The sequence below is a fragment of the Vulpes vulpes genome, chromosome X, assembly GCF_048418805.1.
Source record: "Vulpes vulpes isolate BD-2025 chromosome X, VulVul3, whole genome shotgun sequence".
NCBI lineage: Eukaryota > Metazoa > Chordata > Mammalia > Carnivora > Canidae > Vulpes > Vulpes vulpes.
This window is the reverse complement of record NC_132796.1, coordinates 38,355,871-38,500,049: the sequence shown is the minus strand read 5'-3', so window position 1 is coordinate 38,500,049 and position 144,179 is coordinate 38,355,871. Positions and strand designations below refer to the sequence as shown.

The 144,179-nt window shown below is 40.2% G+C and overlaps 1 protein-coding gene, 1 non-coding gene and 3 pseudogenes across 2 annotated transcripts; 1 reads left to right on the top strand and 4 right to left on the bottom strand.

The window, feature by feature from the left end:
• The first annotated feature begins 24,428 nt into the window (after nucleotides 1-24,428).
• FUNDC1 (FUN14 domain containing 1) lies at nucleotides 24,429-37,636 on the top strand. The gene is made up of 5 exons (XM_026012248.2): nucleotides 24,429-24,624; nucleotides 25,327-25,483; nucleotides 29,755-29,830; nucleotides 34,336-34,464; nucleotides 37,007-37,636. Exons 1-5 carry the CDS (start codon nucleotides 24,597-24,599, stop codon nucleotides 37,082-37,084), a joined length of 468 nt encoding a protein of 155 aa, XP_025868033.2. The 5' UTR covers nucleotides 24,429-24,596; the 3' UTR covers nucleotides 37,085-37,636.
• Nucleotides 37,637-80,493: 42,857 nt separating this feature from the next.
• On the bottom strand, nucleotides 80,494-82,420 carry LOC140593706 (ubinuclein-1-like; annotated as a pseudogene).
• On the bottom strand, nucleotides 82,417-102,917 carry LOC112929959 (ubinuclein-1-like; annotated as a pseudogene).
• A 30,649-nt stretch (nucleotides 102,918-133,566) lies between these two features.
• LOC112929958 (large ribosomal subunit protein uL23-like) lies at nucleotides 133,567-134,033 on the bottom strand (annotated as a pseudogene).
• A 152-nt stretch (nucleotides 134,034-134,185) lies between these two features.
• On the bottom strand, nucleotides 134,186-134,294 carry LOC112930006 (U6 spliceosomal RNA). Its single transcript, XR_003237032.1, has one exon. It is a non-coding gene; the product is annotated as a U6 spliceosomal RNA (small nuclear RNA).
• Nucleotides 134,295-144,179: the final 9,885 nt, after the last annotated feature.

The following is a 144,179-nucleotide window of genomic DNA, read 5'->3' as shown; positions in this document are numbered from 1 at the left end:
GATTCAGCACAGGAGTTATCAGGGTTCCAAGAGAGTAAGCTTCAATGCACAAGGGCTTATTAAGCCTCTGCTTTGTCACATTTGTTGATGTCCAGTTGGTCAATGCGAGTCACACAATCAAACCTAGAGTAAATGTGAGAGGAGATTATACTAGGTCCCCAATACCAGGAGGTGTGATTCACTGGGGGCCATTCATCTAACAACCTTACCACATTTATCATATGACTTTCAAAAATCCACTGAGGGCCACCTGGGTGGCTCAGTGGTTGAGCATCTGCCTTTGGCTCAGGGTGTGATCTCGAAGTCCTGGGATTGAGTTCCTCATAGGGTTCCCTGTAAGGAGCTTGCTTCTCCCTCTGCCTCTGTCTCTGCCTCTCTCTGTGTCTCTCACAAATAAATAAATAAAATCTTAAAAAAAATCTACTGAAACTTGGGTTTTTCATCTATAAAAGGAGGAGATACAACTGAGTTAACTCTGAGGTCCTGCTATCACTTGGGGCTGGGAAATGGAAGGCATAGCTACACACTACCAGCTTTCTTTCTGCAACTCAGCTCCATGATTTCTTTGATGCAGGCAGACCAGGTCTGAGGACCCACGGGGATTCCCACAGGACCAGCCAAGAGGATCCTTAGCTTCATGCAGGATGGAAATCAAACACAACTCAGCAGGAAGTCAGAGCAGAGTTCACTGAAGATGTAGAGAGAGCAGATACAGATGGAGTATCTGGGAAACTCAGCAAGGAAAAGGAGAACGAGTCTTGTCTTTGCTTGGGGGCCTGGAGTTTTTACTGAGGACGGTGGTCTGGTGGACGTGTCTTCTCAGGCATTGTGGTCTGATGGACGTGTCCTCTCAGGCATCCAGAACTGGTTGAACAAGGACCAGTGCTCAGGTGTCCTCCGTAAATGACGCATTCCCCGGAGCCAAAGGTCTTGGCATCAAGGTGTTTGGGGTCAGTGGCGCTGCCTGGTCGCTCCTTAGATATTATCTATTGTGCTAGAAGGCTCCAGGCTAAATCATTAACTCCTCAACCTTTACAAAGAGGATGTACATTAAGACGTGTGTAAGGCAGGGGTTCATGTCCCAACAAGAACAGAAGCAGGAAAAGGAGCAAAGGGGAAAAAAAAACAGCTTTTTTTCATGAGATCCCTTCAGTTTCCCTGTATCACCTTGACATGCTGGCCACTGATTTCCTCTTTTCCCTCAAAGAAGACCTTCCTAAGCCTTCTCAACAGTCTCCCTGAACATCTTTTTATGATGTATCATCTACCATTACTTCGGCAGAAAAAAAAAAGAAGAAAAGGAAAATGAAAAAAAATATAAATTGAAACACTATAGTACAGTGCTTCCAAAGTGTGCATTGTAGATCACCAAGGATCCCTGGAGAATAACAGGATGGTGGGACTGCAGGGTATCTGAGGATATAATGTTGGCTTCAGAAGAAAAAGCAATGAAGGGGTGCCTGGGTGGCTCAGTTCATTAAGCATCTGACTCTTGATTTTGGCTCAGGTCAGGATCTCAGAGACATGAGATCAGGCTCCAGGCTCATGGAGCCTACTTGAGATTTTCTCTCTCTCCCTCTCCCTCTCCTTCTACCCCTCCTCCCATCATGGGCTAGTGCATTCTCTCTCTCTCTCTCTCTCTCTTAAGAAGAAGAAGAAGAAAAAGAAGAAGAAGAAGAAGAAGAAGAAGAAGAAGAAGAAGAAGAAGAAGAAGAAATGAAACAATGTCATCCATCCACCTTTGTCATACTTGAAATACAAGATTATCATTTTCACAGGGGCCTTTTTCATTTTTTTAAATGAGTATCGCTTTTTTATTGTAGCTGAGGGGTGGAGGCGTGGTGAGTGGGGAAGATCCTTGAGGAGATTCTGCTACAAAAAGTTATCTTGGGGATCCCTGGGTGGCTCAGCGGTTTAGCGCCTGCCTTTGGCCCAGGGTACGATCCTGGAGACCAAGGATTGAGTCCCGCGTCGGGCTCCCGGCATGGAGCCTGCTTCTCCCTCTCCCTCTGCCTGTGTCTCTGTCTCTCTCTGTCTCTCTCTCTCTCTCTCTCTCTCTCTCTGTCTCTCATGAATAAATAAATAAAATCTTAAAAAAAAAAAGTTATCTTGCCAGCAATGGTCGGGGTACCATGTTGACTTGACAATTGTTCACATTGCGAGGGGCTATTAGATGAAGCAATGGAAAACTGCAAACCTTAACACAAGGAGCAGGTAGCCAAAGGGTCTAAGTTCTTTTAATGTGCTCATAACGTGTTCATTCTCTCAGCAATCAGGGGTGCGTGCCCAGCCTGCCTTCTACCCCTCAGCCTTGGCTGCAGGCATGCTTCCTCTCAGTTTCTAAAGTTGTGTACCTTTGGTTAAACATATTCTGCAGGCACCATTTTAGTGGCTTCATCGATGCTAACATTAAGTTAACCATGTTCTTGGCCTTGGCTAATATTATCTCACATTGTTTCCAGGCTGTTGAGCACATTGGTTAAATTTGCATCTTTTCATGGTTACCGTCCTGTGGTTATATCAGATGCACAATTCACATAAATGGGTCAATGACTCACAAGTGGTTCATTGAAAAGCAGTGATGAAAATGCTTATAATCAACAGGCTCCAGTTTAATTTTTCCCGTGAATCTGGAAGTGCCCGGACAAGCGAATCTGCTAGCCATGATTTCTAACAAATAGTTGAAAAGGAACAGTTCGAATGAAATTATATGAAATATAATGAAAAATATCTGAGGATCAGATTTTATTGGACCTGTGATCTGTTTAAAAGCCTCCAAGGCATAGTCTATTATGTAATTTTGTTAACTAGTGGGACGAAGACATTGAAAATGCTGTCATTTTCAAATCAAACAGAGTGACCTCCCCAGTAAATGCTTCCCATTACGTGAATTATTAATTCTATACCTAAAGACAGAGAAGAGACAAACCTAAAGGGGCATGATTCAAAGTTGTCCTCATGGCCAACACACACGTAAATCACATCACTTCTGGAGGCTTGGAAAAGCAAACTCAAAATTGGTGCTATATATTCTACTCGAAGAAAAAGCAGATCTGCTACTGGCAAAAATAATATCACGCACTAGGTTGATATTTTGCTTTACAGTGAGGTGAAATCACTGAAGTGCCAAGTATGACTCAGCGCTTAGCAAATATGTCGCACATATATGAAAAGGAAGGGCTGGATGGCAGATTGTTTGGATTATAACTGAGAAGTCATGCTACAGGGAGGAGAGCTGTTTTGTTCACTCATGGTTATTTGATGAACCATGATGTAGCCTGACAGAGTGAGATGTGTACCTGGAGTAGGTTCAACTCGAGGTCAATTCACCCCCTCCCATATTGCCAGAAAATAATCCCTGGGAAACAAGAGAACAACCTGAGTTTGTGTGTTGCAAGAAAAGTGAAAGCTCTGCATGTAATTAAATCATGTGTTGGGTTCTTTTGGTTTGGTTTTGATTTTGTTTTTCAGCATCATGTGTGAAAAAATGAGCAGTAATAGAAAATTAAAAGCCTGCTTTTTTAATACTGAAGTATGCTCTCTGGTGAGGGGGAAAGGTGCCCACATGAGTTTTGGACTATAAATGTAATTACCAAGAAAAGGTCTTTAACACTCTGATAGTGTCAGCAAAGACTGTTTCTGTGACTTCAAATGGCTTGTTCACATAGTGTACCTCTGTCAAATAATCAAGGTCTTGAACAGACCGAACTTGTCACTCGAGGGCCTGTGTTTAATCATTCTACAACTGCTTACTTAGTGCCAGCAATGTGCTGGATGGATGGCCAGCCAAAAAACCTCTCTTAAATTCCCAGCCTTTGAGTAACACAGTGTACAGATAAGCTAACCTACATTTCTAAAGTAGCCAGTGTAAATTTTTTTTCTTCAAATTGTAAACCCAAGAATATAATTTCTCTGTATACCAATAATAGATAAAACATGGCTCAGTGGTCGGCAGGATTTACAAAGCCATAATAGAGTAAACACATCATTGATGTAAGCAAAATGACAGTGTAACTGTATTGAGAAAATGGCCATCCTGGGAAGGGAGGTATGAAAGAGGTTAATCCTCTTCTAGACAGAGAAGTTGATAGGCCCTGAAACTATAAAATTTAGAATATTTGGAGATCTTAAGGTGAATATCCAAATAATCAGTTAAAAGAATGGGAAGTTGTTGCCATGAGAAGAAAAGGTACAGCACAGGTAATGTAGTCAATGGTACTGCAGTAGCACTGAGTGGTGACAGATGGCAGCTACCCTTGTGGGGAGCACAGCATAAGGTATGGAGATGTTGGATCACTATGTTGTACACCTGAAACTAATATAACTGTGCATCAATGAGACTCAAATTAAATACATTTTTAAAAAATCAACTTACATTTTAAAAGATTTTATTTATTTATTTATTTATTCATTCATTCATTCATTCATTCATTCATTCATTCATGAGAGACACAGAGAGAGAGGCAGGCAGAGGCATAAGCAGGCTTCCTGCCAGGAGCCCCATGCAGGACATGATCCTGGGAACCCGGGATCACGCTCTGAGCTGAAGGCAGATGCTCAACCACTGAGCCACCCAGGGGTCCCTAAATTATATTCGTTTTAAAAAGAAAGTTTTTGCCTCTGAAGATATGGGCTTGTGGGCTTGGGAGACTGCTGTTCTTTGCCACAATCACTATTAAATTATAGGCACATGTAACTTTGCTTAAAAATTTTTTTTAAAGTTATGTCATGGAATATTTGGAAAACAGAAAATAATAAATAAGAAAAAATCCCATATAATCGCTTCACCTAGTCATTTAAATGCCATACATTTGCTTCAGAATGGCTTTATAACAACCTTAAAATTGCGTTAAAATGGCTTTTTAAAATCAGTGGATTAGTATGCTTAGCTTTTTCATTTTTCAATAAAAAGAATGCTACCTTACAGGGTTCTTTCTCAAAGCTATGATCAAGATACACATGTTCTACTGACTAAGCCAGCCAGGTGCCCCACCTTACATATATCTTTTTGCAAAAAGAATCATAAATCTGCCCCTCCAGCAAAGTAGAATACCTGTTAAAAACAAGCTCCATGGGGCACCTGGCTGGCACCCAACTCTTGATCTCGGGGTCATGAGTTCAAGCCCCACATAGGGCATAGAGCTTACTTAAAAAAAAAAAAAACACTGCTAACTACCCTCTCAAATCAAAGTACAGCATAATTGCACTAAGTCAGATTTTTTTAATGCTTGCAATGATTTTTAAAATTCATCCAATGCTAGAATAATTGAATACGAGAGGATAGAAATGAACTCTACTAATTGCACCTTGTAGTATTGAGGGATCAGCGTTTTCTCCGAGATGACTTTTTCAACTGTGATAAAAAAACCCACAAAGCTCACCTCCCTCCTCCCCCCTCCTCCCACCACCATTTGTGAAATGTTTGGATGCATTTATGTGACTAAAGACTCTGAGGTTATAGCAGTCTTTAGGCAAATGTCCTCCTTAATATTTGTTCTTCCAACTGCAGGTATCAATAGCTGAAACACACGCACACATACACACACGCACGCGCACACACGCACTCCAATTTGGAAAAGGGTTCAAATCCAGAGAAAGTGAATTGGCTACCTGCCTGAGTGGGGGCAACATTTCATTTAGCTCCTGGACATGGAGACACCTCCAGGTGATTATGGCACAGCAGATTGCTGGAAAGACTGGTCTTTTTTATTTGTTCTGTCTTGTATGTTTGTTTTTAGTGGTCTGATGTTCTGGATGTTTCTCCAGTGAATGTAAGGTCTCAGAAGTTTTGCAAGAAATATACTCTCAAAGCCCCCTCAAAGAACAGATCCAATTTTGCCATTCCGTGAACTGTCAGAATGTGCTAGATATTCTGGAGTGAGAAATGTTATTTTGAAACCTGCTTATGGGTAGGAAGATACACATTGGGGAATGGGGCTGTTGGCAGCCTTCCTGTCTCCTGACATACTCAGGGCTGGCTGAGCTGACCACGTGTTTCCTTCTAGTCCCCTGAGGAAGTGTGTTGAGTTATAGAAAAACTAGCCAGAAAAGATAAAGCCACAGAAGGAATTTTCCTGGGAACCACTAACAAACTTTGGATTGCCTCTGATTAGCCAGATGCTGCAATGAATTTTGTATATGACTTTAAGCATTTGTATCTGATTGAGGGTTATTTCCTTTACCATCTCCAACCCACTTGAACAATTGTATCATCTGAATACTTTTTAATTGTAGCATGTTTACTGATCTGAGTTCTACTTTTTCTCGTTTTTCAAATTATTGGATGTCATTACTAACTTTGTGTTATTGTCTTTCTTTGAAAAATGAATGATTTCTCTCTTGCTCTGAGATTTTCTTTTCTTTTTTTTTTTTTTGTATATTCTTTTATTGGAGCTCACTTTGTCAACATATAGCATAACACCCAGTGCTCATCCCGTCCAGTGCCCCCCTCAGTGCTCATCACCCAGTCACCCCATACCCCTGCCCATCTCCCCTTCCACTACCCCTTGTTCGTTTCCCAGAGTTAGGAGTCTCTCATGTTCTGTTACCCTCTCTGATATTTCCCACCCATTTTCTCTCCTTTCTCTCTGGGATTTCTGATTATGATAAGAGACAATGGCTTCTGAATCTCCTTTTTCTGGTCATGGGCCATCAGAATCCTACTTTTTTGGAAGAGGGTATGAGGCAGTGAGAATTTAATTTCTCCAGCAATGCTATCTACTCCTGACAGAACCAGGGAAATTGAGCTTTGTTTTGTATTTCACTTGTTTCCTTGGGCAATCAACTTTCTTCAACCACCGTTCTCCTCCTATGGGATTATTTTATTTTCTATCCTAGAACATTGTAACTTGAAAAAGAGCACGATAATATTATTGGCAATGCTGTGTGCTGTTTACAAGCATCATTATTTTAATATATTCATTAGGGGTAAAAATAATCAGTATCATTTGACATCCTGTCCTTTGCATAAAAGAAAAACTTAATTCACATTTTTGAATGAATAAATTAAGTAGCTAAATTATTCTTTATTCAATTTGAACTTGTATAAATAGTTCATTGACTAGAGAGTGGGTAGCTTGCTATTCATGTCTACTTTGTCCCTTTGCCCTCCCCATATGTAGGTTTCTACCTTAGGTAATGGGTCCCTTGGTGTTAGTAATTTAAGAATGTCACAAGATTTGGATTTTTTTGCTTAAATAATACATTTACGATGGCCAAAATTAAAAACAATGTAAAAAGGTATGCAGAATAAGAAGTCTTAATCCACATAATCTACCTCCTCGGTTCCTTCCTCACCCTCATCCACTTTTGTTAGTGTTGAAGGCAGCAAAATATACCACCCCAAAATATGCCTCTTTGGCATAAGGATTATTTTGAGCTGATTATTTTTGAGAAGCTGCACACGCAGGAGAATCTCTGAAAGCAGAGTAGAATTTATCCTTTCATAAGGGAAATTTAAATTTATAAAGGAAATCTCCATTTGTTACCAGCAAGGAAATCTCTTCTGTTACCAGCAAGAGAAAGATGACTCTTAAATCACAAGAAACTCAATGGGGGGAAGCATCTAACTTAAATCTACATAACAAATTTACCCTTGTTTACTGTGTTTTTCCTGATAATCCTCCATAACTGGCCTCCCCAGCCCACACCATCTTTCTTTTGTCTTCAAAAGACATCTTGTATGATATAGATGTGTGATTTTTCTTCCTTTGGATGGTATTACCAAAATTAATTGTAAAGAGCTCTATTGAACTGGCTTAAAGAAAAAGAACCACTTATATAAATTAAGTACTCCTAAAACTCTCAAAAATATGGAAACTAACTCAAATGTTTTTAAGTTCATGTGATCAAGGATAATCTTCAGTAAGTAAAAGCTAGCTTAAGTTTGTTCGTTTAAAAAAAAAAAGTTTGTTCGTTTTATTAAAATAGGCATGTCTTCAGAGTTATCAGCATTTAATATAATGCAGACATACAATCTTTTTCCTACCTGGATTTACTAATCAAAAAAGATACATTCAAGTTCCCCCTGTTAGAGAATTGGTTAACAAGAAAAAAAAATTTGAAGTAATGGTTAGCTCTTCAATGTCTCATGAAATTTTCATGAGTAATCTAAATATAATTGTTAAGAACAAGTAAATTAAATGGAAGTAGGATAAAAGTTTATAAATGAACTTTTCAATGATAATTATGTTTTACTGTATGTCTACTTAAAATAGATTCAAAAATCTTTTTGGTAACTTGAAAACTTAAGAGTATACTAAGCTAAGTTAAATGATTAATATTCACTGGATATCTAGATCATTTTCAAGTAAGGTAAAAAAAATTTTTCTTTAAAGATTTTATTTATTTATTTACTTATTTATTTTAGAAAGAGAGAGCATGAGAAAGAGGGGGGAGGGGGAGAGGAGAGGAGAGGGGGAGGGAGAGGGACTAGTAGACTCTGCTGAGTGCAGAGCTCAACCCAGGGCTGGATCCCATGACCCTAAGATCATGACCTGAGCTGAAACCAAGAGTAGGATGCTTAACCAACTGAGCCACCCAGGTGTCCCTCAAATAAGATAAAATATTGAGGTGTTAACTATTGAACACAGGTTTATCTATTTTTGGCTATTTATTACAGAGGAACTACTGATATTTGGGTTGATCAGTAAACATGTCTTGTGACACATTGAAAAATTTACTATGAGGAAGAAAATGCTTCTAGAAATTATGGAAACTATTTATAAATTTGCCAATCTAAAGAATGCTGGTGTAACAGATGGTTCACAAGCACTTATTTCTTAGTTTTTACTAAAAATCACAGTTTCGAAGGGTTAAGAATTCTTTTTTTTTTTTTTAAGATTTTATTTATTTATTCACGAGAGACACAGAGAGAGAGAGGCAGAGACACAGGCCGAGGGAGAAGCAGGCTGCATGCAGGGAACCCAACGTGGGACTCAATCCCGGGTCTCCAGGATCACGCCCAGGGCTGAAGGCGGCGCTAAACCGCTGAGCCACCGGGCTGCCCTCGAAGGGTTAAGAATTCTAATTAATATATGTAATTAGACCTACTAGAAATAAAAAGGGAAAACAACTGTATATGTAAGGAAAGTAAATGTGCTTTTGGTAAAATAAGGTATAAGGAGTAGAGATGCATTTTTGTTAAGAGAAAAGAAAGTAATTTTGTCCTAAAGTAGAATGACTGGCTGTTTCAGAATGCGAAAGGGAAGAATAAAGGACAAACTAAGTGAATATAGAAATTTGAGAACTGGGGGACGCCTGGGTCGTTCAGCGGTTAAGCATCTGCCTTCTGCTCAGGGCGTGATCCTGGAGTCCCGGAATCAAGTCCCACATCCGGCTCCTCGTGAGGAGCCTGCTTCTCTCTCTGCCTGTCTCTGCCTCTCTGTGTGTGTGTCTCATGAATAAATAAATAGAATCTTAAAAAAATTTTTTTTGAGAATTGGGAGAGAGGGAATCTTGTGTAGTCAAGTTTTCTTGGACCATAGGTCTGTTCTTGATAAGACATTGTGAAAGATTTCTCTTTACCTTTCAGGTAATCTGCCTAGAAAGCAAAGATTTTTCTGTCTTACCAAAATAATTTCTTGTACTTCATGTTGCCTTTATCTTTAGTTCTTTGATTACTTAAGGAAACTGAGTCTTCTTAATATTAAAAGAACTAAATTTTGTTCAAAACTATGTAACCTTCTGTTTTTGCCTTTGACATTTTTTTATTGCCACTTTGGTAAAATAGATAATTAAGTATTGTTTCATAGTGATCCGTGATCTTATTCAGTCAAATGACCAAACTTGTTGATATTCTTGACAAGCTTCTCCAAATCAAATTATTATTATTTTTTTAAAGATCGCGGGACTCCAGGATCGCGCGCTGAGCCAAAGGCAGGCGCCAAACCTCTGAGCCACCCAAGGATCCCCTCCAAATCAAATTCTAAGAGAAGTCTTTGACCTTAACTTTGTGATTTTCCACGGGATTCTTGGAATATGTCAAAAGGGTTTGTGCTTTCACCTTATAAAAAGAGATTTTAAACTAGTTAGGCTGATTCGTTATGATAAATTATATAAGAAGCATTGTCAAATAATGTAATATTATTAATGTAAGTTTTCCAGAAACTGTGTGAAATTCCTAAAAATTTAATGTGTCCTTGTATAACGTCATGTTGCAATTCTAGTTATTATTTTAATATGTCAGAAGAATGGCCAGATTTCCTTTTCAATTGCATTATAATGGACTCTCATCAGCTCTTTTGCCATAGCCATTTTTAATGGCTTTTGTCATTTACAGATACTGCTTTACTCTGATGCTTTTGTAAAAGTGCTCATCTTCAAAGAGGTTCCTTGGAAAGAACTCTGACGAGTATAGGTTTCTGGTAAGTTTTAATTCATACTCTTGACCTGGGTAAGAATTCACAGAACTTTAATGGAGAAACTGATGCATTCATAAAATTGCTAAGAAAATGTGAAGATCAAAATCATGAATGAGAAAGGAGAGATCACTACCAACACCAAGAAATACAAACGATTTTAAAAACATATTATGAACAGCTATACGCCAATAAATTAGGCAATCTAGAAGAAATGGACGCATTCCTGGAAAGCCACAAACTACCAAAACTGGAACAGGAAGAAATAGAAAACCTGAACAGGCCAATAACCAGGGAGGAAATTGAAGCAGTCATCAAAAACCTCCCAAGACACAGAAGTCCAGGGCCAGATGGCTTCCCAGGAGAATTCTATCAAACGTTTAAAGAAGAAATCATACCTATTCTACTAAAGCTGTTTGGAAAGATAGAAAGAGATGGAGTACTTCCAAATTCCTTCTATGAGGCCAGCATCACATTAATTCCAAAACCAGACAAAGACCCCACCAAAAAGGAGAATTACAGACCAATATCCCTGATGAACATGGATGCAAAAATTCTCAACAAGATACTAGCCAATCGGATCCAACAATACATTAAGAAAATTATTCACCATGACCAAGTAGGATTTATCCCCAGGAAACAAGGCTGGTTCAACACTCGTAAAACAATCAATGTGATTCATTATATAAGCAAGAGAAAAACCAAGAACCATATGATCCTCTCATTAGATGGAGAGAAAGCATTTAACAAAATACAGCATCCATTCCTGATCAAAACACTTCAGAGTGTTGGGATAGAGGGAACTTTCCTCGACATCTTAAAAACCATCTACGAAAAGCCCACAGCAAATATCATTCTCAATGGGGAAGCACTGGGAGCCTTTCCCCTAAGATCAGGACCACGACAGGGATGTCCACTCTCACCACTGCTATTCAACATAGTACTGGAAGTCCTCGCCTCAGCAATCAGACAACAAAAAGACATTAAAGGCATTCAAATTGGCAAAGAAGAAGTCAAACTCTCCCTCTTCGCCGATGACATGATACTCTACATAGAAAACCCAAAAGCCTCCACCCCAAGATTGCTAGAACTCATACAGCAATTTGGTAGCGTGGCAGGATACAAAATCAATGCCCAGAAATCAATGGCATTTCTATACACTAGCAATGAGACTGAAGAAAGAGAAATTAAGGAGTCAATCCCATTTACAATTGCACCCAAAAATCATAAGATACCTAGGAATAAACCTAACCAAAGAAGTAAAGGATCTATACCCTAAAAACTATAGAACACTTCTGAAAGAAATTGAGGAAGACACAAAGAGATGGAAAAATATTCCATGCTGATGGATTGGCAGAATTAATATTGTGAAAATGTCAATGTTACCCAGGGCAATTTACATGTTTAATGCAATCCCTATCAAAATACCATGGACTTTCTTCAGAGAGTTAGAACAAATTTTTTAAGATTTGTGTGGAATCAGAAAAGACCCCAAATAGCCAGGGGAATTTTAAAAAAGAAAACCATATCTGGGGGCATCACAATGCCAGATTTCAGGTTGTACTACAAAGCTGTGGTCATCAAGACAGTGTGGCACTGGCACAAACACAGACACATAGATCAATGGAACAGAATAGAGAACCCAGAAGTAGACCCTGAACTTTATGGTCAACTAATATTCGATAAAGGAGGAAAGACTATCCATTGGAAGAAAGACAGTCCCTTCAATAAATGGTGCTGGGAAAATTGGACATCCACATGCAGAAGAATGAAACTAGACCACTCTCTTTCACCATACACAAAGATAAACTCAAAATGGATGAAAGATCTAAATGTGAGACAAGATTCCATCAAAATACTAGAGGAGAACATAGGCAACACCCTTTTTGAACTCTGCCACAGTAACTTCTTGCAAGATACATCCACGAAGGCAAAAGAAACAAAAGCAAAAATGAACTATTGGGACTTCATCAAGATAAGAAGCTTTTGCACAGCAAAGGATACAGTCAACAAAACTAAAAGACAGCCTACAGAATGGGAGAAGATATTTGCAAATGACGTATCAGATAAAGGGCTAGTTTCCAAGATCTATAAAGAACTTATTAAACTCAACACCAAAGAAACAAACAATCCAATCATGAAATGGGCAAAAGACATGAACAGAAATCTCACAGAGGAAGACATGGACATGGCCAACATGCACATGAGAAAATGCTCCGCATCACTTGCCATCAGGGAAATACAAATCAAAACCACAATGAGATACCACCTCACACCAGTGAGAATGGGGAAAATTAACAAGGCAGGAAACCACAAATGTTGGAGAGGATGTGGAGAAAAGGGAACCCTCTTACACTGTTGGTGGGAATGTGAACTGGTGCAGCCCCTCTGGAAAACTGTGTGGAGGTTCCTCAAAGAGTTAAAAATAGACCTGCCCTACGACCCAGCAGTTGCACTGTTGGGGATTTACCCCAAAGATACAGATGCAATGAAACGCTGGGACACCTGCACCCCGATGTTTCTAGCAGCAATGTCCACAATAGCCCAACTGTGGAAGGAGCCTCAGTGTCCATCGAAAGATGAATGGATAAAGAAGCTGTGGTTTATGTATACCATGGAATATTACTCAGCCATTAGAAATGACAAATACCCACCATTTGCTTCAACGTGGATGGAACTGGAGGGTATTATGCTGAGTGAAGTAAGTCAATCGGAGAAGGACAAACATTATATGTTCTCATTCATTTGGGGAATATAAATAATAGTGAAAGGGAATATAAGGGAAGGGAGAAGAAATGTGTGGGAAATATCAGAAAGGGAGACAGAACATAAAGACTCCTAACTCTGGGAAACGAACTAGGGGTGGTGGAAGGGGAGGAGGGCGGGGGGTGGGGGTAAATGGGTGACAGGCACTGAGGGGGGCACTTGATGGGATGAGCACTGGGTGTTATTCTGTATGTTGGTAAATTGAACACCAATAAAAAATAAATTTATTATTAAAAAAAAGAAAATGTGAAGATCAATAAGAATCAATTACATGGAGCTGAATGAACTGATGAAGATTATAACTTTTATGACTTTTGTTTGAAATATTGCTGATTATTTGAGGTTCTATTTTTTTCAGATTTGAGGAAACCTCTCTTAAGCTATCTATAACTTACCGCAATTTTTTAAGTTATAACTTTGCAAACAGAATTCAAATATTTATCTTTTTCTCCCAACCTTATACTTACAGAATTATGAATTTCTTATCGAGTATTCTTATTTGCATAAGTTCAATAAGAATATGTTCTCCTTGTAACAGGACACAATTGGAAACATTGGTTATATTACCAAGGCTTTGTTGGAATGCTATTATTTGAGAATGATGTGCATAGACACAGATATGACCAAATAGCTTTAAGGCACTAAAGTTTACTTTATTTTTTTCACAGATTTTATTTATTTTTTTAATTTAAAAGATTTTTTAAGATTTATTTATTTATTAGAAAGAGAGATAATGTACAGGGGGTGGGGCAAAGGAAGAGGGAAAAGGAGAGAAACAGACTCTGAGCTCAGCAGGGAGCCCATGTGGAGGTGGATCCCATGACCCTGAGATCATGACCTGAGCTGAAATCAAGAGTCAGATGCTTAACTGACTTAGCCACTCAGGTGCCCCCTCACAGATTTTATTTTTAAGTAATTTCCACATCCAACCTGGGACTCAAACTCACAACCCCGAGATCAAGAGTCACATGCTCTACTGACTGAACCAGCCAGGTCCCCCTAAGGTTGACTTTATAGAGCCAATAAAGTTTCTTTCTTTTTTTAAAGATTTTATTTATTGATTCATGAAATACACACACAGAGAGAGGCAGAGACATAGACAGAGGGAGAAGCAGGCTCCCTATGGGGAGCCTGATGCAGGACTCAATTCCAGGACCCTGGAATCATAACTGAGCCAAAGGCAGACACTCAACCAGTGAGCCACCCAGGCGTCCTGTCAATAAAGTTTCTTAAAAAAAAAACAGCCTGGTACCTTGCTTACAGGGTTGCCAATAGCTTTACCAGGTGAATAAGGAAAGATTACTTCCTGGAAGGCCCAGGAACCTCAGGATATTTGGGGCGCCTTGAGAACTAAGGATATAAATTTTAGAGAAAGCACCACAATAGTTCGTGTTTAAATAATCTTCATGCCTGTTACTCTGTAGGCCACTCAGAAAGTTCATCAGGACACATAATGACATCCCCAGAGACATTCAAACTGGATATCAGGAAAAATTTGTCAGGCTGCCACTGCCTGCCCTTGCTCCATTTAAAGATACTGTGAACCCAACATCTAGTAATCTTCTTGACTGCCCTCTGGATTCCAAAACTGAGTTTGTAGTTGGTCCTAGCCATTAACCTTTGTTTTGCTTTTGTTTTCACAGAAATGCTTCTTATTAGATACCCAATTCCTTGCACCATGTAGGCCTCACTCTGGTACCCCACGAGCATCATTGCTTCCCAAAATGAGACACAATTCTTTGACTTATTCTCAGGACCAGGAGTCTGGTTCACTGAGCTATGGAACCACGTGTCAACTCAGGTTCTGGATTATGAAACTTCACGGGGAACTTTTAGAAGTAGGAATGAAAGGGGCAGAATATGCTACCCTAAAATATCTCTCTTGACATAAGGATTATTTTGAGCTGAGTATTTTTGAGAGAACACAGGAGTATCTCTGAAAACAGAGTGGATTTTACCCTTTCGTCATCCTTTTCTTGGTACAGAGAGGGAGACACCCTTACAAATGGAGATTTGTACATTTGTACATCCTATATGTCCATTTGTAAGGGTGTCTCCCTCTCTGTACCAAGAAAAGGATGACTAAATCACAAGAAACTCAATGGAAAAGGCATCGACTTAAATCTGCCTAGCAGCCTCACCCTCCTTTACCTGACCTCCCCACTCCCCAACACCTTTATTTTGTCTTTAATTGAAGATGTATTTAAGGTGATGGTTTGGGCTCTTTTATAAAATATTACTATTTCCCTGGGTCTCTCCCATGTATATATGGTATATATCTTATTAAACTTCTGTTTGTTTTCCTCCTGTTAATCTGTGTTTTATTACTGGGAGTCTTAGCCAGGAATTTAGAAGGATAAAGAGAAAATGATTGTCCCCCCCCCCACCCACAGTTTCATGTGTATTTTTTCCAGGGTCTCTGTCTACAGATAACAAGGTTGTTAACACAAAAGGTGACATTCTGAGCAGGGACTTGAACAGAACTCATACACTTACATTCACAGCAGCATAGCTCACAGTAGCCAAATGGTGGAAACAACCCAAGTATCCATCAACTGATGAATGGATAAACAAATCATATATCCACACAATGAAATATTATTTAGCCACACAAAGAAATGGACTTCTGATACATGCTACAATGTGGATAAACCTTGAAAACATTATGCTGCACTTAGCAATGAGTGCAGTAAGCCAAACACAAAAGGTCAAATATTATCCAACTCCCTTTATGAAGTACCCAGACAAATTCATAGAGAGTTTACTAGGGACTGGGAAGAAGGAGAGGGAGAGGGAGAAGCAGACTCCCTGATGTGTGGAGAGCAAGATGTGGGGCTTGATCCCAGGACCCTGAGATCATAACCTGAACTTAAGGCAGACACTTAATGGACTGAGCCACTCAGATACCCCAGTTTGGCTATTTCTTATAAAGGCAAGCATACATTTATACAATTATATGACCCACCAACTCCACTCCTAGGTATTTACCCAAGAGAAATGTAAACATATGGTCACACCGGGCTTGATCCCACGACCCTGAGATCATGACCTGAGCCAAAATCAAGAGTCAGTTGCTTAACCAACTGAACCACCCAGGTGCCCCTTAACAACATATTCTAAGGAACCTTCCAAATCAGGACATAGAGCACTTCCTCCTTCTTATGTTTATATTTACTTAGAGTGCAACTGTGATTATATGGATATACTACAGTTTATTAAACAGTCTGCTAACACTGGACACTTGGTTTGTTTCCAATATTTTGCTATTCCAGACAGTGCTACAGTGAATAACCTTATATATTCACATGAGGGTATCACATGAACATATCCAGTGTTTTGTCACACTTAACTGATTGTAGTTGATCTTTTTAATTTTCTTTTGTAGTTAATCTATTAAGTAAGAATTGCTATGTTCAGTTATTAGGATCGAGTTTGAGGGTTTTTCATGTGTTTCAGGTCCATTTGTGTTTCTGTGAATCTCCTATATGTCTACTGATGTTCTATCAAGGTGGTTTGTCTTCTTTAATCTATCTTCTTTTTTTTTTTTTTGAAATGTTCTGTATTTTTTTTTTAAGTTTTCATTTATTTCTGATAATCACACAGAGAGAGAGAGAGGCAGAGACACAGGCAGAGGGAGAAGCAGGCTCCATGCACCGGGAGCCTGACGTGGGATTCGATCCCGGGTCTCCAGGATCGCGCCCTGGGCCAAAGGCAGGCGCCAAACTGCTGAGCCACCCAGGGATCCCTTTAATTTATCTTCTTAAGGAGCTTTTATATATTAGGGAGATTAGTCCTTCACCTTCAACAAGAATTGCAAATCTTACCCTCAGTTTATAATTTGTCTTTGCTTATTTTTTATGTTAAAGTTTTCATTTTTATGTAGTCACATTTATCAATCTTTTGAATCATTCATAAAAGGCCATCACTGCTGGTAAGTTAAAAATGAATTTTCCCATGTTTTCTTCAGTTGTTTTTGTTATTTCGATTTCTCCATCTAGATATTGGAGCCATTTGGAGTTCATCCTGGTACATGTTGCAAGTGACACATCCAACTGTATCTTTTTCCAGATGTCAGATATCAGCCTTGGTTGTTCCAACAACAGTTTTTTAATAAAGTTCATATTTGAGAATCTGCCTTTATCATATTCTTAATCTGGTATATATTGTTTTTATTTCTAGACTTTATACTCTGGTCCCTTTATCTGTCCATACACCAGTATCATGGTTTTAATGAGTACCTTTTTAAAAAAATTGTATTTGCATATGCAGTCAGGCTGGTCCTCTCTCCCTGCTCTCCTGCTTTAGAGTTTTCCTATCTTTGCTTCTTTTACCGCCCAGTACTCTTCTACCACTGCCTTTTAAACTAGTTCAGCCTAACATGGGGAGAAATGCCAAAGGGCCAAAATCAATTCTGGAATGTAACTCATTCCAGTTTATCAAGTCTATGCATTTTTAGCAGAAATTGAATAAATCACTTGCCGTAAAATCATAAATACAATTTGGCATACAATTTTTTTTCACTTAAGCACTTTCCTATTATTATAGTCTTTTTAAACATCGCATTCCTTAATTTCCATAACTATTCATTTACTGTTGGAGACTTTCCATTTTCCCCTATTGTTTCTACTCCTTTTCATTATGAAAACCAAACCAAACCAAAACAAAACAAAACAACAACCATGTAATGAATATCTTTAAGCATATGAGCTCTTTATGCAATCTTTGGCACTGATTTTGAAGTGGGATTATTGAGGCAAAAGACACGGGCATCTTTAAGACTGTGAACACACATTACTAAAATTTGTAACTGTTTACACACTGACAAGCTTATGTGTGCAATATCAACTTCACCACACTTTGCTCATCAGCAATTGATCATCTCAGGCCTCTGAAAGTTCATGTCAGAACATTTTAAGTCACGTAAATGTGGGGTGAGTGGGTTCCACTGTGTTGGGGTTAAGGTGAAATAATACCACTTACAAAATAAATTTTGCAAAAGGTTTCTCCCTCTTGAAATGCTTATATAACCTTCTGAGGGTTAGATTTATTCGCATAACGGCCTACGTGTCTTCTGGGTGTTAATGACTATAAGTCCCCCACCCACCCTGCAAAAAACACTTCCGGAGCTTCAAATTATGCACATCTGTAAGGGTGGACACAGGTGAGGGTGGCACTGATCATGTCCTAGTGGCTTAAACCAACAGTAATAGTTTTGAAGTAAAATGATCAGGAAGGTTAAGTGACCCCTGAACAATGTGGGGGTTACAAGTACTGACCCTCAACACAGTCGAAAACCTCTGTATAACTTGACTCCCCCAAAACTAATAGCCTAGTGTTGACCAGAAGCCTTACCAATAACATAAGCAGTTAACACATATTTTATATATTATATGTACCATATACTGTACTCTTAGTATAACGTGAGCTAGAGAAAAGAAAATATTATTAAGAAAACCATAAGGGGGCACCTGGGTGACTCAGTGGTCAAGCGTCTGCCCTTGGCTGGGGTTGTGATCACCAAGTCCTGGGATTGAGTCCTGCATCGGGCTCCCCACAGGGAGCCTGCTTGCCCCTCTGTCTATGTCTCTGCCTCTATCTCTCTGTGTCTCTCATGAATAAATAAATAAAATCTTTTAAAAAAAAAGCAAACTATAAGGAAGAGAAAATACATTTATACTACTGCCCCATATTTATCAGAACATGTATCTGTGTATAAGTGGACCCATGTGACTCAAACCTGTGTTGTTTGAGGGTCAACTGTAATAGGTTAGCCTTGCCACTGAACAGGAAGAAGAGGTAAAGGTGCTCAATTCCAGATACTGAGAAAGCTTGAGCAGAGAGAGCAGCAAAGCTCTTCAACTGAATCCCACACCAAGAAGACTGCTTTATCTACAAATACTGTCTGTTTAGCGTTCAAGGTTGAACTTTAAAAGCTAAGGGCTGAAGTTCTTGCTTCTGTGTTTATGACTCTCCATCCTCCAACTCCAGTCCCTTGGTGATAGCAAAGTTCTTTCCACCGGGGTCTAGATTTCAAAGCCAAGCTAGTCTAAATGGAAATTCTGTCACTCAAACTTCTGGCAACTTCTTTGGGATCCAAGACACACAGAGTGGGTAGTGGCTGAGGAATTGTATTAGTCTGCTCAGGCTGCCATAACAAAATACCACAGACTGGTTGGCTCAAACAACAGAAATTTATTTTCCCACAGTTTTAGAGGCTGAAAGTCCAAGATCAAGGTGGTGTCAGGCTTGGTTTCTGGTGAAAGCTCTTTTCCTGGCTTGTATATGGCTGCCTTGGTTGTGGTGGTAGTGGTGGTACTCTATCTGGTGTTTCTTTTCCTTCTTATAAGGACACCAGTCCTATTGAATTAGGGTCCCACCTTTAGGGGCACATCCTTTAAAAGCCCTATCTCCAAATATAGTCACATTAGATGTTAGGATTTCAACATATGAATTTGGCGACTCTAATTCAGTCTCTCACGGGAACCTTAGGAAGGCAGCTTGTAGATCTAAAATTCTCACTAATATTGATAGTTTGGATAGGAATGTGGAAAAAACCAGAATTGACTATGGGATATTACATAGAGAATTGAGAGTTGGAAGAAAGTTTAGAAACCTAATACTTAGTTTGTAAAGAAGGCCCAAAAAGCTTAGAAGACACGTCTAAGTTAAATTTAAGATTTAATACATTATACTCCCAGTAGATTATTGATTATACATGTCAGGCCTTATGCCCTTTACATTTCTTTCCTTGCACTAATTACAATCTGTGTTTAGCTGTTTTACTTTCTTGCTGTAAATCTGTGAAGACCAAGATCTGATCCATCTTGTTGACTGATCTATCCCTGATAGTACCTAGCACATTGCGTAGCACTTTGTAAGAGCTTAATAAATATTTAGTGAATGAATAAATGACTGACAATAAAAGCTGATCTTTAATGAATATTCATGATGGACCATGCATCAAGCCCTCTACATGCTTGATTTCATTATCTTATTTTCATAATAATTTCACAATAAATAATCTTTCTAATTTTTTTTTTATAGGAGGAACCTGAAGCTTAGGAAGGCTGAAACCATTTTCCAAAGATGAAACTAGGAAGGACAGAACTGGAATTTGAACCCAAATCCGGGTGACCCTGAAGTTCATCCAAATGTTTAATTGAAATGCTAAACTGCTACAAATTCATAAGGATCATAAAGAAGGGGGGAAATGGAGTAAAAACTGTAAGTTACTTTTTAGATACATCTTTTTTTAAAGATTTTATTTATTTATTCATGAAAGACATAGAGAGGGAAGCAGAGACATAGAGGGAAAAGCAGGCTCCCCATGGGGAACCTGATGTGGTTCTCAGGACCCCAAGATCACGCCCTGAGCCGAAGGCAGACATTCAACCGCTGAGCCACCGAGGCATCCCACTTTTTAGATGTATCTTAATATATGTCTGTATGTTGTTGGCAGAAAAGGGAGACATTGCTTTTGGAGAGAGCAAGAGCATGGATCAAGTCAGGAAGGTTGGAAAAAGCAACATGTATTCAGAAAACAAGTTCAGTGGACTTAGAAGAGGAGGAAAGTTGGAGCAAGGAGCAGTTGGAGGCCAGAGAGCTAACTAAGGTCCAAAATGTAAAGGGTCCTGGAGGCCAGCGGTCAGCAAAGTACAACCTCAAGCCAAATTGACCCCAAGAGTCTATGAGCTGAAAAAGATTTTTACATTTTAATTTTACTTTATTTTTTTTTTAAAGGAAGCTCTAGGTCCAACATAGGGCTTGAACTCATGACCCTGAGATCAAGAGTCTCATGCTCTACCGACTAAACCAGACAGGTACCCCTGATTTTTACATTTTTAAAGGATTCTTTAAAAAGTCAAAAAAAAAATATGTGACAAAGATGATACATGACTAGCAAGGCCTAAAATATTTACCAACTGGCCCTTTGCAGAAAAAATTTGCCCACACCTGAAGTATGCCTTGAGAAGTTTAGACTTTATCTTTTTATGGGCAGTTGTTGCAAGTATATAAGTAGAGAAGGCATATAGTCAGCTGCAGGTTTTAGAAGGGAAGATCTAAAGACAGATTGGATCGGCGTGGGATTAGGAGAGGAAGAAAACACAGGAAGAAGCCAGTTGAGAGGCCATTGCAATGCTCTAAAGAACATCAAGATGAGGATAGATGCCAAAGCGTGGGTGGTATAAGTACAGAACAAATAACTGCTTAACTGTGGGAAAAAAGTGAAGTGAAAAGGAGAGTGACTTTGAATTTGTTGTAGATACCCCTTTGGGTAGCTTCAAAGATAGTGTGATTTATTTATTATTTATTTATTTATTTATTTATTTATTTATTTATTTATTTTAAGATTTTATTTATTTATTCATGAGAGACACAGAGAGGCAGAGACATAGGCAGAGGGAGAAACAGGTTCCCTGCGGGGATCCCAATGCAGGATTCGATCCCAGGACCCCAGGATTATGACCTGAGCCAAAGGCAGACGCTCAACTACTGAGCCACCCAGGCGTCCCAAGATAGTGTGTTTTAGACTAGCCAAATATGTAGATCATTCCAAAATGTAGATATCTTCCAAGGGAGTGACAGTTGTAGCCAACGGGGGAGATTAGCTTGCCCAGGGTATGCGAAGTGTTCTTCTGTTTGTTGTTTTGCCTGCTTTTTGTTTTTCTCAGTATTGACTACATTGTTTTTAATAAATAAGGTTTCCAAAGACAATGAGGAAAGGTGGAGATCAGGAAGGGTTTCCTTACAGCTTCATTATAGATTAAATAGAAAATGTTCTCGATTTCAAATCAATTACTAATGAACTTTTGGAACACTACCCATTGAAAAGCTGGGGACTCCTCCGATTATGTTTTGGTATAGCTGTAGATAGGACATCAAGTGTTCAAAATGAAAATGTTTATTATTGCCAGGTTAAAAAAAATACTCTTTAAAACAAGAATTTTTTTTTTAAATCACCCCCTGGAACCCATCAGGAGAATCATAGCACTTTTTAAAGTCTGTGTATATAACTCATACATTAGACCATTTGTCATTGAGCCAACAAAATGACAGCTTTTTTGCTAGTGGGAAGAAAAAACTCACACTAGAAAAATATATCCTACAAGCAACTTTCCTAAGGTAATGGCAAGAATATATGTCACTACAAGAAGGAAGGAGCATTAAGAAGCTCCTTCTCAGCCCCCAGGACCTTTGGAGAAAAAAAGATTGCCTCTTAATTTACTTCTGGATATACTTTGGACACATTTTGGATACAAAAGCCTACTCTTTGGAATCTTAAGGGCAGTGTTTTGTTTCCATTTTCTCCCTAATTTCTCCATAACCATTTGATTTTTTTTATCTTTTTAAGATTTATTTATTTTGAGGCGGGGAAAGGGGCAGAAGGAGAGGGAGAGAGAACCCCAAACAGATTCCATGCTCAGCTTGGAGCCTAATGCAGAACTCAATCTCATGACCCGGAGATCATGACCTGAGCCAAAACCAAGAGTCCGACGCTTAACCGACTGCACCCCCCAGGTGTACCCATAACTGTTTGATTCTAAACACATTGCTTTAACAGGAAAGTGGCTTCTTTTTGTAGTTGGCAGATATTGCTAGAACTATGTCAAAGTGTCACTTGGACATCACTGGTCCAGTCAATGCTTCATTTTGCTCTTCCCATTTGTGATTTTCCTTTGTTTTTTCCATCTTCTTTCAGTGGCTCCTCATAGTTTGTTAGCACCTCATTAGGAGAGGGAGCATATGAACTCAGCAGATCTGTTAAGTCTCGGAAAAATCTTCCAGAGAGAACGTCTGAAGAAAGGAAGAAAGAAAGCCTTAAAGTTGTTTTCTTTCTGAAAGGTGGAACCTTCTGCAAAGTAACTGTTTTTGAAGGCTAACATCTCCAGCTAACATCTCCAGCTTGCAATTGAATTTTGGGAGCCACTGGCTGAGGAGCTTTGGCAAATCAACCCTTGCATTTAAAGCATCAGGATTCAAAAAACTCAGTGCAATTATGCAAGTCAATATTTTAAGTGAGGCAACTGTACTGGAGGGAGAAATTTCCTTCTTTCCCCTTAGGCTGCTTCTAGCTGGTTTAGGAGTTGAATTCATAGGAGACAAGTGAACAGGAGGTTAAAAAAAAAAAAGTTTTATTACATGTGCATGGAAGTCCAATAATGAAATTGAGACCCTAAGAAATGACCAAGGCTGGCAGTTTTGATATATTTAGACAGAGACAAGAAATTCCTGAGGAATTGACAGGATAAAGAAAATAAGGATTTGGGAGCTTTAGTTAGTAAGGAATTTTGAACAGAATTTGGGCTGAGTGAGGTAGTAGATTAGGAAAAATAAATAAATAACAAGGCTCGTTTCTCCAGCTTTCTCCACTTTAAAGTTCCTATCTCTGGTGATAAGGACGTCTTTTTACTTAGTACAGGGAGGGCATTTTTCACACGGGAAATTTATTTCCTGCTTTCAGTGGGGGACAAAGGAGGGTCTGAGTGTACTTGTACCAGGTTGTTTCCTGGGTGGATTCAATTCAAAATAATCAATATGCCAGCGCAGTACATTTGGGGGCAGCTTGCCCTGCGCCCCTACACAACCTATACCGGAATTCCTTGTTTTTCCATTAAAACAAGTGCAGAGAGGGCTTTTTTTTTAATTGTACAGCAAATGCAGGTGTCCTGCAAGTTCGAAACAGATTTAGGGACCGGTTTATATGAGCCTGAGTTAGCTGCTTGGTAATCAATACGGTTTTCGAATCTGGTGGGGCTTCTGGGTGAAGAGCTTGACCTCGTTCCTCTGTCAGATTTAAATAATAAAAATGATGCTAAAAAAAAATTATGTCCTCTTGAACATCGTGTCAGGTCAGTCCCTAGGCCTTTCTCTACTTCCCTTGGGTTCCTGGCAGGAAACATGTGGAGAGGGAGCGGATAAACAGGTTCCCGTTCCCAGCAGCAGCACGTTACAAAAATTTTCCATCTGTTGTGGTGCCCTTGCCTCCGTACAAAAAGTGCGGTTTGAAACACGGTTTCTCTTATCTCCCTTTAAAAGCCTTTTTTCTCAGGCGCTTGCATTCTGGTACAGTGTTGAGCATGCCAAGCTGCTTTTCGCTTTATATCATCATGTGACGCCGCCTCTCCTCCAGCCTTGAGGCTCTTTAAAACAGAATTACAAAATTTAGTTACTGAGATTCTAGAAGCGATGGGGGTGGGGTGGGAAGCGAGGATTGCGGAGGGCAACGGACTACACTTCCCACAAGCCCTCGCGCGGCGGCTCCCCTCCCTCCCCCACGCTTCCCACCCGGAGGCTTGCGCTTGCGCGGAAAATCCTGCGCTGAGAGGAGGGGCGGGGACGGCACAACGCGCCTGAAAGGGGAGGAGGAAAAAAGAGACCATAGACTTTCACCTGGGCCTAGAAGGTCTCTTAAAGTAGTGGGGAGAGGAGGGCGGGTGGGGACCACCTTCAGAGCAGGCCGCCGGCGGTATCATGGCGACCCGGAACCCCCCTCCCCAAGGTGAGCGGCCGGGGCCCGAAGTAGTATCTCGGACGTGGCTCACAGCTCTCGACCTTGCCCCCGGGGGCACCTCTTCTTCCCCTGCCCCAGGGCTCCAGGGGCTCTTTTTTGGAGGCACCCCTTTAGAACTAGACTCCCTCCTCTTACGGCTGAACTCTGGCGGAGAGCGACCCCCGACCCTAACACAGCCCTGCTTCCTGCCTTACCTTCCCCTCTGGCCCTTCATTTCCATCTTCAGACGTGCTTTTTGGCCTTTCTGATGAATTACTCAAGTAATTTCATCTTGCCAGGCCCCTAACCGCTTCTGTCAGTGGAGGACCCCCTCTTTGTCCCACTGATGAAAATGGATCTCTAGCTCGGGCCCTGACCCGACTGAGATTTGGGGGCGACCGTTTATGCCGTGAAAGTCTGACCTGACCTTACTGCCATTTGGGGAGGCGACCCCTCACTTCTGTGTAACTCTGACGTGGCTCTGGCTCCGGCCTCTAGGCCGGTCCCTGGGCCTTTGGAAGGGAGATGCTAGGCCCTTTTACTCTTGAGGCCCTAGTCTCAGGTGTGGGTTTAACAACCTAAGGTTTCCATCTGGGCATTTTTAGCTGTAGGCCAAAAAGTAACAGTTAATGACAGATTTTTTAAAAATGTAAGGACCTTTCTGACTTTTGGTTAACTCTAAATTTATTTTTTCCATTTTGTATTTTGAAGAGTATGAAAGCGATGACGAGTCTTATGAAGTGTTGGATTTAACTGAGTATGCAAGAAGACACCATTGGTGGAATCGAGTGTTTGGCCACAGTTCCGGACCTATGGTTGAAAAATACTCGGTAGCCACCCAGATTGTAATGGGTGGAGTGACTGGCTGGTGAGAACAACATCTTTTTCATTAGATTTCATTGGCAGCCTTGCTGCTGCCCTTCCATAAACAGGCCAGTTACTGAGCGCATTCAGTGGTTTTACACTGTTAATCCCAGAAGAGCTCTACCTTGAGGCTTTTCTCTGTGATATGATTGGTGTGATCTACAGTCTGGAGACAGTGGTTTTGGTGATTGGCTTCCCCATGCCCACCACTTGTTCCCCTGGTCCCTCCTCTCCCTTCCTTTGATTCTTTATGTACTTTCCACCTTCTCACATTTAGCAAATGTAGTGTATCTGATTCAGTGAGAGTGGGTAAAAAGGAAGATCCAATTATATGTAAATAATTTTTACTTGTGCAATGCTAACAACTGGAAAGACCTTTGAGGACTCCCACAGTAGAATTGGTCTCTAGGATTGTCAGCCCTGTAGAAAGCCGTGTAAAATTCTCAATGAAAATTATTGTGAATCAAATGGTTCTGTTGATTTTTGTGGACTAATTTGGATTATTATAATACTTTGAAGAAGAGTTGGAATTGAAGGATCAATTGCTTACTCTGTAATAATATTGTGGAATGCATTAAGGAGAAGCAGTTAAGCATTAACCTAACTAACCAATTAATGTTTTGGGCTGCATGATGACATGATTGCTACTGTAGATCAACTTGTTATTCTTGGAATAAAAGATTAGCCAAATAACAAGGGTCAAACAAGTATGGCCCTTTATCTTGAAAATGTTCATGATCGTGGAGGATTTTTGACGTTTGTGGGAGTGCTTAGCTTGTGAGTAATCATTTTTTTCCCTTAGTTCTAGGTTAAATTTATCTTACATTAAATATTTACATATTTAAACTTGATAAGCGTTACACTTTTTTATTTGTGTTTTACATGTACCTTAGAACAATGGTTCATTCCTTTATGCCTTTTTGTAAATGCTATTTTATGGTAGAAACATGCATTGTGAAGATTCTGTGATGCAAAGGTACAGTATTTCTTCATGATGTGTGTTTATTAATGCTGCTTATGATAAGACCTGCAACGAGAAGAGAGATGCCTGGTCAGGGCCCTGGTTTTTCAGTTGATCCTCCACAGATAGTTTGTACCTTGATCCTCCATAATGGAGTCTGGTGCTCTGCTCACATAAGCTCACACGTTGGTGCCATGGCTGATTGGTTAATGGGAGTCTGGGCCTAAAGCCCCATCTTAAAAGACACTAAAAGAATAATTAAGCAATAGAATTATCACATTGTGTGCATTCTCCTTGTAGGCCAGACTTGGTGAGAAGCCCCATAATTGGCAGAAGTTTGCTTGGAAAGCCTAGAGACAGAGCAGGGGAAGTTAGTAGCTTAATTTTGGTGGCTCATGCTGTTAAGCAAAGGATAGACATGCTTGTGAGACATGGTCTCTGGGATGTACTTGTGACTTGGCTGCTGCTCCCCCCCTCCCCCATCAGAGCCTTTGTTGCTGACTCCCCTACTGGCGGCTGTGGTCTTTATAGTAATATGTATGTTTGGGTTACAGCCAGGTGTCGTCGGCTCAGGAGCTGTGTAATAGGACTCCAATATTACATGGGTGGTTTGTTGCAATGACTTTAGACTCAGTGCAGTAAATTTTTGCAATTTTCTTAAGGTAGAAAACTGATGTACTCTCATGGCATGTGTTAAGGAGGAATGGTTAATAGGCATTAACTTAACCAGTTAACATTGCAGACTCTGTACTCTGTAATAATATTGTGGAATGCATTAAGGAGAATCCTATCAGGTTCAGGATATGCATGGGAGGCTAAAGAGATTATATGCAGCTCTAGGTAGTTATAGGTTTTTGATGATAAGACATATCAGGATGGATGATTGCTAGGAGAGATGGGAGGTGTGAAGACTAGCTAGAGGACCCTTAGTGGTCTGGAAGCAAATTAATGATGTCCTTGAGAATGGAAAGAAGAGTCAAAGAGTGTTTTGGAAATAGAATATATAGAATTGGCAATCAGTTGGACCCCAAAGGTGATGAAGAAGGCAGAGTCTGAGATGAACTTGAGGGGGCAAACCTAGAGAATGGTGCTGTCACTTACATTTGGGACCTTAGCAACAGTTGATTTGGTTGGAAAGATGATTTTTGCCTTTGGGGCATTTTGAATATGTCATCCTGTGTGCCTGAGAAGCCCATGGAAATGGAAATTTTCCATTTATGAAGGTGTATTAGTTTCCTAGGGCTATCATAACAAAGTACCACAACTAGGTGGCTTAAGACAAAAGATTTATTCTCATGGGTCTGGAGGCCAGAAATCTGAAAGGTGTCAGCCCAGTTGGTTCCTTCTTGGAGGCTCAGAGGGAAAAATCGGCTCCTTGCTTCTCTTCCTAGCTTCTGGTGGTTGGCAGCAAACCCTGGCATTCCTTGGCTTGTAGACATATCGCTCCAATCTCTGCCTGTGCCATCACATGGCTGTCTTCCTTCTGTGTGTCTCTGTGATGTATTAGATTAAGTCATACTGGATTTAAGGCCCACCCTATTGCAGTATGGCCTCATCCTAACTAATTACATCCTTGGGGACCCTTATTCCAAATAAAGGCACATTCTGAGATTCTGGGAAGGACATGAATTGGGGGTTGGCAGGCACTGTTCAATTCAGTACAGGCTACAGTTAGAAATCTGGGATTCTTTTGCACAATATGAATCTGGAATAGTTAAGGGAATATGAGCTCACTGAAAGAATCACAAAAGAAGTATGGACTGACGTTCTTACAGGATAGATGAAACAAAATGGGTTTAATTAGAGATAGATATAGGTAAGGAAGCAATGAGAAATGTGGGCTTAGGGATCCCTGGGTGGTGCAGTGGTTTAGCGCCTGCCTTTAGCCCAGGGCGTGATCCTGGAGACCCAGGATCAAATCCCACGTCAGGCTCCCGGTGCATGGAGCCTGCTTCTCCCTCTGCCTGTGTCTCTGCCTCTCTCTCTCTCTCTCTCTCTCTCTGTAACTATCATAAATAAATAAAGAAAAAAATTTAAAAAAAAAAAAAAGAAATGTGGGCTTAAATGTCATGAAGGTGGAACTTCAGCTGGACCTCAAAGGGTAGAAAAGCTTCAGATGGGCAGAGTTAGGTAGAAACCCCTAGAAGCAGGAAGATTAATAGCTTGAGCAGTGTGATGACCTGTTTGGAAACTAATGGGATTGGAGCAGAAGGTTTAGTTACAGTGGGGATTAGCCAGGTGTATGGAGCATCTTGACTGCATTAAGAAAAAAAAAATCACTTTTATTACAGAGAATTTCAACTTAAACAAATGTAGAAGGAAGAGTATAATGAGGCCCTGAGTACTCAACATTATTTCAGTAGCCAATCTTTTTTCCTATAAATTCCCCTCCTCCAGGATACCTGGGTGGCTCAGCAGTTTAGCTCCTGCCTTCGGTCCAGGGCGTGATCCTGGAGTCCCGGGATCGAGTTCAGAATCAGGCTCCCTCCATGGAGCCTGCTTCTCCCTCTGCCTGTGTCTCTGCCTCTCTCTCTCTCTCTCTCTCTCTCTCTCTCTCTCTCTCTCTTTCTGTCTCCCATGAATAAATAAATAAAATCTTAAAAAAAAATTCCCCTCCTCTCCATCCCTCATTTTGAAGCATCTCACAGTTTAGATTGTGCTTTTTTTTCTTTTTTTAAGTAAGATCTAGGCCCAACATGGAGCTTGAATTTATGATGCTGCTAATAAGATCAAGTAAGATCAAGGGTTGCATGTTCTACTGACAGCCAGTCAGGCATGCTAGATGATTGTGCATTTTTTAAAAAGATTTTATTTATGTATTTGGACAGAGAGCGACAGCCAGAGAGCACAAGCAGGGGGAACTGCAGAGGGAGAGGGAGAAGCTGACTCCCAGCCCTGGGGTCATGACCTGAGCCGAAGGCAGAGGCAGATGCTTCACAGACTAAGCCGCCCACTTTTTTTTTTTTTTAAGATTTTATTTATTTATTCATGAGAGAGAGAGAGGCAGAGACGCAGGCAGAGGGAGAAGCAGGCTCCATGCAGGGAGCCTGACATGGGACTCGATCCCAGGTCTCCAGGATCACACCCTGTGCTGAAGGCGGTTCTAAACCGCAGAGCCACCTGGGCTGCCCTAAGCCGCCCACTTTTGACTTGCCTTTAAAACAAGAGAAACTCTGAGGGTTTCTGAGTGGATAAGGGATATGATCAAAAGAAATGGGAAGAAATTAAGATTTTATTTAGAAAGCAATGAAAAAAAGAGAGAGAGGTTAGTACATCATTGGTTGTTCTCATTTTTGTCATTTCTTTCATTAAAGGTGTGCAGGATTTTTGTTCCAGAAAGTTGGAAAGCTTGCCGCGACTGCAGTAGGTGGTGGTTTTCTTCTTCTTCAGGTATGTCGGAGCCTTAGGTCCTTGCCTCTGCTTACATGTGTATCCCCTGGGAACTGAGAAAGTCAGGTTTAGCCATGCATTCCTGTCTATTTTAATAGAAGATGAGATTTTTCTTTTCGATATCAGTTTATGGAAAAACTAAAGTGAATTTTGAAAGCTGACATCTGTCATGAAAGACAAGTTTTAATATGTCTACATTTTATAAACTTAGTTTGATCCCAGTAAAAAAAGACAACTATTAAAGTTTGAAGTGCCTCATTTTTTTTTATTACATATCCAAATTTCCCTTAAAACATCCCTTCAGCAAAATAAACATTTCATCCCTAATATAACCTTTTCATCCTAACCGTTTTAAACTTATATTTAAAATTCATACAATATATAAAATTCAAAAGGTCTCTTTTCCCCATATCCTAGCCATACAGTTTTCCTTCCCAGAGGAAATTGCTGTTAGCAATTTCTTTCTCTCTTTTTTTTTTTTTTTTTTTTGAAGATTTTATTTATTTATTCATGAAAGACACAGAGAGAGAGAGAGGCAGAGACATAGGCAGAGGGAGAAGCAGGCTCCATGCAGAAAGCCCGACGTGGAACTCCATCCCAGGTCTTCAGTATCACACCCTCGGCCGAAGACGCCACTAAACCACAGAGCCACCCGGGCTGCCCACTCTTAGCAATTTCTAACATCGTTTTTTTTACAACTAGGGAACTATAATAATATAAAAAGTGGAAAATTGGGTTTAAAAAAATCATCCATAATCTTATTTCTGAGGCAGGGGGATTTGAAACTTTAGTTTTGTTCATGTTCCTCTAAGTATAAGGTTTAAAAATGCTTCGTGGTTACAGGATGTTTATCAGGATATTGTCTGGCATTCATGTCTGTTTGGCATATATTTTTCCAAAAATATCTTTCCCTGAAGATCAAACACAGTAAATCCCAAAATTGAAAATCTCTGGGAATGAATGTTAGCAGCAATATTGAAGATACAGAGAACGGTCTGTCCTACCAGATTTTTTAAATGATTGATGTTCATAGCAACCAAAATTAGACTTCAGCACCAAAGCCATTGATCATGTAATAACCAGTGTCATTGCCTGAAGTACAAAGGGACTGGGTTCATATGTGTTAAGCACAGATTTTTGAGTTGTTTACCAAACAGCTTTTTAAAAAACATATTTTCTTTCTGTTGGTGGCATTATGAGGGGTCATTGCCTACTGCTTGTGGTAAGAGGTAAAAAGGAAAATGGTTAATATCAAATTTAGGCCTTTGGATGAACATGGCAGCCTTTGTACAAAAGACAATTATATTGAAGCTGCTTTTGATTTGTGTTTATATAGAATGAAGAACATATTTAATTCTGTAGCTATTTTGAAAACTCAAGTTTGTCATTTCTGTTTAGTGGGAAAGGGTACTGGATTGGAGCAGTTTCCAAAAATACTCATTGAATGAAGACAATTACTACATTTCAGTCCACTCCATTAGTTTTGCAGAAGTCCATTTCGATCTGCTCAATACACACCATTCAGATTCACATTTTGCCATTGCCACCTTCTCCTTTGCTGTACCTGGTCTCCACATTCTTTGAAGTCACTAATCAGAAGAATATGGGACCTATCTGCCTTAAACCAGCCCCTCCTCCCACCACTGCCTCCCCAAATATGACTTACCTTGAAAATCTACTAGAGGGAAACTGACAGGAAATAAGTAACACATGGCTTTCAGGCTAATTGCCTATTGTTCTTTAGGCCCACTACCATATTTTTGTTACCCTTACTTTAAAGATAAGAATGTATTTACTTAGAACTTAAAGCTTTTCTAGTAACTCAGTGTTAAGTGTTTTCCAGTAGATATTTAGCACACTGCCATCTTAAAATAGACAGTGAAATATAAGTCTTTAAAATTTTGTTTTTATTTTTATTTTTTTTTTTGGAGTTGTATATGCCCCTAATTCAAAGGGTCAAATACGCGTACAGGGCTTATTATAGGTTAGAGTAATCCTCTGCCTCCCTCGTTATCACCTTCCCCATTTTCTACCTCCCTTGAGGCAACTTTGTGAACTCTTAGGTGATTCTCAAGGTATTTATTTTTCCTAAACAAGTTAATTGGCTATTTCTTGATCTTTCCGTTTGGAGTAATAACTGTTGGCTTTGTGTTATGGACTATGAGACCTTATCATTTATTGAACTTTTCTTGCCCACTGCCCATCCCTCACATTTGCATGCTTTATGTTCCTCTGTCCCCTCCCATTCCGTGTCACCGGAATATTGTTACTTCATAATGGTGTTAGGTCATAACCTGGAGTTCACTGAGCTTGATTCTGTGAATTTATATGTCTAACCATGTTTGGGAAGGCTTTGACCATTATTTCTGTAAAGATTTGTTTCTTCCTATTCTTTTTCTCTTTTCTTGCTGAACATGACCCTGCTTATGTGTATGTTAGGCTTTTTGATAATGTCCTGAGGTTTGGTTCACTTATTTTTTCAATTTTTTTTCAAAGTGTATAATTTTAAGTGATCTAGTTTTGAGTTCACGGATTCTTTTTTTCCGTCATCTACCTTTTGACATTAAGCCTTTTCCAAAAATTTTATTTCAACTACTGTATTTTCTAATGCTAGAATTTTCATTTGGTTCTTTTTATATTTTCTAGATCTCTGGTGAGATTACTTGTGTTTTCATCGATTACAAGTGGAATTTCCTTTTCCTTTTGAGCATAGTTGTAATAGCTATTTTAAAGTCCCTATAATTCCAACAACTGGGTCATCTTAACGTTGGCATCTGTTGATTTTCTTTTTAGACTAGGCCACATTTTCCTGTTTTATCCTATATCAAGTAAGTTTGGATTTTATCCTGGGCATTGGGAATGTTATGTTGTGGAAACTCTGGATACTGTCTTTCTCCTCTAAAGAGTGTTGATATATTGATTTTCACAGGCAATTAACTTGGTTAGACTCAAATTGTAAGCTCTGTTTCACCTTTAGTGGGTAGCAGCTTAAATATCAGTTCATTTCTTTTAGCCTCGGCCGGAATGCATGGCTCTGCCCCATGAATGTGTGGTTTAGGACTTGGATAGAGCTTACACATAGAATTTGGGGCTCCCCTTATGTGACTTTCTCATTTCTTGCAGCTGTTACTGTCATAGACTATGTCATCTGGTTCTTTGGGCCAAAAGATGGCATGTTTTTTATTAAAGTTTTAGCCATCGTACAAGTGCATCCTGCCCTCAGGATAAAACCAGAAAAATGGGCAACTCACCTTACATTGCTCCTTTCTTAAAAGTTTTAACTCCCCTTGAAACCTGCTCACTTTCGTTAATTTTGGAGCCCCTGTGTTTTAGCCAGGGTTTATAGTTGCTACGTACAGGACGGTCCCTAAGGTTCATCATCACCTCCATGCCTGTGACCCAAATTGCTCTGTCAGGGACTGCCGGGAAGAGCTTTCCCTTGCCATTTGATTTGATCACCATACTGTTTAGCTAAGGCTGGAGTTTGAAGTGATAATAGGTAAATAAATACAGGAAGGAATGCAGATAAATTCTTCTGTGGAGTCATTCATAGCGAGAATGGAACTTAAGATTCTTAGTCGACCTACTTCTATAAAATCAGATACTTTTATTATTTGAAGTATTTTATATGTGATTCAGAGTCAAGTGATGCCTTACAAAGTTAACAAAGAAAGCATAAGCATGATAGAAGAGATTTGTAATGGTGTACATGGCTTAATTGTTTACTACTAATGTGATTCTTTACTTTTTGATTTTATTATTAAGAGAGACTAATTTATGGTACTGGCTCCCATACCATGCTTTATTCCTGTTCAGATTTTGTAGTGTCTCGGCTATACCATATGCTTATACCATAGTTAATAAGCATTTAGCTATAGTGTTTTATTAAAAGGACTTATGGCTTGAAACTTGTGTAGAGCATATTTCTTTTGTATTCCACTTTTGGAAGCGATTACCAGAAAATATTCTTAATTTAAGTAAAGAGTCAGAGTTAGTAAAGAGCCTTTATCAAGCTACTTTAGATTTGTTTAGTGACCTAATAGCTGATTGGCTTCTGATCCCTTGTAATTAAACATCTGTTTAATTAAGAGGTACTTTTTAATTAGCTGTATAATTTGGATTGTCTCTTTGTCTTTTTAGCTAATTCCCAAATTCCAAATGTTCTGATAGAATTATAACACAGTTATAATACAGTTTTTGGAATCTTCCCATCATGTACTACTATACATTTCTTAACGTAGTGTTCATCACATCTAAGTAATTAATTATGTTTAATATCTTTTTTTCCCTTATGGATGCAGAGCTCTCTGTTGGCTGTAGTTTGGGGGGCCTAGAATAATGCCTGGCACAGAGTAGACACTCAGTATTTGTTAAATGAGTAAATTGTGATATCTTACCTATAAATTTCATAGATTTCTTGAAATCTAAATGTCCATATATTTGGTGATAGATTTGTCAACAACCTAGTTGGTTTAGAATTAACCATTTTTATTATATTTTTGCAGATTGCCAGTCACAGTGGCTATGTGCAGATTGACTGGAAGAGAGTTGAAAAAGATGTAAACAAAGCAAAAAGACAGATTAAGAAACGAGCAAATAAGGCAGCACCTGAAATCAACAATATAATTGAAGAAGTAAGTGTACATTTTTTACTCCTTTTTTCTCTTTCTTCTTTTTCTTTTTTTTTTTTTTTTAAGATTTTATTTATTTATTCATGAGAGACCCAGAGAGCGAGCGAGAGAGGCTGAGACACAGGCAGAGAGAGAAGCAGGCTCCATGCAAGGAGCCCGGCATGGGACTCGATCCCGGGTCTCCAGCATCGTGCCCTGAGCTGAAGGCGGCGCTAAACCGCTGAGCCACCTGGGCTGCCCTTCTTTTCTTTTTTAATGAGTAATCTCTGTGCCCACTGTGGGGATCGAACTTATGACCCTGAGATCAAGAGTCTCATGCTCTACCAACTGAGCCAGCCAGGCATCCCTGGCTTCTTTTTTCCCTTATGGGTTTTACTTCCCTGAAAAGGTGACTAGTGATTATCTTCTCCTAAAAAGTGAGTGTTTTTGGTCATGTTTAGGGTATTCAATAAAGTTGGGGATCAAGCCACTATTTAAATCAATCAGTGGAGTGGAGTGGAAGAGCAAGCATAATTAGAGCATGCAACTATTAATCTTGGGGTTGTGAGTTTGAGCCCCACATTGGATGTAGAGATTACTTTTTAAAAAATCAATAATTTATTTATTTTATTATTATTTTTTAGTAGTTAATATAGTTTCACCTGCCAGTCTCTCTGCCTACTTTCATCTCTATGTAAAAGCTGATAATATTATTTTTCTAGAAGGTTTCCTCCACTTTTACAAATGTATACATGTGTAGACAGCGTGTGGTAAAACTAAAACTACATATTTTTTTCATGAGCTGAGATATTTTGAAAATGTGTGTATTTTATTAATATATTAGTTTTATTAATGTTTTTATGTGTATTTTTCTTATCCTCTATTTAGAATTAAATTGAATACTCCTTGCCTTTGTTTTTGTTCTGTTCTTTTAATACCTCCAATTTGTAATTTTTTTTTCCAATTTGTAATTTTGAAAAATTTCAGACCACTTGAAAAGTTGAAGAACAAATACAGTGAATACCCAAATACCCCTCACCTATTTATCTAATCATTTTATAACATTTGCTTTATCTCTCTGTGTATGTACATGTGATTTACACATTTTTCCCCCAGCATTATCTTCTGAGCATATGTATATTCTCCTGTACCACTACAGTTACTCTTATGAATCTACCTCAGATTCACATCATGCAATAATATTTCCTAATGTACAGTCTATATTAAAATTTTTCCCTAAAATACCTTTTGTACCTTGTTTCACCCAATTAGGAATTATATATTGGGGCATCTGGCTGGCTTAGTCAGTGGAGCATGCAACTCTTGATTTGGGGATTGTGAGTTCAGGCCCTACATTGGGCATAGAGATTACTTAAAAATAAAATTTTTAAGGGATGCCTGGGTGGCTCAATGGTTGAGCATCTGTCCTTGGCTCAGGGTGTGATCCTGGAGTTCCAGGATCGAGTCCCACATCGGGCTCCTGCATGGAGCTTGCTTCTCTTCCCTCTGCATATGTCTCTGCCTCTCTGTGTGTCTCTCATGAATAAATAAATAAAATCTTTAAATAAAATAAAAATTTAAAAAACAAATAAAAAGAATTACATATTGCAATTGGTTGTCTTGTCTCTGAAGTCTCCTTTAGTGTTTAGCAGTCCCGTCATCTGTGTTTCGTTTTTGTTTTTGTTTTCCCCCCATCTTTCATAATACTAACGTTTTTGAAGCATGTAGGCAGAAGGCCCCACAGTCTGGCTTTGTCTGATTGCTTTTTCATGGTTTTATTTGGGGTAAGCATTTTACCAAGGTGATATTTATTTGATCTTGTACATTTTTTCTTGCTGGCCAAGTGGACTGTTAACAAATATCATTGTGCCTGCTGTGGGAATTTATTAAATCTGTGTTAATAACTTGCTAAATGGACCATTTATATCTGCCCTACAGCTTCTTGTTACCTGAGAGATTTTTGCGACTGATATACACATTATCTCAGTAGCTAAGAAGCTTATTGGATCTGGCAGGGGCCCTCTGCTTCTTCAGATCATAATGGACAGCCTTGGCATCTTGTGTGGTGGTTGGCACCTGCAGTAGTAGGTGTACAAGAATCTTTGCCAAATATTTATTGAATTGGGGAAAACAGCTGTGAGAATGTTACTTAGCACCAGATTTAATAAGTAGAGTGTTTTTCTTTAATTTGCATCATTTTTTTTCTTATTATGGCAAAATACACTTAATGGAAAATTGACCATTTTAATTATTTTAAAATGACACAATTTAGTAGCACTAGGTACTGAATTAACACTTTTGTGTAGCTATTACCACTATACTAGAACTTTTTCATCATCCCAAACAGAAACTCAAACCATTAAGCAAACATTCCCACAATTGACCCCTCTTCCCAGATCTTGCTGGCCTCTGTCCTACTTTCTGTCTCCATGAATTTCACTATTCATGTCAGTGAAATCATGCAGTGTTTTCCCTTTTCTGTCTTATTTCACTTAGTGTAGCATTTTCAAGGTTCATCCACGTTGTAGCACAATTAAGAGTATTTTTGTTTTAACTTGTGTTTCAGGCAACAGAATTTATCAAACAGAACATTGTGATATCCAGTGGATTTGTGGGAGGCTTTTTGCTAGGCCTTGCATCTTAAGAAGATGAATGTCTATCACAGTGGAGTCACCTATAAGAAGAGAAATGGTGGCAACAAGGTGGTTTCTCAATATTACTCACCGCCAGATTATCCAGGGCAGCAAGAAACAACTAGGTGGATAATACCAAACTCAGCTTAGTGTTTTGCCATTGAAGTTTGGCAAACTAGTATCTGCTGTAAAAACAACCCATATGGTATGTGTACAATAGTATTCCTGAGCAAAACATGCCTTTCATGTATTTTTTAAAAATTTGCATTTGTTTTGAAATTAGCCTATAAAATACCACCATTGGATGTAGATCTATAGAGAAAGAAAATGTGTTGGATATATTTTCCAGTGAAATATTATCCTTGTTTTATTTAAATAAAATGTTCTTCATTTTGCTTTATAGTATATTGCCCGTAATTAAAAATTTGTATTATAGCTTCAATATTATGGTTGGCTTTTTTTTTTAAGATATGTTTGCAATAAACTAAAGAACTGTAATGCCCTTTTGTGGAAGAATTTAGAAGTAATAGAATGATTAAAAATATTAAACAGATTTAATTCCAGTTTTTAGGTGGTTGTTTTCTGCAATTCTTACTTTGCTTCTATAAGTTTAGTAAACAGCTTCAAGGAAGGCCTTTCTAAGGAAATACTCATGTCTAAAGCACTCTCTCTCTCTCTCTCTCTCTCTTTTGATATCTATAGTTATAAAAATTTCTTGTGTATAAGCTTCTTTAATTAATTTATTTATCCTGGCAGCCTGGGCAGAACTAATTATTTTGAAGGTACATGTAGCTGGGTCACTGATTGATTTTATTAACCTTAAGTGAACCTCTTTTCTCATTTCTAAAAATCCTAATTATTATTTTGGCCCCTTCTTCATCACAAAGAGGTAAAAATCACTTTAAAATCCTTAGTAGTATGGTATGAATTTACTATCTGAAAGACAGTGATTTTCTGTCACTATGAAATTGTAGCTTAAAGAGAATTGTCTGTCTCATCTAATCTGAGATGTAAGTGCTAAGGCTTTCAGGTTTCGGTGACATTATGTTGAATGCTAGGCCAGTTGATTGTTTTTCCAAGCTGCCTCACGCTCTCTCAGAGGCTCCTGTGCTCAGAAAAGCTCTCGGTGTTATTTATTTTATTCATAGAATTCTATGTTAGAATTCGAAAAACAGCAAAACAACACATATTGGGGTCTTCATATTTGTAAGACTGCAGGGATCCAGACCATCTCCTTTCCATAGGAAGCCCCCATTATATATTTTGTGTATTGTAAACATGAGGCATTTCATACATTCCGGATTGGTTACAATCTGTGTGCTTTCATTATCACAAGTCTCCTTAGAATTGACCGTGGGGATTGATCTTCAGCTTCTTCCTTTACTCTCATTAGCGCCTCAGATACAGTGCTAAGTAAAACTCAGACTTTCTTAATATGAAGCAATTTTGCTTATAAATACTTGTTTTATCGTTGAGCTTTTCTCTGTTTCATCCTTGCCAAGCCTTCCATTTCTGTGGAATCATAGGGAAAAATATGCCACGTTAGGTAGAAAACCTTGGCCACGCTTCCATGTACCCTATCCTTGTGATGCTTCCATTGACTACAGTGGGGTAGGCAACTGTGGGGAGCTCTAGTAGCTGGCTCAGTCAGTTCATTTTGGAAATACTTACAATGTCTGCTCTGTGCTTGATACACTAGGAAAGTGGGGGCACAGAAATGTCTGCCCTCAAATAGGGGCTCGAATCATCCTCTATAAAAGCTCTATTATAGTATAGGAGAACCTGGCATATGATTAGTGGCAAATAAGTATTAGGGATGGCTACTTTTCCGAGTCAAAACGTGAATGAGAACTGAGAAAGATAGCACTTCATTTTTACCTATACATTTCCAAGTATATGTTGATATGTTTGAAAATGTTTATATACAAATGCAAAATAATACCCGTGCTCTCCATACTGTCGTTTCTGCGTTAGTGCCCTTTATTCGGTCTCATGTCTGCACCATCTCCCCACAAGGTTATATGCTACTCGGGGCAGTCATATGTGTTAATCAATCTCTAACTTGTGACACACGCTGTGTAATGCTTTGCTCAAGGTAGGTATTTGGTTAATGTTGTGAATGGGTGAATGAATATGTGGAAAGCATATTACTGTGCTAGAGTTGGTGTCAACCTATGGGAAGCTTTTTCTGGGTAGCAGTCCAGTAAATCAGAGGCTCCATCAGAAATGACTTGGTGGGGCTTAGTTGGAGTGAAAAGCTGACAGCCTGCCTTTGTCTCAGATGGGTATTTAAAATAAATAAATAAAATAAAATGGGAATTTTTATGTTTGAGGACATAAAAACAGAGATGTAGTTAAACTTGAGTGTATGGAATACAGATATTTTGTGGCCTAGGCTTTGGAAGATGTAATTCAAGGACATTTTGATTGATCTTTATTTTTTATTTATAGTGCTCCCCAAACCTCCCCCCCTCACAAAAAAATTATTTTTAATGTTTTCTTATTTTTAATATAAATGAAATATGCTCATTATAGAAAAATATATCAGCATAAAGAATATATAGAATGTTCATAAAAAAAGAATGTTCATAACATGATGGACTTAGAGAAAATTGTCTGTATTTTGGTATGGAGCCTTTAGAGTCTTTTCTACCTATGTGTGAACACATTATATGTATTTTGTATAAAAATTGAGCATAGTTTATGTACTGTTTGATAAATAGCTATTTTCAGTTACATATTATGAATAGCTTTTTTATAGTGGTAGGTACATTTATGATGACAAAGATATAACTGCCCACCCTCATCCCTTTTTATGAGACAATGATTATTAAAAGCTCTTTTTATATACATTTTAATATATTTTTATATTTTATTGTCTAAGTTTGGCTAGTATATATTGAATGTCCACTCTGAGAGTTAAGAAATCCTGTGCACATCCACTTTCTTTTTTTTTTTTGTTAGCTAATATAATGTTTCTAGTAAATGCCTTTATTACTTTAAATATCACACTTTTTTTCTATCCTTATTTCCCACCTTCGATAATATTTGCTAACTCCCTGTAATTAAAGATGAGGAAATGGACTTATCTCTTCCCTGCCACCCTCAGGTCTCCTGAGTTTTGTTAAATTATTATTATTTTAAAAATATTACTTTTAATGGAACATTCAAACGACAGAATTTTGTACAATTATTAAGAGAAAGAGCTGTATAAATTGATCTGGACAGATCCACACGTTAGTGATGTAATCAGGTTGCAAACAGTGTGATCCCACTTTTTTGAAAAACTCTTAACCTGTGAGCATAAGTATGTATGCACACGGATCCTCATAGAGGCTGTCCCTGAGAGTTTGGTATATGTATAGGATTTTCATGTTGTATTTTCAACATTTTTATGTCATCTTAAGGCTTTATGATGAGTACATGTTAATTTGTAGTTAGCAAAAGGTTTGTTTTAGAACTAGGAATAGGAATGTGATAGGTTTGCTTCATTCACTGAATTTATTTTTTAAGTTGTTTTTGTGAAAATAATGTACATATAGTTAAAGAAGTCAAATAGTATTTGACTACAAATCAGGTTTCTAAAAAAGGAAGCACTTCTCTGCTCTACCTTTTGCCAACTTCGTGGCTCTTTCCTCAGAGAAGTTTCAAATATAGTGGTTGTTTCTTTTGGTATTTACTACAACCACATTTCTTAGACTTTGTATTACGATAAATGACTTGACTCGGACTTCCTACTATGGTAGATGTGGATTTAGTTCTAGAACACCTTCCTATTTGCATGCGTGTAGGAGCAACTCCTTACATGACTATAAAGTTTTATACATTGCTATGATGAATATTGTTTACTGGTGAATAAGGACACAACCTCCTATAGGACCTTTTATAATGGGTTCACCTGGAATCTACCTTAGCCTGAACCTGCAAAGAGCTCTGGAGCTTCAAGGGCACTGTGGCTGGCTGAATCATGGCCTCCCAAAGATCTTCATATCTGAATCCCCCTGAACCTGTGAGTACATTAGGTTATGTGGCAAAGGAGAATGAAGGTTGCAGGTGTAATCAAAGTTGCTAATCAGCCAATCTCCAAGAGGTTATTCTGTGGTATCCTGGGCCCAGTGTTATCACAAGAGTCCTTAGGATAGGAAGAAGGAGGCAAAAGAAAGAGTATGAGAAAGGGATGTGATCAGACTGGTGCTATGTTGTGGCTTTGAAGATGGAGAAAAGGGGCCATGAGCCAAGGAATACTGGTGGCCTCTTGAAGCTAGGAAAGGCAAGAACACACATTCTCCCTTATTACCTCCAACAAGGAACATAGGCCTGCCTACACCTTGATTTTAGTTCTGTGGGAGCCATGTTGGACTTTTTATTTCCACAACTGTAAGATAATAAATTTGTGTTGTTTCAAGCCACTGTATGTGTGATCATTTGTTAACAGCAGCAATAGAAAACTAATAGTGGTCCACTAAATTGTCCTCCATTGTAGCAAGGGAGCTGGCTTTTTGTATCCCCATTATCAGCCAGGTACTGGTTGCAGTCTGCCCTTAGGGGTTGGGATGGGTAACCTCTTGGCCAGGGATACACTGTCTTGCTGAGAGCAATTCTCAGGAGAATGGTGTAACCATCAAGCCATCAGCAGCTAATACTGCCGCCTAGGCAGTAGGTCTAATGGCCCAATAAAAGGGGTCTAGGCGAGACACCAACAGGCTTCACTACAGTGGGTAAATCTAAGCCAACATTGCATGTACAAAATAATACTTATGTCTACTTGGGGGTGGGAGGGCAGTAAAATGAACGTAGAACTAAAATATTTGGATTTGTGATATCAAGTTCTTGTATTGTTCCAAAACTTTTTTTTTTTTAAGATTTTATTTATTAATGAGAAGAGACCCAGGAAGAGAGGCAGAGACACAGAGAGAAGAAGCAGGCTCCTCGAGGGAAGCCTGATGTGGGACTCGATCCGGGGACTCCGGGACCCCACCCTGAGCCAAAGGCTGGCCTCAACCACTGAGCCACCCAGGCGTCCCTGTTCCAAAACCTATTGATGAAGCTCATACTTTGTGCATGCATATTAAAATTGTAAGAGGAATCCCTAGGGGTGCCTGGGTGGCCCAGTTAAGTGTCTGCCTTTGGCTCCGTCAGGATCCCCGGGGTCCTGGGATTGAGCCTCATGACGCAGAGCCTGCTTCTTCCTCTCCCTTTGCCCTTTCTCCTTGTTCGTGCCTACTCTCTTGCACTCTCAAATAAATAAAATCTTTTTTTTAAAGCATTTCTTAAATGAATTATTAATTGTGAACAAAGTACATTTCAAACTTACCAATAAGCAATTCAGTCTAAAGGCAGGAAAAGAAGCATAGAGAAAGTAAACAAGAAGCATAAAATGAGATGGTAAAAGTAAATCTATCAGTAATCATACTTCAAAAGGAAAAATGAACAGAATTTGCAATGTACCTTTAAATGAATATTCTATGTAAAGTCAAGCAGTGGGATTAGAGCCACAGAAAAGGAAATGTTTATAAAACGTCACCGTTTGGTGAAAAAGTCTCCAAGCCTCAAGATGTAATAAAGCCTCTTTTCATTTGCCTTCAAACCCTCCCGCCCCCACCCCAATCTGGGACAGACTCAGCACCTACTGTTTCTTACATCTTATGTGTTCTTTCTTGGATTAGTTATATTTTTGGCTGAACTATTTTCTTGAGTAATTCTTACAGGTGTGGGAGGTAAACTTTCTGAGTTCTTGTATGCTTAAAATACCTTTTGATTTCATATACTTTAAGATTGACAATATTTTTCCCTTAGAATTCTGAAGACACTGCTCCATTGTATTCTACTATCTGATGTGTGATGTCAGTCGGCTTTGGAACCTTTCTGAGTAACCTTTTTTGTATTTTTTTCTTTGAAAGTTTTGTAGATTTTTTTCTCTTTCCTTGGAGTTTTGAAGTTTCATAAATTTGTCTCTAAATGTGAGTTTTAAAAACCTGAATTAGAGAGCTTTATTTTTTTAAGATTTTATTTATTCATGAGAGACACACAGAGGCAGAGACATAGGCAGAGGGAGAAGCAGGCTCCCTGTGAAAGTCCCCCCTGATGCAGGACTCCATCCCAGGACTCCAGGATCACACGACCTGCACCAAAAGCAGATGCTCAACTACTAAGCCACCCAGGTGCCTCTAGAGAGCCTTAAAAATCCATGGTAGTGTCCTTTTGCTGTGTGCTGTTGTTGCAGAAAAGATACACATTGCTAATATATAAAAAACAAGGCCAGTACGAGGAGTCTAAACTCACTGCCTAGATTATGAGATTGAGAGCCCCAAAATAAGTGCTCAGTAAATATGAGAGGGAGGGATTCAGAATCATGGAAAATGAAAGACAATGTTTATCTCTCATTATATTCAGCATTCTTTAGTTTCTTTCATTCTGAAGATTCATGTCTTTTGCTTAAGCAAATTGTACTTTTCAAATAGGCTTTATTTTTTAGAATAATTTTAGATTTATAGAAAAATTGAGTCGATAGCACAGAGTTCCCATATATCTCCCCCAGGCCACCACAGTTTTCCCTATTATTAACATCTTATGTTACTGTGGTATGTTCAGTACAATTACTGAACCAAGGGTGATACATTATTATTAGCTAAAGACTATATTCAGATTTGGTTTTTACCCAATATCCCCCCCCAGTGCCCCCATCCCCATCCAGAATAGCACACGACATTTAGTTGTCAAGATTTCCTTAAGCTTCTCTTGGTGTAACAGTTTTTCAGACTTGGGCTTTGAGGCAGAAGATCACAGAGGTAAAGTGCCATTTTCATCATGTCACATCGAGGATTCATACTATCAACATGACTTACTGCTGATGGTGCCCGGATCACCTGGCTTGGCTGTTAGTCAGGTTTCTCCACTGTCAAGCTCTTTCCATTACTGCATTGTTGGAAAGGCAGTCATTGTGTTCAGCTCCACACTTAAAGACGGAGGAATTATGCTATGCCTCCTTTAAAGTGGCCTATCTACATGAATTCTTTGAAATTCTGCACAGGAAGGAGGTAAGTGTTTTCTCCTCTGCTTATTAATTTATTTAGTCATTTATATCAGTAAAGACTCATGGAAGTTTATTTTATGCCTTGGGCTCTAATGCAATACTACTTCATTTTGTTCTACTTGTTGTGTCCTTTGGGGGCTTTTTCTGGGGGCTTCTGTGTTCCTTTGGCATACCCCCATCAGTGTGTTTTGCAAATCTTATTATAATAATACTTTTGATTATTTCTTCCCTGGCATCCTATCTATCCTTTACTTCTGGAATACTGATTAGTTAGATGTTGGAGTTTCTAGATTTTTCCTTCATAACTTTTTAATATTTTCTGTTTGTTTTTTGCTTTATATTCTAGGATAGTTCCTTAATTTTACTTCCAGCCCACCAATTTGGTCTTTCAGGCATATTATTTAGCCTGTTCATTAAAATATGTTGGTTAGGGCAGCCCCGGTGGCGCAGTGGTTTAGCGCCGCCTGCAGCCCGGGGTGTGATCCTGAAGACCTGGGATCGAGTCCCGCGTTGGGCTTCCTGCATGGAGCCTGCTTCTCCCTCTGCATGTGTCTCTGCCTCTCTCTCGTTCTCTCTGAATAAATAAATAAATCTTTAAAAAAAATAAAAATAAAATATTTAGGTTAATAACTAATGTTCATTCATTTCCTAAGAATCCTTTTCTGTATCTCTGCTACTTTCTTTTTCACTGCAATCTATCCACTTTTTGTATTTTACTTTTCTGTCGTGGGTTGGTTTTTTCTCAAGGATCTAGCAATTCTTAAGCTTCAGTTTGTATTAACGAACAAAAGTATTGCTTTGATTAATATAGATAGCTGGCATGGATTTTCTTTGTAGCTCTGCAGGTCTGCTTTAGCAGATTCATCTCAAGAGGACAGGTTGGGGGTGCCTGTGTGGCACATTTAGTTAAGCAACCAACTCTTGATTTTGACTCAGGTCATGATCTTAGGGTCATGAAATTGAGCCCTGTGTCAGGCTCCATGCTCAGCTCAAAGTCTACTTGAGATTCTCTTTCTCTGTTCCTCCCCCTCTTGCTCTCTCTCTCTGTCAAATAAATATTAAAAAAAAAAAAAAAAAAGAGGACAGATTGTAGCTGCAAGAGGCCTTCCTTGTAGGTGTGGAGTGGGGATGGGAGGACAGGGAGTAGTAGGCAAGCACAATTCCATGGAGAACTTATTGGGCAGCTCGAGGGGTGGAGCCTGTTCTCTGTTTTCTAGTCCCTGCCCTTGGCACAGTGCTAATTCTACTTAACTCAGGTTTTCACCTCTTGAGGACCAGTTTCTTCAGAGAACATTCTTAGACTTTTCTGATCAGCATTCTGTTCAGGTGAGGGGGAAGAAAAGGGCCAGTTGAGAGAAATTGTTCCAACTCAAGTCAATTGAAAATCTATAACTCTGGAAGGGCATACTTCCCTGCTCCCTTTTCTCAAGGCTGCTTTGGCAAGAACCCTTCTGATGACTTAATCTGTGGTTTCCTGTCCTCTGACTTCTCTTCTGATCCCATCTGCTTTCAAATGTTTCCAATTTCACATTTTTGTCTGTGAATGGCACCTTTGTTTTCCAGCACTGTTAGGATTTTTTTAAAACTTTATTGTGGAAATTGCTAAAAATATATAAGAGTAGAGGGAACAATATTAAAAAAAAAACCCATGTACCCATCACTTAATTTCCAGTTATTAACATAGCCAATCTTATTTCAGCTATACTCTCCCACTATTATAACCACCCTCTTCCCTGCAATTATTTTGAAATATACCCCAGATATATCATTTTACCAGTAAACACTTTCTATGTATCTCTAAAAGATAAAGACCCTTTAAAAAAACTATTACTGTTATTGTACAAAAAAATAACAATAATCCCATTATGGTATGAAATATCCCATCAGTATTCAAATTTCCCTAATGATCTTAAGGGGTTTTTTTTCTTTTTATTACAGTAGGTATTCTTAAGTCAGTAAACAGGGTCCACACATTGTATCTGGTTGCTGTTAAATTTGTTAATTATCTTAATTTATAGTCTGCAGCTCCTTTTTTAAAAAATAATTTATTTGTTGAAGAAACCACATCATTTTCCTAGAACTTCCTATATTTTGATGTTCCTGGTTGCATTCTTGCTGTGTCATTTAACATGTTCCTTTGGCTCCTGTCTTACCTGTCAACTGAGTTAAGTAAACAGACATAATTAGATTCAGGTTTGATTTGGTTGCAGGAGAGCCAAGAACATTTCATAGATAGAGTGGTGTGTACTTTGCGTTGTATTGCAAGAGGTGACACATAATTTCTGGTTATTTCTTTTTGGGGAGCATTAAAATTGATCGGTGGGTTCAAATAGTGTCAGCCTAAATCAACCATTATAAAACTTCCCATCAGCTTATCGCTGGAACATTTTGAGCAGCCATTAATAATGACTGCCTAGACCTATGATTTCATTTGGGGTTACAAAATAGTGAGATTCTAAACTGGTCATTTATTTTTCAACAAATCCTTTAAAAGTTGAATTCTTTTAGACACAAAAACACATTTCCTCATCAACTATTGGGTTACTTTTAGATACAGTTAGTTATAGAAAAGGCAGTATGTGAAAATTTGCATGAAATGGATGAAGTTTTCAAAAAACACAATTTACCAAAAATTTATTCAAGAAGATAAAGAGAGGGGATCCCTGGGTGGCTCAGCAGTTTAGCGCCGTCTTCGACCCAGGGCGTGATCCTGGAGTCCTGGGATCGAGTCCTGCATCAGGCTCCCTGCATGGAACCTGCTTCTCCCTCTGCCTGTGTCTCTGCCTCTCTCTCTGTCTGTGTCTCTCATGAATAAATAAATAATCTTTAAAAAAAAAAAAAGAAGATAAAGAGACTCTGAATAAAACCTGAAGATTTTTATATCTATTAAAGAAATTGAATTTGTAGTTTAAAGCCTCCCATAATGGAAACTTCAGGCCCAGATGGCTCCAATGGTGAATTCCTTCAAACATTTAAATAACACCATTTAATAAATTTAAAAAGTGGAGGTGGTGCCTCTGGCTGGCTCAGTCAGTGGAGCATGAGACTATCTCAGGGTTATGAGTTTGAGCTCCACGTTGGGTGTAGAGATTACTTAAAAATAAAAAATGATAATAAAGAAATAATGCCATTTTACTCAAACTTTTCCAAGGAACAGAAACAGCAGAAACACCGCCAAATTTATTTTATGAGGGCATCAGAACTTTAATACCAAAATGTAACAAGGACATTACAAGAGGAAGATTAAAAGCTGCTAGCTCCCATGATCATAGACTCCGACATCCTAGAAAAGTATCGCAAATCAAATCCAGCAATATGTAGGAAAGGATAGTATATCATGATCAAATGGGATTCCTTTCAGGAATACAAGATCAGTTTAACATTTGAAGATTAATGTATTTCACCTCATTAATGGAATAAAGGGGGGAAAACCCCACGTTGCATCAGATGCAGAAGCATTTAATGAAATGAAACAATTATTTGTCATAAAAATATAGACTCTCAACAAACTAAGAAGGGACCTTCTTCAATCTGATAAAGGGTATCTACAAAAAGCATATGTCATACTTAATGGTGAAATATTGAAATGGAGAATGAGACCAGAAGTTGATTTTAACCGCTTCTGTTGAACTTCATGTTGGAGGTTCTAGCCAGTGTGTTTGTTGTTCTGCTGGATGAGAAATATCTTTGTGAAACTTAATTTGCATCTTTTTATTACCAAGCAGGTTGAACATTTTTTCATGTTTAAGGACCATTTGCATTTCTTTTTCTTCAAATGTGTGTTCATTTATCTTCCCCATTTTCCTATGGGGCAGATGGCCTCTTATTTCTGTATTTTTAAACAAATACTTTAAGGAAATGAAACCTTTATCTGAGATACAGGTTGCAAATATTTTTTCCCAATTTGCCATTTGTCTTTTTCCATGGTTTATGGTGTTTTTTAGCATGGAGGTTTTTGTTTTTCTGTTTTTAAAATTTTACATGGTCAGATTTAGCAATATTTTTTCCCTAGTTTCTGGATTTTGATTCCTAGTTAGGGAAATATTTTGCATTCCTGAGTATAGAAGAGTTTACCTATGATTTCTTTTGGACATGTATGGTTTAATTTTTATCTTTAAATCTCTGCTGTATTTTGTTTGGGGCATCTGGGTGGCTCAGTCAATTAAGCATCTGCTCTTTGCTTGGATTGTGATCCCAGGGTCCTGGGATCAAGCCCATAGTCAGGCTCCCTGCTCAGGGGTGAGCTTGCTTCTCCCTCTCCCTCTGCTCATATTCTCTCTCACTTTCTCTCTCTCTCTCAAACAAACAAATAAATAAATAAAATCTTTAGAAAATAAAAAAATAAATCTCTGCTGTATTTAGAACTTATCAGATCCTGTTTTATCTTTTTCTGTAGAGCTAAGAAGTTTCCCCAACACCATTTATTAATGGTCCATCTTTCCTTCACTGTATTTGAGATACTACCTTTATGATATACCAAATTTCCATATGCAGGTGGACCCACTTCTGGGTATTCTGCTCATTTGCCAATGCCCCCTTTAAGTTTCTGAGGCTTTATAATAAGTTTCGTTTTTTTTTAAAAGCAAGTGTTATTGGGGCACCTGGCTGGCTCAGTTGGTAGAGCATGTGACTCTTGATCTTGGGGTTGTGGGTTCAAGCCCTACATTGGGTGTAGAGATTACTGAAAAAATAAAATCTTAATTACTTAAAAATAAAATCTTTTAAAGAAACAAGCATTATTTAATTTTTTTTTCAGATGGAAATAGACCAGAATGCTTTATTATTTCAATAGGATGGATTTTTCAAAGCAGCAATGGAATGTGCATACCATAAAGGAAAAAATGATAAATTTACTACATTTGAAAGTAGTGTCATTAAAAAGTTTGGTGGCATAAAAGACATCATTAAAAATATTTAAAATCAAGGATGTGAATATACGTTTGACACATATATAACATACAAATATTCTAAAATATATAAAGAAAGAAAAAAACCAAAAAAATAAAATAAAATATATAAAGAACTACTTTATAAAATATATAAAGAAAATAAAACATAAGAGACAACAGGCAACTCAGTAAATGGGAACCTGGTTGAAGTATAAGAACATGAATCGCACTGAGGAGGGCACTTAATGGGATGAGCACTGAGTGTTATATGTTGGCAAATTGAATTTAAATTTTAAAAAATGTGGGCAGCCCGGGTGGCTCAGTGGTTTAGTGCCGCCTTCAGCCCGGGACCTGATCCTGGGGACCTGGGATTGGGTCCCGTGTCGGGCTCCCTGCATAGAGCCTGCTTTTCCCTCTGCCTGTGTCTCTGCCTCTCTCTCTGTCTCTCTCTGTCTCTCATGCATAAGTAAATAAAATCTTTAAAAAATAATAAAAATTAAAAAATAAAATTGAAAAATGTAAAAAACTACACACAAAAAAAAGAATTACTAGTACAGGTGCTAATAAAAAGCAAACTGGGTTCTAGTCAGTTTTATTATTAAAATAAAATAATAATTATTATTATAAAAAAACCATGAATCACAGAAATGCATGTTAAAACAACTACCCACATCATGTTTCTACCCAGCAGATTTGCAAAAAATTAAGTCTGAAAATAATAAAAATCAATGAGGATGCATGCATGAAAGGAGCATGGAATTAGATTTTTTCATACACTGATAGCGGGAATTGGTACAACTATTTTAAGATCAATTTGACAATATGTCACAAAGCTGTGTTCTATGACCCAGCGATTTCACTTCTAGATGGATTCTCCAGTTAACCTATGGCAAAGGCCACAAGGTGACATCTACAAAAATGTTTCATGCATAATAGACTTTTTAGGACAGTTTCAGATTTACAAAAACAATTTGAGAAGATTGTATAGAGAGCTCCAATGTACCCTACACCATTTCCCCTGTTATTAATATCCTGTATTAGTATGGCACATTTATCAAAATGAATGAACCAATGCTGATACATTGTTATTAACTCAAGTGCATACTTCATTCAGATCTTAGTTTTGACCTAATGTCATTTTTCCATATCAGGATACCACAATAGATTTAGTCATCGTGTCTCCTTAGACTCCTCTTGGTGTGACAGTCTCTCAGACTTTGCTTTTTTGGTGATCCTGACAGTTTTGAGGAGCACTGGTCAGGTTTATTGCAGAATGCTCTTCTACTGGAAGGAATTTGATGTTTTTCTCATGATCAGACTGGCATTACGAGCTTTTGGGGGAGACCACAGAGGTAAAATGCCATTTTCATCACATCACATCATGCCAAGGGTATATATTATCAATGTGATTTATCACTGTTGATGTTGACCTTCATCACTTGGCTGAGGTAGTGCTTGTCAGATTGGTTCACTGTAAAGGTACTCTTTCCCCCTTGTTTTCCATATTTCCCCTCTTTGGAAGGAAGTCACCATGTGCAGCACACATGTAAGGAGTAGGGAGTTAGGCTCTACTTCTTTGAGGTCAAGTATCCACATAAATTAGATGAAATAATGCACAAGACATCTGTCTCTTTCCCATTAACCTATTCAATCATTTATATCAGTATGAATTCTTAGATATTTACTTTCTACTTTGGGTCATATAATGTTTTAATTTTAATATCTGACAGAGCAAGCCCCCATCATTGTCTATGTTCTTCAGATGTTTCTTGGCTATTCTTGCTTGTCTTCCCTAAAGTACTTTATAATCAACTCCAGGAAACAAGAATTTGATGATGTTCTTACTGTGATTGTATTAAATATATATACTAACTTAGAATTAATCAATATCATTTATGATGTTAGGTCTGCCTAACTCCAAATAAGATATTTTCCATTGTGTCAAGTCAACTTTTGGTCTTTTAGAAGAATTTTGTAATTTTCTTCATATGAGTTTTGAACCTTTCTTGTTCAGTTTATGCCTCACGTTGTTATTCTTTTTAAAAAGTATAATTTTGGGACTCCTGGGTGGCTCAGTAGTTAAGCGTCTGCCTTTGGCTCAGGTCATGATCCCATGGGATCAAGTCCCACATTGGGCTCCCAGCAAGGAGCCTGCTTCTCCCTCTGCCTGTGTCTCTGCTTCTTTCTGTGTGTGTCTCTCATGAATAAATAAAATCTTTTAAAAAATTAAAATTAAAAAGTACAATTTCTGGGGCACCTGGGTGGCTCAGTCAGTTAAGCGTCTGACTCTTGATTTCAGCTCAGGTCATAATCTCAGGGTCATGAGATTGAGCCCCGAGTTAGGTTCCTGTGTTCAGCCGGGAGTCTACTTCTCTCTCCCTCTCCCTCCTTTGTTCTCCTTTCCATCTCTATGAATTTGCTTATTTTAGGTACCTCGTATAGTTGGAATCACACAATATTTGTCCTTCTATTTTTGGTTTATTTTATTAAGCAAAATGTTTTCAAAATCTATGCATGTTGTAGCCTATATCAAAATTTCATTCCTTTTTATGGATGAATAGTGTTCTCTGGCCCATTTTTCACTCCTTTTTATAGCTGAATAGTACTCTCTGATCCATTTTTATCATAAAATATGTTTACCGTTCTTTTACTTGGTGAATAGTAGTTTTTCAGTTTTACTTAAATCGTTACCTGAACTTTTCTCTTTTTTTAGGACATCATCTAACATTGTTGGTTTGTAGTACATGTTGAGTGGGTCAGTATTTCAGTGTAATTAAAGAATTTTTGTAACATAAAACAAGTGAAAAGTTAAGGATGTGGAAGCATCCAGGAAAAAGAGCCTTCTCAATTTAGGAATTTTCAAATATTTATCATGTATCAGATAATTCAGAAAGAAAACATCCTCTCTGTTTCTTTTGGTTGTTAAGCCCAAGGAGCATTACTATGTTTTTTTTTAAGTGAAACCTGAATGCAGGAAAATGAAGTATTACTGGTCACAATCCATTAAAACCTGTACATTATATAACAAAGGGTAGCTATTAAATGTAAAGTAATATTTAAAAACAGAACACACCCTGTTTGGGAGTGACATGTGTGTGTTGGTTTCATGTGTCCCCAGCACTACTTTCAGTTTGTTTAGCAAATGTCTAAAAACAACTTTAAAAAAAAAAAGGAGCCAATGATGAGCCTAAATATACTGTTTCTTTGGGGGTGGGGTAGCAGTAGAGAGTGTTAACTAGTTTAAGGATGATTCTGTGTCACAGGCAAACAGAAAGTATACTAAGGTTAGGGGAGCTGATAAGCACACAAAATGAGATGAAGTGGCATAAGATAAAGGCAAATCATTTTGGAATTTCCTTTGTCCTTCATTGTAGAGCGCGGTCTCTCATTGTGCTTAGCAGTGATACTTATTTTTGGTTTTAGGGAAAACTTATAGGTGTAGGAATGTGCTGTTGCTGTTTGAGACTTAGTGAAGTCCCATAAAACTACTTTTAGATGACTGGATCCACTGTTCTAAATTTGCTCTACACATTAGGATATAGAATAGGCTGCCATACTATATGTTGGCAAATTGAATTTAAATAAAACATTTTTTTAAATTAAAAAAAAAGAATAGGCTGCCAACTTTCAGCATCTCTAAGAAGTCTAAATACAAATTACTGTTTGCAAAAAGTTAGATGCTTCAAAAGTATGTCCTGTAAAAATAATTACATTTTTGTTGTTCCTTATAAAAATAAATATGAGGGCACCTGGTAGCTCAGTGATTGAGCATTTGCCTTTGGCTCAGGTCATGATCCTAGGGTCCTGGGACCAAATCCCACATCAGCTACCCATGGGGAGCCTGCTTCTCCCTCTACCTATCTATGTCTCTGCCTCTCTCTGTGTCTCTCACAAATAAATAAATAAAATCTTTAAAAAAATAAAATAAAATAAAAATAATATATGTTTACTGTAAATTTAGAAATGGAGAAGAGTATAATGAAAACTAATTCATATATTATTTCCAAGAGATAAGATAATCACAATGAAATTGTCTTGACGTATGTATAAGGTTATTTATTACAGCACTGTTTATAATAGCAGAAGTTTGGAAATAACCCAAGTGTCCATTAATTAGTAACTAAATTTATAAATCATGATATAGACAGTCCCCAACTTACAATGGTTTGACTTACGATTTTTCAACTTTAAAATGGTGTGAAAATGAAAAAAAAGAAAAAATGGTGTGAAAATGGTATGCTTTCAGTAGAAACTTTACTTTGAATTTTGATCTTCCCTCTGGCTAGTGATATGTGGTACAATAAACTCTCATAATGCTGGGCACTGGCCATGAGCTACAGCTCCCAGAGGACAAGCCACACACTGATAACCATTTTGTTTTTCACTTTCACTACAGTAGTCAGTAAAGTATATGAGATATTCAACACTTCATTATAAAATAGGCTTTGCGTTAGATGATTTTGTCCAACTGAGGCTAATACTGGTATTCTGAGTATATTAAAGTTTGGCTAGGCTAAGCTATGATGCTTAGTAGGTTAGGTGCATTTTTGACTTACAGTATTTTCACCTTACAATGTTTATTTGGGATGTAACTCCATTGTAAGTTGAGGACGATCTGTATAATCACATACTATTTAGCTATAAAAATGCCTTATATACTGAAATTAAAAATCGAAAGTATTTATTATTAAATAAGAAAAGCAATGTAAAGAGTAGTGAATGCTACCTTTACTGAAAGGAAGAGGTGGGGCTATATGAAATATATTCATATTGGTTTGGGTGTATTTACTTAGGAAAAGGAGAAGATAGGAAATTAGTCAAAGTGTTTAGGGTAGGGGATGAAATGGGGTTAAAGGAATCACACTGGGAGTACAACTTCTTAATACCCACACTTCTATTTTGGTTTTTTAATCATATGAATGTCTACTCTATTTTTATAAAATTAAACTAATGTAAGCCATAGAGCTGAGATACAGCCTCATATTTGCCTTTCAAATTAAGGAAGTACAATAATGTATTACAGCCAACATTGGGAAAACTTGATTCATCTTTTTGAATGAATGCTTTTATTTTTATCATTTATTTATTTATTTAAGTTTATTTCTTTATTTGAGAGAGAGTGAGAGACAGCACGAGCAGGAGGGGCAGAGGGAGAAGGAGAGGGAGAAAGAATCTCAAGCAGACTCTGCTCCAAGTGCAGAGCCTGACATGGGGATCAACATAGGGCTAAATCTCACAGCCCTGAGTTCAGGACCTGAGCCAAAACCAAGAGTGAGACGCTCAACTGACTGTGACACCCAGGCACCCTTGAATGCCTTTATTTTTAACAAAGACTGGTGATTGGGTTTGGGACATGGTACCCTAAAATGTGATATCTTAGTGTATCGAATATTTTAAGTTGAAGGAGCTTGAGAACACAGCAGAAGCAGGAAGGTCACACTGACCCTCCAGTCCCCACCCTCAAGCAGGTCATAAGACCCTCATGTGAGAGGTACCCACTCTATACCTGGAGGAAAGGGGTATCCTTATCTCCAAAGACAAAGGCAATTGAGGGACATCTGGGTGGCTCAGTGGTTGAGTGTCTGCCTTCAGCTCAGGTCGTGATCCTGGTGTCCTAGGATTGAGTCCTGCATCGGAGGGACTCTCACAGGGAGCCTGCTTCTCCTTCTGTCTATGTCTCTACCTCTCTTTCTGTGTGTCTCATGAATAAATAAATAAAAATAAATATGAATCTTAAAAAAAAAGGCAACTGAGAAGAATCCTAACAGGCCTAACAAATTTAGCAAGTTTCCAGTTTACCACACTTATGTCGTACCCTCTAACCTATCACATATCTCCATGACTGTCCACTCTTGGTCAAACCTACAAACCAAACCTCAGGTCTAACTGCTTCTTTGGGTCTTCATTCTCTCCTTGTCATGTAAAACTTATGTTAAACGAATCTGTGTGCTTTTCTCCTGTTAATCTATCTTTGTCAGTTTAATTTTCAGATCTAGCCAGGGACCCTAAGAGGGTCAAGGAAAACTTCTTCCTCTCCTACACTGGGGAGTTTCTGATTTATGTAATCAGAGAAACAGATTGTTATCTGCTCATTTTTAGATTGAGAGGAGTAAAGGTGATTTTGTTTTCTATAAAGCAAGAACTGACTGGGAGTTTGGATGAAGCAGAGATAGACTCACTCTGGTAGTAGATTCTTTTGTTAAGACAAACTGACCAAACATTGAATGAATGGGATCAGCTGGCTGCTAAAGTCAGTGCTAAGCTGCCTGAGGGTAGTAATTTAATTTGTCATCTCTCATCTTGAGTCAAGGTTGCTTGAAAACATATTTTATGTGAGAATATTAAATGAATATTCAGGAAAATATCAGGCAAATAGCACATGAGTAGCAAGTTTCCTGGAGAGACTGAAGACATTTAGAAGAATCAAGGCATGTAAAACTGTAGAAATAGAATTTTTATAGCTAGAGGTACATATCAAAACAAAATGGAAAACCAAACAAGCAAAAACCCTGTCAGTATTGGTCATTTATTGCTTGAGAAGTGGCAAAAATCAATCAGTCGATCAACAAAAGAGGTGCTCTTAAACTGAGAATAAACTACCAATGGTAGGATGTGGGGGAAGAGGAACCAAGGCTTAAAGAACTGCTAGAAGGGGTACCTGGGTGGCTCAAGCGGTCAAGTGTCTGCCTTCAGCTTGGGGTCGTGGTCCTAGGGTCCTGGGATCAAGCCCCACATTGGGCTCCTTGCTCAGCTGGGAGCTTGCTTCTCTCCCTCTGCCTGCTTCTGTTCTCTCTCTGTCTCTCTCAAATAAATAAATAAAATCTTTTTTTTATAAAAGAACTGCTAGAGATGGGAAGCTACAGGAGCAGAAATAACAGGCAACCACAAATATTCAGATAAATCTGCAAACCTGCTGTCTACATGGGCCATGCTATAAAATAAAAATTGGTCTTTGGATAAAGAACTGGAAGAACTACAAGATCCTAAATCAATGAAAATTCTGTTTTTCAGAATTTTCTGGGTTTAACAGGGAAGAAAGCAGCACTCTGGTGCACTTTAGGGGAATTTCTGTAAATGGTTGGGAAGTTGCAGCAGCTGACCTCAAAGATCCCTTATGGTTCTAAAACTGATTCCACAGTTGTACTGCTTGTAGAGTTACTTCTTAGACCATATGCTCATAGTAAAATGAAGTGTCACTTCTATTGCATCAGTGAGAAAAAATATCATGAGAACCTAGTAGCTACATGGGATTGACCAATTTATAAGTATCAGAGTAAAGTAGTGGTTCTCAAAATGTGAATCTTCTCGGCATCATGTTTCAGAGATGAATCCATATTGTGTGTTTAGTAATTTGCTCATTGTTGTTGGCCGGCAGTATTCTATTGTATGAATATACCCACAGTTTGTTTGCCTGTTGATAGATAGGGAATATTTCAGGCTTTTGGCTGATGTGTTAAAGCTGCTATGAACATTTCTGTACAGTTCTTTGTTTAGACATATTTTCATCTATCTTGAATAAATATCTAGGAGTAAAATTTCTGTGTCATATGGTAGGTTAGTTTGACTTTACATGAAGCTGCCACGTTGTTTTCCAAAGTAGCTACACTATTGTGCATTCCTGTCAGCAATGCACAAGTGTTCCAGTTGCACTGCATCCATGCCAACACCTCAAATTATCAAGTGTTTGAATTTTAGACATTCTAGTAGGGGTATAGTAGTACCTTACTGTGGTTTTGATTTGCATTTCTCTGATGACTTACGATTTTGAGCATCTTTTACTCTGTGTCTGCTTTTTAAAAAGGCACTATGCTAAACTCAAAGACTCTATGGAGTCATCTGACTCCAAAAGTCTTAGGATGACACAGCGACAGCACATTTCACATTGGCATAAATCTCTACAAATCACAATGCTCTTAGGGTCAGTATTGTACCCATGGTTCCTGACATAGGATGGTTTCAGTAAACACTGGCTGAATTGTGGCCTAATGAAAGGCTTAAAGGCAACTGCTAAATATAAGCAAGGGTAAGAAGGGTTTTTCAGCAGAAGATGTATCTGATTAACTTGCATATTTCAACTCCTCGCATTTTATAGGTGGTGAAACTCCCGGGGGCCGGGGCGGGGGTGGGCGCTAGTATCTAAGATTTTTGGAAAAAATGTTCATGATAATAACAGAATCCTTGAAACTAAAAGATTTGAAAAAGACTCCTGTGTAAAGCAGTTCTTTAAAAATACAGGGCATGCTCTCTCCTGGACATAGTTTCTTCAGTTACCTAAGGGGACAGTGAATGAATTTGAGTCCTCTTTCAGCTAGAGTCAATGCTCACTATTTTGATCTTCCCATGACAATTAGGTAGGTTGTTCATGTGATTAGAATACTTAGCTTTAACAACATGGTTTTGGAGCAAAAGAATATCCCTGTTAGTGCTGACAGCGAGATATGCTCCTTTTTATCTCTATTTAAGATAATAAAGTGAAATGAACCTCTTGATTTTCTGTGATAGTAATATATGCATGAAATCTTTTCCCCCAACAATTTATTATGAACATTTTCCCAACACACAGAAAAGCTGAAACAATGTTATGATGAACACTCAGATATCTACCACCTAGATTCTATAATTAAAATTTTATGGTGCTTATTTATCACATGTCTATCCACCTATTGCTTGATCCATCATATTTTTAAAACATATTTCAAAATAAATGACAGATACCAGTACACTTCCCCTTAAAATTAGCTTATAAAATTATTTTTTCAGAATGGATTCTCTGAGTATACATATGTACTGCTGCATACACCTGCCTGTTTTCTGAAAATAAGAGGCACTAGTGTTATTTCCTGGAATAACTAACTGTAGCTATCAGCCTTTAGGACGGTGGCTCTCGACCAGGCTTGATTTTGCCCTACAGGGGCTGTTTGACAATTTCTGGAGACAGTTTTGGTTGTCATGACTAGGGTGTGTTACTGGCATCTAGTGGGTAGAGGCCAGGGATGCTGCTAAACATCCTAAGATACATGGAGAGACCCCCTCACAGCAAAGAATCACCCAGCCCAACATGTCAGTAGTATTGAAGTTGAGAAATTCTGTGCCAGGAAATGGTAAACTTATCTCTATTCTGGGTAACTTGTCTTTGTTACCCAGAAACAAATTGGAGTGTAAAATTCTTTCAATATACTGTAAGAGAGCTCAGTAAAACTAGAATAAACAAGGTCTTGGAGTGTTTGTTGTTTGTTTGTTTGTTTGTTTGTTTGTTTGTTTTAGCTGTCCTTGTTTTGCTTGTGCAGTTATTTTATTGAAGTAGCTTGTGCTCATCATTTAATTTCTTCTGTAATTCATTTTTCTCCTGTAGTCTAGAATAATCAAGCATTTTTCTTGCAAAGTGGTCTGACATCTGCAGAATAAAGGGACAAAGAACTCAGCATTTTCCAGACACACAAACACCTCCTCCAGAATGAACAAGCCATCTGAGGAGTTAGGGAGGAAAGGGGCACGTGGTATAGGAACAGGGGTCTAAACGAGACACACAGATTGATCTGTTTTTATAGTTTTCATGTACACCATCATCTCCTTAACCCCAATGGCATCTCAATTAAGGTCATCTGAACAGAGTTTGCTCTGAATTCCTCATGTCTATTTTCTATGCTAAGGACATACTCAAGAAGAATAAAAATGGGACAGCCCGGTGGCTCGGCGGTTTAGCACCGCTTTCAGCCCGGGGCCTGATCCTGGAGACCCAAGATGGGGTCCCACGTCGGGCTCCCTGCATGGAGCCTGCTTCTCCCTCTGCCTGTGTCTCTGCATCTCTCTCTCTCTCTCTGCGTCTCTCATAAATTAAAAAAAAATTTTAATCTAAAAAAAAGAAGAAAAATGGAAGGAAAGCGAAGGGTTGAAAGACAAAAGCAAAAATGTAAAAATCCTACCCGGTAGCAATTATTTGTTCATGGTAATTCTCAATGCATGTTTGCCTCTGAACCAGTTAGCCTCTGAACAAGTAAATGTTCTTTTTGCATGTTCACACCAACTTCACCCTCATCCTTTGTCATTAGCTGAACACCCTAACTACTACTGTGGAGAGAAAGAGTGCAAATCCTCATCATTTCTCCTGATGCTGGAAAAATAGAATACTGTAGTTGAAAATCTCCACCTTCAAATTGTGCTCCCTCCAAGCATTGCAAATGCAGACTGACTCACCAGACTGATTTTGGTACATTTACGGGAACATTGTGGGTTGTATGTTTCTTTTTCCTTGAAAGTATTTATTTACTAATTAAAACATAATTTTAAATAATTTTTCATCAATTAAAAAAATTCTCATATACTAAGAATTTACTGGATGCAGGAGGATGCACAGTGCAAATGGGTCTCTATCCAACTTGCATCCTCCCTTGGTGCCCCAAACAACCATTGTTGCTGGATTTTTGTGCATCATTCCAGACACATTATATGCCTATCCAAGCATGTACTCAGAGAATCTCCATGCTCCATTGAATTCAAACGGAAGTTTCTGCACACACTGTCCTGTACGATGGTTTCTATTTTAAATGAGGTATAACATATATACAGTAAAGACCACAAGTCTTAAGTATACAACTCAGTGTATTTTTATATAAGTATACATCTGTGAAACCAGTCAAGGTAGAGAATGTTAACCGCATCTGAAAGGTTCCATGATACTGAGAGAAACCAAGAATCTTCAATGTAAATGAGACCTCCTCCCATGAAGGCTTTGGAGTGGCAGTAATTTTTTTTCAAAGTAAGAAATTTCTACATACACCTTTGCCCCTTTGCCAAGCCAGTCATACGTGAATTCCTGGGTGTTTAACACCTATTATAGATATATTCTTAATTTTTTTAAGTATAAATAGTAGGACTGAAATCCCACTATTTATTCTGGATTCAAGGTAGTCTGGAATATGCTGGCAATTTTGAGAGAGGCAGAGTTCTTTGAAAAGTACATCCTAGGGTTACCTGGGTGGCTCAGTTGGTTAAGCGTCTGCCTTCAGCTCAGGTCATGATCCCACATTTCTGGGATTGAGCCCCTGGTCGGGCTCCCTGCTCATCAGGGAGCCTGCTTCTCCCTCTCCCTCTGCTACTCCCCCTCCTTGTGCTCTCTCACTCTTTCTGCCAAATAAATGAATAAAATGTTAAAAAAAAAAAGAAAATTCTAATTTTGGCTCTAGCACCTACCTAATGGCTTTGTAATTATGGGCAAGTTCTCAAACTCTGTAAGACTCAGTTTCCTCTTCTGTGTAAACAGTTATGCTTACCTGGCAAGGCAGTTGGGTGAACTGCAAATCATAAATGCTCAGTAATGGGCACATGGTAGCTGTGATCAGAAGGAAGGATTGTAGGATTGATCAAGGGTAGAATATTGGAATGGAAACAATGTCTTTAGAACCATAGCAGAGAAGATTTTGGTTTGGTTATAACTAAGTAGAAAACCTTTTTTTTTTTTTGAAGGCAAAGTCTTTTTAAATTTTTTTTTTAAGATTTTATTTATTTATTTGAGAGAGAGCGTGAGAGACCACAAGCAGAGGAAGCAGCAGAGGGAGAAGCAGGCTCGCCGCTGAGCAGGGAGCCCCATGTGGGGCTCGATCCTAGGACCGCAGGATCACAACCTGAGCTGAAGGCAGACGCTTAACCGACTGAGCCACCCAGGCACCCTGTAAACTTACCTTCTTGTACAGAGTTTGAAATTCTCTTGAATCAACAAAGCAGGATGAATACACTTAGGGAATTTACTAATCTCTTTGGGGGAAATCTGCCTGGAGGTGGCATGGTTATGGTGCTCTAATTCAAAAAACCTTTCAGGATCCTTCCTGTTCCCCACACATCTCCTTTCCCCTAAAGTGCCAGAGTTTGAGGGTGGTGACATCAAAATAAAGGATTGTCTCTTAACGGCTCGACTGGCTGCCCAGATCAGGCTGCCCAGGTCGGTTTCAGCCGTGAGGATCCAGAACCTGAACTTTGTTAGCAGTCGCAGTACTGATTGTACTGGGAGGGAGCTGCCCCGTGTTTAAAAGAGACAGAATGCCAATTTATTTATTTTTCAGCCTCGAATGATACTCTGCTTTATTTGTCATAAGACTCATGTCTCTTAGCGAGAGTAACTGTCTTCTCATTGAAGGAATTTGGGAGGATGAAGGGCTTGTTATAAAAAGAGGGTGGTCAGAGTGGAATCAGGAGAGGTGTGGTGACCAGTCTCAACGGCTTGTTTATCCTGGCCGCGTGCATTTCTTCTGAGACAGTGTTGGAAGAACACAGTCCACTTCTGAGTTTCTGGGCTTCCTTTTCTAGTCTGGAACCTGACTATGCCCATCTTGGGGTCACACTTTTACCATACAGGTGCAATTCAATAGCTTTCATTTCCATTTAATGTATTACAATCACATTTGGTCTTTTTCCTTTCTGAGATTGTAACCAGAACACAGAGACACGTCTTGGGATGTGTGTGTGTGTGTATGTGTGCGTGTGTGTGCGTGTGTGTGTTAGGGGATGGACAGAGGCCCTTACTAAGAAAAATAAAATGAGGGGCACCTGGGTGGCTCAGTGGTTGAGTGTCTGCCTTTGGCTCAGGGCATGATCCTGGGGTCCCGGGATCAAGTCCCCACATCGGGTGCCCCACAGGGAGTCTGCTTCTCCCTCTGCCTGTATCTCTGCCTCTCTCTGTGTGTCTCTCATGAATAAATAAATAAAATCTTAAAAGAAAACAAACCCAAAGAGCTCCTTCTCTCTGCTCTCTGCCTCACGAGCATAAGAGAAGAGAGCTGTCTGCAAACCCGAAGCGGGCTCTCATCAGACCCGAATCTGCCCACACCATGATCTTGGACTTCCCAGCCTCCAGAACTGTGCAAAATGAATGTCTGTCTACCCCACCCAGCCTCTGGTACTTTGTTCAGCGGCCCGAACTAAGGCACAGACTTGCAAATTTTATAGAAATGTCTGACTATATGAACACATAGCTGGGATCCCTCTCCCGGGCCTTGGAAAATGCCCCTGCGATGAGGGGCCCTGAAGCTTCACAGGAAAATCATGCCTGCCAGGTCAGAGGAGTCCCATCTGTGACAATCCAGTCATATCCCTCCCGTAGGTGGCCTTTTGCATTTCCAAGTGGATTTTGCTAGCTCTCTCTCAGATGTCAATTGTATTTTCAAGGCTCCCCACATGAGTGTTAAAGAAGAAGCCAAATGTGTTGGCTAAATAATGAATATTTTAAATTCATACTTTACCCAGTCCAATGATCATTTACTCTTTCTCCCTCTTTTCCATTCTTATTTTCGTATATTGTGTGTATATAATATACACAATACTTGCTGTGCCTGGTAGGAGGGTTGTGGGGAGGGAAGGAGGATGGGGATGTGAGCTCTCTAAAAGAGGCAGAGGAGATTACAGATGCTATGGGAAGACATCACTGCCTCTCTGAAAATGCCTGTGCCTTCAAGGAGCTGCCGGAGGGGACAGGCTACCTACAGCCTAGCAATCCTTAATTATCCCCGGAAGACTTTCTGAATTATCATCCAGAGGTGGGTACCATTACAGGCAATGAAAAGCCGGATGCTCATCCTCTCTTGTAGAAGATAGGTCAAAAAGAAATGGTCTTAAGCAGCAGCAAGAAATCGGGGTTAGATATCAGGGAAAACGATTTATTTTGAGAGCATGGACTATTACGACAATTAGGAATCTGTCTTTCTTGTAGTTCTTAGTAAGTAGATCATCAAATTCTCATCTTTCTGAGGCCATGAATGCACAGGCTTATTTCATATTAGGAGACTAAGCAAATTCAGTGCTCAAGATTTCTTCCAATGGAAATTACATTCAGTATGGGTTTACCTTGTTTAGAGCAAATCCAATCACCTACGTTCAATTTATTTTAAAAAAAAAAAAGGACAGGGGAAGAAAAGACTTTTAAAGATAATAAATAACTCCTCACAAGCTTAGTTTACATAATAAGGTGTCCTTCTAGTATGTTTAAACCAGGGGTCAGTAAACTATAGCCCATGGACCAAATCTAGCCTGCTGTCTGGTGTGTGTGTGTGTGTGTCTGGGTATGCATATGTGCTTTAAGCAAGAAAAATCCGGGCACCTGAGTGGCTCAGGGGTTGAGTGTCTGCCTTTGGCTCAGGTCATGATCCGGGGGTCCTGGGATCAAGTCCTACATCAAGCTCCTCAAAGGGAGCCTGCTTCTCTCTCTGACTCTATCTCTGCTTCTCTCTCTGTGTCTTTCATGAATAAATAAATAAAATTTTTAAAAAACCCAAAATTTATTTTCTTACAGCTCTAGAGGCTAAAAATCCAAGATGAGGTGTTAGCAGGTTTGGTTTCCTTTGGAGGAGGCCTCTCTCCTTGGCTTATAGACAGCCGTCTTCTACCTGTGTCTTCACGTGGTCTACTTGCTGTCTGGCTTTGTAAATAAAGTTTTATCAGAACACAGCCACACCACCCATTTGTTTACATATTGTCTATGGCTGCGTTTGGGCAACAATAGCAGAGCTGAAGAGTTGCCAGAGACCATATGGCCTGCAAAGCCTAAAACATTTGCTATCTGGCCCTTTACAAATAAAGCTTGCTGACTCTTGGTTTATATTATGATTAAATTTACAAAAATTCAATTACACATGGAGTATTTGATTTGAGATCCAGTTGGGTTTTACTCAGTTGCATGGTCCCTGAAGATTTTACTAGGGGTGCATTTTATTGGTTGAAGATTAAATTTTCACATTAGCAAAGAGCCTAAATAAATAGTCCTTCTCTCCCAACATCTGTCCTTTTCTAGTGATGGCAGCTGAATGAAGGGCTGGCTAAATAAACTCCACAACTTATTTTATGTTGAATTAGATTATGTGGACTTACAACAATGTTAGGATTCTGTGATTGGCTCTAGGAGGTGCTTGGATGCTGTTCCCACCATAAATGAAGTGAATGGTTTTGATTATGGCATTGCTGATGGAGTAAACTGCTTTAAACCAGACAATGATTTGACACTAGATGATGATGATACCACCTGTTGCTTCATTTTTCATTTTGCTAATACACTACCTTTAACTTTTGATGTCACTTTGTCAGCCTTTCCATCTGCATGCTCCCTATCATCCACGTGGCTGGGATACCCATGTTGCATTTGAATTATTTCTACAAAAATGGAATTTAAAAATTTTAGGATCTTATAAGAGCTTACAATATCTTGAATTTTGGCTTCTTCTTCCAGGTAGGGAAATATATTGTGGATCCTGTGTGCAATTCCTGGCATAAGTCGATGCTCCTTGATTGTGTTATAGGTTGAATTGCTCTCAAACCCCCAGAAAAGGAAAAAATATATCTTTTGGAAGTCCTAACCTCTGGTATCTCAGAATGTGACCTTATTTATTTATTTAATTTTTTTAAAAAGATTTTTTTAAATATTTATTTGAGGGGGGGGCACAAGCCTTGGAGGGGGTGAGGGGCAAGGGAGGGAGAGAAGCAGGCTTCCTGTGGGAGCCTGACTAGGAAGAGGCAAGGGAGGATTCCCTACAGGTTCCACAGGGAACATGGCCCTACTGACACTTCAGTTTTAGAATTCTAACCTCCTGAACTGTGAGGTGATAAGTATCTGCTGTTTTAAGCCACCTAGTTTGCAGTACTTTGTCATGGCAGCCCTAGGAAATTAACACAGTAAGTGAAGACCAAATTTTGTGGGATTGATCCCCCACTGCCTGTGCAGTGGGTGTATAAAAATATGACCACGAAAACCTTACATACCTAGAGTGTTCAGTGTTTGCCATTGGTTAGCAATCAACTTTCACCGACAGCCTAACAAGTTACTTGTTGAGTTGAGTTTTCCTGTCTTTTTCTGCCCCTTCTCCAACCTTTCCCTCTCTGAAAGAGGAATCTTACCCAGAAGTGAAGGGAATGGCAAAAGCTGTGACTCCAGTTATCCACTCTCACTAGTCTCTGGCATGTAGGGGATTTCTATAACTCTCTGGGGTAGACAGGTGCAGTCTTGGAAGCCTACCTAGAGGCTTGGCTGCCATCTTGGAGACCTATTAGGGAAAGGAGGGCCTTCATACTTCTGTTCCTGATAAGGAGGTATAGCCCTGAAGGGGGCAGAAGGCTGCTCTCCTCCTCAAAATCTGAGTGCATTTCCAAAGCTGGGCTTCAGTACAGTGTCAACTGCAGCCAAACCACTAACTGATTTTTCTTCTCTGGTTCTATCAAGATGTTAACCCAGAGTTAACATAACTCACTCCAGTGGCTCTGCCTGTAAGAAAATTTCTCTTCCCCTTGCCCCTACACCCTGCCCCACTGAGCTAAGGTACAGAAAACCAATCTTATCTGCTTGATAAGAAATAGCTAACTCTTTGATCTGCTATTTCGTACTTGGTTAGCCTGACTTGTCAGGTAAAGCAATCAATGGTTAAGATCCTTGGTGACGACAATGCAAAACATCATTTGAATGACCCTCTTTATAATACAAAATGATAGTAATTGCAGTGATTTATGGAACCAGTCGTTTACAGTTGACTTAGCTCAGCAAAACCAAATCATAGCATTAATAATATTTAATGATGAATGATTTCATTCACTTATTAAAGAGTGTTTGATGTTTCCACAGGTGCTAACCTGAAAAAGTTCATGTCTCATCTTTGTATGGTGTGAGGTAGGGGGTCAATGTTAATTTTTTTTTTTCATACAGATGTCCAGTTGCTTTATCACAATTTATTGACAGTACTTCTTTCCCAGTTGAATTGCATCTGTGCCTCTGTTGAAAATTATGTGATTATATGTATCCTATACCTTACAGTTGTATAACACGTTATAGTTTATAAGGCTCTTCAAAGTTCGTTTTGTCCCTACAATTGTGTGAGGTAGGTAGGGCAGCTATTATTAACCACATTTCACATATATGGAAACAGATTCACAGAGGTGGAGTGGCTTGTATAAACTCACCCAGCTATCAGGGGGCAGACAGGAAGGAGAAGATACAGCCTCTGAGGGGCCACCTAGTCTTCATTGCTGTATATTGTGCTTCCCATCTCGTGGTCATGGTGTATGGCTCTTATTTCAATGTCCAGTTGCTTGCTGAACCTCTGAATTCTTTGCAACAGCATGGATTGTACACGTCCAAATGGAACTCACCTCTGGTGGCTCCACCTTCCCCCTACCGAATTTGCCTCTCTTCAGTCACCAAGGCTCAAGACATTGGCTTATGCCTTTACCTTCTTTTCTCTTTTCCCCACCTTCTGTAACCAACCAACCTGGACTGCCGGCCAGTTTTCTTCTATGCTGTTCCTCACAGCTCACCCTTCCCCAGGGATTTGTCCTACTGCCACATTCCACTGCACCCTGGGTTTGAATCATAGCAGAGGTCTCATTTTCTCTAGACTAGTGGCTCTCTACTCTGGCAGCATGTTGGGATCTGCTGAAGAGCCTTCTTTCTCTCTCTCTCTTATTATTTTTTGCTCCTCTTCTCATTTCCTCTCTCCTTTCTTTCTCCCTCCTCCTTCTTCTTTCTTTCTTTCTTTCTTTCTTTCTTTCTTTCTTTCTTTCTTTCTCTTTTTCTTTCAAGATATAATTCACATAGCATAAGATCCACCCCTTAAGGTGTACACATAGTGATTTTTAGTATATTCACAAAATTGTGCCACCAGCACCACTAATTCCAGAATATTTTCATCACCCCCAAAAGAAATCCCATACCTGTTAACAGTCATTCTCCTGAGGAGCTTTGAAAAAGTATTAGTGCCTGGGCTACACTCCCAGAGATTTCGATCTAAACAGTCTGTGGTGAGGCTGGGGCATCAGTATTTTTAAAAAGCTCCCTTGGTGATTCTAATGCACAGTGAGGGTGGAAGAGCATTGTGTCTGGGTCACGTCCGCTGGCATCCATCCCCTGCATGTTTGCAGGTACAGCTTCCTAACACATTACTTTTATCAAGTCATCCCCAACTCCGAAACTGCCACTGATTATTCAGATCAAAATCTGTTCTGGCATTTAGGACTTCCTGGGATTGGCTCCCCATTTCATAGCTGTGTGCCTAGTCATCATCTCTCCCCTTCCATGGCTGCCTCGCCTCAGCCAAACTGGTTTAGTTCTTGTTTTTTAAAACCCCAAATGTGACAAACCACATTTCAACCTGAGCTCCTACCAGAGATTCTGTAGCTGGCTGAGGTTGGGGAGTCCCTGGGGTCTTTTATGGAAAGATATAAAATACTGGGGTGTTGACCTCACAGCAACTTGGAATGATTATATTTACCAGAAATACGACTATGTTGTAAGTGTGTAATATTAAAAAAAAAATCGCAGTCAGGAGCAAACATGTCCCTGAAAAAAGACAGCTGTTTACTCTTTCTATCTCATTTATTGTATTGACTTCTAGCAGGTAAGCAGTAGCAAACACCAAAGGGAAAACAACTTGTAAGAAATTTTACCTGTTAACTTGTTCTTGTATGTGTGCACTTGCCCAGGAGAGAGAGACACACAAAGACAGAGACAGAGACACAAAAAGAAGTGAGGAAAGACCATCCCTGTTGGAGTTAGTTGGGGGTGACCCTGGGCCCCTGCCCAGCTCCACCTGTCCTGCTCAGGCATGTGGAAGGCATGCTCTGTCTCCCCAGGTGTGAGTCCTTCCGAGGCAGGGTTGTTCCTTTCCCACGTTTGTACCTTCAGTGTGCAATCCCGTGAGTGTCCGACTGTTATCTGCTCTTCATGCTTAAGGGATGTGGCCCAGGCTTTGGGCTCACACAGACCTCGCCTCCTAACCTCCTAGACAAAGTAGCTTCTGGGCCTCACTTTTCCTCATATGAAGAATGGGAGAAATAATGCCTGTTTCAGCTTAAATGGGCTCACGTTGTCTGGAAATGATTTTCCGTGGGTCTCTTGTATATCTACAGGTCTTATGAGCAGAGGTACTGATCTCATAAGAGCTTTTGTTCCACACTGTGTCTTCAGGGGTGTTTGTACAATAAACCGCTTAAGAAGACAGAGATAGTATCTCCCTTCAAAGTGGAGGGCAGATTTGTTGGCTGTCCTGTATGAGGATAATGTCTCTTCCTGGGGCAAACTTCAGGCCGACTTACTGCTTATTATAAGAGATTTGGGCTCCTTAAGGCTGGAGTTCCTCTCCTGGAATACAACCTGCTGTGTGTGCAGTGCTTCCCACAGTCTTCACTGCATCACCTTTTGGGAATGGGAGCTCAGGAAACTGGGATAAATGATGATATTCTGGTACTGTTGGGATAATAAAGCATGCTCTGTTGGGGCGCCTGGGTGGCTCAGTCAGTCAAGCATCTGACTTCGGCTCAGGTCATGATCTTGGGGTTGTGGGATCAAGCCCCATGGTGGGCTCTGTGCTCAGTGGGGAGCCTGCTTCTCCCTCTCCCTCTGCCCCTCTCCCCCACTCATGGTCTCTCTCTCTCTGTTTCTCTCTCTCTTTCAAATAAATAAATATAATCTCTAAAAAGAAAAATAAGGTGTCCTTTGTCACTGATCCCGGAAACTTTTGTTTTATGCCAGCATCCATGAAACTGTGGTTAACTTGTTGGCTTGCACATAGTGTAAAATCTGACCCTTTGCAGTTTTTGAGGACTATGTGTAAATCCCTTCATGCGTTCTTGACACGTACATAGCAGGCTTTCAATAAGGCATACCTACATGACCGACGATGAGATGACAGACAGATGCCATCAACTGGTGACTTTTTACTCCACCTCTCCAAAACATAAAACATAGAGAAGCCTAAGAATGGCTAGTGGAGTGACAAGTCAAAAGTGACAACCACGGGGTCAAGGAGCTCTGGCCAGCTGGGAAGAAGAAACAATTCTACCAAAGACCAGAAACTCAGCTCCTCAGGCCCCAAGCAAGTAATTCACATGTGGCACACAGGAGCCTGAGCACAAGAGGGATTACTAGAAGTTCAATGTGTCAAGAAGGATACATGGGAATGATGGGCCAGAGTCCCAGGCTCCAGTATCAACTGTGTCTAGACAAAGGCTATACTGGACCAGCCAGTGTGGTCCGCCTCTGCACAGAAATCACTCCAGCTTCCATCAAGAGAGGTGCTCAGGCCTCATCTCATTGAATAAGTCCTGCCCATAGTCCACCAAAGATTATGGAGCAGTATAATGTCCAGAACTCAAGGAGGGGTTTCTTGTGAGCACATGGGGAATTGGGCAGTGCTGGGTAGGGCAAGGGACCTGCTCTCCCAGTCACCACTTGACACCTCTCCAGACTCTTCCCTATTTTTGCTGATTCCTATTAGAAAAAATTTGTGTGTGACAACATACAACATAAAGCAGCCTCCTCAAAGCCACATTTTTCCTCTGGAGGAGGGCTGCCTTTACTTCCCCTTTCAGAATCTTCTTGTCTTTTGGGCTTGCTAAATAGTTTATGTATTTGTTTAGCATATCTTTTCCCCACTAGAATGTAAAATACACAAGGGTATGGGTTTTCCCTCTCTTTCTCTTTGTCTTTCCTTTCTTTCTTTTTCTTTCTTTCTTTCTTTCTTTCTTTCTTTCTTTCTTCTTCTTCTTCTTCTTCTTCTTCCTTCCTTCCTTCCTTCCTTCCTTCCTTCCTTCCTTCCTTCCTTCCTTCTTTCCTTCCTTCCTTCCTTCCTTCTATCCTCTCCATAAATTGAAAATACTAATTTTTCCCTGGTTTGAGATATAATTGACATATAACATATATTAGTTTCAGGTGTGCCATACAATGATTTGATCTTTGTATATATTGTGAAAAGATCGCCACAATAATTCAGTTAATGTCCATCACCTCACATAGTCACAATTTTTTTTGTTATGATGAATTTTTTTATAAATTTATTTTTTATTGGTGTTCAATTTGCCAACATATAGAATAACACCCAGTGCTCATCCCATCAAGTGCTCCCCTCAGTGCCCGTCACCCAGTCACCCCCACCCCCCGCCCACCTCCCTTTCCACCACCCCTTGTTCGTTTCCCAGAGTTAGGAGTCTCTCATGTTCTGTCTCCCTTTCTGGTATTTCCCACTCATTTTTTCTCCTTTCCCCTTTATTCCCTTTCACTATGTTTTATATTCCCCAAATGAATGAGACCATATAATGTTTGTGATGACAACTTTTAAGATTTACCCTCTTAGCATCTCTCAAAATATACAATATTGGTAATTATAGTTACCATGCTGTACATTACATCCCCAGAACTTATTTATCTTATAATTGGAAGTTTGTACCTTTTGACTACTTTCACCCATTTCCCCACCTCTGACTCCCATGCTTCTGGCAATCAACAATTTGTTCTCTGCATCGATGAGTTTGGTTTTATTAGATTTCACATATCAGTGAGATCATACAGTATTTGCCTCTGTCCAACATATTGAACTTAACATAATGCCCTCAAGTTTTATCCTTGTTGTTACAGATGGAAGGATTTCCTTATTTCTTTATGACTGAATGCTATTCTCATATATATTTATCTATCTATCTATCTATCTGTATATATATATATATATATATATATATATATATATATATCACATTGTCTTTATTCATTTGTCCATCACTGGACACTTAGGCTGTTTCTAGGTTTTGGCTACTGTAAATAATGCTTCAATGAACATGAGGGTGTAGATTTTGTTTCCTTCAGATACACACCTGGGCTGGGGGGATTGCTGGATCATTTAATAGTTCTACCTTTGATTTTTGGTGGAACTTCCATACTGTTTGCCATAGTGGCTTGCACTAAGTTACAGTCCCCCCAACAGTGCACGAGGGTTCCCTTTTCTCCCCATCCTCTCCAACACTTTTTCTTTCTTATCTTTCTGGTGGCAGCCATTCTGATAGGTGTCAGGTGATAGCTTATCATGGTTTTGATTTGCATCTCCCAGGTGACTAATTATGTTGAGCACTTTTTCATGTACCTGTGGGATCATCTGTGTGTCTTCTTTGGAAAAATGTCTATTCAGTTCCTCTGCCCATTTTTAAATTGGATTATTTGGGGTTTGGTTTTGTTTCGCTATTGAGTTGTATGGGTTCTTTGTATATTTTGATTATTAACTCTGTCAGATACATGATTTGCAAATATTTTCTCCCGTCCCATAGGTTGCCTTTCATTTTGTTCCTGGTTTCCCTGGCTGTGCAGAAGCTTCTTAGTTGATGTAGTCCCACTTATCTAATTTGGGTTTTCTAAATATTTTGCATCCTGCTATATAAACAGCAATGGCACTAGAACAGAGCCTCTACTTGTGTCCTAGCCCTACTTCTGCCTCTACCTGTGTGATAGCTCTCTGTTGCTTAACTTCCTCAAAGGGCCAGCTATCTCTCCTAACCTCATATGTCCTACTTTTCTTTACATCCTGTTCTGCAAAAAGATTTTAGGCAACCCACAGAGGTCTTAGAAAACACTTTCCTCAGATTCTCAAACATTCTCCAATGATTATTATTATTATTATCATTTTAAAAAGATGTTATTTATTCATAAGAGACACAGAAAGAGAGGCAGAGACACAAGCAGAGGGAGAAGCAGGCTCCCTGCGGGAAGCCTGATGCGAGACTTGATCCCAGGACCCCAGGATCGTGACCTGAGCCAAAGGCAAAGGCAGAGACTCAACCACTGAGCCACCCAGGCATTCCTATTATTATTATTATTATTATTATTATTATTATTATTATTTTCCTGCCATGAAAGATTTAAAGGACAGGTATCTCAGTGGAAGGAGAAGGGGTTCCTGAGCTTCCCACTAGGACCTACTGCCTTGATACCCTCATTCTGAACCTTTGAGTGGGCAGTGTTGGAGAGAGAAGGCAGCAGGAGGGATGGGGAAGTAGAAGTCAGTCCTCAGCTCCAACCCCTCTAACAGCCTGCCCTGTCATTCACATTAAAAGCCAAAGAGCTTACTGTGGCCCATAAGAGCCTACACAATGATATTCCTTGTCAGCTCTCTGCCCTGCTCTGCTGATCTTCCCCTGGTTCATTCCATTTTCACCATTCTGGCTCCAAGGCCTTTTTATAGGCTGATTTTTCTGCTAGGAATGCTCTTCTCTCAGTCGTCATTTGACATTTCATCTCTTTTAGGTCTTTTTTTTCTTTTTAAAAGACTTTATTTATTCATAAGAGACACAGAGAGAGAGGCAGAGACATAGGCAGAGGGAGAAGCAGGCTCCCCACAAGGAGCTCTAGGTGAGACTCAACCCCAGGACAGATCCTGGGATCATGACCTGAGCCGAAGGCAGATGCTCAACCACTGAGCCACCAAGGTGCTCCCTCTTTGCTCAAATGTCATCTCCGCTGGGAAGACTTCTCGGATTATTTATTTATTTATTTATTTAGGAGAGACACCACTAGTGGGAGGTAGGGACAGAGGGAGAGGGAATAACAGACTCCCTGCTGAACAGGGAGCCCGATGTGGGGCTGGATCCCAGGACCCTGAGATCATGACCTGAGCCGAAGGGAGATGCCTCACTGATGGAGCCACTCAGGCCCCTGTCTGATTCTTCTATTTAAAGTATCAACTTTCTCCCTGTCCCCAGTGACACTCCCTATGACCCTTCCCTGGTTTATTTTTCACTGTAGCATTTTCTGCCATCTTCTGTGTTAAATATTTAATGTATTTGTTTATTGTATCTTTTTCCCATGAAAATACAAAGTCCATGAGGGCATGGGTTTTCCATCTATTTTGTTTACTGCTATATCTTCAGAGTTTAGAACCTTGCCTGGAACCTAGTAGGTAGTTAATAAATCTCTGTTGAATAAACAAATTAGGAAAAGAGTAAATGGTGCCTTTTCTTCCATTTTTCAACCATGAGATCTGTGTGAATGATTGCATGAGTGTGGTGGAGGGGCCTAAGAAAAGGTCACATTTAATCCCAAATTAATGGAGTGTGGGGAAGCAGAGCCTCCAGACATCCACAAATCACCTGCAGCAGTTCAGATTAATGGAAGGAATGCTAGAACAGTGGGCTACAGACCAGGTTTAAAGTCGATCTTTACAACTCTCTGGGCAAGTTATTTAACATCTCTGGGCTTCAGTTGTATCATCTGTAAAATGGAGAGGCTGGAATAAATAACCACTGGAAAAAAGTGGATAGCTCTTTATAATTCAACAGATTTTTTTTATGGGGCACCTGTGTGGCTCAGTCAGGTAAGTGTCTGTTGATCTCAGCTCATGTCTTGATCTCAGGGTCATGAGTTCAAGCCCTGAGTTGGGCTCCATGCTAGGTGTGGAGCCTACTTTAAATTTCTTTTTATTTTTATTTTTATTTTTTACTTGCATTATCTTTGAATCTGTGAGGCAGCCGGGGCAGGTCAGTAAGTGTGAGAGAACACGAAGCTTTTTTGTAGTCGTTAATTATAATCTCTGACTGGACCCTAGGGAAGATGGGTCCCATAAATGGAGGACTCTGCTCAGCAGATGACAGAGGACAAATTTGGACTTGTAAGAGGGCCAAACTGTTTTATATAAGATATAATCAGTGGAGATACTGAAGACAAGGCCAGAACCTGGGGCAGAGGTGGGAGAAGCAGAAGGGGTGCCAAAGCCCTGCTCTGTGTGTGTATTGGGGGCGGGGCGGGGAGGTTGTCAGGAAGAGGCAGTTTTGTGGCCAGATGAGCAAGTGGGGGCATAGGAAAGAAAAATAGAGGGATTGAATTTGTTCTGCCAGGAAGGATGTAATCCCTTCCTACATCGACTTCAGAAAATCTAAGTTGCTTCTGAATGCTTTGGCCCAGCTGAATTCTCTCAGGAGAACAAAATCCCTGTCAACCCTGTGTGAAGGCTGCTGGAAGGGAGGGGATAGCCAATATCTTGGCTACACAATGGGAAAAGGAGAGCTCAGGTTCACTGGAACAAGGCTCTGGCCCAGAAAGTGGGGTTCCAATGGGCAGCCCTGCCCATTCTTGTACTAGCATACTAGGGTATGCTACTGCCCTTCCCCCCCCCTGAGTATTGGGTAAAGGGTCTGTTCTAGAATGAATGTTTGGGTCCTCTCCAAATTCATATGTTGAGACCTAATCCCCCAGGTGGTGGTACTAGGAGGTGAGGCCTTCGGGAAGTGATTAGGTCAGCAGACTGGAATTGTCATGAATGACGTTAGTGCCCTTCTAAAAGACGCCCCAGGGGCTCCTGGGTGGCTCAGCAGTTGAGCATCTGCCTTCAGCTCAGGGTGTGATCCCAGGGTCCTAGGATGGAGTCTCACATCCGGCTCCCTGCATGGAGCCTGCTTCTCCCTCTGCCTGTGTCTCTGCCTCTCTCTGTGTGTCTCACGGATAAATAAAGAGAATCTTTGTAAATAAATAAATAAATAAATAAATAAAGCCCCAGAAAACTTCCTGGCTCTACCATGTGAGGACCCAGCAAGAAGTCGGCTGCCCATGAACTAGGAAGTGGGTTTTCACCGCTTGATTTTGGACTTCCCAGGCCTCCAGAACTGTGAGCAATTAATGTCCGTTGCTTAGAAGCCCCCCCCCCCCGCCCCCCCCGGTCTATGGGATTCTGTCACAGTAGCCTGAACAGACTAAGAGAGGGTCTTATTTATTATTTTAATCTCTCATCAGTTTGTTCTAATGATACCCTCTATCTCCTTGAGCTCGGTAATTGCTTTAAGCCGTAGAGTCTTCTTTAGCCCAATAAAAGAGTCATCATGTTAAGAGTCATTAGGGTCGGAATTAAAGAAATCTAGAGCCTTTGCCTAGCACTTTGACTTAGCAATTAACTTTTTGCTTTTGCATACCTAGGTAAATGGAAAAACACTTTGAACTCACTTTTGGATAATTAGCACAAAAAGAAAATGGCTTTGCAAGTCACAACGCGGCATGGTCCAAACTGAGCGAACTACAACAAAAATCAACACTTTCATATTCAGACAAACCTTCTGCCACAAAGAATTTTCATTTAACTTTAAGTGATAAATCTGAGTAATTACATGATAAGATTATTCATAAAACTTAATCAAACTCACATATATTTTGTGGCATGTCATACATAACTCTGCAATTGGAATCTTTTAGGAAAATACATTATTTGAATTTTAAAATATCATTCAATTCTAACCGTTTATCAGCAAAAATGGGAAAATGTCTCTTGGCTAGTTCTGTTTAGTCAATTACTGCAGTGGAAGGTATTAGGTAGTATCCAAGACATGTAATTATAAATAACACAATGTATACCTGTTTCTTATGTGTACTCCCTGATAAGCATCCAATGTAAATCAAGAAATATACATTTGGTCTACAATGGATATAGATAGGTAGGTAGATAGATAGATATAGATATTGATAGATAGATAGTAGATAGATGATAGATAGAGATATAGAACCCAATATCTATATGGGTTCCTCTTCTGTGAGAAGCTTCCTCTTCTGTGAGTTACCAATTTCTATTCTGTTGGTTCGTTTGGGTTTTTTCTCCTGTTGATTTGTAAGATCTTCTTATGTGATCATCTTTGTGATTTTATATTTTGCAAATAAATCCTTCTAGTCAATGGATTTCCTTTTCGTTTTATCTTTGAGAGTATTTTATAGATCTGAAGTATGTAATTTTAATATAGTTGAATTTATTGATCTCACCTTTTGTGTGTTTAAGAAATCCTTCCCTATACCTTGGTCACAAATATATTTTCCTAAATTGGATTGAACCCTATATCTGTATCTATCTATATATATCTATATCTATCTATTTATTTATCTATCTATCTATCTATCTATCTATATCTATCTATCTATCTATCTACCCCCTTTAAAAGTCAAAGTTTGCCGTGGACAGATAAAGATACAAAAATCCTTTCTCTATTTTATTTTGTTAAATCCACACATGAATACTTCTGGAAGGTATGTAATGTTTTACTAGTCAGTATCTCATTCAGACATTTGCCATTTGAGATGGGAAGGTATAAATAAAAACCAGAATGAAGACGGAGAGTTTGAAGGTAATTTTAAAAGCTGATTGCGTCCTATGAGAACCCAGGGCTAGTATGTTTGGGAGGAATCCATCCACAGATTGACTTTTTGACACTAACCTTTGCTTATCCTTTTCTCATTAAATGAAATTAATTCTCACGTGGTGTGAGGGAGCGCCTTTCAAAAGAATATTCCCTTTTCAGTGGCTTAGAAGCATTCATTTGCCTCACTTGGATTACCCATATTCTCTTTCGGCTCAGCAATTTCCAGCTCACTTTAGAAAGTCATTTCATCCTTGGGTGGAATTGCATTTCCAAATATTGGGCACTTTTGATCCCTGTTGGCTCAGAGGCCTTTTTTGAAGATCACAGTCAGTAAAAACATTTTTCTACGGATGACAACAATTGTGAGAATTATGGGTAACTTTTAGAACCAGTGAAATAAGCGGTTCATTTTCCACTGGTGTGGTTCTCTCACAGGCTAGCAGATAGTTTGGCAGTCAGGATTAAAGCAGCATTATTGAGGACTGAAAAAAAGAGAACTTAATAACTTAATTCTCCTGCTGATGGACATTTTAGGTTGTCTGTGTTTTTTCAATATTGCAAATACTGTTGCATTGGTATTCATGGCTGTATAACATTTCCTCTGGAATATATTCCCATAAGTAGGGCTGCTGGGTCAAAGGGTATATACATCTTTAATTTTACTAGATATTGTCACATTGTTCACCAAAATGCCAGTACCAATTTATACTCCCATCAGCAGGACATGAGATTTTCTGTTTTCAACATCCTCATCAAAACTCAATAGTATCTGAATTTTTTATTTTTGCTGGTCATCCAATGGTGGTAAAATTGCATTCCCTTACTGTTTTGTGTTTTTCTGATGAACAGTCATATTGCATATCTTTTTATATATCCTTTGGCCTTTAAGCTTCCTCTTCTGTGAGTTACCAATTTCTATTCTGCTGGTTCATTTGGGTTTTTCTCCTGTTGATTTGTAAGATCTTCTTATGTAATCATCTTTGTAATTTTATGTTTTGCAAATAACATCCTTCTAGTCCATGGATTTTCTTTTTGTTTTATCTTTGAGAGTATTTTATAGGTCCGAAGTATGTAATTTTAGTATAGTTGAATTTATTGATCTCACGTTTTGTATATTTAAGAAATCCTTCCCTATACCTTGGTCACAAATATATTTTCCTAAATTGGGTTCAAGAATTTGTAAGGCTTTATTTTTCACAACTGGAATTTGTTATTTTTGTTTACCGTGTGTTTTAGTTCTCTGTTGCTGTGTAACACGTTACTACTAATGGCAGCTTACAGTAGCACAGATTAATCAGCTCACATGTCTAATACAAAATAGCTGATTCTCTGCTGATGATCTTAGAAGGCTGAATCTAGTTGTTGACTATTTGTGTGTTCATTTTCCAAGTTAATGTGGCTGTGACAGGATTTAGTTCTTTGCAGCTGTAGGTCTGAGGTTCTCATTTCCTTGCTGGCCATTAGCCAGAGGCTGCTCTAGCTTCTAGAGGCCATCCATATTCCTTGCCACGTGTTCCCCCCCCCCCCTTGATCTTCAAAGCAATCTTCAAGGAAGATCCCTTGTGTGAAATTCTTCTACATGCTTCAAATCTCTCTGAGAATCTATTTTTCAGGAAGAGTCCTGTCTTTTTTAAGGGCTCACCTGATTAGGTCAGGCCCACCCAGGATAACCTCCCTATTTTAAGGTCAACTGATTTGGTATCTTAATTACATCTGCAACATTCCTACACAGCAGAACCTAGATTAGTGCTTGATTAAATAACTAAGAGAAGCTGCGAGTATACCATGGGCTCCATAATCTTGGGGCCCATCTTAGAATTCTGCCTACCACATGATATAAAGTAAGGATCCATATTTTTTCCCCATTTGGATCACTGCTTTCATTTTGGAAAATTTAAAACATACACAAAAATAGAGAAAATAATCTCATGAACTCCTATGTTCCCAGTACCCTGCTTCTGTGATTTCATATGGCTGATCTTTTTCACCCATGTCCCCCGACTGCCTTCTCCCCATTCCCTGCCTGCAGATTATTTTTCAGCAAATCTAAGACATACTAGCTTGTCTGTAAATCTTTCCATATGTATCTTTAAAGATAATGACTTTTCTTTCCACCTGGAATTAGCCTAACTCAAGGTAAAGGGCACCATCCTTCAGACTGCCAAGTCTGCCCAACACTTCTGACACCAGCTGTGAGTTAGGGATTTCCCAAAATCACCTTCACATTTGCTAACTTACTAGAAAGGTCCAGAGCACTCCCAGAAACCTATTATATTCAGTCACATTTATTATAAACAAAGGATGCAAATTAGAAGATATGCTTAGGGCAGTGCCTTGGAGAGGGGAGGGTTCCAAAGCTTCCACCCACGTCGTCAAAGATGCGTTACCCTTCCAGCATTGATATGTGGCAATAAGTATATGGAATATTGCCAAGCCAGAAAGTTCACCCAAGCTTTGGTATCCAGACTTTTCTTTGGGGTCTCATTATGTAGGCATGATTGATTGAATCATCACCCACGTGGTTGAGCTCAATCTCCAGGCCCTCTGTGCTCCCAGAGGTCAAGCTGATACATGTGGCTCACGGCCCCAACCCTCTAATTACATAGTTGGTCTTTCTGTCGGGGCCAGTCCCCACCCTGAGTCATCTCCTACCCTGAGCCATCTCATTAGTACAGGGCAGAGGCTAAAGCACCCACCGTGAATAACAAAGATACTTCAATCACTTAGGCAATTTCAAGGGTTTAGAGGTTAGCTCCCAGGAACTGGAAGCAAAGGTCAGCCAAGTTTGTTTGTTCTTCTTTCCTTCCTCCCTTCCTTCCCACAATATCATTATCACATCTAAAAAATTAAAACAAATCCTGTCATCAAATATTCAATAGATGTTCTAATTTCCCCCATTGTCTATTTTTATACAAGCAGTTGATTTCTACAAATCAGCTTCATACATTGCACTTGGTTGATATGTATCTTAAGTTCCTTTTAGCTTATAGGTTCCTCTTCCCCCTTACCTCCCGCCCCCCCAACCCTTGCAATATTTTTGTAGAGGAAAATGAGTCATTTGTTCTATAGAGTCTACCATGTTCGAGATTTCGCATAAATTACATAACCATAAAAATACTGTTTACACGTGACGTATTTGAATTCACTGAGCTAGAACAGACAGTCCAGATACACCTTGTGGCACAAACTGCACAGGCACAAGCTAGCATTTTATTTATTTATTTATTTATTTTAAGATTTTATTTATTTATTAGAGACACAGAGAGAGAGAGAGAGAGAGAGAGAGAGGGGCAAAGGCAGAGGGAGAAGCAGGCTCCATGCAGGGAGCCCGTGGGACTGAATCCCGGGCCTCCAGGATCACGCCAGAGGCCAAAGGCGGCGCCAAACCGCTGAGCCACCGGGGCTGCCCACAAGCTAGCATTTTAAAGGCCCTTATGAAGAAGCCACTAGTTTGAGTGAACAGCTTGGTGACCTGGGAACTCTGGAATGTCTGTTCTAGTCTGTCCCTGATCCATCTTCCAAGCTTAACTGCGCTTTACCCTCATGTTAATGAATGCTTGGAAAGCTCCAGAACTTCAAGGCCTGTTTCTATATGACAGATACTTCATAGAGGCCTGTTACTATGGCCCTGCCTAAGGGGATTTCTAAGAAGAAAACAAACTGCCGTGGCTGTGACTTGAAATCCCCCAAGACTTCTGCCCATAAAGAAATGAAGATTTGACCAACAAGGGCTTCAGAGCTCTGGGGTCCAGCTGTACAAACTCTAGCAAAAACAAAACTGGAACTCTGGCTGAATTGGGGAATCAGGTCTTCTGGGCCCAAATGACTTTTAAGTCAGAATGACACAGATTTACTGAATCCAACTGCAAAAAGCTTGACTAAATAAAACTGGCTGTGTCTCAAAAACAGCCATGTCTTTCAAAAAAATTCTTTGAGAAGTGCTCAGAGGTGAGAATTGAGCCTCAAATAAGTACCTTTAAAAATCCCACCACAGCTGGGACACCTGGATGGTTCAAGGGTTGAGCCTCTGCCTTGGGTGCAGGTCCTGATCCCGGGGTCCTAGGATGGAGTCCTGCACTGGGCTCCCCTCAGGGAGCCTGCTTCTCCCTCTGCCTGTGTCTCTACCTCTCTCTGTGTGCCTGTCAGGAATAAATAAATAAAATCTTTTTAAAAAGATTTTATTTATTTATTCATGAGACACACACACACACACACACACAGAGAGAGAGAGAGAGAGGCAGAGACACAGGCAGAGGGAGAAACAGGCTCCATGCAGGGAGCCCGACGGTGGGACTCGATCCCAGGTCACCAGGATCACACCCCAGGCCGAAAGCGGAGCTAAACTGCTGAGCCACCAGGGCTGCCCAATAAATAAAATCTTAAAAAGAAATAAAATCCCACCACAGTTATCTCACCACTGATAAATCTGCAAGTCTGCAAAAGAGCTTCGTTGTCATACACAGAGGAGAAACTGATCGCCCATAAGGAGTATGAATTAAGGGCTCTTAATATATTTTCAAAAAGACAAAGCTACTTCTCTTGGTTGTGGCTTCTGTCTAGGCTTTTGTCCCAGTGAACACACCATTTGAGGATGGGATGGATACCATGGTCATCCCAGGGGTCTGCTTGTAGTCGCTGGCTTCTGGGACTGCATGAGGGACTCCGACCAACTACCAGGGTGTTTGGCAGATTTGCACTGTAGGTATACAAGCTGGTCTGCCACAACGTTGAAACTCAGAAACACATCAGCTTCTGTATTCCAAACTTTTGTGCTGTCCAATGTCCAAGACTGACTTGGGTGCAGAGGCTCTGTGGTGCTGCAGTTAAGACTGTTGTTCTTCTGGAAAGCTTTGTTGTGGGGAGCCAGACAGGAGTGCTCCTTGTGATCAGAGCTCTTGGGACTTTCTTCCTCAGACTGCTCCCATGTCACTGTTCGTCCCACCAGAAAATTGAGGGCGATTACAGACAGCTAGAGCGTGATGGTCCAGAGAGTTGGGCTTTGGAAAATACCTTTTTTTTACTTTGATACATAAAGACCTGAGACTTTTATGCAAAGCAATGGGGCTGCCAATTTGGGCTGATAGGATGTGGACCATTTTATGAGGCTTGGGCTAGGATTCCTTCACCTTGACTTTGAAGGAGTTATTACTTTCTTCCTGGTCAGGATTGATGTCAGCAGCCCATGGTGTGGTCTTCTCTCCTCACACAGAGACGTGGTCTACACCCAGTCTTGGGGCCAGTTTGGACCTTGACATCCAGGAAAGCTTTCCCACTACTAGTCCCCAGAATGGCTCTTGTTTCTTTCCGGACCACCAGCTGTCTGAGGACCTCCCTAATTTCAGCCTACTATCCGAATTCTTCCAGCCTCTGTTCTCCTTTTCCTCTTCTTTCCCAGAACAAATCTGTTCTCTCTGCTCCTTGTCTTTCTCCTCTTCCAGCATCTCTGCAATCTTTGCTTGTGTGTGTGCCTGGCATTCATCCTGGTACTTGGCCATCTGCTCTGGCAATGGCCTGCCAATAGCTTCTTTAAGTTTCTGTAGAGGCTCCTTCAGATGCACCCCACAGCTCCCAGAGAAGTTTTTGAGCAAGTGTGAGCAGGACGCCCTTGCTGCAGAGCAGGAGTGAAGTCCCAAGGCCAAGCACTTCAGAATGGACTGGGCTGCTCAGCTCCCAGGTTTGAACCTCTATGCCTACTAGGAGCCCATTAATATAAATATATAAATAAATATATATAAATATATATAAATATAAATAATAATATATATAAATAATAATATAATATATATAAATATATATTTATATATAAATATATAAAACTTCATTTGCACTCTCCCTCGACGCTTCTGGTGGCCTGAACGAGCTCCTCAGTACACCTCTCCAGGGCACCGGCAGGCCTTTGCAGAGGGAAGGGAGCTATTTGAATTCCTGGTCCAATCCCACCCCATAGGAATCTCTTGCATCATCTGTATCACAGAGGGGGGGTCTTCCTTCCAGAGACTCACTGGGCAGCTACTTCAAGTCCAAATCAGTGAAAGGGACCATGGCAGTGACCTCCTGGATAAATTATTGTCAGAAGCAGAGCAGAAGGTGGAGAGCAACCTTCTGGTGGGAAGGTTGATGCTTTCCTATTCCCACAGGCTTATACTCATGCCTGTTTGGGGGAGTTATTTATCTTTCTGATATCTCTTTACCATCTCTTAATCACTTAATGCCCCTTGGGCATTTCTTCTTCCTCTTTTTTTTTAAAGATTTTATTTACTTATTCATGAGAGACACAGAGACGGAGAGAGAGAGGCAGAGACATAGGCAGAGGGAGAAGCAGGCTCCATGCAGGGAGCCCGACGTGGGACTCAATCCAGGGACTCCAGGATCACACCCTGAGCCGAAGGCAGACGCTCAACCGCTCAACCACTCAACCGCTGAGCCACCCAGGCATCTCCTCCTCCCCCTCCTCCTCCTCATCCTTCTTCCTCTTCTTTTTCTTCCCACCATTGAGAGCTGTAAAACCGGTTTAGGGAAACCAGAGCTTTGTTCATTTCTTCTCCCTGTTGAAAAGGTCATCTTTTTTTCTCATCTTACTACCTTCCTTCAACTTCTTTGATAATTTTCCTGCTTTCCTTTAACGAAGTCATTGTCAGATTCTGATGCTTGTCATAGCTGCAGGTTCTCAGGTTGATGTAAAGTGTTCCATACTTTGTGGTCAGAGAAGCAGAAAGAAGCTCATTCATACACTTCAAGCCCAGACCAGAAGGCAGAAGAAACAGATTCATCATACTTCTCTCCCATACCAATCGAGCCCCATATCTGGTCTTTTCCATGATTCTTTCCACCCTCGTTTCCAGATTGAAGACCTTCTACTTTTTCCTGCACACCTTCCACTAATCCTGGGTAGAACTCTGGGTATGCTCATCATCTGGGTCAAACACACGAGTGTAATCTGAACAGTTGCTGCAGCCAGCTTAGAATCTCAGTGCTCTTCTGCTCCCCCAACTTCCTCTTGCCCAGATTTCTTTAAAAATGTGAGACTCAGAGGGCCCGGGAAAGAGGTGAACTGGATCCTGTGGAGATTCTGACATGACTACAAACAAGTGTTGTCAACTGTGACTGTTTGGCTTCTTTGTCGCAAGTGCAACAGCACAGTGAGCTGCAACTATTCCCTCGCTAGCAGGCTTGGCCAGCACTTGTTATCAACTGGACCCAGAGGCTAGTCTACCAGTGGTGCCCCCTGCAGTTCCACAGTCCGAGTCCACAGATCAAAAACCTTCCATATGAATCAAAAAAGAGAAGGAAAATCCTAGTTCAAGGTCTGTGAAATGTTTCAGGGGACACTGTGGTGGCTGGTAGCTAATGCCCTGGGAGAACTTGGAAAATCTGGCTTTTCGGGGCACCTGGGTGGCTTAGTGGTTGAGTGTCTGCCTTTAGCTCAGGTCGTAATTGAGTGTCTGCTTTGGGCTCTCAGGTCCTGGGATCAAGTCCCACATCAGGTTCCCCAAAGGGAGCCTGCTTCTCCCTCTGCCAGTGTCTCTCTCTCTCTCTCTCTCTCTCTCTCTCTCTGTCTCTCATGAATAAATAAATAAAATCTTTAAAAAAGAAAAATCTGGCTTTTTGAAAACCAGTTGTTAAAGAAGAGCACTCAATGAAAACTCAACAATAAGAAAACGAGCAACCCAGTTAAAAAATGAGCAAAAGACCTGAACAGACACCTCATCAGAAAAAGATACACAGATGGCAAATAAGCATATGAAGAAATGCTCCACATCCTATGTCATTTGGGAAATGCAAATAAAAATGAGACCCCGCTGCACCGCTATTAGAATGGCCCCAATCCAGGACACCAACAACACTAAACACTGGCAAGGAAGTGGAGCAACAGGAATGCTCACTCATTGCTGGTGGGAATGTAAAATGGTAACGCCACTTTGGAAGACAGTTTGGCAGTTTCTTACAAAGTTAAATATACTCTTATTATACCATCCAGCAATAGCGCTCCTTAGTATTTTATCTGAAGGAGTTGAAAACTTATGTCTACACAAAAGCCTGCATATGGAAGCTTACAGCATACTTGTTCATAGTTTGTTCATAATTTCCAAAACTTGGAAACAATCAAAATGTCCTTCAGTAGGTGAATAGCTAAAAATGTAATGTTATTCAGTGCTAACAAGAAATGAGCTATCAGGTCATGATAAGGCATGGATAAATGCATGTTGCTAAGTGAAAGAAGCCAATGTGAAAAGGCTACATACTGTGTGATTCCAGCTATGTGATCTTCAGGAAAAGGCAAAATTATAGAGACAGTAAAAAGATCGGTAGTTACTAGAGGTTGGGTAGGAGGGAGGGATGTGTAGGTAAAGCACGAAGGATTTTGGGGGCAGTGAAACTATCCTGTATGTGGATCCATGTCACTGTACATTTGTACCATGGACTTTAGTTAACAATAGTGTACCAGGGACATCTGGGTGGCTCAGTGGTTGAGCATCTGCCTTTGGCTCAGGCTGTGATCCCAGGACCCTGGGATCAAGTCCCAAGTCGGGCTCCTTGCAGGAAGCCTGCTTCTCCCTCTGCCTGTGTCTCTGCTTTTCTCTGTATCTCTCATGAGAAAATAAATAGAATCTTTTAAAAACACACACACACAATAGTGTACCAATACTGGCTCATCCATTGTAACATATCTACCACATTGATGCAAGATAGAAATAATAGGGAAACCTGGGTTGGTGGGGAAGGGGGAGCATTTGGGAACTCTGTATCTTCCAAATAGTATTTCTGTAAATCTAAAATGCTCTAAAATATAGTCAATTTAACAAAAAGCACTCACAACCATGGGAAAACAGAAAAGACCTTCTGTAAGAAGTCTCCCAGATGACAGCAGCCATCTGAGGCACAGTGGAGAGTGCTCACCAAGCCCAGAACCTGGAGGAGAAAAGGAGACCAGGCTTTCTGGGGCCATGGCCAAGCAGAGCCACCGGGGCAAAGGAACTGTCCTGCATGGGACAGATGGCTTTCAGGGACAAGGAAGGTGGGTCTTTGGGGGTGAAGTGGCACCGAGGGGTTAAGTGCTTGTAGTCAAAAGCCCAGGGTGAAGAGAAGGACCCCTGGTCTCTTTCTTTCTTTTTTTTTACATAGGCTCCTTACCCAACATGGAGCTCAATGTGGGGCTTGAACTCACCACCCTGAGATCAAGACCTGAACTGAGGTCAAGAGTCAGATGCTTAACCAACTGAGCCACCCAGACAAATCCCTATCACCACCCGCTTTCTAATGCATGTTGTGCCTTCACTGATCTAGAGCACCTCAAACATAATTCTTCTGAAGTCTCCTTCTGTTCCATTGACATCACTTGCACTGAGTTCATACAGTTTGTTTTGTTAGATGTTTTTTCCTTAACAGAAGATTTCGTTATGTGTTCTAGAATTTTTGTTTGCACATTCATTTGGAGTGCCTTTTCCTTTCTTTTTGTTTTTCTCTTCCTTTGTTTTATTTTCACTTACATTCTGACTTTGTCGAAAGGTTTGGCAGTTGCTTCAACTCAGCACCCCTTGCAGCAGGAAATTGCATGAAAGTGGCACACACACCCTGTTTCCTGGGTTTGTTACTCTGTATACTATTGATGAACCATTTTTGTCTGGGCGTGGAAAATGAAACCATCACTTCCACAGTGAACCTGGGGCATCTCTTGGACTGTAATTCTGCACCAGTTCAGACTTCTCTCTTACCAGGTTCCCAATGCTGCAAAATAATGGCCCTCTTCCTAGTTCTACCTGCTTCTTCTATATAAACTGATCTAGAATCTTTGCTCCATTTGCTTGCGATAGAGAGAAAATATTTCTGCAGGGAAAGGGAGGCACAGAGCAGAAATGCAGAGAAAAGCAACAAATCTAAGGATGAAGAGGGAGGAATTCATGGGTTCCCCATTTTCCTCAAGCCCTGTTCTCTACTATTCTTGAAGTTTGTCTAACTACTCTATCTTTGATTCCAGGACACGCCTTAGTATTCTTATAATACCTCTCTCATATGTTTTTGCTTAAGCTAGTTCCTGTGGGTTTCTCTCTTTTTTAAAAAATATTTTATTTATTTATTCATGAGAGATACAGAGAGGTAAAGACATAGGCAGAAGGAGAAGCAGGATCCCTGCAGGGAGCCCGACGTGGGACTTGGTCCTAGGATCCTGGGATCACAACCTGAGCCAAGGGCAGACACTCAACCACTGAGCCACCCAGGTGCCCTGCCCTGCGTTCCTAATACTTAAAATCAAGAGGCATAGTGGATATATGTCTTTTGGGCATTCCCTGGTCCGATGTGCTTGTGATTCCTGCACCTCACACTGTGGGAGTTCCCAATCCTAGAACTCCTGCATCTGAGTAGCAGTCTTGGTTCTCACTGTGCAGCAGGAGGGTTTGGATACCTCTCAATCTAAGCAAATTTTGACAGGAAGACAGGGTTTGGTCAGGAAAAAAGAGCCACTCTATGTACTCCAGGAAACTAAGGGCTTGAGGGTTTATGTGATGTGGCGAAGCTAGGGGAATGAGGGTCTGAAGGCTGTGGGTGGAAGGCTGGAGTTAACAGTCAGCAATGCTTCCCACATGAAGCACTGGCTGGGGGGCAGGTGATTCTCAGAAAGTCCTCAAGGAAATTACAGGTCTCAAGTGTCCAGAAATGACCCAACCAGCTTTCTCTCCAGCAGCGAAGTGGAAACCTGAGAAGTTTGGGAAGCAATGGCAATTGGGTGCAATGACCACCCAGTGGGAAGTTTTGGGCAATTCCAAAAGTCTGGAGTTCACAGAGAACTATGAGAAAATGGAGTTTGCAGAGAAGACCTTAGAAGTCGGAGGCAACCATGCAAAGTCACCAACAAACAATTCAGCCCGAGAACCTTTGAAGACAAGAAAATTGTCCTGTGTTGAGAGCCAGAGGACTCCCGAAGTGAAAATGGCTGGGCCAAATGATCTCTAAGGTCTTTTCCAGTTTTAAGATCTGCTGAATCTTTAACACGGTCCACATAGTGTCCCCTGTAGACTCATCAATAACAAGGAAAACACGGGAGGTCGTGAAACTGGACCATTCTTAGTAAAGGGACAAGAGCCCTTTTCACACTAGCCCGTGATTGGGATCATGGTGCCTAGTGTCTCAGTACGGTTTGTCCTTCTTATAACTTCAGCTTTCCTGAGCAAATCAGCCCCCACTCCATAGCTTTCTCCCATTGTTTCTGCCCTCTGAGTTTTGTGCTACCACTTGCCATTGAGAATGCGCTGTCCTTCATTTGGGGAATATAAAAAATAGTGAAAGGGAATAAAGGGGAAAGGAGAAAAAATGAGTGAGAAATATCAGAGAGGGAGACAGAACATGAGAGACTCCTAACTCTGGGAAACGAACTAAGGGTGGTAGAAGGGGAGGTGGGCACTGAGGGGGGCACTTGATGGGATGAGCACTGGGTGTTATTCTATATGTTGGCAAATTGAACACCGATAAAAAAATAAATTAAAAAAGAGAGATAGAGAGAGAGAATCCGCTGTCCTGCCCCAGCTTTCTTGCTCAGTGCTGGCTCGTTAACGGTGTCCTTATTTCTAGCTTGGGGACAGAAACTCTATCGCCTCCTCTGGCTCCCTGACCAATCTGCTTAACCAATGCACAAGGACCTGGGACAGAGACCCTTGTCTCTTTCCCACTTAAAAAAAAATGATCCCATCTTTTTTTTCAAACTTCTTCTGCAGCCAGCCTGTTTTGCTCTCCTCTCCTCACAGAATATGTAAAATCTTTCTTGTACATTAAGAGCTTGTGAAAGTTTTACTTGCCTTAGCCACATGATTTCCAAAATGTGTTAATTATGCATTACTCACAAACTCTCTGAGCTTTTGCTGCTAATGTCATTTTACTGGACTGGGCAGAAGGTGCCTGTAGTGGTTACATAATCCTCAGACTTGCTGACAAGGAACTTTGCCACTATACCATGCTTAAGTGGGGGGTCTTCATTTTTGATTTATTGTCCTGATGAAATAAAATCCTACTGGCATTTTCTTCCTTTAGGTAGGTGGTAAAGGAAGTCAACATTTTCTCTCATCTGGATTTTTGACTTTACTTCCATAGACAAATATTATTGAAAGACTGAAGTAATATTGATCAAAACAGAGGACTGAAAATTCCTACTAAGATTAATGGAGGGACGCCTGGGTGGCTCAGTGGTTGAGCATCTGCCTTCGGCTCAGGGCAAGATCCCTGGGTCCTGGGATCAAGTCCCACATCGGGCTCCCTGCATGGAGCCTGCTTCTCCCTCTGCTTTCTCTCTCTCTCTCTCTCTCTCTCTATATATATATATATATATATATATATATATATATAATGAATATATAAAATATTTTTAAAAAAGATTAACGGGTTTTGGGTTCTTTTTGTCGAAGTAAACCACAGAACATCATCTCAACCCCTCAAATTTTTGTTACAGGGGTGCCTGGGTGACTCAGTCAGTTAAGCATCTGACTCTAGATTTGGACTCAGGTCATGATCTCAGGGACATGGGATCGAGCCCCTCATCGGGCTTCGCACTGGGCGGGGAGTCTGCTTAAGATTCTCTCTCTCTCTCTTTCCCTCTCCCTCTGCCCCTCCCCCATCTCTCTCTCTCTCCCTCTCTCTCTGTCTCAAAAATAAATACATACATACATACCAAAAAATTTTTCATTTCGAAAAGGATGCACAGTTCAATCCTCATAAACATGATGAAATTGGTCAGAAATGCTATAGTTTCTTCGTAGTTGCAAATGGTATGATTATTAAATAGACTGACATAGAACACTTGACAGCTCTTTCCTTCTTATACACTATAATTAATCTTGAAACCAGTTTTATCTGTCAGTTTTCAAAAATAAGTCAGTGAAACATGCAGTTAACACATGGCATGATTCCATGATAAATAGACATGATTCATAGTCCAGAGCACGTTCATGCAGAAACCAGCTTTGCCTTTGATGAAATGTCACTGCATGTTTATATAGCATCCTCTGAGTACTTCAGGAAACCCTGTATCTGAGGCTGAAATGCATATACTACTACTTATCTTTTCTGCAGCATGGATTCAATTGTTTTTTTTTGTGTGTGAAATATTCTTCTTGGGGCCCATCTGTACAATCACAGAAATAATGAAGTGTGGCAATTTTTAGACATGTCCACAAATTCTTTGACGCTCTTCCCAGGTGGGTTCTATGGCCTCTCCACTTGAATCAGGGCTGCCATCAGTGATTCTTTCCAGCAGAAGTGAGCTGCATAACTTTTGAGGCAAGTTTATAGAAGGCCTTGAGGATTCTGCTTGGTTCTTAGGACACTTGCTGTGGGGAAGCCAGGTGCCATGTAAGAAATCCAACTACCCTAAGACTCATATGGTGTTGAGGCCATATGGAAGTGTTCCAGCTGACGGCCCAGCTGAACTCCCCAACAATAGCAAAACTCCCAGCCATGTGACTTAACCATTTTGGACGTCCAGCTCAGTCAAATTTTCAGGTCACTTCAGTCATTGAGGGAGCTCAAGCAAGAACTGCCCAGCTGAGCCCTTCTCTAGTTCTGCAATCAAATAGTTTTAGGGAGAATTCATCTTTAAGGAGATTCAAAATGCACATTGTAACATTAAAGTCTCTGATAAGTTCTACAGCACAGAAAGAAAGCTATGTAGCCTAGGGGCACCTGGGTGGCTCAGTTGGTTAAGTGACTGACTTTTGATTTTTTTCTTAAGATTTTATTTATTTCTTCATGAGAGACAGAGAGATAGAGAGAGGCAGAGACACAAGCAGAGGGAGAAGCAGGCTCCATGCGGGGAGCCTGACGCAGGACTCGATCCCGGGTCCCCAAGATCAGGCCCTGGGCTGAAGGTGGCGCTAAACCGCTGAGCCACCCGGGCTGCCCTGACTCTTGATTTTGTCTCAGGTCCTGAACTCAAGGTCCTAGGATAGAGCTCCATGTCAGGCTTCACGCTCACTGGGGAGTCTGCTTGGGATTCTCTCGCTCCCTCTCCATCTGTCCCTCCTCCCCCACCCCTCTCTCTAAAATAAATAAACAAATCTTAAAAAAAAAAAGAAAACTATGTAGCCTAAATTTAATACATTTTAGGAAATACTGGCTTTCTGTTATAGCTTGGCTCAGAATTCAAAAAGAAAGCCAGTTGCAGTTGGAAAGTAAGAAGCTATTGGTTAAAACAAATTACACACAAGTGTAGAGAATACATCAGCAATCATCAGGAAGGAAGTTACTTACCCCTGAGTAGGAAGAGAGTTGGGTTTTAAAATGTCCTATGGTTCTGCCTCTTTTAGTTGTCAAAGAAGTAGCAGGAAGTCCTGGCTGGGTTTCAGGGCAAATCAATGTATGTATGTATCTATCTATGTATCTATGTATCTACCCACCTACCTACCTACCTATCCATCCATCCATCCATCCATCCATCCATCTTTATTCATTTCATTTGAATAGGTAATATATTCATATAGCATAAAACTTACAAGGTATAAAATGATATACAGCATAAACTTTCCCTCCCACTCTGTCTTCCAGCCACAGTGTTTCCAATTTCTTGTCTATTTCTCTAGGGTTAACATAAGCATATATAAACAAATATGCATCTATGTTCTTTAAAAAAAATACATAGGGATGCCTGGGTAGCTCAGCGGTTGAGCACCTGCCTTTGGCTCAGGGCGTGATCCTGGAGTCCCGGGATCAAGACCCACATCGGGCTCCCTGCGTGCAGCCTGCTTCTCCCTCTGCCTGTGTCTCTGCCTCTCTCTCTCTCTCTCTCTCTGTGTGTGTGTGTGTGTGTGTGTGCTCTCTCTCTCTCTGTGTGTGTGTGTGTGTGTCAAGAATAAATAAATAAAATCTTAAATAAAATAAAATCTTTTAAAAAAACATGGTGGCATACTGTACATATTGCATTCCGCACCTTGCTTTTTTTTTTCACATGGAAGTATGTATTTAAAGCATCCTATATCCATAAATGGCCAATTTCCTTATTCTTACTTTCCCTACATCCACCAAATAGTCCGTTGTATGGATGTGCCATAATGTAAGTAACCAGTTTGCTTATTGACGGGCCCTTTCCTATTATAAACAATGCTGCGATGAATAAACTTGGACATGCATTATTTTGCGCAAGTGCAAACATACTGAGGATAAATGACTAGACATGGGACAGCTGGGTCCAGCAATGACAGATGTTGTTGGTGTCTGGCCCAGAACTCTTCTATGGGACTGGCATACCCATACCCTACCTGCAGCAGGTGGTGGGTGCTAAAAGCTCACCACTGCTGTTGACAGTTGCTGCCGGACCTGCAGATGTCTTCGAAGTCACACACTGCTCTGGGGCAGCCCTTGGCCAATGACTAACAGATGTGTGGGTCTAGTGGCCCTACCTCTTTGTCTCTGGGAAGGACGGCCTCTGTGGTCCAATCCCACCCAAGGGCACCTTATGGGATTAGGCTGAGACTAGATGGATCTGAAGCCATATCTTTCCCTAGTTCTTTGTCCTGACATCTCGTTTCCTTTACTCCCCAGCAGGTTTCTCTGGAGAACATTCCCTCTGTAAGTCATCTGCACAAGAATCCCTGTTGCAGCCTCTGTTTCTAGGGAACATAGTCTGAGACAAATGGTATGTGCACATGGAAATTTTATAGATTTCATAAGTATTGCTCAGTTGCCCTCCATAGAGGTTGTACCAATGTAGACTCCTTCTAGTAATGTAAGAAAATATTAGGGAAAAAATCTTATAATCTTAATTTCTCACCAAGTATCAGTTAACCAATGAATATATGCCATATGCCATATCTTGTTTTGGGGATGCTACATTTGGTGCAGTGTACCCGTACTTTTTTGTTTGTTTGTTTCCAGAGGAACAGGGACACATGTCTGCTTAAAAAGTTATGTTTCCGGGATCCCTGGGTGGCGCAGCGGTTTGGCGCCTGCCTTTGGCCCGGGGCGCGATCCTGGAGACCCGGGATCGAATCCCACGTCGGGCTCCCGGTGCATGGAGCCTGCTTCTCCCTCTGCCTGTGTCTCTGCCTCTCTCTCTCTCTCTATCATAAATAAATATAAAAAAAAAAATTAAAAAAAAAAGTTATGTTTCCATCTCAACGGCCATGTGACCACCAACTTCATGGCCCTTCCACTTGTGCGAGTGCTGGAAAGTAGGTGACGTGTGTGTTTGTGGCGGGGGGGGGGGGGGGGGCGTGGTTTATAGGCAAAGGGAATGGTTAGGAAGGGTTTGTATATTTTAGGATAAAACAAAATGTAAGGACTGAAATCTTGGCAAAGCACAGGATACATAAATGGGAGGAAGATCTTTGGGATCCACAGAGAGATTCTGCTTCTGGATCTAAACTCAACCAATGTTCTTAGGTGGTATATGGTTTAAGCTGCAGCATGGGCTGCATAAGCTAGAGGCAGCCGGCTGTGGGCTTCCAGGTCAGCAGACTGGGGATCCAATCCCAGCTCTTGCTGACTTGTAACTCAATGACCTTATCTCTGAATCATGGTTTCATTTTCAGTAAAATAATAATATCTATCTTGCCAAGTCCTCATAAAGAGTCAATGGGTTTGGTCCCTGGTCTGGGTTCTGTAAAGAGTATTGGAAAGGGAGTAGGAATTTCGGCTATTATCAGAGCGCTCTTATTGATCATGATGAGAGGTTTCAACACTGGGGAATTATGTTTAGTACAGAAGAAGGCTACTTCTTCCCCTTGTCCTATTCCAGTTCTTTTATACTAACGAAGGCCCATGCTTCCTTCCCCTCTGCCCCCCAGTTTGTTCAGGAGCTGGGAAAGACAACCAATAAAAGAAAGCCAGAGCATGTGGGTTGCAGGGTTTTCTCTTGGCAAATGTTTGGGAACCCAATGACCTGTCCCCAAAAGGAAGGGCTGACTCCCTGTATTGCAAGGGGTTGTAATGGGGGTGAGAAGCTTTCCCATTTCATTTGTGTTTTTTTTTTAAGATTTATTTATTTACTTATTTATTTATGATAGACAGAGAGAGAGAGAGAGAGAGAGAGAGAGAGAGAGTCAGAGACACAAGAGGAGGGAGAAGCAGGCTCCATGCAAGGAGCCCAATGTGGGACTCGATCCCGGGTCTCCAGGATCACGCCCTGGGCCAAAGGCAGGCACCAAACCGCTGAGCCACCCAGGGATCCCTTTCCCACTTCCTCTGAAGAAAGCATAAAAAGAAATGGAAAGGCTGGAGCCCAAGGGATTAGGATGGACTTAAGCAAGATGTTCTAGGACCCACGTTGCTAGAAGATTCCATACCTCTGGGTTTATTTGAGTACAGTCCAGCTTTTTGAATCACCATTGGCTATGTATTGTCTACGCCACCTAAAGGAACCCCCATCCACAATACAAAATGCACACATTAAGAACGAAGCCAGGGGTTGGGTTTGTTTGTGTGTTTGTCTTTTAAGCCCTCCATTATGCCTTAAAGCATTTTTGGGGTACATTTCAAATTATCTCCTTTCACTATATTCCCCACTGATGTCCTGCTCATAAATGTCGATGTTGCATAATGATGAGGGCTATGAACAACTTTATTTGCTGACTTGTTTTGGTGGAGGAAGGGAGGATTTTCTTGAGAAAAGAAACCTGGAGCATTAATTTAACAAAAGTTTGTGTTGAAAGAGTTCTCTCTGCTTTGGAAAAATAAGGAAGCTTAGATCTGTTTCAAGCCTTTCATGTTAGATAATGGCTGCAGAGTATCTCTTTACACCTTGTAGAGTAATCATTGCACAAATTATTTTGTGCTCCTTTCCACAATAAAGAACTTCTTGGTACTCACACTTGAGAGAACTTACAGATTGGAGTGGAGTGTGCTCCAAGCTTTTTTGTTTTCTTTGTTTTGTCCTTCCCCTGCAGCAGAGAAGGCAGATTCAGTAAGGGCACATGCACACAGGTAACATTCAGGGGGATCCAGGCTGCCATGGTGCACATGTCCAGGGGATATCATTACATCATATCCTATGAATGGTGCCCTCGGGAACTCAATGGCGTAAATAGTGAGCCCCGGAATTGAGCCTTATTTGGTAATGTCACATTTTGCTTCTAAATGACATTTTAGGGGTCACACCTCATCTAGTTCCCCTAGGAAGTGTTGTCTACAGTCCAAGCCACCATGGCAACAACTTGAGGTCAGTGCTGTCAGAGCAGAAGCTGGCAACCAACTCCAACTTAAGATACTTTTCTTCCTCTGTGTCCCACTGGAGTGTGGAAGAGTGACTAATGCTTGGTCCCTAATGGTCCTCACAGCACAGGGGGTGAATCATCAAAAGCAGATTTTAGGGGTGCCTGGTTGGCTCAGTCAGTTAAGCGTCTGCCTTCAGCTCAGGTCATGATCTCAGGGGAGCCTGTTTCTCCCTCTCCCTCTGCCCTTCCACCCCGCTCATGCTCGCTCTCTCTCTCTCTCTCCTAGATAGATAGATGATAGATAGATAGATAGATAGATAGATAGATAGATAGATAGATTCTGTAAAAAAAAAAAAAAAGCCAGAGATTTTGGTCCTGTGGTCTATGGGCATGGTGACCATATTTTTTCAAACAAAAATCAAGACAAAGGATCTGGCAAAGGTTTATTTATGGTCTGTGGGGATAGTTAAAAGGACAATTACAAATAGTAATTTTATGTGTTTTATGTGACAAATCATTGTGTTCTCTAAGAATGAAACTATGAAATTGATGCTGTCCTGGACATTATAATGTGCACTCACTGCTTCTGATATGAGTTAAGCATCATTTATTGAAAGCTTATTGTTGAAACATCAAATTCAGTGCTTTACAGAAATTATCTCATTTTGTCCTCAGGACAACTCTTGCTGGGGAGGGGGCTATTAACCCATTTTCCAGAGGAGACAAGTGAAGTTCTGGATGAGAAGTAGCTTACCACAATCGTGTAGCTCATAAGCAGTAGAGCTGACATTTCTACCCAGGCCGGCAAAACCCGTTCTCTTCCATGATAGGACTCTATACTGTCTCTCCTATTTCACAGGGGCTTTTTACTCTTTTATTGGCACATTTTACTGGTCTTTTGGGGTCTGGAGTACAGTAAAAGGCTATGATTCTCTATAAATCTCTACAACAGAAGATTTGCAAGTCTCTCCTATTAGTGGAGAATAAGATATTCCTTATCTCTTCGATTTAGGTAAGGACAACAAATATTTATTAAAATGTCTACTTAGTACCAGGCACAGGTTTACTAACAATGGAATATAAAGATTAATGAATATCAATACTGCACTCTTCCTACCTTCAAAATGTGTGGATTAGAGGGAAAAGGCAAACACACAAACAACTAATATAAGGCCAGCTTTAATAAATGATATTTTTAAAAAGATTTATTTATTTATTTATTTATTTATTTATTTATTTATTTATTTATTCATTCATAAGAGACACAGAGAGAGAGAGAGAGGCAGACACACAGGCAGAGGGAGAAGCAGGCTCCATGCAGGGAGCCTGACGTGGGACTCAATCCGGGGACCCCAGGATCAGGGCCTGGACTGAAGGTGGCGCTAAACCGCTGAGCCGCCCGGGCTGCCCAATAAATATTTTTGAGAAACTGATTGTTATAAGAGTATCCAGAGGTGGAAATTAAATCTGACTAGGGAGGCTTCCTAGAGAGATTGGCATTTACTTAGGGCACTGGAAGATTTGTAAGGAGGTCATGGTTACTATGGTTGTGTAATCTACCCCAAAACTTGGTGGCATGAAACAATCATTTTAATTATCAAAAAATCTAATGTTTAGAAATTCAAGAAGGTCTCAGGGGAGCAGCTCTTGCTGGAGGTCTCTTACGTGGTTGTGATCACACGTGATGGTGTATAGTCATCTAAAGGCTCCAGTGACTGGATTTCCAAGATGGCACACTCACCAGCCTGGCATTGATGCTGGCTCTCAGCCAGAATTCATTTGAGAACTCAGCTGGGCTGCCGCTGGGGTGCATGTGTCCTCCATAGCATGGTGGTCTCAGGCAGAAACTGTGGACTTCTCTGACCTAGCCTTGGAAGTCACACAACGTCCCTTCTGCCGTATCCTATTGGTAAGGAGAGAGTCACTACAGCCAGCCAAGATTCAAGGATCAAGGTCACATTGTAGAAGAGAATGCACTAGGGTGACAGGTGGAGGTGTGGGTGAATAGACTTCCAGTCAGATAAATCAGCAGGAGCAGGAAAGAGGGGTGTTCAAAGTGTGTTGAAGGCATGGCTAATTGTCTGGTAGAGCTGAGGTGTGGAGTGTGATGAGCTGGGGAAGATAAATTTGAAAAACTATTTTGGGTCCTGTCCATGAAGGGCTTTGAAAGCCAGAATGCTGAGTCTGGATTTACTGAGAGGCAACCTAGTGATGAGATTAACAGCATGGTGTAGGAGTCGCTAAAACACCTTCCAGATCAACCCTTGATTAGCTGTGACCTTGGGCGACCTTAACCTTCCAGAGACTCAATGTTCTTACCTACAAAAGGGGATAATTATAACTTCGTTGCAGTTTTACTTCACAGGATAAGCTAATGAATGTAAATCACTTAGTGTATAATAAAGGGTGGCTATTACCATTATTCTGATAGCAGCCAATGAGAGTGTCTGAGGATAAAGCATCATGATCAGATTCATCATTCAGAGATACCAGGTAGGCCCAAAGTCAGGAAGACCAGTTAGGAAGAAATGCCACTAACCTAGTTAAGCCATGAAAGCCTAAATTGGGTTGGTGACTGGGGAGGGCTTAGAATAACAAGACGTTGAAGAGATAGAGGTTTTATTTGGGGGCTCATTGGCTACAAGGGTGAGAAAGAGAAAGAGAGAGAGAACCTGATTTGGGTCAGGGGTCAGAGTGCAGAGTGCAGGTCCTCTTGGTGGGTTGCTGCAAAAAGACAGCATCTCTGAAGTCTAGGATGGCTCTTGCTCTCCAGGTAAAGGACGTGTCTTCAACAAGGTTCTAGAAGAACCTGGGACAGGGATTTCTTGGGCGAGCATTCTCAGGAGAATGAGGGGGAGGGAAGAAGGAAAGAGCAGGGGAAAATGTGAAGAAACATGGTGGTCTCACCTGGAGATTAGCTTCAACTGGATCCCACAGGGAGCTCTGCAGCTTGAATGCACCACACAGTTGCACCTTGAGGCAAAGGGAGCCTGCCTTTTGTGCTTCCCAGCCAGTCAGTTGTTGGCTTTGGGGTAGGACATAATCTCCCTTGCCAGATGGCTCCATGTGACCAAGAGCAATTCTCTGGGGAAAGGAGAAGCTGTGTTGCTTTCAGCAACCACCATTCCTAGCAGCTAAGGACCAGGTGTACTAGCCTGGGAAAGGGGGTTTGGATGATGCACCACCAGTGTCCATCATAAGGGTCAGGGTTTTGATCAGGGTATTCAACACCTTTCCAGAATCAGGGAACCACAGCAACTGCACTTCTGCTCAGTATGCTTCTGATCATCATAGAATATTCCTTTCAGGTCGCAGGCTGTGATAATAACTGTGTTTAGGAGCTCATCTTGTCTTCTTAAAGGATCTTAGAGTATGGCATTGTGCACATGGAGACTACCAAAATGTAGGCTGGCAGTGAGTCTGGAGCCTCTTGGCCTGCTGATACACAGAGAGACAGAGAGGGGGCAGGGGTAGAGAGGGAGAGAGAGAAACAAAGGGAGAGAGAAAGACAGAGGGCGGGAGAAGGCACCCATAGAACAGACAGCACACGAAGATATGCATTGCATCATATTTACTGAAGAACTTCCTGCCTCATAATTTATGTGCCTCTCAAAGGCCCCAGCAAGTGCTATTTATTTCATCTGTAGCTCTGTGATCTTCTGTTCCATGCACATTGGATTTGATTGAGATTAGACAAATCACTGTTTTCTTTGAAATGAGAAACGTCTGAAGCAATCTCTGAACATGGTGCATGATAAATGTAACTGTTCGCATAGGTACTGTTTCCTTCTTTAAAGTCAATATAAATGATTAAACAAGAATAACTTACATAATTCAAAGTAAATACATACACACATACCAAATCTGTAGATGAATGGTTAGGCTGCCTGCCACCAGAAATCTCCCACTTCCCTTTTATTATTAGAAGCAAACACAAAACCGAATCAACACCATCAAGGGTTTGCCCACTTGGAAAGGATATTGCATTCCAGAGAGGTCCAAAGGTTACACTACTTATGACGATTGTACATTGTTCTCTCTCAAGTTCATGGGAAAATAATAGTCTTTATTTTTCTACCTCCATGCCAGCTTTTTAGCACTCAGAGTCCTTCTGAAAGGAAGAAGGCCCTTGTTTTGTGCCTTTTGTAAAGTGACCCTCTGGCCACTCTTTGGGAAGCCCTCCTACGAGACCAAGCTCATCTATTTATCACCATGGTTCTACTTTATTCTATTATAGCAATCTAAAACACCCTCAGTTTCAGAAGGAGAGAAGATACTCATGAAAACCACTCACAGACTATCACCATTCTGATACTAGCCAGATAACTATATAAGAATGAGTTGCCGGAGAGCAGACGTTATGTTTGACCAGATGACCACAAATAAATGGTTTCCAAAAACATGTGTTAGATTCTGTTGCACTGAGTGGGCTAATTAAGTGCTAAAGATTAAATGCTAGTGGGGGTTCTCATTCCTGTCAAGATTAATGCTCAAGATGAACATGTTCTATATGTATTTAAAATGAAAAACAACAACAACAACAACAACAACAACTCGAGTGCCTGGATGGGTCAGCCGGTTAAGCATATGCCTTCAGCTCAGGTCATGATCTAGGGGTCCTGGGATCAAGCCCACATTGGGCTCCCTGCTCAGGGGGAGTCTGCTTCTCCCTCTCCCTCTGCCTCTCCCCCTGCTCTTGCTCTCTCTCTCTCTCTCTCTCTCTCAAATAAATAAATAAAATCTTAAGAAAAAACTGAACTTTTCTTATCTGATATATGATAAAAAGATGAAGATTCAAGAAACCCTGACTTGCAGTGACAAGAGATTTTGGACCAGTCTTTGAACCTCAGATTCTGGATCTCTAGAGTGATAATATTTGTTAGACCTGTCACCCAGCATTGCTCCTTACACCTAAGAAGATATAAATGGAAAGGAACTTTGTAAACTCCCGAGTGTTATTCAAATATTGGAAACTAGCAGACATTAAAGTACTATATACACTTAAAATGTCTTCTTTTGGGGGCATCTGGGTGGCTCAGTTGGTTGAGCATCTATTTGCCTTTGGCTCGGGTCATGATCCCAAGGTCCTGGGATCAAGCCCCATATTGGGCTGTCTGCTCAGCAGGGAGACTGCTTCTCCCTCCTCCCTGCTGCTCCTCCTGCTTGTGTGCACTCTTTCTCTCTGTCAAATGAACACATAAAATCTTTTTCTTTTAATGTCTTTTTTTAATTCCATGGCATGGGAAATATATACTGCAGGATATATGCAGGAAATTTTTAAATGCAGGAAATTTTAAATGCAGGAGAATTTTAAAAAGAGAAAAGTAGTTATAGGATTTAAAGGGTTAAGGGTTATTGGTTACCATCAGGGGTTGAATGGGAACCCCTCAAAAAGATACATGTGAATTTTAGTATCCCAGTACTTTTGAATATGACCTTCTTTGGAGAGAGGATCTTTGCAGATATGATCAAGGATCTTGAGATGAGAACATCCTGGATTAACTGAGAGGGCCCTAAATTTATTTATTTATTTATTATTTTGTTTAGGGCCCTAAATTTAAAAAGAAATGTCCTTATTAGAAGAGGAGAAACACAGAGGACAAATGTGGAAGAAGGCCATGTGAAAATAGAAGCAGATATTGGAGTGATGTGTCCACAGCCAAGGAATGCCAAGGAACGCTGGCAGCCAACCAGAGGCTGGAAGAGGCAAGGAAGGAGTCTTCCCTAGAAACCCAGTGGAGCATGGCCCTACTGGCACCTTCATTTCCGATTCCTGGCCTCCAGAGCTGTGAGGGAATATTTTACTTCTTTCTTTCTTACTTTCTTTCTTTCTTTTCTTTTCTTTTCTTTCTTTCAGGGTGGGAGGAGCCAAAGGGAGAAGGAAACAGAGAGAATCTTAAGCAGGCTCCATGCCCAGCATGCAACCCAATACGGGGCTTGATTCTGCAACCCAGCGATCATGACCTGAGTGAAAATCAAGAGTCAGATGCTAAACCAACTGAGCCCCCCAGGAGACCCCAGTGAATACATTGCTATTGTCGTAAGCCACCTAGTTTGTGATAATTTATTATGGGAGTTCTCCAAAACTAACAGACATACTCACCATAACGAAAGCCCAATGAATTTCCTCAGGTCAGAAAATGAACAGAGTTTTGAAAGACAAGGGAAGCCAGGAGTTGGAAATCTTTAGTGCATGGCTTTTCTAATGAGAAAAGTTTATTGCCTGTCCTTTCTAAAGGAGCACAGTCACTTTAAACAGACCAGGAGAAAACAGCATTAAAAGCTATAACAAAGGCAATTTAGACAAGGGGAAGGAAAGTAATCATAGCAAATAATAAGATTGAGTCATTTGAGTGGCCTTATCTTGTATTAAGGAAAGAAATTTGGCATGCAATTAGGTAGGTGAGCATTTCCTCCTAAAGTGGAACATGGGGGTAAAAGAATACAGGGATTAGGAATGGAAACAATTAAGGGATAGTGGGAAAAAGCCTATTCGATTCAGAATTTAGACCTTCTTTACCTCAGACCTTATCTGTTCTTTATTTTTTGACTCTCCGTTTAGTTGTGTTTAAACATTTTAATAAAGAGATTGATTTTTATCAAGTGAAGTTGGAAAAATGTCATTGTTTAATCTGGGTGAGTCTTGGCAAAGGAAGTCTTTGGCTATTTGAGCAACCTTAATGGGGTACCTGGTACCCACAGCTCAACCACTTGGAGCCCAAATTTTTAATATGGCTTTTCCATATCCTGGGACTGACCTTTTTCCCAGAAGGCAATTTAAAAGAAGTCCTGCCTAGATTTAAAGTCTGCCTGGTTCCTATTTTGTCAATCTTCAGCCCCCTTAATTTTCTTCTTTACTTCTCACTTGGTACATTTCTATGGTTAGTTGGTTGTTAAAAAAGAATAATACCACTGGTTAACTCTAGGCACTTATGGTTTCACAGATACTGTTTGACTCTCTCTCATGACAATTTTGGAGGCACTTATTACCATCCCTGTTTTATACACGAGGAAACCAAGGAGCTATGATATTGAAGGTAGTGTGATGAGTGGAAATCAAACAGATTTGAATTCGATTTCTGGCTCCAACTTCAGAAATAAGCTGTGTGATATTGTTTCGTTTTGTTTTTTAAACTATATCTAGTCTTTTTCTTTTAAGATTTACTTATTTAGGGCAGCCCCGGTGGCGCAGCGGTTTAGCGCCGCCTTCAGCCCAGGGCGTGATCCTGGAGACCCGGGATCGAGTCCCACATCAGGCTCTCTGCATGGAGCCTGCTTCTCCCTCTGCCTGTGTCTCTGCCTCTCATTCTCTCTCTGTGTCTCTATGAATAAATAAATAAAATATTTTTAAAAAAGATTTACTTATTTATTCATGAGAGAGAGACACAGGCAGAGGGAGAAGCAGGCTCCCTGCCGGGAGCCCCATGCAGGACTTGATCCCAGGACCCTGGGATCACCCCCTGAGCCAAAGGCAGAGTGTGATCACCTACCCAATTTCATGCCAAACATCTTTCCTTAATACAAGGTAACGCCACTCAACTGACTTAATCTTATTATTTGCTATGATTACTTTCCTTCCCTTTGTCTAACTTGTCTTTATTACAGCTTTTAATGCAATGTATCCAGCCTTCTTAAAGATACTTTTCAGGACACCTGGGTGGTAGAGTTGGTTAAGCATTCGACTCATGGTTTTGGCTCCAGTTGTGATCTCAGGGTCGTGAGGTTGAGCCCCCCACTGGGCTCAGTGTGGAGTCTACTTGAGATTCTCTCTCCCTCTCCCTCTGCGCCTCCCACTTGTGCTTTCTCTCTCTCTCTCTCTCTCTCTCTCAAATAAATAAATAAATCTTTTAAAAAATAAAGATACTTTTCACAAACAATCATGGTATTTCAGGCAGGCCATGGGCAGACAATCATTAACAGTATACAACAACTTTCAAATTCCCTTTTTGGGCTACCAAAAGCAGAAAGCCACTATGAAACCTAGTGAAGTCTTTGTGTGATTCTCTGAACAAGGAAAGTTTAGAGGGAGGGTTGACAGCTCATATTTAACATGTTGTTTAACAACTTTTCATAAGCCGACCCTGACTTTCAGGAAATGAAATGAGAATAGTAGAATTGCCAATCCAAAGATCCACAAACTAAAAAAGGAACTCATATGAGGGATGCCATCTCAGTGGTGACAATGTAAATTCCAGATTGCCTGACATACTGGGAACCATGTCTTGGGGTCAGGTTCCAACAGGCCTCTGGGCTTAAGGGAGTCAAATCTATGCTGAAGGCAGAGAGGGAGAAAAGGATGTAAAAAATGAATCTTAGTCTCTCCACACCACCAAGGCATTTGTGCCAAGGTGGCTCATGTGTGTTAACATCAAAGAATCCCCCTTCCTGAGAACCAAGAGGAAGTTTCTTGAAACTAGAAGGGAAAGATGTTTTTCCCCTTATATCATTTAGCTCCAGAGATATTCTATTAGTAATAATACGCCCTTCCCCCAAAACAACAACGAAGCGTTCTGGGTGCTGGTTAACGCAGCTTTAAAAAAAAAAAAAAAAAGCAAAACAAGTTTCTACATTTTTATAAAACTTGATAAAAAATAGTATCTCAAACTGTGTGGTCACCAGAGGTACACAGTTATCAAAAATGCACATGTTTCACTTGGCGTGTCCAGTGCCTTCAGCTTTCTGTTCCTGGTCTGTTGGGGCATCTCGGTTTTGGGCAGGGTCATTCCCATCCTTGCCGGCATCAGCTTTCCCCCTTTTGACCTTTGAGTACCTTCTCTCCCTTTTTTGTGGGGGCCTTTGTAGGCTTGGGCTTTGGCTTGGGAGAAGCAGGTTTAGCAGATAAGCTTGCAGATCTTCTCTGTGGCTCATCCTTCACCTTGGCTTTATCTCCTTTAGCATCCACCATCCGCCTTCTCTTGGGCCCTAGGAACTGGAGGCCAGGATGCGGTGGTGCAGGAGCTTTGGCTGGTCAGATCATTCTCTTCTTTTCTTCTTCACACTGCTTCTAAGCCATGTGTCCTTGGCCAGATAAGGCTTCCTAACCCTCACCTTTCTCATATGTAAAATGGGATACTTACTACTCCATTTTCTTGTGTTCTAAGGAGCCTTTTATTTTCACTTCTTGTTTTAATGTTTGAAATTGAGATGCGTCTTATAACTACTGTCTTGAAAAGTGTTTTTCCCCCTATGAAGTTGCTATTAAACTGATGATGTCTTCTCATTGGCAGCATTTGATCATTGAGAGACTGACTCATACACACCCCTCCAGGTTCTTCTAAAGCTTAAGATTATGGATGCAAGTGCTTGATACAGAGTCAGAGCTCAGGAAATTTTATTACGTTTCAGTAACTTGGTCATAGGCTGTATTACTAGGGCATGCCAAAGCCTAGATTGGAACCAAGTTTGTAACCATAGTTACAGAGCTCCTTCTCTTCCAGCCCTAAACTCTAGCCCCAGATAGTGAGGGAACTAGCTTATGATATTTGCTGTGAGTTGGTCCCCCACATCATGGGCCAGACTCCTTGATTCTCATAATTCTGTCTGCCTTTCCTAATTCCTACTGTCTTCACCAGGCATATATCACATTGAATCCATCATTTTAAAATCAAAATAGTAATCCTTATATTTTTTAAAGATTTTATTTATTTATTTATGAGAGAGAGAGAGAGAGGCAGAGACACAGACAGAGGGACAAGCAGGCTCCATGCAGGGAGCCTGACGTGGGACTCGATCCCGGGTCTCCAGGATCACACCCTGGGTTGAAGGCGGCACTAAACCACTGAGCCACCCGGACTGCCCCAAAATTGTAATCCTTAAATCAATGCACACAAGACTTTTATAATTATTATTTGTTACATTAAGTTGTCATGTTATCTTTTGGACATTAAGCTTCTGGGATAATAGGAACTAGGTGAAGCATCAAATGGGCTACTAGGCAAATAGAAAGATAAATCTTAAAGTTGTCAAAATGAAGTTAAGTCTTTAGCCTACATCAATGCTCTCTGCTTTGTGCTTCTTATTTTTCTCCCAGAGGGAATCGACAATCCATCACTGTACTAGTGATCGGTGCCAATGCTCCCCTAACCACTGAAAGTGACTCTGAGTTGGGAAGGGGAGTGTGGCCAAGAATCTCAACCACAAAGTTGGTATAGTGGATGGTGATGATGATTATAATTGGTAATAATGATGATTTGCCTGCCCAGCATCCAATCTTTCTTCTTTTCCATTGGAGAAACTCTGTCTTCCCTCCATCCTTATGATTTGTTAGATGTAGGATTCATCCTAGGGATGGTTGAAAAACCCAGGCCTGGACAATCAGCACATTTTATCCCTTTGGCCACAATATTTGGTTCAGGGATGAGTTAATAATTGAGCATTTTTTGCTTAATCTAGTTTGAGTTTTAACTTTTTAATACTCTCAATTAAAAAAGTCCATCTTCACTAATGTAATTGGAAATCAAGACTGATTGGCAATTGAGGATGCCCCTAATAGCCACAGGCTCACACAGGAACTAAATCCTTAACAAGGAGCTGATGAGAATAGTTTTTCAGGGTCCCCTGGCACCATCAAGGAAGAGGCTTGCTCTCATGGGCCAACCAAGGTGTAAAAGCAGCCAAGCAGATATTTTCATTAGGACTGAAGTCATCGTGGTACCACAAATCAATAACCTTTATTTAAAGCACACAGTTCCCTCTTCTTGAATCTAGTGTTTGTCAACTAATCATTTGGACTTAATTCAGCCTCTCTTCTCTGGGAAGGGAGTACATACAGCAGGCAAACCCCATACTCTGGGAGGTATTTGGTCAGGAAGTGCAAATAAATAAACTCATGGGTCTGGGTTTTTTTTGTTTTTTTAAGATTTTTAAAATTTATTTATTCATGAGAGACACAAAGAGAGGCAGAGACATAGGCAGAGGGAGAAGCAGCAGGGTCCCTGCAGGGAGCCCAATGTGGGACTCAATCCCAGGACCTGGGGATCACAATCTGAGTCAAAGGCAGACGCTCAACCACTGAGCCACCCAGGCATCTCACATGGGTCTGGTTTATAAGTGAACTTCCTGTGAATTTGATTATCACAAGTTAGTCCAGTCACTGACTTCAGCCTTGGGTCATTTAACACATTTGAATTTCTGAACCCATTGAATTGAAAATCATCACATCCCAAACAGAAATGATTAGCAGCAAAGAACCACCCTAAAGATGATCCCCAAACACCAAATCTTTAGATTATGTATTTGTTGTTTTCTCTTGAGGGAGGAGCAGAGCTCATGTTCTTTGAAATGTATTTCACTCATCGAAGATTCTGGATGCACTGTGTCAGTAACCAATGAGAGTTTGATGGCTGATGGACTTGCCTGCTTTTTCCCCAAGACCTCAGCCATCAAACTTCATAATCCTTTTTGTGGTTGCTTAGATGTCAGCAATGGGAAGCTATGGCAGCCTTGGAAATATGTTCTAAAATGCTACTTGACAAAATGATTCCGTCTTTCAGAAAGTTTTTAAACATGACTACCTTGGTAAGATGTAAGGTTCTAGAGAAAGAGGTAAAAAAATAAGATGTCTGATTTATTTTATAATATGGCTTCCTGCAGCATCTTCAGATAAAGAATGACATTTAAAGAAGATTTCTCTTCATTAAGAGACTTGATATTCCTACGTGAATCGCAAATATTAAACTATTAATGGACTTGCCAGGCTTTTTGTTTATTAAGTATAACAATGCTGCATATCTACTAGGTACATGGCATGGGTTAAGTAAATGTTCTTTTTTACACTATCTAAGTGTAAGATACTGTCAAACTCATTTCACAATCATTTCATAAGCCAGATAAAGGCACTTACCATAAAGGTTGTAATGTTTTTTAAATGTCAGAGCAGTAACTGAACAATTATAAGAGTTAGGGCACATTTTATTATTAATTTGTCACTCTTACTGTGACATTAACTTCCTTCCTCCAAATTGCTCATTTGACATTTTTCCAATCCAGACTGTGTGAGAAGCTTCACAATGGACATTGACTTATTTTTTTTCTTCTTTTTCACAATGTATTTTTTAAAAAAAACATAGAAATTAAGCACAAATACTTTCTTGTCGTGAAAGAAATTTCAAATGATATAAAAGCCAATGTTCCCTTTTATTCATACCCAATCTTACTCCCCTTTCCAGAAGTTAACTGTTTAGTGGATCCACTTCCAGCCACTTCTGTATGTATTTATGAAAAAATATGTGCATAGATCAGTATATGGTTTTTATTTTTGGTGTGTATGTGTTTATAAATTGGATCATAGTGTATGTATTGCTTTGTGACTTGCCTTTTTCACTTCATGGGGATGTGTTATAGATCTCTCCATATCAGTACGTGTAGATTTATTCATACAATCGTTCTACAAATATCTATTGAGCACTACTGTAGATTTTATTGTTGTTCAGCAAATATTCCCTCTCCTTTCCCCAGCTCTTCAGGGGAGGAGTCTGTTTCCCTATTCCATTGATGTGGAGCTTGCTCATATAACTTGCATAGGCCAATGGCATGTGGTTGGTGGAAGTGACAGTGTGCCAGATCCTAGCAGAAGCTTTTAGAGACATTGCAAGTTCTGTTAGACTTCTTGGGCTCCTGCTAAAAAGCATAGTATGTCTCTCATATTCTTTAGCCTGGTCCCTGTTACAGGAAAACACATGGAGCAGACCAAGCCAACCCACAGCCTGGAGCAATGTTGTTTCCATGGAGTATAGAACAGCGAGCAATAAATAAACATTTGTTGTGGTAAGCCATTGAGATTTGGGGATTTTTGTGACTCAGCATGGTCACAGCCAAAGCCGACTGGTACACATACTTGTGTACCAGCCTGATGCAGGACCCAAACCCGAGACCCCAGGATCACAACCTGAGCCAAAGGCAGATGCTCAACCACTGAGCTAGGTACTGTTCCAGATGCTGGGAAAGCAATAAAAACCCCTGTCTACGTGGACTTTACATTGAAAATCTGTATAATGGGGATCCCTGGGTGGCTCAGTGGTTGAGCGCCTGCCTTCGGCCCAGGGTATGATCCTGGAAACCTGGGATCAAGTCCCACATCAGGCTCCCTGCATGGAGCCTGCTTCTCCCTCTGCTTGTGTCTCTGCCTCTCTCTCTCTCTTTGTGTCTCTCATGAATAAATAAATAAAAACTTTACCAAAAAAAAAAAAGAAAAAGAAAAGAAAATCTGGATAACACTCCACCAAACAGTTGTACTGTAGTAAAGTATTATCTCTTTTTCAGTCTTTTGTAGAAAGTGCTTAATGTGCAATGTCTGTGTGACTTCAAATCCTCTGTCCCCTCCCTCCCTTCCTTCTATTACTCTGGCCATCTGTTCACTTCTCCCCTCTTCACCTTCTACCTGGACTGTGGGAAAAAACCATTGGTTCTCCTCTTGGTTCTGCCTATCCTCAGATGTCCCATGCATTATGATAGATCCGACTTCTGGCCGTGGCCTTGCCTCATGCAAAATGCACTGACCCATTTTGTTCTTTACAAAACACAGCATGTGGCCTTCAATGTCCACCCCCTTCTTGGCTTTCCAACTCCATTCTTTCCTTAGTCTTACACTCTCTTTTTGCTAGATCACCCCACTTTGCTGCCCAGGACACCCATTCTGTAAGTGAACTTCACCCAGAATTTTCCTTTCAGGACCAACTTACTCACTTCCCCAGCTGCTGGGAGTGTTGGTGGATGCTGGCTTTCATATGAGTCCCTCTCTAGGGATTGCTCTCCAATGAAGAGGGCCACCTCACCCAAGATTCACATTCCCTCCCCGGGGAGATCCTATACCCAATGACAGGCACAAAACAGGTCTATAAAGGTCTATCCCCCTTGTCTCAAAGCAAGACAACTCTGAATAGTCATTCCACCTTCAGAACAATTCATGAAATTGGCAAAGCCCTTTTTTTGGTGTGCCCAACACCCTCTTTTTCCTAATCCTCTTTCCCTCACTCTCCCACAAGGGTTGATCTCGATGACTCCCTAAGACATTTTCTGAATGCAAACCTCTATCTCAGAGTCTGCTTCCTGGGAAAACTGAGATAAAACACACCCTGTATGTCCTTGGGCCTTTCCCAGACCCTGGGACCCTTGATCTTGCTGTTTCCTCCACCTAGAAACCCTCCCTATAATCTTCTGCCAGTTAAAACTCCCCCCATGACCTCCCTCAAACATCACCTATTCCATAAATTTTCCCCTGATTCCTCAACCCAGAAACCCTTGCTCTCCCTTCAAATCCCCCATCAGCAATATTCTTTTCATGTTTCTGTTATGGTGCTCTGGGGCTGGCAGGTGGTAAGGGAAGAGCATGGACTTTGGAGTCTAGCAGGCTGGTACTCCTTCCCTTGTCAGTTGTGTGACCATGGACTCCTCAGTTTTTCTCATCCATAAAATAAGAAAAAAAGGCTACTTTGTAGAATTAATATGAGCATTGAGTGAAGTAACACAGAAAAAATGCACAGATAGTGCATAAGAGGTGTCCAAGTTCAAGATCCTGCCAACACTCTCCTTTCTTCTTCCCTTTATTTATATCTTGTATCCTTGTTGATTATGCCAGTCATTTGTGGACTCATCTCATCTGCCTGTAGGCTTGGTAAGGACTGGAATATGTCTTCTTCCTCTTTTTTTTTTTTTTTTTTTTTTTTTAGGATTGTATTTATTTGTTCATGAGAGGCACAGAGAGAGGCAGAGACATAGGCAGAGGGAGAAGGAGGCTCCATGCCGGGAGCCTGATGCGGAACTCGATCCCAAGACCCCAGGATCACAACCTGAGCCAAAGGCAGATGTTCAACCACTGAACCACCCAGATGCCCCAATGTCTTCTTATTTTTGCATTCACACAGTGCTTAGCACAAAGAGCTTAATAAATGTTGTTGAACTGAATGCCACTTCTGAACAAAATCTTCTAGCTTATTTTCAGATCTAAGAATTTCTATGTTGTATCCCATAATTCATAAATTCAGCACACAAAGGAGTCCAGAATGTCTATTTATGGGATCTCAATAGGAACGGTACCCCAGCTGCACTAAAGTGCTCCATGCCTTTGCTCATGCTGCCTTTCTTCTTAGAATGTCCTTCCCCTGGTTTATTGGGCTAACACTTCCACTCATCCATTAAAATTAATCTCAGGGGGATCCCTGGGTGGCTCAGCGGTTTGGCACCTGCCTTTGGCCCAGGGAGCGATCCTGGAGTCCCAGGATCGAGTCCCATGTCAGGCTCCTGGCATGGAGCCTGCTTCTCCCTCTGCCTGTCTCTCTCTCTCTCTCTCTCTCTCTCTCTCTCTCTGTCTATCATGAATAAATAAAACCTTTTAAAAAAAAGTATATCATTAAAAATAAATAAATAAATAAAAATTAAAAAAATAAAATTAATCTCAGAACGGGGAGCCTGGGTGGCTCGGTCAGTTAAGTGTCTGCCTTCAGCTCAGGTCATGATCCCAGGGTCCTGGGATTGAGCCCCAGGTCGGGCTCCTTGCTCAGTGGGGAGTGTGCTGCTCTCTCTCCCCGCCTGCTTGTGCTCTCAAATAAATAAATAAAATATTTTTTAAAAATGAGAATAAGAGTCTGCTTCTCTCTCTCCCTCTGCCCCTCCCCCTGCTTGTTCTCTCTCTCTCTCTCTCTCTGTCAAATAAATAAATAAAATTTAAGAAAATATAATTAATCTCCAAACATGATCTCTAAGATGTTTTTCTGGGCTCTCCAAACGAGATAAGTTGCTGTTGCTCCACAGTGCTCACAAAATATCCTGCGCCCTGTACTTCTTTACCACTCTATTTTTGTGTGTCTGCTTCTGTGTCTGCCTCTGCCTCTCGTTCTAGACTGGGAGCCCTTTCATGGCCTGGCAGCTGGCAGTGTCTGATGCAAACACAGAATCCAGCTCATGTTTGTGAAACGAATGATGGGGTGCACGAATGATGGGGCTCATTAACAGTCCTGGTATGTGAGTGTGCAGCCCCCCTGGCTAAGAAGTTATAGACTGGGTCTGTTGGTCTGTTGTCACATTGTCTGTCTTCACTCAGACTTTTAAACTTGCAATAAATATGTCTCTTAAATCTTCTGAATCCCTTTTCATTTGACTGGCTGGCTGTTTTGCAAAGGGAGCAGCCTAGGCGATGCTTTTCTGGCCCGCTGTTTCCCAATGAGCAGGTTGGGACACTTTGGTGTGTCATGAAAATGTTCTTAATGTGTCACAATATCCTTGGTTTCCTCATTCTTTGTTATCAATTTCTGACCCACAAGATAGTATTAGTGGTGTTGTGGTAGAAAGAGCAGGTGGGACAATACAGTCACATATGTGAGGGACTAGAGGTCAGGTGCTTGGGGTGGGCATGGCTATAGAGCTGGACCAGCAAAGGGCTGGACGGGATACAGCAGGTGGCAGGAGGCCACACACCCTGCCTTGTCTCTGCATCCTGCTTTGCACAAAGTTGGTGAACATAGAGATTTCAAATGGCTGCAAATGAAAATTTGCCCTGTATGTGTCTGTGCAAAGAACGCTCACATATTACAACTCTTGTAGTTGCAAATGATGGAAGAACACCTGGAACCGCCTGAGGCAAAATGAAGGATATGCTGGTTCATGTAGAAAACTCTGGTAAAGGCAGAGATGCAGCTGGCTTCTGGGAGAAACAGGGACCGAGGCTATTGCCCCACTACGGTAGAGAATGCTGGTTTCTCTGTATCAGATTTCCTCTTCCAGACAGGCTTTTCCACCAGACCAGACCACGGATGACTCAGCTGCCAGCTCTCATCTTCCCACGTTTCATTCATCCAAGTCACAAAACAAGTATCTATGGAGCACCTATTATATCGCCAGCCATTGTTCTAGATGCTGGAAGAGATGAGAAAGAACAACAAGAAAAAAACCTTCTTTTCATATTCTGGGGGAGGAAATTCAGGCAGCATACAAAAGTAAAAAGCAGTCTTTTATAGTATATTAAAAAGTAATAAATGCTATGGAAGAAAAAGATCAAGCATAGAAGGGGGATCAGGAGTGGGGATGGGGGTGGGGGTGAATGTCGTGATTTAAATAGTCAGGGAAGGGGCACCTGGGTGGCTCAGTGGTTGAGTGTCTCCCTTTGTCTCAGGCATGATTCCGGGGTCCTGGGATCAAGTCCTGCATCGGGCTTCCCACAGGGAGCCTCCTTCTCCCTCTGCCTATGTCTCTGCCTCTCTCTGTGTATCTCTCATGAATAAATAAATAAAATATTTTTAAGAAACTATGATGGGGCACCTGAGTGGCAGGTTAGGTGTCGATTAGGTGTCCAATTCTTTGATTTGGCTCAGGTCATGATCTCAGGGTCATAAGATCAAGCTCCACGTGGGGCTCGGCACTCAGCACAGAGTCTTGCTTAAGTTTTTCTTTCCCTCTTCCTCTGCCCCTCCCCACTGCTCTCTCACTCTTTCTCTCTAAAATAAATAAATAAGTTTTTTTTCTTTTAAAAAAGAAATAAGGGATGATAGCACAGTAATTATGAACCAGAAGAAGATGGGATGGTTCAATTCTATTATTATGGGTTCATCACTTGGAGTTTGTATTTGTTTTTAAAATTTAAAACAGTGAAGCGAAGTGCAAACTATGATATTTAACATTTTTGCAGGTTCGAAAATTCAAATATGTTAAATTACTTGAGGTTGAGCTCACTGATTGGACTGACTCGTGATAAATTCGCAAATTCACAGGAGGTTCACTTACAAACCAGATCCATGAGTTTATTTATTTGCACTACCTGACCAAATAACTCCCAGGGTGTGAGGTTCACCTGCTGTATGTACTCCCTTCCCAGAGAAGAAAGACTGAATTAAGTCCAAATGATTAGTTGACAAACACTAGATTCAAAATGAGGGAACTGTGTGATTTAAATAAAGGTTATTGATTTGTGGTACTTTTATAAAATAAGGCAGATTACATGGGGCTTTGTGGGTCCTAGTCAAGTCTTTGACTTTGACTTAGAGTATGAGACAGGCAAGCGCCAGAGGGTTTTGCAAGGAGGAATGACACTATCTGATTTGCATTTGGCTCTGTCTTGTATTGAGAATGAACTGTAAAGAGGCAAGGGCGGAAGGAGGGAAACCAGTTGCCTAATGCAATAATCCAGGTGAGATATTATGGAGGTTGGGACCAGGTTTGCTCCCTGAGAAGGACTGCTACTGTTTCCCAAGCTCCAATTAAAAGGGGAATGAGGGCTATGAGGTCATGGGGTCACATAGTCACCAGTATGGCTGGCTTACCCAGTGGGAGCACTTGGGTAGAAGGGGAGAAGGAGCAGATCTCTTATATGTGGAGAGCTGTTTCTAGAAGAATGGAAAAGTGGGAGGAAAACACTTCAAACACTGTTTACTCAAGATGGTTTTAAAAATGAACATAGGGCAAAGGAGGGAAAAATAAAATAAGATGAAAACAGAGAGAGTGGCAAACCACGAGAGACTCTTGACTCTAGGGAACAAACTGAGGGTCACTGGAAGGGAGGTGGATGGGGGCATGAGGTAACTGGGTGATGGGCATTAAGGAGGGCACTTGATGGAAAGAGCACTGGGCGTGATATGCAATTGATAAATCACTAAGCTCTACCTCTGAAACTAATAATACACTATATGTTAACTAAATTTAGTTTAAATAAAAATTAAGATAAAAAATAAATACAAATTTAGAAGCATTCTCTTGCCTTTGCCTCTGTGTTTGGGTATATTTGGGAAAAATCCTGTGCCTATAACTCACATAATATACTCCAGTACATCTGTAGACTAGTCTGCAGGAAACAGAGCTAAGGTTTTTATGAAGAACCAAGCCATGAGATTTCATCCTGACAGTGTCTTTTAAAGTCCTTGTCTTCCTGCTCAGAGAAGTTTTCTTTGTTGAAATATAGCTTACTCGATTCCTTATTTACTGTCACAACAAATGACCTAAATGGTTCCATATGTGTACGTCTGGTTTTCTTAAAAACTACCTCTTTAGAGCACCATCTCGATTCTCTGAAAAGAGAGAGCACGTTACAAACACTGCATTATTTATGCCATCTTTGTTTCTGAGTGACTCTTGAAAATGCTAGGTAGAAATTTAGGAATCTAAAGAATAATAAAATAGGCTCTTCCAATTACAACGAAAGATTCTAAACACAGAAGTGGTCCCCCTTTCACTTGTCTTGAGTGGTCTTTTGTTTTTTGTTTTGTTTTTAAAGATTTTATTTATTCACGAGAGCCACACACAGAGAGAGAAAGAGGCAAAGACACAGGCGAGGGCGAAGCAGGCTCCCTGCAGGGAGCCCCATGAGGGACTCATCCCAAGTCTCCAGGATCACGCCCTGGCCTGAAGGCGGCGCTAAACCGCTGAGCCACCCGGGATGCCCTTGAGTAGTCTTTTGTATTTAACCATGATACAGACTCCATGAGTGATCTTTGAACAGTGGGCTCCTCCTTCTCAATTTTTTTTTTCATAGAAGTATGGTATATGATGAGATCTGCAAACATTTCAGATGATATTCAGGACTGAAATCTGTATCTTTCGCAATTTTAATGCTTGCTCTCCCATCTCAACTTTTATTATTATTATTATATTATAGTATATAATATATATATTGTATATTATATATAATAATATAAATTATATTATTTTATTATTATTAAATATTTATATGTTTATTTATTTTAGAAGGAAAGAGAGACAAGGGGCAGAGAGCATTCCAAGCAGATTTTGAGCTGAGCATGGAGCCCAGTGATGTGGGGCTGGACCCCACAACCCTGAGACCATGACCTGAGCCAAAACCAAGAGTCGGGTGCCCAAACGACTGCACCACCCAGGTACCCCTCAACTTTTTTTTAAATCTTTTTTTAAATATTTATTTATTTATTTTTAAAGATTTATTTATTTATGATAGACAGAGAGAGAGAGAGGCAGAGACACAGGAGGAGGGAGAAGCAGGCTCCATGCCGGAAGCCCCACGTGGGACTCGATCACGGGACTCCAGGATCACGTCCTGGGCCAAAAGCAGGCACTAAACCCCTGAGCCACCCAGGGATCCCCCCCTCAACTTTTATTATATTTAGCACTCTTGGTTGAGAATTTAATGTTATCTTGTAACTTGGAAGGAGAAGCTGAGTATTTTTCTTCTTCACTTACAAGCTTACCTATGGCCTTTCTAGAATGAGAAGTTTAGACTTTGTCTCTCTCTATGTTCTCTGAGGTACAGCCAGATGGGAAAAATTCTTGTTAGGACACCATTCTGTCCACTCCTGATTCTATGGCCTACGTCTTCTGACAGCCACAAACAACAGAAGGTATGCAATCAGGGTGCGTGGGTGGCTCAGTCAGTTAAGCATCTGCCTGGCTCAGGTCATGATCCCTAGTCCTGGGATCAGGCCCACATCCGGTTTTCTGCTCAACGGGGAGTCTGCTTCTTCCTCTCTCTCCCTCTGCCTGCTGTTGCCCCTGCTTGTGCTCCATCTCATTCTCTCTCTCTCTCTCTCTCTCTCTGTCAAATAAATAAATAAAAAAAAAAAAAAAAAAAGATGGGCAGCCCGGGTGGCTCTGCAGTTTAGCGCCACCCTCAGCCCAGGGTGTGACCCTGGAGACCTAGGATCAAGTCCCATATCAGGCTCCCTGCCATGGAGCCTGCTTCTCCCTCTGCCTGTATCTCTGCCTCTCTCTTTCTGTGTCTTTCATGTACAAATAAATAAAATCTTTTTAAAAATAAAATAAATAAAAAAATAAAAAAGAAGGTATGCAATCTATTTGTAAGGTATAAAGAACAATGTGACAAGTACAAGCCAAGCTAACTTAAGAAATACTACTAGATCCCCTGTATATCCTTCTTCTGCAGAATCCTTTCCATTATTCCAGAGGCCACTACTATCCTGAGCTAAACTTTACTTTTTCTATTTTATTATGTTATTTTTTTGTTTTTTTCTTGAGTGAGTATGGATTATTTTGTATGTATGAAAGAGTGTAAGATATGTAACAAACACCCATTTATCTACCATCTAGCTGAAGCAGTAGACTATTACCAAGACCACTCAAGTTTCTATATTCCTCTTTGATCTTAAAAACTACATCCTCCAGCTCTTTTCTAAATTTTGTGTTTGTTATGTCCTTGTTTGTCTTTATAGGCTTACTACATCTTTATGTAGCACTAAATAATGCATTCTTCAGTTTGACATTTTAAACTTCATGCAAATGGTGTGTATTCATCTGCGACTTGCTTTTTGTGATCAGCATGATATGTGGGAGACAGTCTAGGGCAATGAGGATCGATTATGCTGGCTGTGTACTGCACAACTGTGGGGGGAGCTATTTGCTTTGAGGTCCGGGCAAATGGTAACTCCTGTCGTTGGACAGCATACAACTTGCTTGATTGTGATGGCTACAATAAATTGTGTTTCCAAAGATGGCCACAAAAATCTTTCCCATCCCACAGGCTCTTATTGCCATGTGATCTCATCTTACCCTCACCAACAAGAGGAGTCTGTTTCCCCTCCCCTTGGATCTGAGCTGGCCCTCTGATTCGTAGAATGAATGAGAAGCAATGCTGGGTGACTAACAAGGTTAGGAATTAAGAGATCTATGGCTTCTGACTTCACTATTTGGGATGCTCCCTCTTAGAAGCCAGCCACCACATAAGAAATCTGATTACTTCGAGTCCCGCGTCAGGCTCCCGGCATGGAGCCTGGTTCTCCCTCTGCCTGTGTCTCTGCCTCTCTTTCTTTTTGTCTATCATGAATAAATAAGTAAAATATTTTTAAAAAAATAAAAGGAAATCTGATTACTGCCAGAGCACCATGTTGTGAGGATGTCCTAACTAACCAAATGGTAAGACTGAGTCCACTCAGGGGAGCATTTGGGTGCCCCCCCCATGTGAATGAAAGAAGCTTTATTGGAACTTCGAGTTCAGCCTACTTACCAACCAAATGCAGCTGAGGGAATGACCCCAGAAGATCCGATGTGGAGCAGAAATAGTGACCTAAGCCCAAACCAAATTCCTGTCTCACAGTATCATGAGCAAATAAAATGAAGTGGCCCTTCAGAACATGCATGGTTGTCCCAAGTTGGGCTGACCAGTCATTGGATGTGGCCATCCCAGTAAGGAAAGTGACGTTGTCTGAGGCAGTTCTCTGAAGCTGAGGCAGACCCTGAAGGGCTTGACAGCTGAAGGTCAACTGTCAGCAGCACTGCCAGCAGCTGAGGCCCCAAGTCTTCCCTTGAAGGGAGCCTTGGAAGTGCATCGCAGTGTCCACAAATATTGTATTGTATGTGACTAGTTATTTAACTCTATTCCTCTTGATGGATATTTGGACTCCTGAGACCATTAGACATTCTATTGTGTTTTCTAATTATATTAAAGTTTTGCTGCTCATATATAATTTCTGTATGAACCTGGAAGTGATTATTTTGACATGAGGTAAACATCAATTTTTAATTTGACAGAGAGAGAGAGAGAGCGTGCGCACAAGCAGTGGCAGAGGCAGAGGGAGAAATACACTCTCTGCTGAGCAGGGAGCCCAAACCAGGGCTCGATCCCAGGACCCTGGGATCACGACCTGAGCTGAAAGCAGATGCTTAACTGACTGAGCTACCCAGGCGCCCCAAGATCCATTTTTTTCATATAACTAAATTAGTTTGCAGTGATGCCTCTGTCATGTCAAGTGTCTCTATATGTTTTAGTGTGTTGCCAGCTGTTACTGTGTTCTGTTGGCTCATTTGTCCATCTCTGAGCTAATATCATGGTACCTTAATTACTATACATTTATAAGACTTGGAGCAGAATTCCTCAACATTGTCACTCTTTTTCAGGGATGTGTGTGCTATTCTTGACTCAACTCTACCATATAAATTTTAAATCAACTTGTCAAATTCCACACACACCCAAAATATACTATAAGTTTTTTGTTTTGTCCTGTTTTCTATGAAAATGGCTTTATATTAGAAGTGGTCTGGGGATCCCTGGGTGGCGCTGCGGTTTGGCGCCTGCCTTTGGCCCAGGGCGCGATCCTGGAGATCCGGGATCGAATCCCACGTCAGGCTCCCGGTGCATGGAGCCTGCTTCTCCCTCTGCCTGTGTCTCTGCCTCTCTCTCACTGTGTTCCTATCATAAATAAATTAAAAAAAAAAAAAAAGAAGTGGTCTGTATCTTAATTATAATATGAGAAACACTGAGTTGAGAGATTTGCTAACTACTTGTAGTGGGTTGAATGGTGTCTCTCCCCACCTTACCTCACCACCCTCCCCCAAAGGTATGGCCACATCTTGGGACCCTGGGTGGCTCAGTGGTTGAGCGTCTGCCTTTGGCTCAGAGCATGATCCCAGGGTTCTGGGATCGAGTCCCGCATCAGGCTCCCCACCGGGACCCTGCTTCTCCTTCTGCCTATGTCTCTGCTTGTGTGTCTCTCATGAATAAATAAATAAAATCTAAAAGAATTTTTTTTTAAAGATATGGCCACATCTTAATCCCTGGAACCTATACATGTGACCTTATTTGGAAAAGGTTTCTTTGCAGATGTAATTAAGAGTTTTGAAATAAGGAAATATCCTGGGTTATCCAGATGGGCCCTAATTCCAATTTTAGGTATTCTTATTTTTTTTAAGATTTTTTTAAATTTATTTACTCATGAGAGACAGAGAGAGAGGCAGAGACACAGGCAGAGGGAGAAGCAGGCTCCATGCGGGGAGCCTGACGTGGGACTCCATCCGGGGTCTCCAGGATCACACCCCGGGCTGCAGGCCGCGCCAAACCGCTGTGCCACTGGGGCTGCCCCATTAGGTATTCTTATAAGAGACACAAGGGGCTCAGGTCATGATCCCAGGGTCCTGGGATCAAGCCCCACGTCTGAGTCCCTGCTAACCGGGGAACCTGCTCCACCTGCTTGTTCTCTCTCTCTCTCTCTCTCTCTCTCTCTCTCTCTCTCTCTCTCCCCCTCTGTCAAATACATAGAAAAATCTTGGTTAGATTCACTCACAAATGCTGTTCTCAGGTTAAAAGATGATGCAAAGGCAGTGGGCATCTTGGTAATGTCATCCCTCAACATTTCTATCACATTGGGTCATCTGTTCCAATTTGGCCTGGTTGCATATGTCTGATGATGCACAGTTGTCATCCAGGAAATCCCTTCACTGTCTACATGGGGATTCTCTTTGTGTTTTCCACGCTGGATCTCCTATTTCCCGTGTCTCATATCTTCTTTTGTCTTGATTTGGTCATCTCATTTTGGTGAGCACTTCCTCTAGTAGATTCTTGGGAAACTGTGCTTGGAAAATAAGTATTTTGAGACCTTGCATGTTTACCTTTATTTATCTATTCTAAAATGATAGTTTAGTCAAGTATAGCATTTTAGACTGGAAATAATTTTCTTTCAGAATTTTGAAGCATGGCTCCATTGTTTGCTTGATTTCATTGCTGCTAAGAAGGATAAAGCCATTCTAATAGCTGATCCTTTCTATAAAACCTTTTTTTTTTTTCTGTTCTAGAAGCTTCCATTAGTTCCCATTGTTTTGAAGTTACCTTGATGTAGGTCTATTTTCTTCAATTGTGCTTTGCTTTAAGTGGGTCTTTTTATCTGACAATTCATGTCCTTGACTTTGGAGAATTTTTCTTTAATTCTTTCAGTGATGATTTTCTCACCCCTGCTTTCAATGTATTTTCTTTTTGTAACTCATATTTTCCAGATGTCATACCTCTTGGTATGGTCCTTTCATTTTCTTACATTTCTTTCCTGACCATTATTCTTTTTTTGTCTTTCAATATCACTATTGAGTGTTTCATTTCTGCTACCATCTTACTATGTTTTTACTTGCCAAGAGTTCATTTTCATTTTCTATTTTAATAATAGAACTATATTCTTGTTTCATAGATGCAATATCTTTTCCAATCTCTTTTAATATATTAATGATAATTATTTTTAAAGTTTTCTTTTCCTTGCATAGATTATATTTCCTTCAGGTTACTTTTATCCCTTTGTGTGTTTACAGGTCTGTTTGTTTTGGACTCCATCTTCTGTATTAGAGGTTTTCCTGTGATGTTTGTTTGACCTTGTTTGAGTGCCTATGATTAAAAGTCTAGGATTAAAAGTTGATTGAAAGCTCTGACCCCATGAATGGGACTTGTTGACTTTGAGCTTTACTGTTGAGTAATTTGAGTGCATCATTTGGGGGGTAATCCCTAAGGTCAGTATCTTTAAGTTTTTCTTCATAGATTGGCTGAATTCCCCAGAGGGAATTAGAGGAGGATCATCTAATTGGAGGGTAAATGTTTGGCTGTCAGAGTTTTGTGATCCAACCAGAGAGGAGGACTTGGGAGAGACTAGGCTGGACTCTCAGTATTTAGCATTTAGGGATTTGGTCACCTATCTCCTTGGTTTGTACCAAGGTACTTCTGTCTTCCAATGTACCTATTGTCTGCAGTGCAGAGGCCTCCTATTGATTTGTATAGGGAATAAACCTCCATATTTCTGTCAGTTTAGGGAAGAACAGTTGTTTTAGCTTTCAGGAAAGCTTCTAACTTTCTCTATAAATGTTATGTATATAGGGATGCCTGGGTGGCTGGCTCAGTGGTTGAGCCTCTGCCTTCAGCTCAGGGCATGATCCCGGGGTACTGAGATCGAGTCCCACATTGGGGCCCCTGCATGGAGCCTACTTCTCCCTCTTCCTGTGTCTCTGCCTGTCTCTCTGTGTCTCTCATGAATACATAAATAAAATCTTTACCAAAAAAATGTAATGAATATATTAGATTTATTTCTATATATCTTTTCTTGCTTTTCTTAGTGGTATATTTTGACACATGTTTTCTATCTGTTACTGTTGTATAGAAATGAAATTAATTTAATTTAACTTTAAAGATTTATTTTTTTATTTATTTATTTGAGAGCGAGAGAGAGCATGAGCAGAGGGTAGGGGGAGAAGCATGCTACCCACCTGAGCAGAAAGCCTGTCACGGCTCTCAATCCCAGGACGTTGGGATCATGACCTGAGCCAAAGGCAGACCTTAACTGACTGAGCTACCCAGGTACCCTGAAATGGAATTAATTTTAGATCTCTCCATTTTAACCAACCATCCTCAATTATTCTATTAACTCTAATTATTTGTCAGCTAATCTCCTTGGATTTTCTGTGTTAGCAATCCATTACTTTTCAAATAATGATTATTTTTCCCCCTTTTTAATCGTTATAACCTATAAAGGTTATAAGTTCTCTTTCTCCTTTTACTTAAACAGGATTCCTAGTTTGGTGTTAACATAGGTGGTAATAGTCCTTGAGTTCTTTGTGATCTGATTTTAAAGGTGAAGTTCTTATGTTTCAGATTTAGGTATTTGGTTGATTTTTGGGTTTTGGTAAATAATTTTATTAAATTATCTTTTAATCCTAGATCATTAGGCAATTTTATTCCAAATAGGTATTGAATTACATTGAATGCTTTTACTGCATTTAGTAAGATAATTTTTTCTCTCTTAATCAGTGAATAAAAATCATGGATTTTCTAATATTAAACCAACTTTGTCTTGCTGAGATAAGCATAGCTTAGTTATGATGTTTATCTATTCTGTTCATTGGCAGTTCATTTGCATATAATTTGTTTAGGGTTTTTATATCTGTGTTGGTAAGTGAAATTATGCTGCTTGTAGTATTCCTTTCTTGTACTCTTTTTTTTTAAGATTTTATTTATTGATTTGAGAGACAGAGTATGAGGGGGAGAGAGAGAGAGAGAGAGCATGAGCAGGGGGAAGGGGCAGGGGGAGAGGGATGAGCAGACTCCCTGCTGAGCAGGGAGCCTGATGCAGGATTCAGTCCCAGGACACTGGGATCACGACCTGAGCGGAAGGCAGATGCTCAATCACTGAGCCACCCAGGCACCCCCTCTTTCTTGTACTCTTATCTGTGTTTGTTATCAAGGTTATACTAACCTCATAACATTGGAGAGCTGGAGTGTTTCATATTTCTGTTCCGTGGAAGAATTTTCATGATTTTGGAAAGAGATTTTTTTTTAAGATTTTTATTTATTTATTTGAGAGAGCTTATAATTTTCTTATTTATTTATTTATTTATTTATTTATTTATTTATTTAAATTCAATTTGCCAGCATATAGTATAACACCCAGTGCTCATCTCATCACGTGCCTTCCTTAATGCCCATCACCCAGTTACCGCATTCCCCCCCAACCCCCTTCTGCAATCCTCTGTTTCCCAGAGTTAGGATCTCTCATGGTTTGTTTCCTCTCTAATTTTTCCCCACTTAGTTTTCCTCCTTTCCCTTCTGGTCCCTTTCACTATTTCTTATATTCCACATATGAATGAGACCATATAATAATTGTCTTATACTGGAGGAGGGGCAAGATGGCGGCAGAGTAGGGTCTCCAAATCACCTGTCCCCAACAAATTACCTAGAAAACATTCAAATCATCCTGAAAATCTACGAATTCAGCCTGAGATTTAAAGAGAGACCAGCTGGAACGCTACAGTGAGAAGAGTTCGCGCTTCCATCAAGGTAGGAAGACGGGGAAAAAGAAATAAAGACACAAAAGACCTCCAAGGGGGAGGGGCCCCGCGAGGAGCCGGGCTGAGGCCGGGGCGAGTGTCCCCAGGACAGGAGAGCCCCGTCCCGGAGGAGCAGGAGCTGCACCGACCTTCCCCGCGGAAAGGCCTCCCGGGGAATTGGAGCAGGATCCCCAGAAAGGCGGGGATGCCCTCGGGCTCCCTGGGACAGTAACAGAGGAACTGCGCCCCGGAGAGTGCGCCGAGCTCCCTAAGGGCTGCAGCGCTCGGCGGGACCCGGAGCAGCTCGGAGGGGCTCGGGCGGCGGCTCCGCGGAGGGGGCTGCGCGGCTCCGGGAACAGCTCAGCGGCGGCGGCTCGGGCGGAGGAAGAAGCTCCGCGGAGGGGGCGGCGCGGCTCCGGGAACAGCTCGGCAGCGGCGGCTCGGGCGGCGGCTCCGCGGAAGGGGCTGCACCGCCGGGAGCGCGAATCCAACAGCGCAGGCCCCGGAGCACAGGGCGCCGGGACACAGCCCAGGATCCGGCCTCCCCCCGGGACAGGCAGAGGCCGGGAGGGCCCAGGACAGCGAGGACGCTCCTGCCTGGAACTGAGCAGATCAGCGGCCCCGCCTGGGAGCCTCCAGGCCCTGCAGACGGAGAGCCCCGGAGCTACTGCGGGAGCTGACTTCAGGGTCCCAGAGCTGCCCCCGCCACTGTGGCTTCCTCCCGGGGCCTCACGGGGTGAACAACCCCCACTGAGCCCTGCACCAGGCAGGGGCAGAGCAGCTCCCCCAAGTGCTAACACCTGAGAATCAGCACAGCAGGCCCCTCCCCCAGAAGACCAGCTAGACGGACGAGTTCCAGGGGAAGTCAAGGGACTTAAAGAACACAGAATCGGAAGATACTCCCCCGTGTTTTTTTTGTTTTGTTTTGTTTTGTTTTGTGCTTTTTTTTTTTCTTTTCTCTCTTTCTTCTTGATTTCTGATTGCGTCCCCCACCCCCCCTTTTTTTCTTTTTTCTCCTTTCTTTCTTTTTCTTCTCTTTTCCCCCCCTCTTTTTTCTTCTTTCTCTTTTTTCTTTTTCTCTTTTCTTTCCTTCTCTCTCTTTTTCTCCTTTTCCCAATACAACTTGGTTTTGGCCACTCTGCACTGAGCAAAATGACTAGAAGGAAAACCTCACCTCAAAAAAAAAGAATCAGAAACAGCCCTCTCTCCCACAGAGTTACAAAATATGGATTACAATTCAATGTCAGAAAGCCAATTCAGAAGCACTATTATACAGCTACTGGTGGCTCTAGAAAAAACCATAAAGGACTCAAGAGACTTCATGACTGCAGAATTGAGATCCAATCAGGCAGAAATTAAAAATCAATTAAATGAGATACAATCCAAGCTAGAAGTCCTAACGACGAGGCTTGACGAGGTGGAAGAACGAGTGAGTGACATAGAAGACAAGCTGATGGCAAAGAGGGAAACTGAGGAAAAAAGAGACAGGCAATTAAAAGACCATGAGGATAGATTAAGGGAAATAAATGACAGCCTGAGGAAGAAAAACCTACGTTTAATTGGGGTTCCCGAGGGCGCCGAAAGGGACAGAGGGCCAGAATATGTATTTGAACAAATCCTAGCTGAAAACTTTCCGAATCTGGGAAGGGAAAGAGGCATTCAGATCCAGGAAATAGAGAGATCCCCCCCTAAAATCAACAAAACCCGATCAACACCTCGACATTTAATAGTGAAGCTTGCAAATTCCAAAGATAAGGAGAAGATCCTTAAAGCAGCAAGAGAAAAAAAGTCCCTGACTTTTATGGGGAGGAATATTAGGGTAACAGCAGACCTCTCCACAGAGACCTGGCAGGCCAGAAAGGGCTGGCAGGATATATTCAGGGTCCTAAATGAGAAGAACATGCAACCAAGAATACTCTATCCAGCAAGGCTTTCATTCAAAATGGAAGGAGAGATAAAGAGCTTCCAAGACAGGCAGGAACTGAAAGAATATGTAACCTCCAAACCAGCTCTGCAAGAAATTTTAAGGGGGACTCTTAAAACTCCCCTTTAAGAAGAAGTTCAGTGGAACAATCCACAAAAACAAGGACTGAATAGATATGATGACACTAAACTCATATCTATCAATAGTAACTCTGAACGTGAATGGGCTTAATGACCCCATCAAAAGGCGCAGGGTTTCAGACTGGATTAAAAAGCAGGACCCATCTATTTGCTGTCTACAAGAGACTCATTTTAGACAGAAGGACACCTACAACCTGAAAATAAAAGGTTGGAGAACCATTTACCATTCAAATGGTCCTCAAAAGAAAGCAGGGGTAGCCATCCTTATATCAGATAAATTAAAATTTACCCTGAAGACTATAGTGAGAGATGAAGAGGGACACTATCTCATACTCAAAGGATCTATCCAACAAGAAGACTTAACAATTCTCAATATATATGCCCCGAATGTGGGAGCTGCCAAATATTTAAACCAATTAATAACCAAACTGAAGAAATACTTTGATAATAATACACTTATACTTGGTGATTTCAATCTAGCTCTTTCTATACTAGATAGGTCTTCTAAGCACAACATATCCAAAGAAACGAGAGCTTTAAATGATACACTGGACCAGATGGATTTCACAGATATCTACAGAACTTTACATCCAAACTCAACTGAATACACATTCTTCTCAAGTGCACATGGAACTTTCTCCAGAATAGACCACATACTGGGTCACAAATCGGGTCTGAACCGATACCAAAAGATCGGGATAGTCCCCTGTATATTCTCAGACCATAATGCCTTGAAATTAGAACTTAATCACAACAAGAAGTTTGGAAGGACCACAAACACATGGAGGTTAAGGACCATCCTGCTAAAAGATGAAAAGGTCAACCAGGAAATTAAGGAAGAATTGAGAAGATTCATGGAAACTAATGAGAATGAAGATACAACCGTTCAAAATCTTTGGGACGCAGCAAAAGCAGTCCTGAGGGGGAAATACATCGCAATACAAGCATCCATTCAAAAACTGGAAAGAACTCAAATTCAAAAGCTCACCTTACACATAAAGGAACTAGAGAAAAAGCAACAAATGGACCCCACCCCCAGCAGAAGAAGACAGTTAATTAAAATTCGAGCAGAACTAAATGATATCGAGACCAAAAGAACTGTGGAACAGATCAACAGAACCAGGAGTTGGTTCTTTGAAAGAATTAATAAGATAGATAAACCATTAGCGAACCTTATTAAAAAGAAGAGAGAGAAGACTCAAATTAATAAAATCATGAATGAGAAAGGAGAGATCACTACCAACACCAAGGAAATACAAACGATTCTAAAAACATATTATGAACAGCTGTATGCCAATAAATTAGGAAATCTAGAAGAAATGGATGCATTCCTGGAAAGCCACAAACTACCAAAACTGGAGCAGGAAGAAATAGAAAACCTGAACAGGCCGATAACCAGGGAGGAAATTGAAGCAGTCATCAAAAACCTCCCGAGACACAAGACTCCAGGGCCAGATGGCTTCCCAGGGGAATTCTATCAAACGTTTAAAGAAGAAATCATACCTATTCTACTAAAGCTGTTTGGAAAGATAGAAAAAGATGGAGTACTGCCAAATTCGTTCTATGAGGCCAGCATCACCTTAATTCCGAAACCAGACAAAGACCCCACCAAAAAGGAGAATTACAGACCAATATCCCTGATGAACATGGATGCAAAAATTCTCAACAAGATACTAGCCAATAGGATCCAACAACACATTAAGAAAATTATTCACCATGACCAAGTAGGATTTATCCCTGGGACACAAGGCTGGTTCAACACTCGTAAAACCATCAATGTGATTCATCATATCAGCGAGAGAAAAACCAAGAACCATATGATCCTCTCATTGGATGCAGAGAAAGCATTTGACAAAATACAGCATCCATTCCTGATCAAAACACTTCAGAGTGTTGGGATAGAGGGAACTTTCCTTGACATCTTAAAAGCCATTTATGAAAAGCCCACAGCAAATATCATTCTCAATGGGGAAGCACTGGGAGCCTTTCCCCTAAGATCAGGAACAAGACAGGGATGTCCACTCTCACCACTGCTGTTCAACATAGTTCTGGAAGTCCTCGCCTCAGCAATCAGACAACAAAAAGACATTAAAGGCATTCAAATTGGCAAAGAAGAAGTCAAACTCTCCCTCTTCGCCGATGACATGATACTCTACATAGAAAACCCAAAAGCCTCCACCCCAAGATTGCTAGAACTCATACAGCAATTTGGTAGCGTGGCAGGATACAAAATCAATGCCCAGAAATCAATGGCATTTCTATACACTAACAATGAGACTGAAGAAAGAGAAATTAAGGAGTCAATCCCATTTACAATTGCACCCAAAAGCATAAGATACCTAGGAATAAACCTTACCAAGGAGGTGAAGGATCTATACCCTAAAAACTATAGAACACTTCTGAAAGAAATTGAGGAAGACACAAAGAGATGGAAAAATATTCCATGCTCATGGATTGGCAGAATTAATATTGTGAAAATGTCAATGTTACCCAGGGCAATTTACACGTTTAATGCAATCCCTATCAAAATACCATGGACTTTCTTCAGAGAGTTAGAACAAATTATTTTAAGATTTGTGTGGAATCAGAAAAGACCCCGAATAGCCAGGGGAATTTTAAAAAAGAAAACCATAGCTGGGGGCATCACAATGCCAGATTTCAGGTTGTACTACAAAGCTGTGGTCATCAAGACAGTGTGGTACTGGCACAAAAATAGACACATAGATCAATGGAACAGAATAGAGAACCCAGAAGTGGACCCTGAAATGTATGGTCATCTAATATTCGATAAAGGAGGAAAGACTATCCATTGGAAGAAAGACAGTCTCTTCAATAAATGGTGTTGGGAAAATTGGACATCCACATGCAGAAGAATGAAACTGGACCACTCCCTTGCACCATACACAAAGATAAACTCAAAATGGATGAGAGATCTAAATGTGAGACAAGAGTCCATCAAAATCCTAGAGGAGAACACAGGCAACACCCTTTTTGAACTCGGCCACAGTAACTTCTTGCAAGATACATCCACAAAGGCAAAAGAAACAAAAGCAAAAATGAACTATTGGGACTTCATCAAGATAAGAAGCTTTTGCACAGCAAAGGATACAGTCAACAAAACTAAAAGACAACCTACAGAATGGGAGAGGATATTTGCAAACGACATATCAGATAAAGGGCTAGTTTCCAAAATCTATAAAGAACTTATTAAACTCAACACCAAAGAAACAAACAATCCAATCATGAAATGGGCAAAAGACATGAAGAGAAATCTCACAGAGGAAGACATGGACATGGCCAACATGCACATGAGAAAATGCTCTGCATCACTTGCCATCAGGGAAATACAAATCAAAACCACAATGAGATACCACCTCACACCAGTGAGAATGGGGAAAATTAACAAGGCAGGAAACAACAAATGTTGGAGAGGATGCGGAGAAAAGGGAACCCTCTTACACTGTTGGTGGGAATGTGAACTGGTGCAGCCACTCTGGAAAACTGTGTGGAGGTTCCTCAAAGAGTTAAAAATAGACCTGCCCTACGACCCAGCAATTGCACTGTTGGGGATTTACCCCAAAGATTCAGATGCAACGAAACGTCGGGACACCTGCACCCCGATGTGTCTATCAGCAATGGCCACAATAGCCAAACTGTGGAAGGAGCCTCGGTGTCCATCGAAAGATGAATGGATAAAGAAGATGTGGTTTATGTATACAATGGAATATTACTCAGCGATTAGAAACGACAAATACCCACCATTTGCTTCAACGTGGATGGAACTGGAGGGTATTATGCTGAGTGAAATAAGTCAATCGGAGAAGGACAAGCAGTGTATGTTCTCATTCATTTGGGGAATATAAATAATAGTGAAAGGGAATATAAAGGAAGGGAGAAGAAATGTTGGGAAATATCAGGAAGGGAGACAGAACATAAAGACTCCTAACTCGGGGAAACGAACTAGGGGTGGTGGAAGGGGGGAGGAGGGCGGGTGTTGGAGGGGAATGGGTGACGGGCACTGAGGTGGACACTTGACGGGATGAGCACTGGGTGTTTTTCTGTATGTTGGTAAATTGAACACCAATAAAAATTAATTTAAAAAAAAATAATTGTCTTATACTTTTCAATATATCTTGCCTGCTAGTCTTTTATGGTCATACTCACTTCCCTCCAACTCACCATTGCTAACTCCTGGTAGTTACAAACCTGTTAATCATTTCTATAATTTTATCATTTTGAGAATGTTCTATAAATGGACTCGAATAGTACATCATCTTTAAGACTGACATTTTTCTTTTTTTCTTTTTTAAAGATTTTATTTATTTATTCATGAGAGACACAGACAGAGAGAGAGGCAGAGACACAGGCAGAGGGAGAAGCAGGCTCCATGCAGGGAGCCCATGATGATGGGACTCCATCCGGGGACTCCAGGATCACGCCCCAGGATCATGCCCCAGGCTGCGCTAAACTGCTGAGCCACCCAGTGATCCCCCAAGACTGATCTTTTTCACTTGGCCTAATGCCCTTCAATCCATTCGAATTGTTGTGTGTATTGATAGTTTGTTCTATTGTATGGCTGAGGAGTAGTCCATGGTATTGATGTACCAGAGGTTTTTTTTTTTTAACTATTTATCTATTAAAGGACATTTTAGTTGGCTCAAGTTTTGACTACTACAAATAAAGCTGCTATGAACATTTGTGTATATATTTTCTTTTTTTTTCATTTGTGTATATATTTTCTTAAAAGATTTATTTATTCTAGAGAGAGAGAAAGGGAAGGTGCAGAGGGAAAGGGAGAGAGAATCCTCAAGCTGAGTATCTGCTGAGTACAGAGCTTGACATGGGGCTTGATTCCCAGACCCTGAGATAATGACCTGAGCTAAAATTAAGAGTCAACTGCTTAACAGACTGAACCGCCCAGGCTCCACTTGTGTACACATTTTTGTGCAGACATAAGTTATCATTTCCCTGAAATAAATGCCCAGGAGTCCTTTTGCTGGATGATGTGGTAAGTATATGTTTAGTTTTTTAAGGAAATTGCAAACTATTTTCCAGAATGGTTGTACCATTTTATAATTTGATGGTAAAAAGCAAACAATCCACTTAGAAGATAGAGAAAAGCAATGAAGTGATATTTCATTAAAGAGGATGTACAGATATAAGCACATAAAAAGATGTTCAATATCACTAGCCAATAGCACTGTTAGAAAAGTAAAATATGGGGCAGTTGGGTGGCTCAAGCGGTTGAGCGTCTGCCTTGCACTCAGGTTGTGATCCCAGGCAGGCTTCCTGAGAGGGGTCTGCTTCTGCCTCTGCCTATGCGTCTGCCTCTTTCTGTGTATGTCTCATGAATAAATAAATAAAATCTTAAATAAATAAATAAATAAATAAATAAATAAATAAATAAATAAATAAAATCTTAAAAAAAAAAAAGAAAAAGAAAAGAAAAGCTAAAATATAAACAATCAAAGACAGTATCAAATGCTCACAAGGATGTGGAGAACCTGGATCTCTAAACATTGCTGGTGAGAATGTAAAATTATATATATTCTATATACAATTCCATTGTTAGATATGTTTTACAATTATTTTATCCAGGTATATATCTTAGTTTTCCATTCTTATAATAGTCTCTCAGAGTTTTAAATTTCAATGATGTCCAATTTATTGACTTTTTTCTTTTTTTACTTTTTAAAAAAAATTTTTTTTTATTTATTCATGAGATACATGCAGAGAAAGGCAGCGACATAGGCAGAGGGAGAAGCAAGCTCCCTATGGGGAGCCTGACTCAGGACACTATTCCAGGACCCGGGATCATGACCTGAGTCAAAGGCAGATGTTCAACCACTGAGTCGCCCCAGTGCCCCCCTTTTTTTCTTTTACATGTTTTAAAACTTTTTTCTTTTTCTTTTTTTTTTTTTTTTTACTTTTTTCTATTTTGAACTGTGCTTTTGGTTTCACGTTTGCCTAGCCTCAGATCCAAGGATTGTTCCCATGTTCTCTTCTAAAGTTTTATAGTTTTGTCTTTTGCATTTGAATATATCATTGATTTTGAGTTAATTTCTATATAATTTATGAAGTTTAAGTCGAGTTTCATTTCATAGATTGATTATCTATGGATGTTCAATTGCTTTAGCACCATTTATTAAAAAGATGATCTTTTCTCCATCAAATTGCTTTTGCATCTTTGTCAAAAAAAATCAGCCAGTTTTGCTTACCTGTTCTATTTTGGGGGTCTGTATTCTGTTTCATTGATTTATGTGTATATTCCTCTGCCCATATTATACCGTCTTGATTACTGTAGCTATATAATAATTATATAGAGTTCTCCTTTCCAATTTTCTATTTCCCAACTCTATTTCAAAATCCTTTTAGCTCTTCCAGTTCCATTACCTTTCCAAATACATTTTAGAAAATTTTGTTTATATCTACAAAAAGTCTTACTGGGATATTAATAAGAATTGCATGAAACCTGTGTATCAGTTTGGGGAGAAATGAAACTTATTATGTTGAATTTTCCAATCCATGGATATGCTATGTCTTTCCATTTATTTAAATATTTTATTTCTGTCATCAGTGTTTTGTAGTTTTTAACATAAAAGTATAGTATATATTTTGTTATATTTATACCAAAGTATTTCTCTTTTATTTTTGAGTGATTGTAATGGTATTGCTTTTCCTTTTGGTGTCCACGTGTTCATTGACAGTACATAGGAATACTATTGATTTTTATATGTTGATCTTGTTTCCATTGACCTTGCTAAATTCACTTATTAGTTCTAGGAGTTTTTATGTAGATTTCTTGGCATTTCCTATGTAGATCATCATGTCATCTGAAAATAGGGATGCTTTGATTTCATCCTTCTTGACCTGTATGGTTTGTGTTGCCTGATTGTTCTGGCAAGGATTCCAGTATTGTGCTGAATAACAGCAAAAAGAGCAGACATCTTTGCCTTGTTTTGGATCTTAAGAGGAAATCATTGTTTTTCACCATGTGTTTCACGGCAGCTATAGGATTTTTGAAGGCATTCTTTATCAATTGAGGAAGTTACTCTCTATTCCTAATTTTTTTTTTAACATTTTATTGATTTATTTGACAGAGAGAGAGAGGGAGCACAAGCAGGGGGAACAGCAGAGAGGAAGAAGCAGCTCCCTGCTGAGCAGGGAGCCAGACATGGGATTCAATCCCAGGACCTTGGGATCATGACCTGAGCCTAAGGCAGATGCTTAACCGACTGAGCCACCCAGGAGCCACTCTATTCCGAATTTTCTGAGCATTTTTATCATTAATATGTGTTGAATGTTTTTTGCATTATTTTTATTGAGATAAAATTAAAATTTTATTGAGATAAAACATAAAGAATTAATTATTTAAACCATTCAAAGTGTACAATTCAATGTTCTTTTTAGTATATTCACAATGCTGTGTAACTATCACCACCATCCAATTTCAGAACTCTCTTAATACCTTAAATAGAAATCCATACACATTAAGCAATCACTCTCCATTCCTCCTTCCTCTCAGCCCCTCGCAATCACCGATCTACTTTCTCTGTATATAGATGTATCTAATATGGATGTTTCATAAAAATGGATCCACACAATATGTGACTTTTGTGTCTTTCACTTAGCATGTTTTCAATTTCATTCATGTTGTAGCATGTGTCAATATTTCATTCCTTTTCGTGACTGAATAATTTTCCATTGTATGGATATCTCAAAGTTTGTTTATTCATTCACCAGTCAATGGACATTTGAGTTGTTTCCACTTTTTGGCTATTATAAATAGCACTGTTATGAACACTCATGTTTTTATGTGAACATACGTTTTCACTTCTCTTAGGTATATATCTAGGAATGGAATTGCAGGGTCATGCAGTAACTCTGTGTTTAACTTGTTCATAAACAGAGTGAGTTTTGAGGTAGGCAAGATTAAGGCAGACTTTGTGAGCTGATCTTCCAAGGAGCTACCAGGTGAGTCAAAGCAATTAATTACAATTCTTTGTAAATGAAGTCTGTTTTGCCCCCCTCCACGCCACTACCAGGAAAGTGGGGTGTTATTTTCCGGCTGCCACTGGGCTTGGATTGGGGGATGTAACCATGATCTGTTAAAATTCCACAAAGCCGGGCAGCCCCCGTGGCTCAGCGGCTCAGCGGCTTAGCACTGCCTGCAGCCCAGGATGTGATCCTGGAGACCCTGGATCGAGTCCCACGTCAGGCTCCCTGCATGTAGCCTGCTTCTCCCTCTGCCTGTGTCTCTGCCTCTCTCTCTCTCTCCTCTCTGTGTATTCTCATAAATAAATAAATAAAATCTTTTTAAAAAAATTCCACAAAGCCACTATTCTTACTGAGATTTGGCTTTTTTGTTTGTTTTTTGTTTTTTGTTTTTGATTAAACACTCTCCTTGTCACTGTAAGCTTTTAGTCAGTTTCCAGAATTCTGAAAAAGTTGCTTTTGCCAGTTTTTAATTGCTTTTATGGAAGGGCAGATTTGTGAAATTCCTTTCTTCAACATTTTTGCTGATATCCTTGAATGATAAATTTTGTGAAGTGCTTTTTCTGCATCAGTTGATATGATCATTTCACTTTTCTTCTCTAGACCATTTATATGGTGGTTCACATAGATTGGTCTTCAAATATGGAACCAGCTTTGCATCTCTGGAATAAATCCTCATCATTCATGATGTATGAATATTTTTATATGTTGCTCAATTCTATTTGATAATACTTCATTAAGTACTTTTCTGCCTATATTCATGAGAGCTGTTTGTCTTTGGTTGCCTTTTTTGGGACTGTTTGACTTTGGTGTCAGGATGATAATACCTCATAAAATAAGTTCAGAAAGGTTCTCCTTTCTATTTTTTGGAAAAGATTTTACAAATTTGGTGTTCTTTTAAAAATGTTTGATAGATTTCACCTAAAATTCATGTTTGGTAGAATTTATGTCAGCCTGGGGATTCTTTTCTTGGGAGTTTTAAAGTTATAAATTTCTATAGTTGTTAGAGGGCTACTCAAATTATCTATTTCATATTGGGTGAGTTGTGGTACTTCGTGTTTTTTGAAAAATTGCTCTATTTCATCTAATTCACCAAATTTATGTGTAGAGTTGTTCATACTATTTCCTTACTATCCTTTTGATGTTTGCAAGATCTCCAGTGATATCCTGTGTTTCATTTCTGATATTAGTAATTTGTGCCTTCTCTCCTTTGGTGTTTGTCAGTCTTGCTAGAGATGTGTCACTATTATTGTTCTTTTCAAAGAATCAGCTCCTTGTTTTATTGATTTTCTATATTGTTTTTTCTGTTTTCAATTTTATTGATTTATACTCTTATTATTGTTGTTTATTTATTTTTGTATTCTTTGGACTTTTTTTTTTTAATTTTTATTTATTTACGATAGTCACACAGAGAGAGAAGGAGAGGCAGAGGCAGAGACATAGGCAGAGGGAGAAGCAGGCTCCATGCACCAGGAGCCCGATGTGGGATTCGATCCCGGGTCTCCAGGATCGCGCCCTGGGCCAAAGGCAGGCGCTAAACCGCTGCGCCACCCAGGGATCCCTCTTTGGACTTATTTTGTATTCCTTTATGAAGTTTCTTAATATTAGGTGACTGTTTTGAGATTTTTTTTTTCCTTTTTTTTTTTTAATGTAAGCATTTAGTGGTTAAAAAAAAAAGCACGGGTATAGCAGCATCTCACAAATTTTGATATTCTAGATTTTTATTTCCATCCAATTCAATGTATTTCTTATTTTCTTTGAGATTTCCTTTTTGATCCCTGGATTATTTAGAAGTATACTATTTGTTCTCAAGTGCTTAGATATTTTCTGTTATCTTTCTGCTATTGGTTTCTAGTTTGATTCTTTTGTAATCAGAGAACACACTCTGATTTCCATTCTTTTAATTTTGTTGAGATTTATGGTCCAGAATATGAACTGTCTTGTTTTATGTTCCATAGATAATTTGTTATTTTTTGTGTATATGGTAAAATGTTTCTATTTAGAATTAGCCTGTTGGACTCAGTTTAGATGATCCCAATTTTGTTGGCAATATCCAAAGTGTCAGAGTCAGAAGCCAGGTGAACATATGCCTTCTCTTTATCAGGCTTGATTGGGATGTTGACCTTGGAAACCTCAATGTTGTACAGCTTCTTCACAGCCTGTTTGATTTGGTGCTTATTTGCCCTGACATCCACAATGAACATTGTGTGCTGTTGTCTTCTATCATTTTCAAGGCTGACTGTGGTCAGGGGGAAGTTGATGATGGTATAATAGTCAAATCTGTTTCTTTTGAGGGTGCTCTTCTAAGGGTATATTGGCTGCTTTTAGAACTATAGTGGCTTGGGCCGCTAGAAGTTGAGTGTTGTGTGAATATCTTCCACCCATTCCTTCTTCTTTTCTGGATACCTTTCAGCACTGCTCTCTTGGCCTTCAAAACCTTGGCTTTAGCTTTGGGAGGGGCAGGGGCTTCCTTCTTCACTGTCACTGCCATCTTTTTGCCATGGACACTTTAAAAGAATGTTTATTCTGCTGTTATTGGGTGGAATGTTATATAAATGTTAATTAGATCCTGTTGGTTGATGATGTGTTAAGTTCTTATATATCCTTGTTGATTGCCTAGAAGTTTTATCAGTTGTTTATAAGAGAGGTGTTGAAGTCTCCAACTGTAATTGCACGTCATCCTTGTGTGGGGGCCATGCTAATCTTCTCTGTACCATTCCAATTTTAGCATATGTGCTGCTGAAGTGAGCACTCTCCAAGTGTAATTGCATTAATTTTTGCTTCACATGTTTTCCAGCTCTGTTGGTTTATGCATACAAATTTGGGATTCCTATGTCTTCTTGGTAGACTGGCTCTTTTATCATTATCTAAAATTCCTTTCAGGCAGGTAATTTTTTTGCTCTGAGGATGATTTTGTCTGATAATAACATAGCCACTCCTGCTTTCTTCTAATTGATGTTTGCATAGTGTATATATTTTTATTCTTTTAATTTTAACCTATCTATATGGTATTTGAAGTGAGTTTCATGGTTGTGTTTTATGTTTGACTCTACTCTGTCAATCTTTGCCTTTCAATTGCTGTAATTATGCCATTTACATTTAATGTAAATAATGATATGTTAAGGCTTTAGTTTGCTATTTTAATTTTTCTTTTCTGTGGATTGTTTGCTTCTGTTTCTTTTACCTGTCTTCCTTGGGTTATTTGAACATATTTTAGAATCTCATTTTGATTTATTTGTAGTTTTTAAAAATCTTTAATAGCTTGTCAAAAACTTATAAAAATAATACAGGTTCATTATAAAAAATTCAAATAATACCTAAAATAAGAAGTAAAAATAGCTCCATTCTTCTGAAGAGGTGCAAAATAAAATAAGGTATCGTTTTCCAAACTACAGGATAGGTAAGATTAAAAGAATGATGAAGCAATGATGATTGTGGAAAACCAATTATCCCTGCCTACATAGAGAGCAGGTAAAAGGAAACATAAATACAAACTTCAAAAAATGTTATTCAAAAGAATGATAATATCCAGCACTGGTAAGCATGTAAGCCAGGGCTTCTCAGCCTTAGTACTATTGACATAAATCTTTGTTGTAAAGGACTGTACTGTGTGTTGTAGGACATTTCACAGCATCTCTGGCCTGTAACACTAGATGCCAGTAGCATCTCTAACCCTGTCCCCTCTGACCTTAGAGTATTTTTTGAGTATATCTCTTTCTACAGAGTTTTAATGGTTGTCCTAAGTGTTACATACTTTTACATAGATGAGTTTTCATACTCTACTGATGGCTACATTTTACCAGTATATAAATCTTATCTTCCTGTGAATTCCTTTCCTCCCTCCCATTTGTAATTATTTTAAGTATTTTGTCTACATACACTGAGAACCATATCACATAATGTAATTTTTTTTGCTTCAAAAGTAAAAATTCAGAAAACTCAAGAGAAGGAAACTATTTTATTTACCTATATTTTTACTATTTTTCTTATTTTTTATTCCTTGTTGATATTTTAAATTCTTATTTTTCATCATTCCTGTTCTTTTTCAAGAATTTCCATTAGCTATTTTTTTAGAGTAAGTCTGCTGGTGACAAATTCTCTTAGTTTTTCTTTATTTGAAAATATCTTGATTTCCCCTTCATTCCTAGCAGTATTTTAACTGGTTATAGAATTCTAAGTTGACAGTTATTTTCTTGTAGCACATAAAAAATTTTGTGCCACTTTCTTTTTTTTAATATTTTATTTTTATTTATTCATAGAGACACAGCTAGAGAGAGAGGCAGAGACACAAGCAGAGGGAGAAGCAGGCACCACGCAGGGAGCCCGACGCGGGACTCGATCCCAGGTCTCCAGGATCACGCCCTGGGCTGCAGGCGGTGCTAAACCGCTGCACCACCGGGGGCTGCCCCTGTGCCACTTTCTTATGACCTACACAATTTCTGATAATAAATCCATTGCCAAAAAAAAGAAAAAAGAAAAAAATCCACTGCCGTTTAAATGATTTTCCCTATAGATAAGGGGACATTCATTGATGTCAAGATTTTTCTTTATTTTTAGTTTTTCAAATTTTAATTATCATGTGCTGTGGCATGAATTTCTTTGAGTTTATTCTGTTTGGAATTCATTAAGCACCTTGAATTTGTAGGCTTATGCCTTTTGCCAAATTTGAGGAAATCAGACATGATTTTTTCAAGTGCTTTTTCAATCTTACATTTTTCCTCTTCTCATAACTCTAAAGACGTGAATGTTAGATCTTTTGTTATAGTTCTACAGTTCCCTGAGGCTCTATTTATTTTTTCCCTTTCCTTTGTATAGACTGGGTAATTCCTATTGTTCTTTCTGATTATCAATTCCCTTCTCTGTCTCCATTCTGATGTTCAGCCTATCAAGTGAGGTTTGTTTATTTTTTTTTTTTTAACTTTGGTTACTGTATATTTCAGTTCCAATGTTTCCATTGGATTCTTCTTTTTATTTCTTTATTGACACCATTTCTTTGCTTAAACTTTCTATTTTTTCATTTGTTTTAATCATGTTCATAATTGTTTCTTAAAGTAATTTTGAAATGGCTACTTTAAAATCCTTCTTAGATAATTTTAGTTTACCTATTGGCACCTCATTGTTGGCATTGGCTGACTGTCTTCTTATTCCAGTTGAGATTTTCCTGGCTGTTGGATCATTAGTCATTTTAGATTGTAGCCTGAGGGATCCCTGGGTGGCGCAGCGGTTTGGCGCCTGCCTTTGGCCCAGGGTGTGATCCTGGAAACCCGGGATCAAATCCCACATCAGGCTCCTGGTGCAGGAAGCCTGTTTCTCCCTCTGCCTATGTCTCTACCTCTCTCTCTCTCTCTCTCTCTCTCTCTCTCTCTCTCTTTCTCTCTCTCTCTCTCTCTCTCTGTGACTATCATAAATAAATTTTAAAAAATTAAAGAAAAATATTGTAGCCTGAACATTTTTAGTGTTATGTTAGGACACACTGGATCTTACGTAATTCTTGTTTTAGTAGACTTCCTCTGACACCATGCGTTAAGGGGAATATGGACACAACCTCTTTCCTGCCAGGTTGTGAGCAGAAGTCCAGATGTCCCCCCTCAGCCTCTATTGACACCCTGGGGTTGGAAGTGGGACTTTGTTGCCACCAGGTGGTGGTGAAAGTCATGATTCTCTACTAGGCCTTCTTTGAAACCATTCCAGCAAGGAGAGACAGGGTAGGGTTCCTTCTTACCACCAGGTGGGAGTGGAAGTTCTGGTTCCTCATGTGATTTCCACTGGCATTATGGGAGATACTTCATTATTGTCTGGCTGGGATGAAAGTCTAACCACTTGATCTTACATTTTACCAACCTGGCAGAGGCATTGAGTCACTTCATTAAAGCTTGGCAAGAGTGTTGAGTGGTGGGACCACTCAACTCTCCCCTTGGCCTTTTCTGGTGTGTTGAGTAGTGGGATAAAAATCTTTTCCAAGGTGTTTGGATGGAACAGAGTGGTTGTTGCCCAAAAGTTTTCTTGCTAGGTCGCCCCTTTCCTGGTTCTATGGTTAGAGAGAGAAAGCTTTTTTAGGGATTTTTTTTTTTGGTCTGTGTCTGCTGGCATTTCTGTGTTGCCAGCATCCTTAGCCCCCAGTATGAGATAGAAAAGGCAAAAAGTATGCCTAGGGAGCTCATTACTGTGTCATTCCTTGAGTCCCTAGGTTCCTAACTGGTCCCCATTTGAAAGTCATATATATATATATATATATAGTATCCCGGCTATACTTTGTGGGAGAAATAAGGGGAAGAGTGTTTGCTCTTTTTTGATCAAGACCAAAAGTGTTCCTTTAACATTATTATTTTTTTAAGATTTTGTTTATTTATTCATGAGAGACACAGAAAGAGAGAGGCAGAGATAGAGGCAGAGGGAGAAGCAGGCTCCATGCAGGGAGCCCAATGGGGGACTTCATCCTGGGTCTCCAGGATCACACCCTGGCCTAAGGTGACACTAAACTGCTGAGCCACCCAGGCTGCCCTCTATTTAACATTATTAAATACATAACATTTTCATTGATTTTCAGTTTAAGAATTTTATAATTTTCTTATGATTTTTTTTTTTAACCAATGAGTTCTTAATTTCCAAATACATGGGATATACTCTTTTGCCTGTTTTTTTAAACCTATTTGCTTCTGGGTAAGAAAGTTATTTAAAGGACTGTGCTTCAGTTTTTCTCCGATAAAGTGGAGGTAATAATAGTTCTAATCTCATAAACTGTGCAGATTAAATGAATCTGTCCATGAACTTTCCTAAGAAACCATAGATGTGCTCCCCCCCCCTTTTTTTTTTTTTTATGTGCTCCCCTTATCACTTTTTTTCCTGATTCTTCTTCCATATAATTCCTTGGGTTAAGATGCTGGGTTGTTTCTTTTTAATAAAAGTTTTATTGAAATATAAATGATATACCATGCAAATCACCTATTTAAAGTATACAATTCAATAGCTTTTAGCATATTCACAGAGTTGTGCAAACATCACACAATTTTAGAACACTTTCATCATCCCCCAGCAAAACTCATTAGCATTCACTCTCCTTCTCTTCCCAGTATCTAGACCTAGGCAATTGCTAATCTACTTTATGTCTCTATGTATTTGCCTATCCTGGACATTTCAAATACACAGAATTATACAACATGTAGTCTCTTGTGGCTGTCTTCTTTCACTTAGCATCAAGAGCCATCCATGTTGTACTGTGTATTAGTGTTTCTTTTTAAAATACCAAATGATATTCCGTTGTATGGTTATGCTACATTTTATTTATCCATTCATCAGTTTATGGACATTTGGGTTTGTTCCACTTTGGGGCTATTATGAATAATGGTGCTATGAACATTTAAGTACAAGTTTTTGTATGGACATATGTTTTCTTTTATCTTGGGTAAATTCCTAGGGGTGGATTTGCAGGGTCTTGGTAAATCTATGTTTAAACTTTGAGGAACTGCCAGACTTTTCCATAGCAGCTATATCATTTCACATTCCCATCAATAAATATGAAGGTTATAATTTCTTCTAATCCTCACAAACACTTGTATTTTATCTTTTCGTTAGAGCCATCCTAGTGGGTATGAAATGTGATCTCATTTTGGTTTTGAGTTTTATTTCTCTGATGGTTAATGATGTTAGTATCTTTTCATGTGATTTTTAGCCATTTGTATATTTTTTTTTGAGGAATGTTTATTGAAGTCTTTTGCCATTTAAAAAACTGGGGAGAAAAATAAATAATAAATAAATAAAAATAAAAAACTGGGGAGAGGGGTGCCTGGGTAGCTCAGTGAATGGGCATCTGCCTTCAGCTCAGGGTGCCATCCACAGGTCCTAGGATCGAGTCCCACATCAGGCTCCCCACAGGGAGTCTGATTCTCCCTCTGCCTATGTCTCTGCCTCTCTGTGTGTCGCTCATGAATAAACAGATAAAATCTTTAAAAATAATAAAAATTTAAAAATTGAAGTATTTGTCTTTTGTTGTTAAATTGGAAGAGTTCTTTGTATATTATTTTGAACACAAAATCTTTATTAGAGATATGATTTGTAAATCTTTTCTCCCATTCTGTTTGATTGCCTCTTCACTTTCTCAATAATGTCCTTTGATACGCAAGTTTTTAATTTTGATGAAGACCCATTCACCTATTTTTCCTTTTGTTACTTTTGCTTTTGGTATCATGTCTAAGAATCCATTGCTAAATCTAAGGTCATGAAAGAATTACTCCTATGTTTCCATTGAAGAGTTTTATAGTTTTAGCTATTAGATTTAGGTCTATGATCCATTTTGAGTTAATTTTTGTATATGGTGAGAGGTAGAGGTGCAACTTGACCCTTTGCATGTGGATATCCAGTTGTTTCAGCACCATTTACTGAAAAGAATATTCTTTCCAACTGAATCATCATGGTACACTTATCAAAAATCAATTCATTGTAAATGTGAATGTTTATTTTTAACTCTTAATTCCACTGGTCTATCCTTCTGTTAGTACCACATTGTCTTGATTACTGTAGCTCTGAAGCAAATATTGAAATTGGGAAGTTTGAGTCTGCAAAATTCGGTCTTCTTTTTAAAGATTGTTCTTTTTAGAGATTTTAAAAAGATTCTTCTTTTTTAAAAAATAATTGCAGTGGCTATTCTATATCTCTTGAATTCCTGTATGAATTTTAGGACCAGCCTGTCAATCTCTGCCAAGAAGTCAGCTAGAATTTTGATAGGGATTACACTGACTCTGTAGATCAATTTGGGGAACTATTTTGATCTTAACAATATTAAGTCTTCTGATTCATGAATACAAGTTGTCTTTCCATTAGTTAAATCTTCTCTAATTTCTTCCAGTGGAATTTTATACTTGTCAGTGTACAAGTTGTGTACTTTCTTTGCTAAATATATTCTTAAATATTTCATTCATTTTGATACTGTTAAAATATTCCCTTGAACCCTAAGGATGAGGGCCATATCCTAAGAATGGCAGACCAAAAGCTGGAAGGAGTCAAGTCACCCTACACACCTGAGTACCCAAAGAGCTCTGTGCCTCTTACAAAGAGGTGAGAGAAATTATGAGGAAAAAAAGATGTCTATCTTGTACAAACATTTGTTATTTTGGGTGAGCTGTCACTCACAGATAAACTTGTTTTAATAAATCTAACCTATAAGTACAGGGGCAAGATGGCGGAGGAGTAGGGTCCCCAAGTCATCAGGTCCCACCAACTTACCTAGATAACTTTTAAATCATCCCAAACACCTATGAATTTGATATGAGATTTAAAGAGAAAACAGTTGGAATGCTACCGAGAGAAGAGTTTGCGCTTCTAACAAGGTAGGAAGGAGGAAAAATAAATTTAAAAGAATCCAGTGGGGGAGGGGCCCTGCGAGGAGCCGGGCTAAAGGGGGTGGCAAGAGCCCCGGACAGGAGAGCCCAGCCCAGGAGAAGCAGGAACTTTAACAATCTGCCCCAGATTCTTCCCAGATGGAGAGGAGCTCAGCAGGGAAATCAGGCAGGATCCCAGAAGGGCCAGTGGAGCCTCCAGTCTCCCGGTGTCACTAACAGAGGAGGGGCGCCTGGGGGAGAGCACACCGCACACTGCGGGCCCATCTTGGTAAAGGGCTGGAGTGTACCCGGTGGGGCCTCAGGGAGAAGCCAGTTGGTCAGGCAGGGGCTCCGGGTGGAGGGGGCTGTGCCCTGCTGCCTTAGGGGGCTGCGGCCCTGGGAGAGAGACTCTAGCAGTGCAGGCCCTGGATCCCAGGGCACCGGGGGACACAGCCCAGGATTCTGTGCTCCCCCTGGAACAGGCGGAGGTGGGGAAGCCACAGGACAGTAAGGACTCTCCTGCAACCAGGTGCCCCTGAGCTGTGCAGATCAGTGCCCCCTGCCACCCCGAGAGCACCCAGGCCAGTGTGGACTGGGAGACTGCAGTAGTTACTGCAGGACCTGACTCTAGAGATGGAGAGCTGGCCACCGCAAGTGTTGTTGTTCCTCCTGTTGTCACCCTGTGCCTGGGATGGAGAGGGGCCGCCAGTGAACAGAGGCCACACGGGGTCAACAACTCCCACTGAGCCGTGCACCTGGCAGGGGGCAGGGCAGCTCCCCCAGGTGCACACACCTGAGAACCACCAGAGCAGCCCCTCCCCCAGAAGACCTGCTGGAAGGACAGAGGAAGAGCAAGTTCTTGACCCAGAAGCACTGGAAAGCTCCAGGGGAAGTCAAGGAATTCAAGTATATAGAACCAGAGGGTACCTCACCTTTTTTTTTTTCTGCTTTACTTTTTTTTTCTTCTTTTTCCAGTACAACTTGTTTTTAGCCACTCTGCACTGAGCAAAATGACTAGAAAAAAGAACTCACCACAAAAGAAGAATCAGAAACAGTCCTTTCTGCCACAGAGTTACAGAATTTGGATTACAATTCGATGTCAGAAAGCCAATTCGGAAGCACAATTATAAAGCTATTGGTGGCTCTGGAAAAAAAGCATAAAGGAGTTAAGAGAGTTCATGACTGCAGAATTTAGATCTAATCAGGCTGAAATCAATTGGATGAGATGCAATCCAAACTGGAGGTCCTAATGACAAAGGTTAATGAGGTAGAAGAAAGAGTGAGTGACATGGAAGGCAAGTTGATGGCAAGGAAGGAAGCTGAGGAAAAAAGAGAAAAACAATTAAAAGACCATGAGGAAAGGTTAAGGGAAATAAATGACAGCCTCAGAAAGAAAAATCTGCATTTAATTGGGGTTCCAGAGGGTGCCGAGAGGGACAGAGGACCAGAAAGCATATTTGAACAAATCATAGCTGAGAACTTTCCTAATTTGAGGAGGGAAACAGGCATTCAGATCCAGTAGATAGAGAGGTCACCCCCTAAAATCAATAAAAACAGTTCAACACCTCAACATTTAATAGTAAAACTTGCAAATTCCAAAGATAAAGAGAAAATCCTTGAAGCAGCAAAAAACAAGAGATCCCTAACTTCTATGGGGAGAAATATTAGATTAAGAGCAGACTTCTCGGGATCCCTGGGTGGCGCAGCGGTTTGGCGCCTGCCTTTGGCCCAGGGCGCGATCCTGGAGACCCGGGATCGAATCCCACATCAGGCTCCCGGTGCATGGAGCCTGCTTCTCCCTCTGCCTGTGTCTCTGCCTCTCTCTCTCTCTCTCTCTCTGTGACTATCATAAATAAATAAAAAAATTTAAAAAAAAAAAAAAAAGAGCAGACTTCTCCACAGACATCTGGCAGGCCAGAAAGGGCTGGCAGGATATATTCAGGGTCCTAAATGAGAAGAACATGCAGCAAAGAATACTTTATCTAGCAAGGATCTCACTCAGAATAGAAGGAGAGAGAAAGAGCTTCCAAGATAGGCAAAAACTGAAAGAATATGTGACCACAAAACCAGCTCTGCAAGAAATATTAAGGGGAACCCTGTAAAAGAAAGAGGAAGCCCAAAGAAATAATTCAAAAAAAATAGGGACTGAATAGGTATTATTCAGTCACTAAATTCATATCTTTCGATAGTAACTCTGAACGTGAATGGGCTTAATGATCCCAGGAAAACACGCAGGGTTTCAGACTGGATAAAAAAGGAAGACCCATCTATTTGCTGTCTACAAGAGACTCATTGTAGACCTAACGACGCGTCCAGCCTGAAAATGAAAGGTTGGAGAATCATTTACCATTCAAATGGCCCTCAAAAGAAAGCAGGGGTAGCAATCCTCATATCAGATAAACTAATGTTTATCCCAAAGACTATAGTAAGAGATGAAGAGGGACACTATATCATAGCTAAAGGGTCTATCCAACAAGAAGACCTAACAATCACGAATATTTATGCTCCTAATGTGGGAGCTGCCAAGTATATCAATTAATAACCAAAGTAAAGACATACTTAGATAATAATAAATACACTAATACTGGGAGGCTTCAACACGGCACTTTCTGCACAACATCACCAAAGAAACAAGGGCTTTAAATGATACACTGGACCAGATGGATTTCACAGATATTTACAGAACTTTTCATCTGCATGCAACTGAATACACATTCTTCTCAAGTGCACATGGAACTTTCTCCAGAATAGACCACATACTGGGTCACAAATCAGATCTCAACTGATACCAAAATATTGGGATTGTCCCCTGCATATTTTCAGACCATAATGCTTTGAAACTTGAGCTCAATCACAAGAAGAAATTTGGAAGAAACTCAAACACATGGAGGTTAAAGAGCATCATGGTAAAAGATGAATGGGTCAACCAGGAAATTAGAGAAGAATTAAAAAGATTCATAGAATCTAATGAGAATGAGGGAGGATACAACCATTCAAAATCCTTGGGATACAACAAAAGCAGTCCTAAGAGGGAAATACATTGCAATACAAGCATCCCTCAAAAAATTAGGAAAAACTCAGATACACAAGCTAACTTTGCACCTAAAGGAACTGGAGAAAGAACAGCAAATAAAACCTACACCAAGCAGAAGAAGAGAGTTAATAAAGATTCGAGCAGAACTCAATGAAATAGAAACCAGAAGAACTGTAGAACAGATCAACAAAACCAGGAGCTGGTTCTTTGAAAGAATTAGTAAGATAGATAAACCATTAGCCAGCCTTATTAAAAACAAAAGAGAAAAGACTCAAATTAATAAAATCAT

Excerpts from the sequence above, each read along its gene's own strand:
- FUNDC1 (XM_026012248.2), top strand. The coding sequence starts at position 24,597 with ATGGCGACCCGGAACCCCCCTCCCCAAG. Across the intron at positions 25,484-29,754 it reads ATGGGTGGAGTGACTGGCTG|GTGTGCAGGATTTTTGTTCC; the intron begins GTGAGAACAACA and ends CTTTCATTAAAG. Across the intron at positions 34,465-37,006 it reads TCAACAATATAATTGAAGAA|GCAACAGAATTTATCAAACA; the intron begins GTAAGTGTACAT and ends CTTGTGTTTCAG.